The sequence below is a fragment of the Crocodylus siamensis genome, chromosome 2, assembly GCF_052110815.1.
Source record: "Crocodylus siamensis isolate JL-2025a chromosome 2, ASM5211081v1, whole genome shotgun sequence".
Taxonomy (NCBI): Eukaryota; Metazoa; Chordata; order Crocodylia; family Crocodylidae; genus Crocodylus; species Crocodylus siamensis.
The window spans coordinates 125,281,860-125,426,038 of NC_143396.1; the positions used below are offsets into that span (position 1 = coordinate 125,281,860).

General features: G+C 41.9%; 1 protein-coding gene across 2 annotated transcripts; it reads left to right on the forward strand.

Moving 5' to 3' along the window:
• The first annotated feature begins 19,802 nt into the window (after positions 1 to 19,802).
• DKK2 (dickkopf Wnt signaling pathway inhibitor 2) lies at positions 19,803 to 104,542 on the forward strand. Of its 2 annotated transcripts, XM_090036744.1 has the most exons (5): positions 19,803 to 20,503; positions 20,656 to 20,861; positions 89,119 to 89,269; positions 97,639 to 97,788; positions 98,359 to 104,542. In XM_090036744.1, exons 2-5 carry the CDS (start codon positions 20,667 to 20,669, stop codon positions 98,607 to 98,609), a joined length of 747 nt encoding a protein of 248 aa, XP_089892870.1. In that variant the 5' UTR covers positions 19,803 to 20,503; positions 20,656 to 20,666; the 3' UTR covers positions 98,610 to 104,542. The 2 variants fall into 2 exon arrangements, with proteins under 2 accessions (XP_089892870.1, XP_089892869.1); XM_090036743.1 differs by having other exon boundaries at positions 19,803 to 20,861.
• The last annotated feature ends 39,637 nt before the right edge of the window (positions 104,543 to 144,179 follow it).

The window sequence follows — 144,179 nt, forward strand, 5'->3', positions numbered from 1 at the left end:
ACCCGGGAGAAGATCACTCTTGGCATTTACATGGGGACTGCCACACAACCAGCAGCCCTACCAGGTCTGCCTGCTCTGACAGGGTGCAGTTTTAGGTCATGTCCTGGACCAATGAGGCCTCCAAGTCATCCCCATAGCCTCACCCTTACCTCCAAGGAGCTGCTGGCAGAGCTCAGCAGAGGTATGTTTCTTCTCTGGTGGCTGATTATGAACTGCCCTCATTTCAGGGAGCTGGGCCTTAAAATGGCCACCCTCATCAGGCACCTGCCCCTCCATGGCCCAGTCCTTAAAGTGGCAGGCACTACCAGTGCCCTGCCACATACTGACAGAGGGGTCCAGTTAACTCCAAAGTCCTCAGGAGTATCTCTTTGGGCCAGAGGAAAATAGGACAGCAAATGCCCTGGAGGGTAGTCCTATGAACTACCAAATTTGAGGAGGAAAACTTGGCTGGAGTTTATGTTGTTCTTGCTTTTTTAATGAACGATTATGCCAAAGTACAGAAAGTGGATGAGTTTAGACACTAACTTAGAAGATGTGTGCTGTGTGCAGGCTGGAGTTAAGGATTCAGCTTTGAGTTCAGAGATTCATACAAGTTGTTCTTTTCTCCCTCTTAGCCCAATACTGGCCTGCCTCCAGACAGACAATGCAGCAGTCCCTTTCTTCCAATGTGTTTTTGATGCTGTCTTGGTGAGTAGGAAATGAAATAAACTGCAATGAAAATCTGAACACAAAAGCAGAATAAATGAAAGGAAAAAGAGAGGAAAAGAAGAAATGCATAAACAGGACAGGTGAAATATGATGATTGCTCCTGACTCAGTCTATAGAGCAGCCAAGCATGCTTTGACCTTGTTTGAAAGATAAGCATTTCCCCCCCTGCCCTCCTCCTGGGAACCACAGAAGGTGGAATGGAGCAGTTGTAGAAATAATAGGGAATGCGAGCAGGAGTAACCCATTGATATGGCATCCTAACTCTCTATAGCCAAATAATTGTCTAAGTAAATAGTTGTACAAGAAAAGGTTTAAAGGCAACCCCCCCCCCCCACAACAAAATAGTATTTTTGGACCCCTGGAACTTGTATTACTTTGCACTGCATGAATATAATTCTCTCAAAACTGCTCTTTGCTGCCCTCTTGTAACCACATACATATTTGGCTTCCAAGCAGAGATGGAGGAAACAGGTTGATTAAAATAAGCAGCAGCTTAACCAGAATAATAGAATTTCCTATCAGAAAATGCCATTTCCATGGAACAAAATATTTCCAGCAAATTGTTTAGATTTTGATTAATTTTCATTTTGAAAAGAAATGGATACTTAAAAAAATAAAATAAAATGTCTTATTTCAACATTTTCAAAACATAATTTTTTTGTTTCAAAATAACTTTTAGCAGAGAGAACTGCCTTATCATATAGGGTCATAATTAACAAGACATTTCAAAATCATCAAAATTAAAATTAATTTTAGGGGGAATATTTCATGGACAATTCCACATATTTGGATTTTTGTCACAATTTGGGACAGTTTTTTCCCCCCCAAATCATTACATTGTTTACAGGACAGAAAATCTATTTTCCAATGAACTTGACTCACAAAGTAGTTTAACAAGAGACTATAAATAGCAGATTTTAGCAAATGTTACATCAATTAATTATTGGGGTGGGAGAGAGAAATTAAATCTGTTCTCATCATTGTTGGCGATGCCTCATGGCCAAAGATGATCATTCCCATAGGCCAAGGAAAGGATTGTAGATGAGTCCGCCGATGGCGAAGAAGGCTGATCCTTGAGCCACAGACTCTTTGGCAGATGCCACAGGTGGTGGTTAAACCATGAAGGGTCAAACCATGGGTTTCTCAGTCTTGCTTCCTTTTCTTCCATACCTGTAGTTTTTCTGCCTCCAGGGCAAGACAGTTTTCCTCAAAGTAAGATGTACCTTCTCTTACAAGATGTCACCATGTAGCCCTGTTCTGGACTAGTTTTTCCCAATTTCTGATGTCAATGCCATACTTCTTAATATTTGCCTCAAGGGTGTCCTTGAAACATTTCCTCTGACCCCCATGTTTTTGTTATTGGTTGAGCTTGGAGTATAGCAGATGTTTTGGTAAATGTCCATTAGGCACATGTACACAATACCCTGTCTACTGCCTACAGAGACCACCTGAAAATCCTGGAATGCCTTTACCTCTGGAAGATCTTTGGCATAAAGTGGGAAGATTGTTGTACAAATGCCAGTGTCCTTTTCAATACTAAAACCACCAGCATGGAAGCCCTGAAATCTGTTCTAACCACTTAACGGGCTCACCAAAGAATTTTGTACCATGCTAGTTCATGTCTCCATGAATAGATATGTAGGATGAAGGAATACTCATGATATTTTAGGTTATCTACTTCTTTACATATATGCTTTTAGCCATTTGCTTTAAAGAAAAAAGGAAAACTGAGTGTAATCATACAGAAATGGAGTGGGAGAATCCTGTGGCAAGATACTAGCTCTCTACACCTGTGATTTTTATGGAAACAAATACTCATTACATATTAGATATAAGAAATCCAGAAATATTTAGTATCCTAAGCAGGCTTAGGATACTAAACTAAATGTTGACAGGCAGCGCAGTCCTAATTGTTTACATGCTGCATACTTTTATTACAAAACATGTTATGACTGCCATTCTGCCCTATATTCACCTAGGTTAAGATTTCTACATTTTTCCAAACCTTTCTGGAGTCTTGAATACTAATATCTTTTAGGAATTTTCATAATCTCATATCATTCCTGGTTTCATCTTAGAGAAAGATCATCCAGGCTCTCAAGGATGACATTCACCTGCATCTCAAAGACCCAGCAAGGTACCGTGTAAGTTGCTCCTAAGAACTCATCAGGCTGCATGATGTGAAGATGTGTTAGCCATTTAGATAGGGATAAGTTTGGTCATCTTTACAGTACATCTGGTCTTTCTAAAAGAAGAAGTGCTGGAAACATGAGAATAGAAACTGCTCACACAATATATATTGCTCAGGGATTTAAAACTTAAGATAGTCTGATCAAGGTTGACTATGCATCCATGTGATTTTCTTTTGCGATTTTAGCAGTATGCTTTGAAGCTAATTATTTCTGTATGTGCTGCTCAAAATGTTAAATCTGCCTGTAAGTTGTCCTTAAGTTCTACCTCCTGGAATTCTTCCCTAAACTAACCACGTATCTCATTGTATCCAATAATCCTGTGAAAAATACTGGAGGAACCAATATTTTCACTGTTATCTTTCCCCCTATTTTCACATTTTGAACCTGGTTTACAGCACTGCATATGAAATGAAAAATATTTTGTTCCTTTCTCATTTTAAGTAGAATATTTAAAGACGTTTTGTGTTTACTTATAAAAATATTCAGATGTGATTGTATTTATCAACAAAAAGTATGACAGTAAACATAATCAACAGTAAACAGTTTTTCATTACTTACATAGCTAAGGTTGCTTAACAGTTTCCATTCTTAACCCCATTTTCAGCATTTCATGATTTTCTGAAGCTTTCATCCTTGGCCTGGAATTCCCCTAAGGTTGTTTTTTCTTTGGAAACTTTGAACAAAATGGCTTAATTATTTGAGTGCGAGGAAAGGGTGTATATAGAGAGATTTTCTCAATTATAAATAATGTTTATGAGTGTTTTAGATACTCTGCGATCATAGAGCTGGGAGTAGAAAGTTAATATTTGGTGTGGACATAAGTAATCCAAATAAAAATCCTTGAGGAGAAGTGTCTTTAAATGTTGCACTCAAATTAACTTTTGGCTTGGCTGTGGTATGATCTTTTATGTTGTATAAATTCTTTTGCAAAGCTTGTAAAGCACTACTGAGGAATTCTTTAGGTTTGGAAAAGCAATATATGATCACCAAGGCCACATCCAGATGAGCATAGATGGTTGGTTCCCTGGGGACAACTAGCAGCTATGTATTTTGTGCCTTTGCTAGTTGTTCCCAGGGAACACCCATACCACGTCAGTTCTGGTGTGCAGCAGGTTGCCCTGGGTGGGGTAGGAGAGGTGTAGGCCCCACCAGTCTTACCTGGGGTTCTGGAGGCCTCTTGGGGCTACAGCAGTGGTGATCCTGCCACTCAGACCCTGTCTGGCAGCTGCCGTGTGGCTCTGGCTGGCCAGGCTTTGGCTTTGAGTGCCACATGCTACCCCCACATGTGCCACTCTGCTTTTCTTCATGTGGGTTTTTGACCCCTGGATATCCAGGGTCAAAAAACCTCCAAACCCCGTGTTGCTGTTTTGCAGCACAGAGAACAGCTGAACGTGCAGTATGTGGTACCTCAGACATGTCTGCAGTGCCACATACCACACAGCCATGCTCATCTGGGTGTATCCCAATAGTCTCACAGAGAGATTATCATGAGCTAAGGGAAGGAGGGGAGCATACCACAGAATCACTGCTTCTTCCTTTCAGATGTCTCTAGTTCAATTCTGTTGGCTTCCTTCTCTTCCCAATAGAAATAGATGAGAAAATTTGGCCTATGGTGGTTCCAAGAGACCAAAGAAAATTTATGACCCCATTGAAGTCAATGGAAGTTTGCCTTTGATAATGCTAGTATTTCAATCCATGGATTTAGGAACAGATTCATTAGCATGATCCAGTTACCATAAGTCCAGCAATGCAAAGCAGACATAAACCTAGATGACTAGTCAGTTAAGCCAGATTTATAGATATGTAGAATGTAAGGCCAGTAGGGACCATTACAACCTCCTGATGGCTACTTTCCATATCTGGTTCAATATGAAGCAATACATTTACTCTTAATGCTAAGAAATGAATATTATAAGTAATATTTATGCATATTATATAACTACATTTACTTTAGTGGGATTATAGAAGGAATGAATTTGACCCATTCCTCTTGTCACAATATAAACCTTGAGATATAATTATATTCTGATTTTCTTCGCCACTTAGAATATTTTTCATGATATAGTAAACTTTTCCCTCTTTAGTACGTCATTTCTTGTACTATGAACGAGAATGACTAGATACTCCCACACTCTCCTCCTCCAGCTTTTCTCTGTGATACCCAAAGATTTTCATTTTAGCAGACCTTTCAGTCTTGCATCCCAGCTGTGCAAAGGCATCAAAATCTTTCCATGGGTTCCTCTTCTTTTCTGATAAACACAGTATTGGAAGAGTACACAATATATTCTGATTCCATTCTCATTTCTATGACATGGTGAAGGTAGAATATTTTAGAAATTCTCCATGTGCATTAGTCATAGCCAGGAATGATAATACACCCTGACTAGCTTCATTATGTTGACTAGCTTCATTATGAAAATGCTGAACTTCTAGTCTAAGTATAGACAGTTAAAAAGGCCAAGGATGAATCTATTCAATCTTTGCAGGTTAGTCTAAGTTGTGTAGATTGAACCAATAAGCAAGGGAATAGATAATCATTTTTGATTCCAAAAATGCAATCATATGCTTGTACTGGCCCAGGCCAGAAGCCAGGGGGTGCCAGAGGGGGTACCCCTGGTTGGTTGGACCAGACAGCTTGGGCCAGAGCTAGCCCACCCACCCTATGTGTGTAGGGAGGCAGGGGAGGTGCAAAGCATCCTGGGATGCCGGGGGACTGTGAGTTAACTGGAATCTGGAGGGGATCTGGGACAAAAGTTCATAAATTGATTTAACCTAAATCAATTAAGTCTGATACTACATCCATCCAGGTTTATCTTAAATTGGTTTTAGCCATTTTGAAAGCCATTTATGTTCACTGAACTTCTATTGTATCACAGATTTGAACTGGTTGTTGATCACTTTTACCAGTTTATGTATAATTTATGTCCCTAGTCCAAATGACTATAAATATCAAAATGCCAAATATTAAATAGTTTCTATGTATAAGTATTACTTGTCCTGGGGAATATCAATGATAGCCACAGGGTGGAAATTAACTGACCCTTTCTGACAGGGCAGTTTGTTTGGCTGTCAGGAAAATCTGCTTCCCAGCCCTGAAGTTTTAATAGTTTTAACAGATGAACAATATGAATCATGAATCACAACTGGCCAACCTACTGGCACTATCACATCATTCCAAACTAGCATCACTATAAGGCTAAGCATGCCTCTCTAGATCTTATTCTGCTATAGTTAGGCCCCTGGCTTGATTATGTTTACCAGGGGAAAAATGACCTTGCACCAAAGGCAATTTTCCCTCAGCTTTTTGACTCTCCTTAAAGAGGGGTTGGACGTATTCAAGTCAGCTGGCCTGGATGATCTCCACCCTAGAGTTCTAAAGGAACTGGCCGAGGTCATTGCAAGTCCCCTGGCACAACTTTATGAGCACTCATGGTGCTCTGGTGAGGTACCAGAGGACTGGAAGAGGGCCAACGTGGTCCCCATCTTCAAAAAAGGCAGGAAGGAAGACCCGGGAAACTATAGACTGGTTAGTCTTACCTCGATCCTAGGCAAGCTGTTCGAGAAAATTAAGCTGGCACACATCCAGGAGGGGCCAGCAGCAGACTGCATGCTTAGGGGCAACCAACATGGGTTCATCAGTGGCAGGTCCTGTCAGACCAACCTGGTGGCCTTTTATGATCAGATCACCAGATCATTAGACGCAGGGGTAGCAGTGGATACAATCTTCCTGGACTTCCGGAAGGCTTTTGACACTGTCTCTCACCCTGTTCTCATTAAGAAACTGGGGGGCTGTGGTGTAGACACCCACACAGTCAAATGGGTCGCCAACTGGCTGGTGGGCCGCACCCAGAGGGTGGTAGTGGATGGGTCCTTCTCAGCCTGGAAGGACGTGGGCAGTGGGGTTCCGCAGGGCTCAGTCCTCTGGCCCGCGCTGTTCAACATCTTCATCAGCAATTTGAATGAGGGGGTAAAAAGCACCCTGTTCAAATTTGCTGATGACACTAAGATATGGGGGGACGTGGGTACATTGGAAGGATGCAACAGGCTACAATCAGACCTAGACAGGTTACAAGGGTGGGTGGATGAGAATAGGATGGGTTTCAACACAGACAAGTGCAGGGTGATGCACCTCGGGAACAACTGGCACCTTACTTACAGGTTGGGGAACTCCCCTCTTATCAGCACGGAGGTGGAAAGGGATCTGGGGGTCATCATTGACTCCAAGATGAACATGAGCCGGCAGTGTGGGGAGGCAGTTAGGAAGGCCAACCGCACCTTGTCATGCATCCGCAGATGCATCTTGAGCAGGTCCAAACAGGTGATCCTCCCCCTCTGTGCGGCGCTGGTCAGGCTGCAGCTGAAGTATTGTGTCCAGTTCTGGGCACCGCACTTCAAGAGGGATGTGGACAGCATGGAGGGATCTCGTGGCCTGTTACAAACTAGTCAGGGGGGATCAGCAGGCATTGGGGAAGTCACTGTTTCCCCGAGCACCTCCAGGAGTGACCAGGAATAACGGTCATAAGCTGGCAGAGGGTAGGTTTAGGTTAGATATCAGGAGGCGCTACTTCACAGTCAGGGCGGCTAAGGTCTGGAACCAGCTTCCAAGAAAAGTGGTGCAGGCTCCTACCCTGGGGGTGTTTAAGAGGAGGTTAGATGAACATCTTGCTGGGATCATTTGACCCCAGTATTCTTTCCTGCCATGGCAGGGGGTCAGACTAGATGATCTGCTCAGGTCCCTTCCGACCCTACAAACTATGAAACTTTATAACCCAGTGAATCAGTGTTTAGATGATGAAGCATAAACTGTTCATAGAATCATAGAAGCAATGAGTCGGAAGGGACCTAGACAGATCATTGAGTCCGACCCCCCGCCATGGGCAGGAATGAGCACTGGGGGTGGTAGGGGTGTTCTCCTGCTCATTGTCTTTACTACATCTCTTTTGGGAAGGACACATCCTATGTCCACCTCCTTGTCCTTTTCTTTCTTGCCACAAGAAGGTCAAACTTAATGTGAAAACTGGATTACCCAATACTCCCATGTAAGACTTTATTCCTGTGAATACTGAGGGCTGATTACAAAGTCTTTTGGTGAGACTTCATTGTGGCTTTTCCCCTCCCACACACACACTTTGTGCTGAAGTGTAATAAGTAATCCTAGTTATGTTAATAGAGCTGGTGAAAGAACACACCTGGAGTGATGCATCATGAAGACACAGCGGCAGTCAAGTTACGGTGACTGCAGGGGTATTCTGAAGTCAAATTGTATTTATCTACTTCTCAGGTATCTAAGGATCCCCTCTCCCATAATACTCTTCACTCTGCCAATGCCCAACTATTTTCATATATAAACAAAATTGGCAACTACTTAATGATCCTGACTGTGTTTTTAGTGAAAAAATATAACTCTCCACAACTGTTGAATGGGACCCAGGGAGAGTGCTCAGGGGCTCTGTGGCCTTATCTGGTCTGTAAGGGCTGTTCCATGGGGTGATGGAAATTTAGCACAGCTGGAGAACTTAAAAAATAATGACACACAACAATACAGCTTTATTTTACTTTAAAATCCGTATTGAATGAAAAATATTAAGTGCTTTACGTAGAATTAAAAACAGATTTAATTCATAGAACAGGTCATTTTGTTTCTTTAAGGGGAGCAAAAACATTAGGATTTAAGACTGAACTCAAGCTGGTATAAATCAAGAATAGCTCAATTGAAGTTAATTGAGTTACAATGTAAATAGTATAAAATATGTGAGAATCTGACCCATAATGTATTTCATTTATATGTTGTCCCTTTGGCCATTAGGAGGCCAGGTAATGATTCTTTAGAGGTATTTACTCAAAAGTCTACCATACCCTTTGAAAAAGGACTGTCTTTTAAATTTCATTCCTAAGAAAGGACTAGGTCAATCGTCAACATTGAGAGACTTTTTACCCAGTAAAAATGCAAAGTTCAAAACTTCTAGCTGTTAAACACAGCCACAAGGAAATGCAGTTTCACCAAAACCTGATGTTGCAAAAGGGTTACAATGTTTTCCCTGTCAGGAATTATTATGCAAGTAATTTTTATTTCAAAACAAAAAACCATTTGCTTTTCAAAATTTTCATTGACATTTTTGGATCTTTTTAACATTTGAAATCTGAAGTTTTAGAGTTTTTACTTTGTTTTACTTCCCATTTCCAATTTGGTCCTTTTATTGCTCAGTCTTTTCCCAATGAACGTGATAGAATGAGTTCAAGGATCCTTCCTTTCTCTCTTTTCCAAATATGTTAATCTTTTAATAAGCTTCTAAGTTGCAAAAATAAAAGTGACAAAAGAAATAAAAGTATGTAAAAATACTAAAAAAATTAAAACCCCAGACATGACATATTTGATTATATTCAGTAGGCACATCTACATGTGCCCCTGACTGTGCAGTTGGTGCTGCACAGTCATTTAGTACTTGCTAAAGCAAGTACTAAATAAGTGCACAGTACCCACTGCTACTGCGCAGTCCAGGCAGCACATGGGTTGGTTTCGACCCTACTGTGCATAAGTGGTGGCATCACAGTTAGTGCCCATCGGTGCTCTGTTGCCATAGCTCACCACTGCAGTGATATAGCGTCTCATGTAGACGTGCCCAGTGTCAAAGAGAGACAAAAAAAAAAAAAAAAGAGAGGAAAAATGAGGAGAAAAAGGAAAACAGATTGAATTTCAGGATAACGTTATGACATTTGACATTGTAAAACATACAAGAACTTTTAAAATGCTCTTTGAATCTAACTTTTAAAAATTTTATAAGATTATTTCATAAAATGTACTTAACTTGCAAGGGGTTTTTTTGGCTGTCATAGGATGGGGTCCTCAAGGGTGGCCATGTCCTAAGGCCCCTGGACTGTGCCAATTTGACCTGCTGGGCACCCTTAGTTCTCTCCCACCATGTCTTTGATGGAAATATAAAAATAGGGAGGCTGCCTTTAAGTCCTCTTGGACATGGTTTGATGGACTCTCTGAACCCCATGAGTTCCCAGACCCTTGTGGGTCCCATTTTACAATGGTGTTTTGGGGGTACCCTAGCCTTATGGGCTATATGTGTGGCTCCAACCACCCCTTTCCCATACCCCAAGCATCACAGATGGCATTGACATTGTTCGGTCCGGGCCTTGGTATGAATTGGCCCCCTTGTCCTCTTTGGGCTCTCCACAGCCCTGTCTCTGTGCCTTACTGGCACCTGGGCTCTCCACAGCCCAAATGCCATGCCTTCTCTGGCACCAGGGTCCTCACACTGCAGCGGGCCCCCAATGAGGCCTCCTCCTTCCCCAAATAGCCTCACCCAAACCACCAGTGTAATAAACAGCAAACAAAAACATAAGCCCCTGGGCTATAACATAATATAAGAGATCAGGATGTGTTTTGACCCTTTAAAAGGATCAGATTTCATCCCTAGCATTAACTGTCTAAAGACTAAGAACCCCCTTAGTCCTAGGTGCAGCATACCAGGCAGTTAGAGCATCACTGAGCACTTCCTCCCTGGAGGCTCTTTCCTCTCTGACTGCTAGTGAGGAACTGCCTTCTTGGCCTCAGCCCTGGGGTTTATATATGAGCCAGGCCCTGCCCCTTCTGGTCAGCTGACTGCTGGCAGGTGTGGACCTACTAACTCATTCTGGCTGCCCTGCTAGCCAGCAGCTGGGGTTTCCTACTTACTGCCAGGGCTCTCTCCCTAGCAGTTTCAGCTCTTTAAAGGAGCGGGGCACCTAAGTGCTCTGTGACATCAGCATAGACTCTTGCTGGAAAAAATGGCATTCGATAAAATACTTCTGTTTTATGTAACACTGTGTATGAGATGTACAATAGCTAAAATAGTTTTCTGCAACCCAGGAAACTAGAGAGAAGTTCAGTTAAGTAGAAAATAAGATGAAGTCAAGGGATAAATTCATAGAGAAGTTGTCTGCATAAACATATAGAAACAATTGGAAATTTGTCTTATGTCCACTGCTGTGGCCGTTTTGTGTGAAAGAAATCAAGGGAAAGTGAGACCTGATTTTCTGCATACCAAGCAAGATCATTGAGCGCACAAAATAAATAGATGTAAGTGTATACATTTGTTTAAAAATATGTTTTCATCTTTCAGTAATAAAAACCTATTATGTGAGGCTCCCAGTTACTTAATGCTAAAGGTCTGATCAATTTTTAATGAAGGTTCTGTCTCCTGACTATCCAGTTACAGATGAGCGTCCTACTGCTAATATCCATCCCATATTACCTGCTTGATAAAACTGATCTTTGCTTGTACACTGGATTCTATGCTTTGAATCATGTAAACCATCATTTTCCATCCAACAGCTAACTGTATTCTCAGGACATCTTGATGAGACTTGCAGCTGTTTTAAGAATCAAAGAAGTATTCACACCAGACCAGCCTTATGACTTTCAAAATATTTCTCAAGGCAGGATGTGACACTCCTGAGTTTTGTTAATTTTTGACACTACAGACCACTTAAACCTCATTCATTTACCAAGTTCTGACACTCTGGCTGATCAATATAAAACTAGGAAAAGCCAGTGTGTTGTGTTTAATTCCCTGGTGCTGCATGAAGAATTGTCAGTTTAAACCAGACACTGAGGTCACCAAATAAATTGCATGTTTCTTAAAGAAGCACCTATTATGAGCAAGCTAAATTTCTATATTTGGATGAAATCCCATTAATTTGTATCATAAGGCAATAGGCCATATTAATGTTTTTTGTGCTTACTGCTTGTGTAGCTTAATGTTACAGCTGGAATTAGAGACAGAATTTAGAAGCAGCAGTCTTGTTAATGTCTTTTTATCACTTACTTATATCCTATGTCCTGGTAAGGTAGGGTTATATCACCTGGCAGGTGAGCAAATTGATGCTTCTCTTGGTGATTACATGAGGATTCATGGATGCTGTGGGTAGGCTGGGATCTTTGATTGTTTGTATTGCACTTAGCAGCAGTAGGTTTTGTCTATCTCTAATTCTACATCACATATCCTAAAACCTTGGCATTAATCACTGAGAATGGTTTCCCTGGAAATGTTTTTTTTCATTGTTTTATAAAGCTTCTCATGATCTCTGGGAAAGGATTAAAAACTGAAATATTTATTCCAAAATCCAAAATATTTTGATTTTACTACACCACAGTAGTGTTTCATTCTCTTCTTAAGGCTGGGTTCCAAGGTTAAATCACATTGCTTATGGTACACCACAATATCCCCAACAGATGCAGGGTGCCATGGGGGTCATATAACCACTGTACCTCAGAGGAGACAAAGACCAGCTGAAGATAATGTAGATACACAGGCCACTAGATAATGTAGGTATACAGCAATCAAACCACAATTCCTAAAGGGTATCATGATGGCATAAGTTAACTGAAATATTTTATTTGGAGGCTTTTTTTAATATGAAAATCTAAATTTTTGATGAAGAGCAGAAACTTTTTGTAAAGAGAAATAATTATTTGATGTTTAAAAGTTTGTGATAGAAAACATTATTTCAGAAAATGTTACTGTTTTATCTCTCAGGATGCTACAGATGTGAGAAAAAACCAACCCCAGCACTTTACTTTAAGCTCAGCTTGCCCCACACTGAGAGCACCGGATGCCCAGAAGAGGCATTGCATAGTTTTACCTGGCTTGACCAACGTCTGTACACCTCATGCACTTCAGCAGGGCTTTTTTGTGTTTTTTATTTAATAGCTGATTGAATCCACTTTTAGATAAAAGTGCCAAAAAGTCCCACTGAAGTGCCTGATTTATACAGACACTGGGGAGCTAGGTCAAACTAATGCACTTCCAGTAAAGTGCTGTTTGTTTGTTTTTTTTCACATCTGTCAGCAGCCTCAGTCTATCTGACAACTTTCAGCTGTTCTGTAGAGGATCCAATATTCTTAATATAGCTCAGGGCTGGCCAACCTAAGGCACAGTTGCCAGAAATGGCAAGGGCTACTTCTCTTTGTGGTGCACAGCAAATCAGGGAAGGGACAGACAGCATAGCAGCAGGGAGCAGAAACAAGTGCAGTAGATCAGGCAGCATGCACAGGGCAGGAAGCAGAAAACAGAGATCGGACACTGTGGGAAGCAGAAGCAGAGCAGCAGATTGGACAAGGGAAAAGGACAGGAGTGGCAGATGAGGAGGGCATGGGACTAATTTGTGGCATACCTGCCAAAAGGCTTGTTTCCTACTGGTATAGACAAAACCGGTGGCACTGCTTATGCTTAAGTTCCTCTGACATATTTCATTTTTAGAGCTTATTCTGACCTCTTTAACAGATTTGCAAAACTTTTGCCATTTGGACTGGATTGTTCCATATGACATCTATTTAATATAGTTTTCAATGTATTTCAGCTAAACAAATTAATCCATTTCTCAGAATGTAATTGAGAAGAAAATACATTGTTTTATCCCATATTCAATATTCATACAGCTATCTTGTGAGAAACTCTACCATTTCCATGGTTTGGGGTAGGGTCTTGAAATGAATAGTTGCCTGGCTTTTGCATCAGGACATGTCTTTTGCTGCCTGTGAGAACACCGACCTAAATTTGGCCAAGTTTTGCACCTGTGGAGCCAGGGTGCTGTGCTGAAGGGTGACTTTTCCCACCAGCACCATGTGGGAGCTTGACAGCTCCCTAGCCTCTGAGCCATGTAGCAGAGCTGGGCTTCCCCGCCCCTGAGCTGTCAGGAAGAGGGTCTCTCCTGTCACTTATGCAGCAGCAGTGGAGCACAGCCTGAGTCACAGAGCATCTCCAAAAAACAGGGCACACTGGGATGCCAAAGGGTACCCCTACATCCCCAGTTGATCTGGGAGTTTCAATTTTGTCAGATGCACTGGAGATTTCCACATCGGCCATTTTTTTAAATGACTGAAGGGCTGTGTGCACTTGTTTGCAGTGCATTTCAACTAATTTCACCAGTTGAAAAGTAATATTTTGTATGCATGCATAAAGACCAACTTGTTCAGAGAGGCACAAGCTTTTGTAGGCAACAGCCAACTCGATCAGATGCTAGTAGGCTGTCACCTATGAAACTCATGTCTCTGAAGAAGCTTGTCCTTAAAGTGCCACCCTGCCCTGCCTTCTGCCTGGCTTCAGACCTGGGTTTTAGGTCCAACTTACACTGAGGGGATTCAAGTCTAAAGGACTTGCTTCCCAAACTGGCTGACTGTGGGCTGAGGTTGGGGCTGGTGGTGTGGGGTGGCACTCTCCAACCTTCCTGATGCAGGTGGCCCGCTAGGCCATCAAGAGTATGACATTCGATGGGCCAGAAGTAGAGCAAGCATGAGGAAGCGTGTTTCTGTCACCTTGGGTTTATGACACTCCTACAAGGAGAGGGGAGTTCTACCTTGCGGTCCTTGCTTCTTGGGTTATTTCTGATTTTAACTGGTGATTCCCTAAAGTAAAAGAAAACACCATCCAGGAAGTGTGTGACTGTGAAGCCTAATGGTTAGGGCACTTCCTTGGGAGGGGAAATCCTGATTTCTGGTCCCTGCTGCCAGAACTATTTACTTGGATTTTTCTATATGATTTAAGCATTTCATTATACTTAAATCCTGCATAGGCAGTTTAACACATGGGCAAATGGGGAGGCCGCCAAATACTTACATTTTTTCTTTTTAAGGAAAATGTTTCATGTTCCAAGCCAAATCAGCCAAATCAATTCCCAATCCATGAGTCATTCAAGAACCATATGTGGCCTTACTACCAGCAAACATCCTCCACCTACTCTTGGGGCTTCAGATGCTTCCAAATCATTTGGCGGGCATCCTAAATGCAGGCCCAAGCCCGGAGGCTTGGGGTTTGGATGCCCCTGAGTTTCACTTGCCCTCAGCCATATGACTGCAGAAGCAAGATAGGGAGGAGTCTCTTATTTCCATAAAGTGGGTGTAAAGCCAAGATTGTCCACTGTGTGTATATATATATATACACACACACACACCTTCTAGCCACCGATCATTGCCTGCACCCATCACGATACTCACACCTATGGAATGGTGCAGCCATGCACCTGACCGCGAGTCATTGCTTTCCTTAAAAAAACCTTTGTCCCTTTGCCCTATCCCTGAATATGGGGTTTAAAACTCAGTTCATTCACTGTTACTTCTGCTGGAGGAATCCCTGCTGCTGTCTTCTGGTCCAGTAGTCTTGATGCCCCCTCCCTATCACAGTCCATTTCCCCATTGCAGGGGGGAGGGGGAAGTGTCTTGAAAGATCCCGTGCCAAGTGCCCTTCTGCCTTTGGCTGCAACCTCCCTGTCCTCTGGTACTGATCTCTTGTAGTAGGACTGGAGTTTGCTGAAGGCCATTTTAACACAGTCAACCATCTTGAGGTTTGTGTGTCTGTACATCAGGAAGATCCTGGATTTCCACAGGGCACTCCTAAAGCACAACATGAACTGACTGAACAAGGCCAACAGGCTTTATGGTATTTCGCCTGCTAGGTAAGTACGCCTGGGCTCAGTGTTAGCAAGTATATGATAATTATTTTTCAATATTGACCCAGTTCTCATTCACTTACTGCTCTGTTAGCATGAGCAATATAAAGGAAATAAAAAGAAGGCTTATTTGCATGCTTATTTGCACACTGGGAGATATACAAACAAGCATGCAAATAAATCCTCTTCTATTTACTTTACAGGCAGTCCTTGCACTTACGACACAATTGGTTCCTGAAAACCAGGTCTTAAGTCAAAACGTTGTAACTCAGAACTGATTTTCCCATAGGAAACAATGTTATAAATGGGGAAATGGTTCCCGAACCAAGGCCTGATACCCTGATACCCTATTTCCACCAAAAACAATCACAATCAATTATAGATGAGTAATATAGCTATATAATGTATTTATATTGTAAATAGCAATCATATTGATTTGGAAGTACTTACTTGAGGTGACTTTGCTGGACTTTTTGAGGGCTCTTGGTTGGACTTTTTCAAGGGTTCTTGGCTGGAGTCTTCTCAGGAGTCCTGTCTGTAGGTTTTTCTGGAGTCTTGTCTGCTTTCTTAAAGAAAGTGTCCAAGGAAATTTGGACAGATGTTCTCTAAGAAGATGGGCGATACAGTGAACTTGTTTGCTTGCATGGCGTGGTGTGATGTGGTGTAGCGTCGGATCAAACATAAAGTTGAAACTGACATCAGAAAGTCAAGACAGTGTCAATTTAGAAATGTTGTAAGTGCCATTTGTTGTAACTCGAAACGTTGTAAGTCAATGACTGCCTGTATATTGTTCACCATAACTCACCAGCGAGTAAGTGAGAACTGGGTCTCACACCCCTGCAGCACCAGCACCTGGAAGAGAAGAGGTTCTTTCTCCTATTGTAGCCTAAATCCCCCATCATCTTTTCTTGTTGGTTCAGATCATGTGTAGCCCTATGCTTGTCTGGCAAGAGAAACACTGTGACCACTGAGGCAGTCTTCCTAGTTGGTCCTGGAGAAGACTACTCTCCTGGCATGGGGATAGTACCTGCCAAGGTAATGTACAGTGAACTTCCTACTTAGCTGCTGGAGTGGGAAAGCCTTGATTTTATACCCACATTCTGAAAATGGGAGACTCCTCCCTGGCTTGCCCCTAGGGCCTTATGGCTGAAGGCAAGCAAAACTCAGGGTCATTCAAACCCCAAGCTTCTGGGCCTGGGCCTGGGCCTGCAAGTAGGATGTCTGCCAAAGATTTTGGAAACATCTGAAGCCCCAGATGGGGCCACTTATGGTTTTGGACTGACTCTCAGATTTGGAATTTGTTTTGGCTAATGTAGCTTGGAATATGGAAAATTAAAAAAGAAAAAAAGGGTCCCTGATCATCTTCTTGTCCAGGGCCCTAAAAAGTCTTAATCTGTTTCTGTGTTTAATTAACTACAACATCAGTTTGGATCTGCCCCATGCCTGTTCCTGTTCATCTGTACTTAAATAGAGAAGGTACTTTGCAAATGGATTCCTATCCATTACCTGGACTAGATTTTTACACCTCTATGTCCATCAGTGGGTTAACTACTGTGTCCTCTTGGATCCTTTCAACTTACCTTTTCCTCTCTTAGCAGCATCCCTTCCTTTTTCTCTCTCTTTCTCTATCCTTTATATTTAAATAACCTAATTCCTTTCTATTTATTACCCCTAACCCATTCATAGCTTCTGACAAAGCACACTGCAGCCTCTGAAATCTCCTGCCTCTCTGAAAGAGTCAGTCTATAAGGTGCTACACTTCACTGCCTTATGGTGGGATGGTAACCGATTCAAGCAGAACACTTCCCAAACTTTACAGCCACTTTATGGCTTTGTCACTTTTCTCCATCTAACCAAATCTAAGGAGGGAAGGCTGCATGGAGTAGACTGGAAAGAGGTCTGACTTAAATTATACTTGTTTTCTGCCATACCTTTAACCACTGCCCAAGTAACAAAAGCCTTTGAGAACACTTCTGACTGCAAAAAAGAAAAGCAGAACTCCTCCATTGTGATGATAAAACAAGGAGATGCTCTTGGGTGCAAGGATGTATTTCCGTGTCTCATCTCAGAGTGATTATACTTAGGTAGTGAATGTGAATAATTTTTTGCGTTTCTTTGTGATTACCTGTATGCATGTGGTTTGTGCATGGTAGACGTGACAGTATGCTCCATGACTCTGATTTTAAGGTTTTCTCTCTGTGCGTGGTATCAATCTTTAAAGTTCTTTCTTTAATAGAGAAGGAATATTTAAACAGCTTAAAGAATCACCAGGCAACTTCCAGTCCTCTCATGTTATAGGCAAATGCCTTATATGCATGTTAATCTAATTAGTTTTCTGCTGGTGAGAAGAGTTTTGCTGTGGCCGTGATCAGTCACTGCAGGAGGTTTTGCTTCAGGTTTTTGATAAATGAGATCACATGAGGGAAAGGTGTGCAAACAAAATAAAAACAAATGAACAAACAAACAAAGATTGATCTGATCCTGTCTTATTACAAATCACAAAGCACTTCCCTTCTTGACAGCTAAGAACTTTCCTATATAAATACTTCCTAAAATTATAAGCAGATGTAAGTGCAATAATCACTTTTCATTTTCCTAACCAAGGCTGGCTGTATAAGGGGGCTAAATGGCAAATACTATTACCAAGGAAAACTGATTCAGATTGTCAATAAAGTTTCATTTCCCTGTCATTCCCCCCCACTCAAAGGCTTGGAGAAGGAAAACTATTTATTTAAGGACCCCAAAAATGTAGAATCCAGTTTTTATAGTTATTCTGCTCAGTTGTTTCCAAGAAATGAAAACAATTTCAAATCTATTCATATTAAAAGTGAGTATTAGATCCAATAAGCTCTTTGAATATAGGGAAAATAAAGAGATTTACACAAAACAGCATCCAAGACCTGAGGTTTTTGTAGGTTTATTTCTCTATAATGAGAAGCTCCTTCTGTAAATCGTAAATTGAGCCACGTTGGCAGCAAGATTGCCCCCATCCCAATCTTTTTAAATGACATTATTTTAGGTAAAGTGACTCCTGGAGACAGCTCCTTATCTCCTTAAAAAAGACCTAGCTCCTGTTCTGCAACCAGGCAAGAAAGCTCAAGGAAGTGCAAAAAGAAATGACGCTGGCTCAGGGGGCTCCCCCCCTTCCCTTTCCCCTTACTTGCCTTAGCAACTTCCTCTCATACAACTGCTAATTTAACAGTGAGAAGGGAAATGAAGTTTCATTAATTCCCTCCTCTTGAGTCTCTCCAGGTAAAGAGAGTAAAGTAAAAAGTATCAATTCTAGTGCAGATGAGAAGCCCCCTGGAGGGAAAAGAACCCCATGAAAATTCATTTACTGAACATCTCAACTCTCAAAAAGTTTTATTGCTTTTACTGTATAGGAACTTTCAAGAAATGCTGCCCCCCACCACAACTGCAGCAGTCTTTCTTCCCCTCCCTTCCCCTACACACTCATCTAGGAGAGACAAGGGAGAGAGTAAGTAGTCCATTGTTCCACAAGCATGCCCCAGTGCATGGTAGACGTGACAGTATGCTCCATGACTCTGATTTTAAGGTGAATCTTAAGTGAATCTTTTTCAGAAAAAAGGAAAAAGGTAACAGCTGTGTTTAACTAACTAATTTTGTCCCCCCTGTATTTTACTGCCTATTGCATGGATCTAGTTGTTTGTGCTGCTGTGGTCCTGAGCCATGCCATGTTCTGCAATCCTTTGTCATGCTTGTAACAGATGGATGTACTCTACGCTGTGAAATTTAGGGAGCTGGGTGCAAAAAGTAACCATGATCCATGTTCTTGTGACCAGCTGCGTGTGGCATTGTGGCACAGAGGTTGCTATACTTTTTGGCACACTGTTACCGATGGGGTATGTTGTTTATTTAGACAGAGGAGTTAAGATGCTTGAGCACAAAAATTGGCAGGACACAAGAGGTTTTGTGTCCCAGATTTATATTTTTGCAGATCTGCCTTGCCAAGGCATTGCATATTTAGAAATTTTTGGTGCACTAGTACGGGCTGGCCATTTCCTATTTTAGGTAGTAGGATTTGTGGGGAAGGGAGGCTTGTGTAGAAAGACTGGCAGGATCAAGCAGGATTTGTACCTTTCTCTCAAGACCCAGTTTTTAGGCACAGCCCAGATAATACCCTAATGAGCAGGGGTGTATGCCTAAAGTATGCTGACTCTTTCAAACCTAAGGATGTTTCTATGCCTAAGAGGTGTTCTGATTGCTCAGGGGAGCTTGAACAGACACAAAAAACACAGCCTCTTATGCTACAAAACACAGGGGCTCCATCTCCTGTCTCCTAGCCTAAGAGGGAAGAAAGAGCCGCAATTGGAGAGGTGGGTGTAGGGTAGAGGGGGTGGGGGAGAAGAGAGTCAGTTTCACTCTTTGTCACTCCTCTGAATTGGGGGCGGAGGAAAGAGAAATCCATTGTGGAAAGCTATAAAAAGTAAAGGGGGCAGAGAGAGACCAGAGCAGGCAAGAGACTGTCAGAGAGCAGTGTGTGTATGTGTGTGCGCGTGTGCGAGGGGGTGTGTAGATCTGTGCTAAAGAACACTGCGAGTTTGCCTAGCTGTCTGTCTGTCTGTTCCTGCCTGTGTGATCCTGACTCCAGATATAGAGCCGAACGCCTGGAGCCCCTCACCCCAGCACCAACTAGTTTGGAGGAGGAGAAGTCGAACGTGTTCTTTCACAAACACTGGCTACAGAGGCTGAGGCTTAAGAAAGAAAAAAGAAGGAGGGGAATAAAAAGTAGAGAGAGAGAGAGAGAGAGAGAAACACAACTAAGCCCAGCCCTTGTCGGTGCTGCCTGGATTGGATCTGGTTTGAGTTTTCTCCCTGCTGACTTGTGTAGCAAGAGAGGAGTGGAGGGAAATAAGTAACTGACTCTTCCTCTGAAGCTTAAGCAAACCTGCTGGGTGATTCCACTAGTGGGAAGCTTCCCTGGGTGCAGTTGCCTCATAGTTTATTGCTCCCAGTCACTAAAGAATTTCCTGCACTTCTCAAGAATCTGAAGGAAAAAGCCATCACTTCACATGATCTGATAGTTGCTTGTTGCCTAGAGACTTTATACCATTTTTTCAGGGGATTCGTTTTTCCTGGTCTCTCCCACCACAGCAGTTTCTTGAGCGTGCGGCATTGAAATCTGTTCAATTGTTTTGTTAACAACTGTAGGATAAACTTTTTTTTCCCTTTTTTATCTCTTGTTGCTTTATTTTGTTTGATTTTTTTTTTTTTATTATTTTAAAAAATCCCTTTTTGGGGTGGGGGGAGATGATCGTGCTGATGTGGAATAAGTGCTCCTGCTGTCTCCTCTTACTAGCCGCGGTCCTGATGGTGGAGAGCTCCCAGCTAGACAGCTCCAGCTCTAAGGTGAACTCCATCAAATCCACCCTGATGGGGGAGGCTCCAACACAGGCAACCAACAGATCTGCAGGCATCCACCGGGGACTGACACTTGGTAGCAAGAAAGGCAAAATCCTAGAGCAGATGGGAAAACCTCCAAAGCACTATCACCGGCAAGGAGAGGTAGGACACAATTCACATACATATATCTGTCTGTCTGTCTATCACATCTGCTTCCCTTTGGTCTAATGTTCATCTTTACTGTATAAAAAGAGTAAGACTTCTAAGCTCTCTTCTTTATAGAGTTTTTCTTTCAAAATGAAATTAATTCACTTCATTGGAAGTTCTCTGAGACTGCATGTTATTTCCAAAGGAATAGGTAAAGAAATCAAGTTGGTAAGATTTTGAACCTTTTGTTTCTCTTAAAAGTATCCAAAATTGACTAAGGAATGCAGTAATTATTGGTCATTATTATTTTGAGCATTTCTTTGCTGGAACCTATCAGAAAGACTGTTAGAAATAAAGCAACAAATAATAATAAGCCATAAAGGATTATGTTGCTGGCTCTTTGTTTGGCACAGTAAGTAAAGTGTGTTGGATTAGACAATGCAAATCAGACACAAAGTGGAAATATTTTTGCTAATATGACAATAAAGAAAAATCCCTCATAAAAACACAGCTGAAATAATCTTGGGTGAAAGTGTAAGGACAAGGATCAGGAGGTTTGCTATACACCAATACTTTAGTAAAATGCTTAGGCATAATTATCTGGCATCCAAAAGAGTGTTCCTACACTCTAGTCTGGGGCAGTCCAGAATGGTACTTTTCTCTGGTTGTATTCAGGTTGGGGACTGGGGAAGAGAAAAACATCCTTAGAAACTGGTGGGGACTGGAATTTGAATAGAAGAGGGAAAAGGGTTACGGAAATATGGAAGCCTGATTTGGTTGTAAATTCATCTTTCTCTCTCCTCCCTCTGCTTGGATACTCAGAAGTCCAACAAAACCAGATGTTTTCATTTCTCCTGTGTGATAAACTATAAGGTGATAGTGTAAGTTATCAGCCCTCTTTCAGCCCCTTCAGATCTCAAGAGGTACAAATGCTGTACAGCAGAGTGATGGTAAAAGTGGAAGAGCTAGAGTATGCCTTACTTTGCTATGGAATATATTGATGTTCATGCTGTGAGGCACTATTAGCAATTCCAAATACAGCTGCTTTTCATAATGAATAGACAGAGCTGTGGCAAGGGAGCAACATTCAGCACTGAAAAAGGCTGAATGCCTGAAATGTCTCTGTCCTTTACATGTTTCCCTTGAAAGCAAGAGCAAAGGCACAAATGCAAGCAATTAGTTGAATTCATTAAGTATTTCAGATTCTCTTTCAAATAATTAGATGTTGCTATTTGTTGAGTGCATACAAAACTATCAGTGTGTTTGGTGTTTTTAGCTACATTTGTTTATTTGTGGCTCCTTTCTTTATCCCCTCCTTGCCTTTGTATTTCGTGCAGAATTTGGTGGCTTTTCTTACCTCCAAGCAAAAGTTTAGTAACTGATGCCATAGAGAAGTTCGCAGTTATTAAAATTATTTCACTCTTATCTACTTTGAATTTATCAGGAAATAAGAGAATATGAGAATAATTCCTAAACAGAATTGCTATGGTGAAGATAAAAGACCATCGTACACTTTATGATGTACCTTCCTTTTTTCACTATTAATATTCTGCCACCTGCACTCCCACTGAATACTATCCTACTCTTTAAGCAGTCCCATTACTTTCAATGTGACTCTGTGGAATAATAAACTATACAGTGGGAGTAAAAAAGAGGGAGTCTTGCCTTTGGGCTAACTCTCATGTGCATCTTCATCAACCATGTTTATAGTGATAAAGGCAACTATAAAACAACTGGCCCAGTGAAATCAATGGGACTGCACACATGAGTAGGAGTAGCAAGACTAGACCATAACTTGCTAATCCGAGTTATACATTCATTCACAATGGATTCACAATGGAAAAATTCTACTACAATGCTTACTCAGACATGCGTTTATAATATCCATTAGAGTAAAGAAAATGCTACTTAGTTTACAGGCTTTTTTCTTAAAGAACATGTTCTGAAATCATATCACCTTGCCCAAAATCCACGCATCTGTATGGAGTCTCAGTAAGTTCAGTGGAGCTACTTGTGTGAGAAAGTTGAATAAAATTTAACCCAGTGGTACCCATTTCTGCAATCTACTCAGGCAAAACTCCCATGAGAAGCCACAACATTTTTGCCCAAGTGAGGAATAAAGGACCAGATTGTGTGCTGGGGTAATGCATACATTTAGTTTCCCTCAGCGGGGTTTCCTGCACATTTGTGGCTTCACCACTTGGTGTAGCAGTCCATAGCTGTGATAATATCTGAGATTTACAACAAAAAATTCTTAGACATTATTTCTTTCTTTCCTACTGAAGTCAGATAATTAAAGCAGTAAAAAATGAACCTTGCGATGGTAGTTCATTTTTGTTGGCATTTGTAGTTTCAGAACTAGTAAGCTGCTACATTTCCAAACAATGGTTTCGTATATCACAACCAATTATGACATGATATTTTAATAATTGTATTTAAATCAAGCCTTATTAGATTAGTACTGTTCCTTGATTTGTTTAGACTATAAGACAATGTATAAGAAACACAGCATGTTGTTTCTTAAAAGAGCAGAGCTCCCTAGTTTTTTTTCTCTCCAACATTTTCTGCCTTAATGAGATTTATATAGAGATAAAAATTGTAGCATCTATTATTTTCTTAGTATGATTGAACTTCATAACTTGTATATACATAGCTTTGCTATGGAAGTAGGGTATAAGATACAAAGCACAATTAATGAAGCTCTGCCTTTGGTATTGTGACAGATATGGAGTGTGAGGTTAATTTTCTGCTGATGGACACTGGCAGATATCAGTTGCACAGAATTCTGTCAGTCTTCACCAGCATAGGAGTCTCCACCAGTCTCTACTAGTGATTTGTCCCAGGGAACAATATCCGATAATTAGGGATAAGATGGGGGGAGAGGGAAGGGTAGTTGATTAGATCAATATGCTCCTGGAGTGTTTTATATGTGCATTTATTTAATGAAACATCAGGGTTGAGCCCAAAGCCTTTCATCAGTTAAAGAAATGGCTGTAATAGCCCATGGTTTCTTTGGAATGTTGATACATTTTCACCAGTGGTTAATGCTTCATAATGCTTCTGCTTAGAAAGGAATGATCCAGTACACCTCTTTTTTTCGGGTAAAACTCTGATCAAAATTAGTGGGGATATTCATATAAGCAAGGATTTGGCTTTATACAGGGGCAATCAGGGTAAAAGAAAATTTGAATACATTTAAAAAGTATGCCTATATAATAAGCATTATTTCTGTTCTATCCTTACTCACTTTAAAAATAGCCTTAATTTTACTGCTTTGCAACAGTAGAGACGAGAGACCGCAGAGGCGCTAATAAGCTCTTCCTCCATCTCTGTCACTTGTCATCTTAACTCCACACAAATTATTTGTTGTTTACTCCCTTCTCAAATATGTGTAAAATGTTCACAGCATTCCCACTAGAGAAAAACATATGCTAGTAGGGTGGTCACGTGCTCGTCAGTAAGGACCCGATTCTGTTTTCCTTGTTCATATAAAGAATCTTACAGCATAAATGAAGGTAGCAGATTCAAATTTATTGCTGATCTTTAGGGGTCAATGAAATCAACTGAACTTTCTGCACATGTAAAGTGTTCAGGATCAGGATCAAAGAGCTTAGTGTTAGAATGCTCCATTTTTAAGAGACCTCCGATATGTCATCTACTTCCCTCACTTTCCTTTTCAGTTCTGCTTCAGATGAGTTAATTCATTGCACAGCTAACATTCTAATAGTTTTGGCATCCTTTAGAAATGATAGTGAATGCACTAATTTGAGTGGTAGGTGAAGTATGCCTAATTAGAAGTACTGGCATTTGAATTTTCTCAACTGTGTATCAGGTAACACTGGGAAAGCAACCTTTCATGTGCTGTCTCACAGTGATCTGGGAGGTTCACTTTTAAAGGGCAAAAGTCCTCTTACCCTTGTTCATGGCTGAAACCAAATAAACTTTCCTCCTCCTGTTTCGCCAAACTACCAAGTGTGGGCTTCTTTCTGGGTCCTAGTGATTCTTCATTCCCTCCCCTCCAGTTTCCACCTACACTAATTACATATTTGTCCTACTATCTGGTTCAAATTGTTTGCTGTCTTGGATCCACCTCAAGCTACATTTTATATCTCTTTACTAATCCATAGGTTCCAGTGGCCCTCATCCTTCCCCAACCCCGCTACAGAGCCCATCTCTTGATTCTTCTTTCCTTCCACGTGATCCTGTCCCTCTCCAAGCTGCCGCTTTTCCCACTGTTGCTGGCACTTGGAATGGATGCTGAGTAGCTCTTGGCTGTTTCTCTGCTCCTAACTCCATCTCCCTCTTCCATGAGCGGGCTGTGGGTGGGACATTCTTGTTGGTGAGGGTATGGATGGGGGCTCTAAGCAGTGAAAAAGTGACAAAAGACTAAGAGGGGGTTAAAAGACTAGAGAAGAGAGCAAAGGAGCAATTGGTCGGGCAAAGAAGATACTAAGTTTGGAAGGAGGGAGTTGAGTGAAAAGATAGGAGGAGTAATGACAGCAGAAAAACAAGACCGATCGAAACCACTCAAGCCATTGTAGGTTCAGAAGAATTTTGTTTATTTGATTCATTGATCTGTTTTTATTTTTAACTCTGAGCACTGAATCAAATTGGGGCCAGGAGCCTTGAGTCTGCTCAAAGCAAAACAAGAGAGTAAGTTTTACCTGGGCTAAATCAAAATGGCCATATTTGTCACAGTTCTAATACTTACCACTTCCACGAGTGCTTTCTGTACAGACTACTCAGGACATACTACTCAGGATAAATATGCTAGAAAATGCTAAAATGAGGTTTCATAGTAGCAGGCAAGTAAAGCAGCATGAGATTCAGTAATTGACCACAGTATCCTGAAAACAAAGCAATGAAAGGCACCACAGACACCAGAAATGTAACCACACTATCTTGAATAGCTAGCAACCACGACAGTACCAATTATTTAACCACAAGATCAAGACTAATTTAACTATAGTACCCAAAAATTACATCCAGGAATTATAATTTTATATAAGAAACTAGAGTTGCTACCATCTCTAACAGCCACCAAGGAATTTATTGTTTCCTCTTGTCTTTTTCTGTCTGTAATCTCAGACACTGGCTTGACTAGTGGCAGCGGTCTTGGTGAGTGGCCATGCAAGGTTTCCTTCTCTATTAGAACAATAAGCACCACTTATTATCCAGTTTCAGTGTTTCACTTTGAGTCTCCTTTAGTTTGTTTTTATTGTTTAATTTGTTTGGAGAAAACCTCCCATAAAGCAGGTTTATTACAATTGCTGTATTTATAGTTAAAGTGACAGAAGCACTTAGAAGGTCATCAATTACAACTGGGATTCAATTCTACTACATGCTGTTCCAATATACAGGAAGAGATAGCCTCTGCCTTAAATATCTAACAATATCAAGGAGAACATAGACAGGGAAGTTGGAAGAGTGTGTGATGCCATTTTCCCCCCTGACAGTGGTAGTCTTGTTTCCCAACCAGAGACTGATTATGCTGATATTTTGTATATGTACAAGATGCACATTTTTAATTTTATATAAAACTTGGCTGAGGATATGCATTTCTTGGAAGCTTGCTACAAGTCTATCATATTCTGTTGATTAAGCAACCTGGGTTTTTACACTGACTGTTTTATGGCTACATATCCTAAGACGTAGTCCAGCGTTAATCTACTGCTTCACAAAAGGAGCTCTGTCAAGGCCATTCCTGATTTATCTTTTTGGTTTGGGCTTTGCCATGTCAGGTATTAAAAAAATATTCCATTGGCTAAAACCTTAGGAGCGGACATCTTGACCGGCCTGCATATACATTAGAATTTCAGGGCTAAAATCTTACAAACTTCAAAAAGTAGGCTTTGGCTCCACTAATCGTTCCCCTCCACCTTCACAGATAGAATGTGCATGCAATTTTTAGAAGGATCAGTTATGATAGGTACTTTGTGTCAATAGCTGCATTTCAGTAGTATTACAGTAGTATTAAGTACATAGGTCTAATGTAAGAATCTTTAAGCACAATATAAATTTGAAAGAATGAAGGAACTATTTTGAGTGCAGTTCTAGCAGTGTGGAAGTCCCTAGGAGGATAACAGTGTTTCATGTGGTCTACTGCCTGCAAAATTTGACATTCATTTTTGCAGTGAAAAGATGGAGAATCATATCTTGATTTCAGATCCACCATTAATCAAAAATGGGTATAATTTTCCTCAGTAAAGTCACGTTCTCTGGGTGAAAGTTTGCCTTATTTTTGTCTCAAGTGGTTTTTTTAATTCAAAGTTTCATTGAAAATTTAATGAAAACAAGGCAGTTTTCTTTACAATGAAATGTGAAAACAATTGAATTTCATGTCTTTTCAACTTTTCTGAAAATTTCTTAGTTTTAGAACCAGCTACAAAATGTAACACTACACATGCATGCGTGTGATTTTATATTGCATTGTGGAGAAATAGATGCCATTATTACACATATACAACTAAACCAAATGGCAAAAGCACAAATAAAAACAGTTTTCAAATACAGTGTTTTAATTTTCTCCATCACAGTTATGGTTCTCACGATCACCTTTCTTGTGGCTTACCCCACACTGACGTATGAGTGTCTTGGTACATACAGAAATGAATATCATTAAAAATGAAATGAGCACCTCTATAATCACTAGTGTAAACAGGGAGCTTGCACATTTAACAACTTTTTGGGGGCTTTCTTTGAATAAAGATGATAGGAAAGCCAACACAAAACAGGGAGAAAGCATTGTTTGAAGCTGTTTTCAACAAAGCACTTAAGCAAGTGCTTCTGTCCTCTGGGAATAGCTTCTAGTATGGCTCTGATATGACAGAGTTTTCATAAGAGAATTATGAATCTCTGAAAACTGCACTTCACACATATGCAGTGCAAATGGTACAATGTTTAGGAGTTTTTAGCAATGAGTGAAGGTGGGCTGTTCTACACATGCTCAGGATACAAGGTGTTGCTCAATTTCTAGGAGCTTTGCCTCATTCTCTACATATCATGTAAGTATGAATCAGGCTCTGCACATTTTTAAAAGTATACAAGTCAGTCTAGTGAATGAAAATCTAAACTTTAGTCCCATACACTTTGGCAGCTTGCACTGAATGAGCCAGTGATCTCCAGCACATTTCATTACTAAATTGTGACTCTAATGCTTTCAAAATAGGTTCTGTTTTTTTTTTTTAAATTCAATTGCAGATAGGAAATATTTACTTTGCACTGTCATAGCCAGCCTATATATCCCTGATGGCTACTTCTTAACTACAACCTTTTTTGTATATTATGAGGATCACATCCCTGACAGTGATATATCTATCGGGAAAGTCTCCCATAGTCAATGCTCTCTTAGAATGAATAAAAGGGCAGGTCGTTTCAGACATTCTTCTTTCACTGAGTCATAGAATCATCATAGCATCATAGAATCAGGGTCAGAAAGGACCTTGTAGACCTTCAAGTCCGACCCCCTGCCTGGGCAGGAGAAAAACTGGGCTCAAATGAGCCAGGTAGGCATCATGCCTCTTCTTAAAGACCCCCAGGGTAGGAGCCAGCACCACTTCCCTTGGAAGTTGGTTCCAGATCCTAGTTGTCCTGACAGTGAAGTAGTTCTTACGGATGTCTAATCTAAACCCACTCTCCAACAATTTATGGCCGTTATTCCTTGTTATGCCAAGGGGAAACAAGGTCTCCCACAAACCCTTCTTGTCCCCCCTAGTAAGTTTATAGCTGGTCACCAGGTCCCCCCTCAGCCTTCTCTTGTGAAGGCTGAACAGGTTCAGGTTCAGGTCCCGCAGTCTCTCACTGTAGGGTCTGCACTGCTGTCCCCAGATCATGCGGGTGGCCCTCCTCTGGACCCTCTCAATGTTGTCCACATCACTCCTGAAGTGGGGCGCACAGAACTGGACCTGACCAGTGTCACGTAGAGGGGGAGAATCACCTCCGTGGCCCTACTTGAGATGCAGCTGTGGATGCACGACAAAGTGCGGTTAGCCCTGCCAACCATGACCTCACACTGTCAGCCCATGTTCATCTTGGAGTCAATAATGACTCCAAGTTCGCTTTCTGCCTACGTGCTGTCAAGAAAGGAGTTTCCTATCTTATAAGTGTGCTGCTGGTTACTACTGCCCAAGTGCAGCACCCTGCACTTGTCAGTATTGAAACACATCCTGTTTCTGTTAGCCCACCCCTGTAACCTATCCAGGTCTTTCTTCAGTCTTTCCCTCTCTACTTGCGTGCTCACCTCACCCCAAATTTTGGTATCATCAGCGAATTTAAACAGGTTGCTTTTCACCCTGTCATCCAAATCGCTGATAAAGAAATTGAACCTGGGGGACTCCACTGCCCACTTCTCCCCAGGTCGAATATGATCCGTCCACCACCACCTTCTGAGTACGACCCTTGAGCCAATCTGCAATCCATCTGACTGTGTAGGCATCAATGCCACAGTTGCCTAGTTTTTTAACGAGGATGGGGTGGGAGACGGTGTCAAAGGCCTTGCTGAAGTCCAGAAAGACTATGTCGACGGCGACACCTGCATCCAATGCTTTTGTGACCTGATCATAAAAGGCAATCAGGTTGGTGTGACATGATCTGCCCCTAATGAAACCGTGCTAGTTGCCCTTGAGCATCATCTCTGAGGCCGACCCATTGCAGATGTGCTCCATGATGATCTTCTCAAACAGTTTCCCTAGGATTGAGGTAAGACTGACAGGCCTATAGTTGCCCCGGTCTTCCCTCCTCCCTTTTTTAAAGATGGGGACCATGTTGGCTATCTTCCAATCATCTGACACCTGGCCTGAGCACCCTGAGTGCTCGTAAAGACGTACCAAAGGCCCTGCAATAACCCCTGCTAGTTGCCTCAACACCCTGGGATGGAGAGCATCTGCACCCGCTGATTTGAACACGTCCAGCCCCTCCAGAAGCTCTCTAACCCAGTCCTCCCCAACCTGAAGTCTGGAGGTGTTCCCCTTGAGTCCAGCTTGCATCACAGTGGGGAAGTCCCAGTCCTTGCCCAAGAAAATGGAGGTGATGAATTGGTTAAAGAGGTCTGCTTTCTTCTCTGGCGCAACCACCAGATTGCCCAGAGAATCTTGCAGGGGCCCTACATTTCCCAGTGCCTTCTTTATCCTCCCTATGTACTTAAAAAAGGACTTTTTATTATCTTTGATTTTGGATGCTAGTTCTAGCTCTATGTCCGCTTTAGCTTTCCTGACAGCCCCCCTACAGGCCCGAGCAAAGGAGGTAAACTTCCCTTTGGAGATAGCACCCCCCTTCCACTGGTTGTATGCTGCCGTTTTGGCAATCAGGCATTCCCAGACACCCTTGGTGAGCCAGGGGGGCTTTTGGGCATTCCTGCCCCCCTTGCTTCTTGTTGCGATGGTCACCCCTTGGGCCCTGAGTATCATCTCCTTAAGGAATGACCACTCATCTTGGTCACTGAGTTCCCTTGCTCTTGAGAACCCAGCACCTCTCCCACCAATCTCCTCAACTCATTGAAGTTGGCCCTCTTGAAGTCTAGGGCTACCACCTTGCTGTAGGCCCTTGACACCCTGCGCTGGATGGTGAATTCCAGCAAGCGATGATTGCTATGACCCAGGTGGTCTAGAATCTGGAGGCCCCTTACCAGGTCATCACCTATGGCCAGGACCAGGTCCAACAGGGCATTTCTTCTGGTGGGACTGTACACCTCCTGAATTAAGTGGAGGTCCTGTATCTTGGCCAGGAACCTCCTGGAACAGTCCGACCTGGCTGAGTGTTCCTCCCAGCAGATGTCCGGGTAATTCAAATCACCCATGACAACTACATCCCTTGCCTTAAGTGCCTCTGCAAGCTGGCCTGAAAATTCCTGGTCCAGCTCCTCCCCTTGGTTGGGGGGTCTGTGGTAGACCCCACCGTTAGATCCCTCTCCCCACGGCCCCCTTGTATCTTGACCTAGAGCACTTCAGATTGCCCCTCCTCTGACCCCATTTTGCTGGCAGAGGATGTGTATTGCTCCTTGACATAGAGCACCACAACCCCGCCTTTCCTTCCTTCTCTATCCCGCCTGTAAAGCCTATCGCCCCTAATGCTAACTGCCCAGTCATGGGATGAATCCCACCATGTTTCTGTAAGCCCTATTATGTGTGGGTCTGAACTGGCTATTCTGAGGGCGAGTTCCTCCTGTATATTCCCCATACTATGAGCATTGGTATATAGGCATTTAAGGCCTTGTCTAGCTGCGTGTGCCACCCCCCCCCCCCCGATTTCGGCGACTGTCTGGACCCCTGTTTCTTACCTAGGCATTCCATGCATTTGTCACCTGTTTCGCTCGGGTGGTGTCTCCTCGTCTTCCTGCGGCCCCCTCCCCCAGCGAGGCTAGTTTAAAGCTCACCATACGAGATCAGCCAACCTGTCATAACAAAGGAAGTATTCTATCTCTTTAAGACAGTCTGTAAAGAGCCTAAAACTACATGGTTTGGAGCAAAGCAAAATTTAACAGGAAGAAGTGAAATAGAACAGTATGTTAAAACAACATATAAATAATCAAAATATATCTAGACTGAAATTTTGCCAAAGCTAATCTAGGTGGGTGTAATGAAGATAGCTATATGGAAAAAAAATTGAGAGGCACAAGAGTGACTTAGAAGCTGAATTCCTGTTTTCAGATGACTTTCAATGAGGCTTAAACTCCTACATGCCAAGTTAAGAATAAGCTCTATGTGCTTTGTGTCATGATTGTACTTTTTGGAAATATAACAATAAGGTAGGTTTGGAGGTGTTTTGGTAGGTTTGGGTGTGTTATGTGAACTGAGTTCAAAAGAAGATTTACCAAGCAATGGCAAAAAAGTGTTCTATTTCCTAGAACAAAAAGAAGCATGAGATGAACATAAGAGATGTTCCCCCTAAATGTTATCTACAGCTTCTTTGTAGTTGCCCTTCAGGTATTTGAAGATTCTTACCAAATACCCCCTCACTCTTCTCTTCTTCAAGCTAAACCACTCTAATTCTTTCAGTCTTTCCTCATAAGCCTTGCTTCCCAGGCCGCTAGTCATTTTGTTGCACTACACTGGACTTTTTCCAATCTGCCCACATCCTTATTGAAGTTTGGGGCCCAAAACTGGACATAATACTCCAAGTGAAGGCTCATCAGTGCTGAATAGAGTGGATTTGCAAATGACATTCCTGATGATATTACTCAGTAAGCTGGCTTTTTTTTTCAACAGAGCACACTGTAGACTCATAATAAGCTTATTTACTGAAACCCCCAGGTCTTTCTCTGCAGCACTGCAGTCTAGCCTGTCATTCCCCAGTCTGTATTTGTGCATGCAATTATTCTTTCCCAAGTGCAGGACTTTGCAGTTGTCTTTGTTGAATTTTATCTGATTGATTGCAGACCATTTTTCTAGTCTGTCCAGGTTATTCTGAATCCTATCCTCCCCCAGAGTGTTTAAAACTCCACCCAACTTGATGTCATCTGCAAATTTGCTAAGCATGCATTCATCCAATCATCTAAATCATTAATGAAGACGTTTAACAATACTGGACCCAAAATAGGCTCCTGGGTAACCCCTCTTAATACTTTCTTCAAACTAGACATTAAACCATTAATGGCTGCTTGTTGAACATGATGATGCAATTAGTAATGTGTCCATGTTACAGTACTTTCAAATCTGTATTTCCTTACCTTGTTAATAAGAAGGTCATGGGAGATGGTGTCAAAAACTTTGCTAAAGTCAAGTTATCCAATTAGATCAGATGGAGGCTTTTGCCATCTCCTTTACAGTGATGGAAGGGGCTGAGTTTAGAGAAATCACCTTCATCTACTCTCATTAGGAGAAATCAGGTGAAATAGATGGTTCCTTATTTATATCTCGTAGGAAGGATGAAAACTTATGGGAGTAGGAGAAAATAGGGTAGGGTGATACCTTGGAGACTAACTGGTTCAGAGACATGAGTTTCTGTAGGGAACAACCTACTGTGTCAGGACCTTACATACAAGAGAAAGATCTCTTCATAACATCTGGTGACGTAGGTTGTTGCCTACAAAAAGTCATGCCTCTCTGAATGAGTCTCTGTGGTGCCACCCTGCCCTACCTTCTGCCTGACTTCAGACTCGCATAGTTAACTACCTCACTATGGGACTGGGGAAGGACTTGCTTTTTGGAGATGAGCTTGCAAGGAAGACTGTCTCATACAAGGAAGAGAGTGCCACACAGAAGCACTTTTCAGAGAGGCGAGAAACCTACAAGTTCCTAGAGAGGAAATCCAGAAAGTTTCCTTTCACCAGAGGAACAGATCTGTGCAATAGGCTGGGGCATACATCATTAAGGTGATTTGTTTCTGGTGCATAGTTACACAGAGATGGAAGGTAGACATTTTGCAGGAAAGAGAAACTGGCTTTGCTAGAGATATATAAATAATGATAAATTTATGACTGTATCCAAAAATAGATTACTTAATTCCTGGGGTTATATTATGAATTTGGGAGTATGTAGATATCCACCAAATGTATACAAAATAAGTTTAGCTCCAAGACATTTTGCACACTTTACACAATCAACTTGAAAAATTTAAGGGAAAGCCTACCTGCCTGCCTGCCTGCCTTCCTGCTTTCCTTCTTTCCTTTCTGCATCATCTAGTCGGGGAGCAGAAATGATAGTATGTAATTTAGCTAATGGAGTACATGCCAGAAGTAGTGAAATAATACCATGCAGTCAGCTAATGGAGCTGAAATTTTTTCAGGCAGGCTACTTCAGGAATACTAAGAAATACCAAATGGAGAAAAAGGATGATGTTGGGGATTATATTTGCAATAAATATGATTCATAATGAAGTAAATCAATCAGTTCTTAATGAGGAACAGCAAGAACTGGACAACACAAAATAATTGTATCTAAATGGGAATAATGGAAAAGTCTAGGCAAAAATGTAGTTTGCTGTCCTCTTCAAACATCTCCAAAGAAGAGCCCTGTGTTGTACACTGCCTCATGTGTAACTTGTTAAAGAGAATATGCTCACTGAGACAAAGTGTCTGTCAAAAGTTATGTTTAAAATCCAACTCATATTGAAAGTTTTGGTGGAAGGGCTAAACAGCTTAACTCTGGGAAAATACTTCTGTAATTGTTTACATTAATACAGTGCCTTCAAAATGCTTTTCAAGAATGCTTATAAATTTCTGTGCTTTTTTTCATTCTTGTTGCTATCTTCCAGAAACCCCCTTACAAGGGAATAGCTTTTTAATAAGAGAAATCCTTTTGAAATTACATTTCCAAGGCGGTCCCTGCTACAGTATTGGTAAAAAATTGCAACTGAACATTAGTTTCAATTGGTTCTTATGGTTAAATGAATAAGTGACCAAATAAGTATTTGCATTATCAAACTGTTTGCACAAAAGCAATATTCTGGATTCCAAACTATTCTGTATTTGATTTAGGACCACTGGGGAGCACAAGGGCACACGTGTGCCTTGCAGAAACCCAGATTCTGATACCTTTTCTCATATTGATTTAGCATATTATTTACTTGCATAGTATTTCTGTTAGCAGGGCTGTCTGAGAAGTATGGGACTGCTCTGCATAAGAAACCATAAGTCCCAGAGTAAGGAAATTAAACAACTAATACCTATAATTCAGCTCCCCACTGTTGAACCATTCCTGCCAGGGATCATTTTATGATCAAGGTGCTTTGAAGAGAAAATATTTTTGCATTTTGAGATGCATTTTGTTAAATAGGAAGCATTTTCAGAACATTTTTCCAGGACCCCCATTAAAAACTTCAAGCCTTCTTTTCACATCACTCATTTGCAATAGTACTTACTTACATGGCACTTGTCTTCCATTAGAGTATCTAAGCACATACTATAAACATTAATTAACTGAGCCTTGGGAGGGAAGTAGATTTCATAGATTTCATAGACATTAGGATTGGAAGGGTTCTCATGAGATCATCAGGTCCAGCCCCCTGTCCAAAGGGCAGGAAGTCAGCTGGTGGTAGATGCCCCAGCAAGATACGCTCCAAATGTAAGTTGAATGTGTCCAGAGTAGGTGCTTGCACCAGTTCTGGGGACAGTCTATTCCAGACTCTGGAGACTTGGACCGTAAAGAAGTTTTTCCTTATGTCCAGTCTAAAACAGTCTTCCAGAAGTTTGTGATGGTTGGAAGTAAGCAGAATTTTTTCCATCATACAGATGAACAGACCCGTGGTCTTTCTGGGCACATCTACATGAGGTGCTTTACTGTGCAGCAGATTAATTTGCTGTACAATAAAGCATCACTGTCTACATCTGTATGGCAATCAGGGTGCAGTAGAATAATTTACTGCGCTGCTGGATGGTCCTGTCAGATACAACTGGTATCCGGCAGTGCAGTAAATTATTGCACTTAAACTCACATGTAGCTGATGACATCAGGATTAGTATACTTTGGCTCAAATTGAGTTCTTTCATAAAAGCTCAGAAGGATGCAAGCTGTTCCTGCAGTGTTCTCAGCCAAACTGATTGGGTGCTATGGGGCCAGTTGTAATGGTTATTTCCTCTCCTGTCTTGTCCCCCAAATTGCAATTTTGGAGCAATTTACATGTATGGGGTCTGAGGAAATAACTGCCCATATCCATCCTTTATGCAGTGAATGCGACTGATCTGGTCCTTGCATGAAGTATACAAGGAGGGGTGGGAGAAAAGGCCAATCTCTTGCTTGAACCATGATTACATTAAAGATACCATGTTGGACAGGTTATTACTATGATTTCATTGGAAACTTTCTCCAGCCACTTATTCAGTTACCTAAATGCTCATGTGTTAGGCACTCACGTTAGTCTAAGGGTGTGTGCAAGCGTTACATTTAGATCGTCCTAACCAAATTGAGGACAATTTAAATGAATGTGTGTGCAAGTGTTCACAGGGCTTAATCTGCCCTAAAAATGGTGGGCCCAATCTAAGATCTGATGAGAACTGACTTTAGATAACCATGGGTTAACCTGACCTAAAATGGGTTAACCGAGCCTAGTGAATTCTTGCACACATCCCAAGCATAGCTCCAGGGCTGGGAAAGCCCAGCCACTCTCCACAGCCCTGGGGTTGTGCTGTTCCCACCGCCATCGTTCTCTGACCCTGACCAGTCTATTTTACACCCCTCCCTAAATCAGCAACTCCATACTGGGCCATTTCTCCCCAACCCAACAATGCTGCCAGCCCTCTCCCCTCCCAGACTTACTCATCTCTGGCTGCCCAGGTGAACACTTGCACACAGAAGAACCTGACTTGAGTTTAAGCAAGTCAAAATAAACCACCTAACCTAAGCTGGGTCTTTTGAATGCTTGTTTGCACCCTAAGTGTCATCAGACAGCAGTGACAGAGGCAGGAATAAAACCAAGAATCACAGCAGAGTTCTTGCAGGGACATTAGCAGAGCTGCACAGTGGAGGTCTAAAACGTCATATGCTTAACCCAACCTCAAGTGAGCTACATTAACTACAACTGAAAAAATCCCAAATGAAGTAACAATATCATTACAAGTGAGACATTTGGCAAGAATGTTCCTTATTACTGCAATTCAGTTTCAGGAAAAAGAGAAAGAAACTGTCATGGGCTGCTGAGGAAGAGGCAGCTGTTCAATGGTTAGCGGATGAATCTGTACCAACAGTCAGGGGGAATTTCCTCCACTCTATGGCCCTAGGAAAACCAGGAGAATCTGCCTTGCTTCAATTTAGCTTTTTCAGTGATTAAGGAGGGCTTCATTAATTTGATAACATTTATAAAATGCTTTTTGAGCCTTATATAAAAGAGACCTCTTAAATGGCACATCTTGTTAGTTTAAAATCTGGAGGCAATTTGTAATATCAACATACTTTATTGAATGCTTACACACTGTAGTTCAAAACTTGTGATGCCCCACAAGCTGTGGAAGATGTTTGTGCATCTCTGTATCCATACGTCCTGACTCAGACCCAATTCTACTTGCAACTTGCTAGTTTAAAAGTAGTGATTTTATGATAGTGCAGTGAGGAGTGCCTTTGTGTGCTCTTTTTGTATTGGTGAGGGCCAGAGAGGAGAGTCTATCACAAGCAGACATGTGCTGTGCAGGTGTGAAGGGAATGCTCAAACTGTTAACAAGCACACAAGTCCTATGAACAAAGAGGGCAGAAAAGAATGTTGTTGTTTTAAAGGAAAATATGTTTTAAGGGCCTATTAAAAATGAAGCCAAAAGAGAATAGCAAATGAGATGCAGATTGTCCATGTAACAGCAACTGTCATTAAGAAAATTCTTCATTTTTCTAAACAGGCATGTACTAGAGCTGGGCCAAAATAGTTTAGCTGGCACTGGACACTGGGGTATCCACTAAGTCCCTCAGAAAGGAAGTGAATAATAGAAAGAAGGGATTGGTACCTTTCCCTATATGACAGTTGATGCAGTTATTAAATAAAGCAGGGGGTTGGACATCTAGAGGTCCCTTCTATCCCTACTTTCCAGTGATTCTAAAATCATAGGCTCTCAGGACTGCTGAGTGGAGCATGCTTACCTTGGACAACTATACCCCCTCCCAAAGGGATGTAGTTTACATGCTCCAATACTTCTTCACAGCCATGCACTAGAGAAGATGCCTAGGATGCAGACACACCTCCTGCTACCCAGGCACATACTTGCTTGTTTCCTAACTGTTGAAAACAGTGTTTTTGAGTCCCCTGTCTGTACCAGGGGTGGAATTCACCTGTTTGATAAGGACCAGAACAGACTATGGACTGTTCAAGTCTCACTTAAGTCATCAGGTTGTCATTCTTAAAGGCACATAAGTGTTGAACCGCCACTGATAGATGTCAAGAAGAGTTAGGCACCTAAATATCGGTGCAGTAAATAAATACCTTGGAGGATCTAAGTCAGAGTCATTTTGCACAGGACTGAAGAAGAACCATGGAGAGCAAACTGCCAAATAGTGATTGCCTTTTGGGTGCACACATAGAGGAAATAGAAAGGATTCTTTGGGCAGGTACAGACATTACACTTTTACTGATATAAGTGATCGGAAATCAGTCTATACCCGTAAGAGGAGTTTGACACACACAGACTGACTTAAAAATGGCAGAGCCAGATTTCTACCAGTATAAATTATGTTGCTTACAGAAAACCATGTAACTTAGATTGATTCCACCTTAGGCTTTTTTAATGTCTGCACATAGCCCTTCTTCTTTACCCTCCCTCCCCTTCCCACCCATGTAGGGAAATCAAAAGTTTAATCCTGTGAGTTAAGTATAATATTTGGCAGCCAGCAGAACAAGAATGAAAATGTACCAAGATAGAGGGCCACTGTATCCAGATACAATATATCCAGCACTATTTTCAACATCCCTCAAAGAGAAACCTTAAACCTCTTTCTGTAAAAATTATTTATTTTTTCCTGTATAAAACTGGGGGGAAATCACCTTTAAGGAATCCTTTGTGGAACCACCCTATGTCACTCACTTGACACATGATGCATTCCACAGGTGCTGTAGCAAAACCGGTACATATTATAATGTTGAAGGCATTTCTATAGGAATTGAAAGACTGGGGTTTTAGGCCACCTTCACCCACAGTCTTAGGAGGTGTGAACCCACAGCTTGCACTTCCCAAAAGAACGGTGTCACTAAGCTGGCTGAGAGCACTGTCTACCACTGGGTTACCAGTAGGCAAACTAAGAGTGAAAGAGCCAGAAAAAAAGCAAACAACAAGGAATCTTACTCTTTGGGCTGGTGGGATGGACCCTTCCCTGAAAGGCTGAAATACTTAGAATGCATGCATGAACAGATAAGACCAAGATGTAATAGGTCTATGAGAGTGTTGTGGCATAATACACTTCTGGGTTGTCATGATGATAGGATGCCCTGTTGTTCTTCACTACAGTGTGTCATCATTGACTTTGGGTATCTTTGTGTTTGTAAAACAAGAAAACTTTAATCCTGTGATTGTACAGTTGCACAGTGGGTTTACCCTGTGATTTCCCCACCTCATTATCATAACAGGCAGGAAATTAGTGAAGAGTTCTTCTAAATAGTCACACTGAATACAGTTGATTTTCACAATATGCTTCATCTTGAATACTTAGCAAAATTTGGACTGGAGGCTTTAGATCTAACAAATGCTCCTGATATATTAACTTTGCCTTGAAATCTGATTATTTTCCTCGTTCTTTGTCATCACCTAACAGACCTGATGAAGTTTTTTTTAAGACACAAGTGGGAGGAAGACTTAGGTGTTCAGATAACAATCTCAGTTGAAATCAATTTAATATTCAAACATCTACAGTTGATCTCAGACTGCATCTTATACAGCAAAAGATCCTCCTAAACTTAAAAAATTAAATATGCAGTAGATACATGTTGGAGATGCACTGCATTTCAGCCAACACTTGGTCATATATTTTGGTTATATCCTATTATCAATCCTTTTTGGAAAGAAATTAGAACCAGAATTAATAAGGTTTTGAATACAGGACCGATATCTTTGGAAAAATATGTGCATTCTTGGGTTCCTAAGGAGTACAAACTGAAAAATACAACATCTCCAAAGGTCAAAACTTGGTATGGTGAGATGGTGCAACTGCCATTTATGGAGAGAATCATGTTTACCAGGCTTAACTGCTCCAACAAGTTTGATACAATTTGGAAAGATCTCTTAAAATACTTTGATGACTAAATCATTACTCTTTGCACACTACATTTTTTCCTTCTTCTATCCCTCCCTCTTCCTTTTCATGCCATTATTGATTAGATTTTCAAAAGTCCTCCAGTTTATATATCATTCGACAAAGTGGAACAGAGGCATAACACTGGACAGCAGCAGTGCATGGGGTAGTAGCAGTTCCCAGCTGCTGGCAGCAGTGGCACAGCTGGCCAGCAGCAGTGGAAGCTACTATTTTTGTGCCCCACCCCTAAGTCAGCATCCAGGGACTGCTGCCTTGATCACTTCTCCTTAGTTACGCAATGAGATTGGAAGCCCTTCTCCAAAAATCTTTCCCTGCAATCCCCTGGGTTGTTCATGAACATTAATGAAGTTATTTTCCCCAAACTTCCCTTTATCAGTTGCAATGACAGATGGTGCTATACCTTTGCAAAATAGATTCATAGATATTAGGGCTAGACGGGACCTTGGAAGATCATTGAGTCCAGCCTCCCGCCCGAAGGGCAGGAAGTCAGCTGGGATCATAGGATCCCAGCAAGATAAGCATCAAATTTACTCTTGAAGGTGTTCAATGTAGGTGCTTGAACCACCTCCGCTGGCAGACTGTTCCAGACCTTGGGGGCTCAGACAGTAAAGAAATTCTTCCTTATGTCCAGCCTAAAATGGTCTTGCAGTAGTTTATAACTGTTCAACCTCGTCATCCCTTGGGGAGCTCTGGTGAACAAGCGTTCCCCCAGATCCTGGTGGTCACTCCTGATAAACTTATAGGTGGCCATCAGATCACCCCGAGCCTGCGCTTTTCCAGGCTAAAGAGCCCCATGTCTCTCAGCCTATCGTCGTAAGGTTTGCTTTCCTGACCTCTGATCATGCGCGTGGCTCTCCTCTGGACTCTCTCAAGCTTCTCCACATCCTTTTTGAATTGTGGAGCCCAAAACTGGACGCAGTACTCCAGCTGCGGCCTCACCAAGGCCAAGTACAATGGGAGAATGATGTCCTGGGATTTGCTTGAGAAGCATCTATGGATGCAAGCCAGCGTTTTGGCCACTTTACTAGCTGCAGCATCGCATTGCAGGCTCATGTTCATCTTGTGGTCAATGATGACCCCCAAGTCTCTTTCTTCAGTAGTGCTAGCCAGCGTAGCACTGCTGAGCCTATAAGGATGCTGCAGGTTTTCCTTCCCAAGGTGGAGAACCTTGCATTTATCAGTGTTAAACACCATCAGGTTCTCATCCGCCCATTTGCTGAGCCCGTCCAGGTCAGCCTGGATCGCCCTCCTGTCTACAGGTGTGGATGCTTTGCCCCAAAGTTTGGTGTCATCGGTGAACTTGGTCAGTCCGCTTCTGACTCCAATGTCCACATCATTAATGAAGATGTTGAACAATGTGGGTCCAAGGACAGAGCCTTGGGGGACCCCACTGGTCACAGGGCACCATGATGATTGACTTCCGTCAATTACTATCCTCTGGGTCTGACCACGGAGCCAATTTCCCAGCCAGCGGATCATGGTGGACCCAAGGCCACAATTGGCCAGTTTCACCAAGAGGTGATCTTGGGATACCAGACTGAAGGCTTTTTTGAAATCAAGATATATAACATCAATCTCTTCTCCCTTGTCCAGGTGATAGGTCACCTGGTCATAGAAGGAAATGAGATAAAGGGTGTGTCTACACATGTTGCTATGGTAATGTGTTACTGTGCCGTGTGCCATGATTTAGTACTTCGTTTTGGGGATGCGGTCACCTTGAGCAACTGTGGAGTCCAGAGTGGGCAGAGTGTAAGGCCACAGAGTCACCCTTTTGGAAGTACTAAATCATGGTGCAGCAACAGCCCGTACTGTGCCATATACATGGCGCACGGGTTTTTTTAGCAGCTACTTTGCCATAGTGGCACACTATACCAGTAGAGTGTGTCAAACAGCAAAGTAGCTGCTGATCACATGTAGAGGCCTATGGATGCTATGTCACCATAGGGTGTTGCTGTGACAATGTAGTGTCACATATAGATACACTCAAAATGATCACAGACAGGTGTAACATAGAGCCTGGAGCACTCTGTGCCTTTAAGGAAGAAGCACCTCAGTGAAGGGGAACTGCAGGCCAGGCACCGTGCAGCAGCTGCAGGTTGCCATAGCTACAGGGCAATTGAGTCAATTAGCAGACACCTGCAGGCTGCCCAGGTAGTCTGCTGATGGGAAGGGGGCAGAGTCCTGGGAGGATATAAGCTCGAGGCTTGGTCTAGCTGGCTAGTCTCTCCCTAGTAGCCACAAGGGAAGGAGCTCCTGCTCAGGAGAGCTACCTGGGGATGCTAGGGCAACTGTTATGCTGCCTGTGGGAACAGTGAGGCTCCGGGAGCTCACAAGGAGCCCAGGGATGGAAATATGCCAGCTGGGAGATGAGGGAAAGTTTTCCCTCTTAAAGGGGCAGAGGGCTGCTTCCCCTTTACGTTTATGTTATAGCCCAGACACTTAGGTTTATGTTACAGTTATACTTGAGGTGTGTATATGTGTGTGTGGAGGGGTACAATTCTTAGATCAGGTTCCACCATTTTTAAATCAGTCTGTGTGTGCCAAGCTCCTGTTCTGTTATGGGTATAGACTGATTTCTGATCACTTATTCCAGTAAAAGTCTAATATTTGTACCTACCCAAAGAATCCTTTCTATTTCCTCTATGCATGTACCCAAAAGGCAACCACTATTTGGCTGTTTGTTCTCCTTGGTTCTTCTTCAGGGGCGTTACATGGAGGTCCCATTGGTGCCCATGGGCATGCGGTCACCTTGAGCAATTGTTGAGCCCACAGTGGGCACAGTGTAAGGCCACAGAGCCACCCAGGAGCCAGAGTCCAGTGCCTGGGAGGGGCATTGCTATGTGGGGTGAGAGAACCAAACCAGGGCTAATGCCTCAGAGCCAGGTTTCCCACAGTGGGCCCGGGCTAGAAGGCCTAGCTGAGAGGACAGAGGCATAGGCTGAGGAGGCTGAAGCCCCAACAAGAAAACAACATTACTGTAATACCTGCTTGGCTTAGGGTGTGGTATAGGGGAGGATTGAAGCCATGCAATTAGCTCCTAAGGCTTTATGCACCCAGAAGACCACGGTTGACTAGAGAGGCCCAGTAGGGCACAGTCAACTACAGAGACTGAGCAAGGGGCCTAGGAATCCCAGTGGGGGTCCAGTAGGACTGAGGCCACACAAAGGCCCATGGGCAGCTTCCCCAGTACTACTATTAGTAGAAGGTGCTCTAGGAGTGGAGCAGGGCATGGTCATGGAGCCACCAGGGGGGCATCATGGCCACCCCTGGAACCCTGACTTGCTATACAGGTCCTATAATTTCATAAGCAAGACTGCAGAATAAATTGTTTTCTGTTCTCAGCTGGAATGATTTTACCCTTTTCTTTTCTTTTGGGTGGTTTTTTTTTTGGCCTCCAGAAAATAATGGGATTTCTTTTCCTGCCTAGATCCTGCAGCCCTCTAAATGAATAATGCCCCTTTAAATCAATCAGAGTTTTCCATGAATAAAGGCTGCAAAATCAGGGCTTACAGTAGAATAAGCATAGCTTACTCATAAGAAAACACTAGACATGATCAGCATTGTTACATTTTTAAATGGAATATTTCCCAAACAGCTCTAGTTCTATAACTTGAAAAACAAGTTGAGAACTTTTTCTTAAAAATATTCTGTTTCACCTATCCCTTCACTGAATGCTGTCTTAGTGTACTTACATGTCTTTATTATTTCTACATTACAACCAGTTTGTATCCTTTTTAGTTATTACTTAACTTGACATAGACATGTTTATGGACATTGCACATACTTATGCCATAGATGAATTTGGTTCATTATCTTAAAATCTGGTTCATTATCATTATCTGGACTTATAAAACCCACAGGTTCCTGGCTAGAACTTGCTCCCCTGCTGAGGGTCAGACCAAGACCAAGCACCGCATTTGTTACCAAGAAGGAATTTTACCCAACAGTTAGATTGGCATTTTGCCTTTCTCTGTAGCAGAGGCCATGGTCCTCTTCCTTGGATCTCTTGCATGCATTTGAACAACTTCTTCCCATTGTTGCAGCAGCAGGACATTGGCATTGCCCTCATTCCCTTGCATTACCTATGTTATTTTAGGGAGTTTTGATGTTTTGGGCATTGTGCCTGGTAGTTATGCCTAAAGCTTTTAAGAACAGGTTAGACAAACACTTATCTAGGATGGTTCACATAGAGATGATCTTTCCTTGAGCGGGGGGTTAAACTAAATGACCTATGGAGGTACCTTCCAACCCTAGTTTTCAATGATTCTATATCTATTTTGTACATAGACAAGGGTAGATCCAGAGGGGGCATAGTGCCATGGATCCTTTTAGATCATAGAAACAGCAGCCAGGGTCCTTTTTAAAGTCCCCAAGAAGGTAAAAAAAATCCCCCCCATCCCTTTCCCCTCTGTGCTTAGTGGCATATCTCCACTTCTGCCTTTCCATTTTTCCTCTTCCTCACCCACTGCTGCTGCTGCCCTCAGCTGAGTCAGGGGAAGAGGAAGCTCCAGAGTCGCTCCTTCCCTTCTCCACTTTTGGGGAGCTGGGCTCAGCTGAGGACAGAAGCAACAATGCAGTTGGGCAGTTCCACCTCCCTAGCCAGTCTCCTCAGGTACCTTGCCAGCTTGGGAACAGGGGAGGGGAAACTGTAACTGGAACAGTTTTCCCAGAGAAGTTGTGGAATTTTCCATAGAGGCTGTGGAATCTCTATCCTTGGAGGTTTTCAAGACCTGGGAAGACAAAGCCTTGGGTGGTATGATCTAGTTGGGAATGGTCCTGCTTTGAGCAGGGGTTGGACTAGATGATCTCCTGAGGTCCCTTCCAACCCTAATTTTCTATGATTCTATGATTAAACCTGCCTGTCTCAACCCTGCCTGCCCCTGTCCGAGCCAGATTCCTGTGCATCCTGGGGATAGTGGACAGGAGAAACTCAAGAGCTCCCCTACCCCCAGGTCAGTTGGGGACAGAGGTAGTGGTGGACAGAGAAGATGGGGAGGACTGGGGGTAGGGGTAGAGTAAGTGACACTCAGCACAAAGAGAAACAGAGAGCAAGGTGCAATTGTATCTGACTTAAGGACTTAAAAAAAGTCCCTGGCTGCTGCCCCGTGGTGTTGTCTACTCACCTAGGGGTAAGGGAAGGATGGGAGTGGGAGTATAGCCGCCCTTACAGTGCCAGTCACTATTTCTGGACCCACCTCTTTTACAAAACCCTGGATCCACCCATACACACAGAAGAAGGAAACACAGAAAACTGAGGCCAAAGAACAATTCAGTATCATAGTTGGGCTTAGAACTCCAGAGTTCATTGTTTCCAGTTTCCTGTTAAACCATCTTGACCAAGGAGTTTAAGAACCCTAATAAAAGGTTGTTTTTCTTAAAATTTAAAAGGGGTCTTTACCAACTTTGATGTTGACCCAAATAGCTCTTCTTCCAACAATGGGTAAAAAAGGGAGTTTGCATATGGTCTGAAATACACTGCATTTCCTTCACCCCCTCTCTCAGCTGCAGTTTCCTGTTACAAGTTGTGATTTAATAAATACATTTAATAATAAAACATAATTTCTCCCTTTTGCCCTCCCCTTCCAGCTGCAAACTCCCACCTTGTTGGGGCCATGATTAATACACATGTTTAAAATATTACAAAAAAAAATCTCTTCCCCCCCGCACCATCCCAGCTGCAGATTCCAGCCCCATGGTGGTTTTTCAGCTAGTAGCTTTCAGAAAGAGTTCATTGAGAAATACAGACCCTCCCAAGGCTTCTCCCAAGCTGCCTGCCTCAGTATTTCTAAAATGCTTCCAAAAGGAGCCAGCCCAGAGTGCTCCATGTAAATCGATGAGAACAAATGGAACCCGAGGGAGCAGTGCAAAGGGGCACAATTGTCATGGGAAAACTAAAAAGCTATCCCCTCATGAGTCAGGCTGTATTTTTGTCTGTGACAAATGTGATCAAATCCATGACTTTTAGGCCGTTTGATCAGAATTCATGGTTTGTGTCACCCCCATCTGGTTTGCTTTGAAGCCTTTAAGCTCTGGGTTCCTTACACCCCAGGCTCAGTGAAGTGCATGCCAGCTGGCAAAGCAGACCAACTAGTCAGTCAGCTTGTAGGGGCTCTCCTCCAGAGCACATTGAGTGCCCCATGATAGGGTGCAAGACCACTGACTATAAAAAGTCTATCAAATATGCCTCCTCCTCTTAACAATGATTTAAAGGAGATTGCTCTTCAGAGATGAACTTTCTGTTGAATTGCTCTTAGCAGATTTACTTTTAGTATGTGCTCAAAAACCAACAAATGACATGTTTGAGTGTAGGTTCTGCTGTTTTTGGTTTGTTTGTTTGTTTGTTTGTTATACAGAGTATTGATTATCAGGGCTTAACTTTCTCTTCTACCCTTCCTTTTCACTGCCATGCCATATAGAATTGACACAGGCCAAGTGTCTAAATGTAGGATTCCTAAGCATCCTATGTAGGAAACTATACAAGTGGCCTGAGCTCCTTGCAGCTCCCACGGACTCAGCTGGTAGGTAAAAGATGTTCAGCACTTTTGAAAATCAAGCTGTTTATTTAGGTAGCTAGGTATAGACTAGAAGTCTAATTTTAAAAAAATCGTGGCCACATATCAGCATTCATCATGAGGACCTCAGCAGCAACATCCACTAAGTTCTAGGGGTGAGAGATATTGGACGAAGCTAAAGAAAAGCTCAGGGGGGTGAGAGTAAAAACACTGAAATCCTAATTGCTTCTAATTACCTCTTGAAAAAAGGTATTGTTGAGTGGGAATGATGCTATTAGCTAAAACGCCGGAAATCAGACACGGTCCAGATGGAACAGTGAGTCAGAGGAAGAGTAGTTCAGTATAGCAGGCAGTAGTTCAGTCCAGAGCTATTTGCTACTGGCCATTTGCCTGCGTGACTGCCTGGGAGAGAGATCAAGCACTCAGAGGTGGGAGGAAGGCAAGAAGCATATCTGAGATGAAGAGGGAGCTGGGACAGTCTGTCTGGGTTGGGGCTCAAAATTCTGGTGGTTTCAGGCTCCATTTAACCTTAATCCACCCTGATTAGCTTCATGGATCATTTCACATTTTCATGGAGTTTTGTTCTTGTTTTCTATTAGATTTTTATTTAGTGTAAAATGCCAATAAGAACTGCAACCCAGTTTGATCCCTCATGTAACTTCACCAACTGCAGTGCTGTTACACTGGCACGAATCAGGCACAACTTTTTCAAAAATGAGGAGTTGCTGCCAAATATATTAAAAAATTAGACTGTTGGCTATTTTCACTGACCAAGATCACAGAAAAGCATTCAAGAAAGCAGGACTAGTGACAAGCCTGTGCTTAGTCCCTGGTTTATGTTCTTATAAATTGAAGCATACATGAGAACTCAAAGACAATTCCTTTTACTTAGTGCCGTAGGTTGAATTTTTGGGCTTTTATCTGAATCAGGGAGTGGTTTAAACAGCCTTTTTGGGGGTTGGGGGGGGCTTCAAAATCTGAACCAAAACCTCAGTTGGGATTATGTTAATGTCCACCATATTCAAAATAGGTGCATCCACATATCTCACAGCTTTGTGGTGATCCTAAAATTTGCAGCTCAAGCCTATCCTTAATATAAGGAAACATGCACAAAAGGCTTTTTTGGCTTAAAAGTTTTCCATTGTTTTTGCCACCAGTTCAGCTTGCCCAGGAGTAGCAAAAGTAGAAGCTTGGAAAAAAAAGACAGGGAAACCAGAACTAGGACAAGGACATGATTGCAACTGTAATGTGAATCCTGCCCTCCTCCCCCTCAAAAAATAGCTACATCTAAAAAAGAACTAATTGTACTTTTAAAAAATAAACTCCCTTCATTTGCACAAAGGTAGACAAGTATCTTATTTTAAAAGTTTTAAAGTATCAGTTTGTTTGACAATAAGCTAAAGACCATTTTTATTAGGCAGCTAATGTGTGCTGGCCTCTTGGGTAGATATTATGGAATTGATCCCAACAATTATGTGGATCCAGTTAGGGAGACACTATATTGTCCAATATGTACTACAGCAGGGGTGTTCAACCTCCAGCTTGCAGGCTGCAGAGCCATTGTATCCAGTCTGTGAGGGCTCTCCATGGTTTGGAAAATTTGGTAGCAGGAGAACAATAGCAAGTAATACGATTTCCCACCACCCTCTCCGCCCCCCCCCCCCCCATTTCCCAAGCCCTGTGACAAGGCTGAATCTGGACTGTGCCCCCTTTTCCCTGCATGGCCAGGCCAGAGCTGGGCCATATCCTGTTCTTCCTGTGCAAGTGGACCCTCCCCCCCCCCCCCCCCCCCCCCCCCCCGCTGCAAAGTTGGATCATAACAGGGAACTTTTTTTTTTTAGTGTGGTTAACTTTGGCATTACCTAGCTGAGAAGCATCTCAGTTGGGAGATATCAGTTTGGGGATTGTACCTAGGGATATGTGCAAAAAAGAAACAGTTTTGAGAGCCATGAAATTCATTTGAATTTTTTTTAATATGGGGCTATAGCTCAGGGACCTTGTTTTTTGGTGATTTCTAATTTGGACCACTCACTACAATGCAAGCCCCATGAGGTGTATTGATTTTCATGTCATTTTGACTAAGTGTGTGGGTGTTAGAGTTCTTGAAAAAAGGTTTGTTGAAGGGCAGGATAGTTTCAACTTCAGCAGTATTATCACCCAATATACAATCTTATTCTATGTAAGGCAGCTCTGTTCTTTACATAAAATTCCATTGAAAAACATACCATTGTGAGAGTGCCACAGTGCTGACTTTGATTAATATCTATTCTAGATAAATGGGCATTATTTATTTTCCACATTGGCACATTATTGCCAATATTTCTCTTTTAAAATGCCATAGATGAAACCTGATCTAACAAGCAAACTAGGAGATTTTTTTTTTTTCCTATCTCTGAGGTGAAGATGTGATTGCTGTGTAATCTTATTGCCACTTCTGCATCTTGGTACATTCCCTATTATAATACAGCACCTGGCTTAACAGGCTATCCTTTGCATCCTGTGAAAATGCTCATTTGCCAGTGAGCTAATTAGGTTGATGACAGACTAATTGTCCCTGGGCCTGTCTACATGAGATGTTTACTGCACAGTTGCCTAATTAACTGCGCAGTAAATGTCTTAGCATCTACATGTGTGTCCCTGTTAAGGCTCATGAAACTAATAAATCCCACATCAGGGTAGAACTTGTAAATACAAGTCCTACCTTTTTGGAGAGTATTTTCATGTATAGCAGCACACCTGTAGATGCTGAGCCAGCTGGCTTGGGCACAGGCGTGTTTCAGTGCAGAGGCTGCCTTCCCCCCTGCTTGCTGCCACCTCCCTCATGTCCAGCCAGCCCCTCCTCAGCATACTGAGCTGGGTTGGAGCAGCCCCAGGCTGGCAGGCTGAACCCCCTGGCCCTCCTGCCAGCTGGGGCTGCTGCAACCTGGATATATGTGCTGCACTCCAGCTTCCCAGGAGCAATAAGCTTCGCAGTCTATTGCTACCTGTTAATGGCATTTATAGATGTGCCCGCTGTCACTTAGTCTGCTAAAGTGCCTCCAAAATACAAAATTGGCTAGGTCACTTCAAACTCTCATTGAAGCTGAGCCACTTGGCAGCTAAGAGTGCAAAGGTCATGAGACCACAAGGACAACAGGCAAAAATGAGCCTACCTCTATAGCCCAGCCCCTGGGGCAGCAGTGGGGGCAGGGGGAGACAGGGAGTTGGCACTTTCTGTTACCAGGCTTATTTCTGATTTTGACTAGTGACTGTGAAATGTTAAACATATAAACAGTCCTGGCTCCAGGGGAGGATCGTAGGTCCTACTCTTTTCTGTATCGCAGTGGTTAGCATCCTCCCCTTTAGGTAGCCAAAAAGGTGTTGGGTCAAGTCTGCTCAGATTGTGGAGAGCCTAAAACCCAGGTAACCTGCTTCTGGAATTAGTGATTTAACAATTGGGTTATTGGGAAAAGCATGAATTGTAGTGATCACCAGGTTCAGTAAACACATGTATACAACTAAATGAGAAGAACTAACAACAATGGACCTTGTTGTGTAGCAGTAGGCAACTTCTACAGTCCCTTGATTTCTCTCTAAAGGCCCCTGTAGATGTTATTGCAATAACAGCATGGCTCTTCTCGTGTTATGAAAACACTGTGTAATGTACATGGCTAAACATGCATAGGGTAGGCTGTCAGGATGTGGAAAAAGTGGCATGACAGTTTGACTGTTGTGGTTGACTAGCAGGGGGAGTAGTAGGAGCTCAACACTAGTCAACAGCACTACATTAGGAATTACATGCATCTACTAAGGAAACAACCCCCAGAACCCAACCAAGCAAAGGAGTTGGTTGGGGGAGAAATCCCTGTCCTGCATTGACCCAGGCACGCTGGTAATTCTCCTCTCCTCCCACCAAGGAAAAGGAAGACCAAGAAATCCCCCCATGGTGCTGAGCAAAGTGCAGGAGATATGGGTGTCTGAGGCAGGTGACAGTCATCTCCATACAAGGATACAGGCAACTGAGAAAACTCTTGCCCCATCACAGAACTGAGCCCTTAACTGTGCCATGGTTGTATTCCCCAGGCAGAGTAAAGCAAAGGGTGAGGGGTGAATTTCCCCCTCACCCCATACTCTCTGCTATGCTGGGGCTGAGCTCAGACCTGGCTCCACCTGTCTCTTCCCCAGTCCCCTGCTTCCTGGTTATTTCCCACCCCTTGCCTGGGGTAGGTAGATGGAATTCTTAGCTGCTAGAAAGCTCCTGCAGTGCCTAGGTCATTGGTGAGCAGGCAGGGAATCCCCAAGCACTAGAGAGACTGGAGTCCTTATACCTGGGATCTAACTGACTTGCACTTTGGCAGCTGTGATACTGTACATAGCACAAAATTCATTGACTACAGTGCTGAGGCTGATTTCCTTTTTCTGCATCTTAATATTAGCATTTGTGTCTGTAGATGAATTTCTTCCCATAAGGACATAGTTCCTTCTTGTATTTTGGAACAATTGGTTTCTTTCTAAGACTGTCAATATTTGGGTCGTAGGGGCCAAGAGGATTATTAGGCACGAATGTTATGTCTTTTTGTATTGCAAGCACATACTGAACTAGATTCAGTTTCTCACAAGCTGCCAGACCCAAAATTGGTGTAACCTCCCTAGGTACCCCAATGAAGGCCGTTTGTATGCTCTGTTTTGATACTGGATGGTAGCAACGTTTCCCTTTCACTACTATGTTTGTTTCTGAATAGCCAGTTACTTTGCTGTTTGTTGGGTTCACTTTTGGTCTCAATTTTAATCTTCTATATTCATGCTTTGGTAAAATATTACCCTGAGCTCCAGAGTCTAATCTAAAGAAACAGTTGTTCCTTGTACTTTTACTGGTAAAATCTAATCCCTCTCATTGATTTTGCTTGATTCAACCATGCCTATATACAGGTGCATAAACTGGTCAAACTGAATCTCCATCCAGAATGAGCAGCCTAACACTTGGCCATTGTGATATAAGATATTAGGTACTGCTTTGAATCTTTTTCTCCTTGTCTTTTTGAAGCTCCCAAATGACTTTTGAAAATAGAATTCAGGCTTCTAATTCAGTGGAGTGCTTTATAGAACATTTTAACCTCCTTGTCAACTTAACATCCATAAAGACACGCAGCTTGGTGACCAGTTGCTCTTTTGGCAGTAGAAATCAGTCAACCTTTAAATCAGATCCATGTGATTCCCCTCTAGCAGACAAACATTTTCCATCAACATTTTGAAGAGAAAACAAATCTAAATAAATAACCTCCAAGGTTGAAAAAAGCTTATACACCAAACATTGGTAAAGCCATTCCACAGTAAAAATAAATGCTCAGCAAAGGGATCTTTCATTTGAAAATTGGAACCAGATTTTACATATTGAAGGGGGTAGGCAACAGTGTCAAATGTATGGCAGCACTGTAGATCTGCAAGCAATGTTCCCACAAGGTGATATTTAGTGTCTGCACATGTAGAAACATGGTCCTGAGAAAAATTAAACAATTTGTTTGTATATCATTGCACTGCTGGAATCATGGTATTATGAACAAAAAAAGAGTGTCTTCTAGCTAGTTCAGAATGATATAATTCAGCACAGATTTATCTGGCAACATATGCTTTTGAAACTGAAGATTTCTTTTCTTTGAGGGAAGATGGAAAAGTCATTATGCACCAAGTGTAAAAAATTAAGCACACCATAAGATGTGCTTGAAATCCAGTGTTCTGTTCCCTGAACGTATCAGTTTTTCTAATATCATGTTTACTTCATTAAATTCATTACTATATTTCTTATGAGTTCATTTTCCTGATAGAAAGTATTTGTTTCTAGTATGATTCTAATTTCCTTTATGCAAATCATTATTCCTGGCATTTTACCATGTCAGGGAAAGAAAAGAAAGGTAGCATATTGTTTTACAACTGTAAAACCAAATGCAGTAGATAATTAAGCTATTAAAATACTAGCATATCATGTGCAGAAAGAACCTTTGGCTGCGTCCAGATGAATACAGCTGTGTAATATGCAGTGCCTCAGACACATCTGCAGTGCCACATACTGTATGTTCAGCTGTTCTCTGTGCTGCAAGGGAGTGGCATGGTGTGTGGGGGGGCAAAAAAAAAAGTGAAGCAGCACATACCACTCAAAACCAGAGCCTGACCCAGTCAGAGCTGCATGGCAGGATTGCTGTTACTACAGTCCCAAGAATCCTCCAGAATCCCAGGTTAAGACTGCTGGGGCCAGCCCAGTGCTGGCTCAAATCTCCCCACAGACTTACCAGCCTGACACTGCTCTCCAAGATGCAGGGTTGCATATCATCTATCAGATCGGTATCAGTCAATATGGCTGGTTAACAATGGGCCATCAGTATTGGCCTAAAACAGCTTTATCAGTGCATATATATATATATTGGGTGCACTGATCAAGCTGTTGTGTTCAAAAGTTTTTCTCACATCTCTCCCAGTTATACAGTTGGTCCAATAAAAGCTATCACCCAAAAACTCCTTGTTCTTGCATATTTCCTGGACCATCAAAGCTACAAGAACATCACAACTCTGCTACTCAGTGGGCATACACATACATTTGATCTGGGATCAATTTACTTGCAATTAAACACTCCCAGGCAGGCATCTACACATGCAGGGAAGCAGAAGCAAATTTGCTACCAGTGGCAGCAAACCATACCTGCTTTCTAGGGCCCTGGAACGGGCCCCTGCCATCACCAGGGGAAGATTTGGCAGGGAGCTGACAGACCCTAGGAACCCCCCTGCAGTTTTTTTCCAAGTCCCCTGCCCCTGGAGAGCCAGGGCCAGGAGCTCCCTGCTGCTGAGGCAGGGGGTCATTGTCCCCACCCTGGCAGCAGGCAGCCCCTAGGGGCAGGGTGTAATGTCCCAGTCCTGGCCAGGAGACAGTTGTCTCTTGGCTTGGTGCTCCCTGCCAGCCCCTGGGCTAGCACCCGGGGAAAGCCTAGAGCTCCCCTTGGTGGTGGCAGGGGCCCATTGAAGGGCCCTAGAAACTGGGAGCAGTTTACTGCCGTTAGTGGCAAATCTGCTCCTGCTTCCCTGCATGTGTAGATGCCTTCCAAGGAGTGTTTACTCACGAGTCATTTACTCAGTAGGTAAACTGATCCCGGATCAAATGCATGTGTATATGTGCTCACTATTTACACAAAGGGAACAAGGAACATAAAAAATGCAGCATGAAAATTTCCCTAGCTTCCCCACTACAAAAACTCAACCCTTTTTTGAACCTGAGTCCTTTTTATATTAATAATGTCACATAGACTATAATTTCAGCTAAAAAATATATATTTTATCTTGCTTGGAAATCTCTAAGCATCTATAATATGTATACATTTTTATCCATAATTAAAACTAATGATTAAACATATGGGCTAAAATTTAATCTTTGGTTGTTATCAGTGCTCAAACATTGTTAGAACTGTGGTTCTGTAATTTCTACCACCAGCAAAGAAGACTCCCTCACAAAAGGACATATTGTTGTAAGTTCATGATAGTGGGTCTAAATTTACAGTTGCGTCTGGGTTTGTTTACAAAGATAATGCAATGAAAGCTGAGGTAGGTTAAACACTGAAAGCAGTGCTCGTTCTTAACTAATATATCTGGCTTCTCAGGGCAAAGCTTCTAGTAAACCAAATGAGAATTTAGTCTAAATGAGATTGCAGGTCCAAGGTCTACATCATTTTTTTTAAATAAGAGAATTATTAAGAATGTAACTTGGGTGGAAAAAAACTTTATATCTTACATTCCTGTGGCATTTTTTATTTTAATTTCAAAGTTTGTCCAAACATTTAATGTTTGAAGACTAATTATGTTTTGAGTTAGAGTGCCTTAAAAATGGCCTTGTGGACTTCTGTGTTTATGGTCTCCAGACAACCGTACATATAAATTTGCTCAGTTCACAAATAAAAAGATGGTAAATTTAACTGCTAGAGTTACAACCTCACCCTGGGAGCAGAAAATCATGCCGTGTGCTCTTTTTTGAATCACACATCATCGCCAGTAATAAGGATTCACAATTGGAATTTGGTCAAGCATTCTGTTGATGATATGTAAGTCAGAAGAGAATCCAGTTTACTCTGTATGTATCCAGCTGTATTGTTACTGTAGAGCTAGCAGAAGTAATAAGTAGTAAGGCATTTCCGTCAAAAGGTTCAGAATCTGTACAATTACAGATACAGGTTGGAAGATGATCCATTGAGTATGGAGATGATATTCTTTCATAATCACTTTCCTCAGCTACCCACAGTTTCAGATTGAATTCAGTTTCAGACTGAATAGGACTGGATGCTGTGTAGTGGAAAATTATTTCTACATAGGTTGAAAAACAATGATAGCCACCACTTTTTAGCTTGTGAGAGAGGAGTTTTTCCTTTAAATTAAAAACTGTCTGTTAGTATAATCCCTCTTTTGAAATAGAAAATAGAAAAGTCTCTCTCTCATCACATTTCTGCAAATACTTTCCTTTCTTGTTTCTGCTTCCACCCTATCTGTGCTAGAGTCATCTTACCTTTTGGCATCTTCACAGCTATGAGGCAGTCAATGATTTTCTTTGCATCAAAACAGGGTTCCAAATGAAATGGTGCTTATGCCAGCATTTTCAAAGGTCAGAACTATAGAAGATCCTCTGGTACCATTGAACCAGAATTTTCCTGCTAAAGTATCTACAACTCAGAAGGTTTCTACTTCTCAGGGGCAAAATTAGCACATGTAAGACAGAAATGACTACATATCTATAAAAAAGGTTTGATCCAAAACCATTGAAGTCCAGGGGGATTTTTCAGTGTCTTCAGTAAAATTTGCATTAGACCTCCAATTATTAATAACAACAACATTATTATTATTATTTTCTACTTTTGAGGGCAAACATGATAACTCTGGTGTGAACTGGCATAATCCTACTAAAGTCAGTGGAGCCAATGAAGCCTTGCCTGTTTTTTGGAGCCTTCCAGAATCAAACCTTAAATCCAGAACTTTAACTTCTCTCTATGCTGTTGCCTTTTCTGCACATCTTAAACTAAAAATGAACTACAACATCACAACATAAGACTATCTTAGCTCTTTGAAGTTTAAAACTCACTGTAATACCTACTGTTCTAAAACATTGTTCTCTCAGATATTATGGCCATACAATTAGGCTGCTGACAGATGTTTGTCTGAAGAGGTGATGGAATCTAACCCATGATCTCAACAATCATGCCTCCCCCCATGCCACATATGCATGGTAGAAAATGAGATTTGGGGATTGGAGATCAGATCCTAATCACACCATACCTGTCAGTGCAGCCATGGAATCATTTTCCTGGATGCTCCCTGCACTGGCAAGGTGCCCGAGAATCAGCTGTTTGTCAGATGGCTCTGGGGACCCATGGGGCCATTTAAGCCCCTGTTTGGTCTCCATATTTGGCCAACGATCAGCTGATGATTGGCAGATGGGCACCCCGAGTCTTGAGCCCCAGAACACTCAGCAGAACTGGGACTACACTGGGGCTGCTTAGTGTGATCCTGATCATGAGGATGATCAGGTGATTGTTGCCAGTGGGGACCCCACTGGCTACACATTCTGTTTATGATATGATGGAAACCATCTGTAAAGTTATTACACATATTTTGTGTAATAACTTTGTGGCTGGTTCCTGTTTTATTGCACTATTAATCACTTGAACACATGGCCGGGTTGCACTTTAAAATACAATTAACTGGTTAATCATGTCTTAAGTGTAATGTCTGCATAGGCCTTAGATAGATGGACAGATAAATATGATAAACAATTACAGGTCATATTGTAAAAGGGGGCACCTTTGTGGCCAGATCCCAAAGTGGCCCACCCACCTGCCTAGGGTAGTTTGTCCTGACTTGCCTGCCATGACTTGGTTGTTAATTGATTTATTATGGGGGAGGCATTGCCCTGATGCCAGGCAGTGCTATCCATGGCTCTGAACCTTCCCTACACTGCAGCCCATGTCTTGCAGATGACATCCAGATTATGATTACTTCCCCTGCCTTGACACTGGGGCATATTCAGTCCATAATTGGGCTCCATTCACTCTTATACTCACTCTGCCTCCCTTCCTACCTCTAGCACTGTGCCCCACTTTCACAGGGGCCTCTGGCGTACCACCTATCCTGGGCCACACTCCATTGCCCAAGCTTCTCTTGAGCAACCCCTTGTGGGCTTTTGGGCTTAGCTACTCTCTCGTTGGTACCACCACACACCAAATTCAGTTCCCATGGGTTCCCATACTCCACATGGCATAGACTTAGACCAACACTGGGCTGCATCTGCCCCAAGCCCCTCGCCAGGCAATTAATTTCACCAACACACACTTGGGGTTGGCCCATGTACCACCCTTCAAGCCACACAAGCATTCCTACTCAGTACACCCCCTGGTGCAACCCTTCAGGCCACCCTCAGCAGCCCTACTCTGCACCCCCACTTGCTCAGCTCTCCAGGTGCCCCTTATTGCACCCTACTCTGAGCAGGCCTTCACCATAACTTTTTCCAACACCACTACGCCCTCCAGGGCTTCTGGGACCCTTTGCCCTGCTGGCCTCAGGTGCCTACTAACGGGCCCCCAACAGTTCTCATGATTACCCACCAGATGGTAGGGGCCAGGGTTAAGGCGCCCCTACCTGCCTTTCAACAGGGAGGTTAGCAGTCCTGGCATTTAGTTGAGACTGTCCCACCACAGGCAGTCCTATCAAGCCTGCCTTCCCTGGCAGGGTGCAGTCTTAGGTCATGCCCAGGACCAGAAGCCTCCAAGCTGTCCCCCTAGCCCTTACCTCCAGGATGTTCCTGAGATGCAGCCACCTGACATTTCTGCTGCCTCCCCCTATATAATGAGGGTTCCAAAATGGTCACCCTAATCAGGCACCTGCTGGTTGCCTGCCTCAAGCCTTAAAGTGGAAGCACCCAAAGGTGCACTGCCACACTTATCCACCCAGCTTCTGGTGACTTTTTAAATAAAACTGGATGTGGACATCTCTTGATGTTTGCCAAACACACCTTCCTCCACATACATTTTAGAGCCAAATATTAAAACAAGGATATAATGACTATATACCAATAAAACCACATTTCTTTATCTTGGCATAAGCAGCTGATTCTCTCTACAGTTCATTAATTTGTATGTCTAAATACCCCAGGTTTGAAAATGTGGCTGTCAGTTACAGTCTCACGATTCTTCATAAGCTTCTTATTCATTAAGTGAAGGACAGCTATAGGCCATAGTTGCAAGAAGTCTCTATGTCTATACTTTTCTACTGTTCCTTATGGCCATTCATAATAATACACAAATGTAACCAAATAACTAACTGTATTCATGCAACATGACACATGCAGATTTTTTTAAATAATTCAAAAAGATAGTAACACATTTGGCAATTTGATAAACAAATATGAGGAATGGTTCTTTAATATTCCTCTAAGAGAAACTGAACCATGCTTCCAGCGGTGTGAATGCTGCTATATTTGAAAATGAAAACAGAATGGTTTATAGTGCAGAAGGTGCATATCTGAATTGAAAAAAAAATGCCTATTTTCTTCTATGGAAATGAAGGCCAGCTTGAGTTATTGTGGGGTACGGAAGGAAATCATGACCTTTTACAGGGACACCTTAAAATCCTTCCTCCATTCAGCTAGTTTTCTCTTGTCACACCTACTTAAATTTTCAAAAAGGCTTTTTAATGTATTGAGTATGCTCTGGATCACTCTTGTTCTTGAGCGCTTTTGACAGCTTTCAGAGATTGGTGGTGGCTCCCAGTAGATTGTAATTCTAGAAACAGGAGCTTGATATTAAGCATCCCCACCTGTTCTCCATTACTTTGCTTCAGAAGAAAACAATGCATGGATACGATTACATACTAATGGAACCCATTTTCACTAAATTGGTACATTTGGTCATGTATAATTTGGTGGGCCATAAAAGAAAAAAAAAAGTGAACTGTTTTCAAAGGAGAGAAGCAAATGAAACCAAAATGAGGTTTCCTAAGTAAACACATTAGGTCAAACCATGTCACATTTGTAGGATGCACAGATACATAATGTATTCTAATACAATAAAGGGCTTAGTCCTTCTGTCTGTCTGTCTGTCCATAATGCTCTTGAATCACTCTGATTGGTTACTGAAACAACCAATCAGAGTGCTCCAAGAGCATTACAGACAGGAGGCAGTGGCGCCACAGTGGAGTGCTGCCATGATGGCAGGGACAACAGGGATGGAGCAGGGGGGTGAGGCCAAAGCCACTGACCTTGCCCCTCTGCTCCCTGGAAGTGGCAGAGCACCGCCGTGACACTGGGGATGGAGTGCTGCTGGCCTCACCCCACCCTGTCCCCAGCCCTGCTCCTTGGAGGCGGTGGCGGCGGCAGCGGCAGCACGGGGTGCTGCCAGAGGGGACAGGAGGGGATTGTGTGGCAAGTTCCCCTCCCCCTGGAGGTGGTGGCGCCACAGGGGTTGCGGGGTAGGGTTAGGGTTAGCAAGTTTCTGCCTCCCCCTCCCCCGTCATTCTTGACTGGCAGTTTGCTAGTAAGTATATATTGATCCTCTGCTGAAATAGCTGTTCTTTCATTTTTATTCCATGACATACCCTAGACCTTGAGCCATGTTTTCTCTGTGAAAGTAGTCAGTGGATCACTATTAGGGATGCATTCAATCCATTTTGCAATTTTTATGAAAAAAAATGAAATATGTATTTGTACAATGTGCCTGGTCCTCATGCATGACAGGGGCTCTACGTACTACCTCTATAAAAATGAATAATAATCATATTTAAAATCCATTATGCCTCTATGATATTTGTATTATTTTATTGTTTTTTATTATAATAGACTGATACAGTGTCATGTTATATGTACGTAACATAAAACAATGGTAGCTAAATAGGTGAAGGGTTTTTTTTTAGTAAAATCAGTGATGTGAGCCTGTATTTTTTTCTGGTGCATGTTTCCTATAGGCACAAACTGCATGAGGTAAATTTTCAAGAATGGGGACTGGATACATGCAAAGAAAAATTTTATTATAATTCTTGTATAGGAGTGGACTGTTATAACCTCACTCATGTTGAAGTGTAAGTCCACTAAAATCAATGAATTTACTCATGGATTAGAATGCCACTAAAGAATTCCAGTGCAAAGTATCAAACACTAATCTTTATGTATTGCCTTGTTTGTTTTTTCATTTGTTTGTTTTGGTTTTTTTTACTTTCCTTGTTATCTTGCTAGAAAGACTGGTCACACAAAAATAAGACCTTTATTTGAAGATTTCTGACCCTGCTGTTACAGAGTTCCTCTGTGAGATTCCTTCTCAGATGCTTTGGTAGGATCTTGTTAGTGCTGTTTATTCATCACATATAGGATATAAGAACTCCAACTACCGTTGATATTTTTTAACTTCCAGAACGAAAAGGGAGTGTCTCTAAAAATACTTGTAATATAATAAAATAAAACTATTGGTGCTCACTAAGATGTATATTAAAATCCTCATCCCCAAATATGAAGACAATAGTTTCTCATATACCCGTTCCCTATTAACTTCCCTATTTCACTACACTGAGCATGTCTATACATGTGCTTTACTGCTCAGTAGACTAATTTTCTGTACATTAAAACATGACTGTCTACATGTGTGCAGCAATTAGGCCAGCGTAGATTACTGCACCATCAGATAGTCCTGTCAGACCTAAGTACTATCCAACAGCAGAATACATTACTGTGCTTAAAATGGACATGCAGATTGTGATGTCCAGCTTAGTTTATTCCAACTCAAATTGCTCTGGAGTTTATTCAGTTACAATTACACATGTAGATGCTCCAACTAAGACTGAAAAATAATTTGCATTGAATTATAATTGTGATCATATATTATGAGACTGTTGATATTGCATTTAATGCAAACTAGGAGCGTGTACTTAGACAGTTAGTAAGAAGTAACTAGTGCCTTATAAATTCACATTGTAGCTTACCCTAACGTCTCTGGATGGATAAGTACTTCCATAAATGGTTGAGATTTGGAGTGTGCCACTGGAGCCCTCTTGATTACACCTTTATACCATAACTTGCATTGGATTCCCCTCCACAAGATGTTATACTAACTTTCCAAGCTAAGTCTGGGACCTGAAGGAGAAACCAAGTTTTTGCTAACTTATACATGTGACCTGACTTTTAAAAAATGCTGAGCTCCCAGCATTTCTCATCTAGGGTCTTGACCCAGCAAAGCACTTAAGTACATGAATAGTCCCACAGAAATCAGTGGGACAATTCACAGATTTAATGGTAAATATGTACTTGAGTGCTTTGTTGGACTAGATTACAAGGTCTAAATATGGATTTGGAGCCTAACTTTAAGCACCCATTCTTATAATCTTGGCCACAATCACCAACAGTAAAATATTCAGGAATCAGGAAAAAATCCAGCTCATTGTCTCAATCATATTTGTTCCACAGTAATTAATAGAGGAAAAAATAGCAAAACATCTTCATGCCTGAAGTCAAAACAGATATGATTCTGAGTACATAGAAGGTGCAGATCTACTGAAAATAAATGTGCCTTTCTTTCAGCAATTTGTTTTTTGAATGTAATCATATTTTCAAAAAACATTTCAAGGGCCTGAACTATCACCTTGTAAATATATATAAATTTAGTGAAGGTACGAAAGCAGATACTTTTTTATCTTTGGAAAATTTAATATAAGATGGGGGAAATGGTCTTACTGTGATTGAGTGTTTAGTCATGAATAACAGCTTTTATCCCTGCTCAATGCCAAATATTTCTCAGTGTATTGCACAGTTATTGAATATGCTCTTTCAGAACAATTGCCGAAGTGCAACCAAATTTTCCTATACACAAGCAGAATTACTTCTAAACAAAATGTTTTCCAGGAGTCAAACTTTTCTGAAATAACTTTTTAGAACAGAGCTATCCCAACAGTAAATAAGTTTACACAATGTGATGTTCATAAGTTGCCACCCATTTAGGGTCTGCCTTGCAAGCCTTGCTCAGTGTTTGAAGCTTTTTGCGAGTAAATCCACTCAGAATCCTGTAGGACCGTATAAGTCTATATATGTATATGTAAGGTGTACTCAAATGAATAAGGGATCGAAAGATTATGCCTATGACCTTGTTATTTACAAAATATTTTAATATCTTTGTTCTGATTTTTGGCCAGAGGAATTTCTTTGTTGGTCAGCCACAACATTTCCATTAATTTGCATCAGTTTTTCTTCTACAGGGCAGATAACGTCTCTGCTGGATAGAACATCTAAATATACCATTTTGTCAAGAGTTTCTGCATTTATCCAACCATTGAGCATTGAATAACTTTAGTATTATTCATGAAACACACTAATCAAAACAATGATTTGGGAGACTGATGAAGAAAGCTTAACTCTAATGGATTCTTATTAAAACAACAGCTTGTTGCTTTTCTTTTGAACTTCTCAGAAGCCTTTCTTGAGTTACATTCGATAAAAGTGATAAAGGCACTACTGCACATTCCTCAACAAATCTATAACATACAATTGTATCTAGTTTGTGTGTGTATACAAATTACAGATGGCTCTACACCAAAACCCCAGTTCTGAAGCTCCTGAATAATGGAGTATTTGACATAAATGGACTAGGACTAAATTTTGTTGTTCAGGCTCATCTCTATTGTTATTTCAAATGCTATAATTTAGCCATATGCAAAAAATGCTGATGTAGAAAATAAAAACAAAACAAAACATGAGTTTGGTATAAGAGCGAATAGACAAAATGACCAAACAGGAAAACATGGTTTGATATCCTGACTTGTTTTAAGTCAATGGTAAGCTCCCTTTGATTGCAGTGGGGTTAGGAGTTCAAAAAGATGTGTGCAAAACACAGAAAAAAGCATAGGTTTGCATCTATTCTTTTCTGTTTTGCTGTCAGATCATCTATTATTAGTCTCATGGCTCTGCTAAGTAAGTCAGTACACTTTGGTGTGATATGGCACTGTTGTTCATACCACCAGCTGTCAGCACTTACACTGTGGATGTGCCACTGTTTACAAGGTGTTATACTTTGGACCTAAAAAATCCAACCACCAGGGAAATAATGTTCATGTAAATTATTATGCAGGTTTTGAGTTATCATTTTATTTAAACTAGAGTTTTTATGACATCTACTATCAGTATATAAATACATTAGTATTTCTGAAGAAAAACTAATTTTATTTTAATTATGCCCAGTTTCTGATATTCTTATTTACATTGTAGTATCCTAAAGCAAGATTTCAAAGATACTTCTGATGGAGTAAGGAATTACTAAAAAGGTGTGTGCTGGTACTACTGCACAGTAACACTAGTTACTGGGCGTTGAGTTAGTACCTGTTATTACAGGGCATTTATACATGTACCTTCATCTGCTCTGACATGCCGGAAATCCAGCACATTGGAACAGAGTCAATTAATCGAGTCTACAGAACATGTGAACTTATGCAAACTGCTGCACCCAGCACTGTCGCATGCATTTCTATAAGTGGCGAAATGTGCCTCAGTGTTAAGAAAATGGCAGCAGTGCACTTTTGAACTAAAACACCTTCAATGTGTTTTAGTTTAAAAGCACACCACTGCCATTTTCTCAGTGCTGACATGCATTTCACCATTTATACAAATGCATGCAACTTAGCACTGGTCACATGCATGTATACAAATGCCCACAGGTAATAAACTTAATTAATGCATGTGTAAGTGTGCCTACCGGGAAGTAAAAGGGGATGAGGATCTACCGCATGTCAGCAACACTGCAGCAATTGTGTATATCAATGATCCTACACCTAGATTGATATCACACCTAAATTATTGTAGCTTCAGTCTCACAAAAGGGGTATTGTTAAAAATGTATTTTAATAGAAGGAAGAAAATAAATACTGAAGTAGGATATTTTGGCGCAGAAAATTTATATCCTGTGGTACAGTTCTGAAAACAGTCACATATTGAAGCATCTAAAGTCAAGTTTTTGCTTTAGCATTTCACACTGTACTATATGCCACTATACTCATGCTAATATCCTTAAATACTGGTGTAGTCATTCTCTGATATTTCTTCAGAAGAGAAGCCGCTCCCCACACAATTTTCTTTAATTCTTACATTCTTTTTGTTGTTCTTTCATTTGTACATTTTTTTTACATTCAGCTAGATTTCAAGATCATTCCAAGGGTATGACCAATAAAAGAGTTTCTCCCTGTGAATAAGCAAAAGGAAAAGATTTTAAAATTGAATCTAGTTATGCTACTGAGCTCCAATCTTCTTTGGCAATCCCTTTGCAGTCAAGGATGATTGTCTTCCATGATTGTCTTATCTGTGTTTCTGAAGATGGCTGATGAGGCCTATCCAGGAACTTTACCACAGACTGTGATGTGTTCTTCCATTTCCAGGATTTCCAGTCATACCCATATGGACACAATTCAGCACAGCTGTTTCAGCAAGGCACTGCACAACCCTTGTAACTTCTCCATACCCTATAACAAAGATAAGTCATATGAGAGTGATAGTAGGACTGAGCTATGGAATAAGGGTGAAGACTACCACTTAGACTGTATTAACTTTATTCTGGTGAGGTTTTTTATGAACCTTTAGAAGGCTAAAGTTCCTCATTTATTTAAAGAATGGCACTGCAAGCTTCCTCACATTGTGCTCTTCCTTAACTCTAAGAGCAAGGAGCAGACAACAGAGTGATCACTATCTAAATTCATTTAATCCCTACATTTGCATTTAGTAATAATGATCTAATGTATTAACTATGCCATCTGTAGAACATAAAGTTGCAGACAGAATCCTAGGGACTTACTCAGGAATGTTCTCTGGAAGTCAACCAGAATTTTGCCCATGTCAGACCTGAGCGGTCTATCCAGGAGACATTCTCTGCATTTTTCATTGGCATTTGTAATGAGATTTTCTAAGACACTTAGTGTTTAAATATTCAGGTAAGCATGTAGTGGATTTCTAGAAGTATGTAAGCAGGTAAGGTGTCTAAATCCATTAATTTCAGTGACTCTTCCATGCTGGTCCTGATAAATCACTGAATGGAAGAGTGTTCTACATAGTGAGGTAGAGGCATGTTGAGATCTCAATTCTCTGTGTGTAAACTAAATAGAAGAGTATTTCTTCTCCCCTGCTCTTTGTCTGCCTTGTCTATTGAATTTTAAACTACTGTGGGCATATGCATGTGCACAACAACTAGTACGCTGGGGCTTCTTAGCACTTCTATTATGCAATCTATTAACAATAATAACAGCAGTTAAAATTTGGGTTGCCTGCAAATGCCTACATCTGGGTACCTAGGTTTGAAAACAAGTTGCTGAAAAATATTTACAAAAGCACAAGGCTTGCTAGAGAATCTGGCACTTGCAAAATAACAGTTGTCAAGAAGGTGGTACAGTATTACCATAGGTCCAGTTTTCTTGTACTTCCTCAATAGTATCAGACATGAATCAGGGTTTTATTACAACAGATTTTCACAAACTAAAAAGAAGTATCAGGTTGCTGTATCTGGCTTAATTTCAGAAGTAGAAAATGTAATAATGGGAAAGACAACAGGACCACCCACAATAAAGTGTGGGTGACCAGCATGAAAACCCCCCCCCAAAACTTTAATGGATATTTATTCCAAAGGATGCTACAAAGACACTGCTCACAGACTGATGTTGTGCCAAACATAGGGGATTAAACTTTTTAATGACTTCTGTTGATTAGCATCCAAGACATAAAGGAACAAAAAAAGAGATTCCTGAACCAAACACATAAAGAATATTATTTTCAGACAAGGAGAGGGTTATAAAAATGTGTCAGAAGGATATTGTAAAATGAAGCATGAGAGAGGGTAAAGAGAAGTAACAGCAGCAGCACTTGATGTTATGGGTTAATCATAAATAAATACTATCAGAACAGTAATGTTATTTTTGCGCTAAAAGGCAGCATTCAATATATTTGAACATTGATAGTGATGGAGACAATTGCTTGACTCTTCAGCTATGCATGGTTTCCTCTCTTCTTTCCAACATATCTTGTTGGTGTATTCACCACTATTGCACACATGGTAAATCTACCATCGGCAGCAGTAGCATACCTCACTTTTTTGTACAGGCTGCCTCCTAAACTGGAAGCAATATAGCTTTGTTGTGGGTATTACACATGCAAGACAATCAACCCTGGCTCTCAGCAGTGCTAATGAACCTGACTGAAATCCTGTATTGCACAGCTTGATTACATTGTTTCTGATCAGGAAGTAACCTGTATGGAACAGGCAATAAAATCTTTCAGGGCCTTTTCACCATCTGCAAAGAATTTAAGGAGATAAGCCTCTTTGCCTGGCAATATAGGACTTTCCCTACCACCTTTGTAGATGCTAATGTAGAGGGGATGTCCAAGCATGTAAGACTGGGAAAAAGATGTGCTCAGAAAACAGTGTGCTATGGCTGTTCTGGGATGAAGGATCATCCCTTTTGGTCTGTTGCAATGATTCTTGTCCTCATTACATTATCCTACTCCAACCTACTTTGCTGCATATGCTGAGTTCCCAATTCTGAAAGGTATGGCTTAGACTCAGGGCCCAGGGTTATTTGAATTGGCAGTGAGTATACTGTGCTATGGAAAGACGTTAACGTTCATTAGGGCTGTGCAAAATTTCGCCAGCTATTTTGTTTTGGTGCTGTTTCGACTCATTTCGAGCTCGAAACAGTGAAATCAAAATGAAACAAACAGCTTCAAAACAGACTCAAAATAAACGAGGGCAGTCTAAATGTTTAAAAAGTGTCGAAATGTTTCAAGTTTCAAAATTCAAGCAGGGCTTGCCTGCAGGGAAACAAAAAGTAAGGAGAGGGAGAAGGAAGAGGGGGGAAGGACTGCTCTCATATTAACTGTGTAGCTGGCCAGTGACTGTGGTCCTTCCCTGAGGTCCCTTCCAATCCCAGTGCTCCAGGGGAGGGATGGAAAAACTGCATAAAAGGCAGCATTGTTTGAACTGGCCTGCTTTCTGTCACTCGTGTCATGAGTTTTGCTTGTCAGCAGCCTGAGGTGCACTTTCCCAGAAACCCCTGGATCTCTCTCCTTGAAACTTGGCAGGCTTTGTGGCTTCAGCAGGGGCTACCTTTCCTGCAGTTTTCGCTCTGCTGTGCCTTAATACATACACGTGACACAAGTTTTGCTTTCAAGAGTTTGAGGTGCAGTTTCACAGAAACCCCTATATCTATGTTCTTGAAACTTGGCAGGCTTTGTGGCCTCAGAAGGAGCTACCATTCCTGCAAGTTCCATCTGAATCAGGCAAGAACTGACAAAGTTATAGGTAGCTTTGTGGTTCCACATTATAGCCTATGGGCTAAACATCAAAACAGTGTCAAAACAGCAAAACAGTTTTGATGAAATGAAACAGAACATTGGTTTTGAAACAAAACAAAACTCAAAACAAAACACTGTCCCATCAAAATGTCAAAACGGAAGTCGAAATGAAATGGTACTGTTTCACATAGCCCTGCTGTTCATCTATTTTTGCTCATCATTTAACTTGCCTGATTGCATTATTTGTGTTTTCTTGTGTGTACAAAACTAAATGAAAACAAATTAAAGGGGGAAATATTATACACTGGTGAAACATTAATTGCTATTTTATCACAGAGTAAAAGACTGGAGGCAGCTCTAACTGAATCAGACGTGAGCTTGATGGTGTGAGTGCTGGTGTCCAGTTTGACTCAGTCCCTTTCTGTCATCTTTGTCTTCCCCCAAAGAAGAATCTGATCTTTTTGATTCATGTAATACTACTGTGACTTTGAATTTACTGTTATTAGTGATGAATCAGTCAGAGACCAGGGTGAATCTTGGACAGCCCATAACTTCATCTCTTATTTCATAGATTTCATAGACACTAGGGGCTGGAAGGGACCTTGTGAGATCACTGAGTCCAGCCCCCTGCCAGAGGCAGGAAGTGTGCAGGGATCAAATGTTCTCAGCAAGATAAGCATCCAAATAAATGCCTTTTGAATTAATTCAGAGTAGGTGCTTGCATCACCTCTGGGGGAGTTTGTTCCACACCTTGGACACTTGGACTGTAAAGAAGTTTTCCTTATATTCAGTCTGAATCAGCCTTCTAGAAGGTTGTGGCCATTAGACGTAGTTATCCCTTGGGAAGCCCTGGTGACCAAGTGTTCTCCCAGGTCCTGATGCACCTCCCTTGTATAGGCAGCCACCAAGCCCCCCTGAGGCTTCTCTTCACCAAGCTTAAGAGTTCCATGTCCCTCAGCCTCTCCTTGTAAGTCTTGCTCTCTTGGCTTTCAATCATGCAGGTAGCTGTCCTCTGGACTCTCTCAAGCTTATCCACATCCCTCCTGAAATGGGGGGCCCAAAACTGGATGCAGTACTCCAGGTGCGGCCTCACTTAAACTGAGTATAGCAGTAGGATGATATCCCTGGTTTTGCTTGACATGCATCAGTAGATGCATGCCAGAATTTGGTTTGCTCTGCCGGCCACGGCATTGCACTGGGGGCTCATGTTCATCTTGTGGTCAATCAAGACCCCCAAGTCTTTTTTGGTCACGGTGCTAGCGAGTGTAGCACCACCAAGCCTGTAAGTATGATGCTGTTTTTTTCTCCTGAGGTGAAGTATTCTGCACTTCTCTATGTTGAATGCCATCAGGGTTTGGTCTGCCCACTTTGCAAGCATGTCCAAGTCGGCCTGTATCCCCAGACTGTCCTCCAGTGTGATCACCTTCCCCTGTAGTTCAGTGTCATCTGCAAACTTTTCTAGTCTGCATCTGATGCCCGAATCCAGCTCATTAATGAAGATATTGAAGAGTACCGACCCGAGCACTGAGCCCTGGGGAACTCCACTGGTAATCTTGTGCCACGTTGATATGTTCCCGTCAACCAGTACCCTTTGGGTCTGACCCCAGATCCAGTTCCCCACTGTGAGGTGACTATGAGGTGGTCAAGGCCACAGTTCCCCAGCTTGGTCATGAGAACATCATAGGAGACCAAGTCAAAGGCCTTCTTAAAAACCAGATAAATGCCATCAACCTCATCTCCTTTGTCCAGGCAATGTATCAGCTGGTCATAGAAGGAGATGAGTTTGGTTAGGCAACACCTTCTAGTAATAAAATCATGTTGGCTGGCATTCAGTAGGTTGCCTTCCATTAGCCTGTTGCAGATGGATCCCCTGATAATTTTCTCCAAGATTTTTCCAGGGATGGACATAAGATTGATAGGTCTGTAATTCCCTGGATCTTTCTTCCTCCCTTACTTGAAGATTGGAACCGTGTTGGCTCTTTTCCAGTGTTCTAGTACATCACCCAAATGCCACAACCTTTCAAATATCTTGGCCAGAGGGCATGCTATGATGTCCACTGGTTCTTTTAAGATTCTCAGGTGCAATCCATCTGGGCCCACAGACTTATGGATGTCAAGCCTTTCGAGGTATTCTCTCACTTGATCCACACCAACTGTGGGCCCATCTCCTGAGCCCTGGATGCTTTGCATCCTGTCTGATGGCATGACCCCCTTGGGTGAGTGGAAGACTGACACAAGGTAATTGTTTAGGAGATTGGCCTTTTCTAGGGCATCAGACATCAGCTTCCTCATCTGATCTCACAGGGGACTAATGTTGCTTTTCTTCTTCCTCTGACTTCCTACATATCTGAAGAATGACTGTTTGTTATCCTTGATTCCAGTAGCTAAACTGCTTTGGCTTTTCTGGACCACTCCCTACAGGTACAGGCTAGTGCTGAGTGATAATTCCAGTTTTCCATCTGGTGTAGACTTCTCTTTTAAGTTTTAGGAGACCCAGAAGTATGTTGCTGAGCCAAGGGGGCTTCCCTGCCCTCTGGCTGCATTTCCTGTGGGACAGGATGGACTTCCCCTGTGCTTTGAGGATTGAGTTCTTTAACAACATCCATTCTTCATGGCATCCCCTTCCCAGGGGGCCATGGTCCCTTAGTGCCTGACTAAACAGTCTCCTGGGTCCGTGAAAATCAGCCTTCCCAAAGTTGAGGATTTCTGTTTTATTAAGGGATTTGCCCATCCTGCATTGGACAGAGAAAGTAATCAGATCATGGACAATGTCATCAGGTTTGCCCTTGATCTTCAGATCACTCACCAGATCATCCCCTTTGGCCAGAACCAGATCCAGCAGTGCCTCTCCCCTAGTCAGCCCATAGACCTCTTGTGTCAGGTACAGGTCATCAGTGCAGATGAGAAAGTTATGCAACCAGTCAGACCTGGCCATGTGCTCTTCCCACAAGATGTTTGGGAGATTGAAGTCTCCCATGATGATCATACATCAGGAATGTGCAGCCTTGGCCAGTTCCCTATTGAATTTGAGATCCAGTTCTTCTTGGTTTGGAGGTCTGTAGTATACTCCTAGAAGTATATCCCATTCCTCATGTCCCCCCCCACCATATTTTAACCCAGAGGGTCTCAAGATGCCCTCCATAGTTACTGAACTCAATTTGAAGGGAAATTTACTGCTCCTTGACACAGAGAGCTATACCCCGACCCCTCTTCCCAACAAGATCTCTCCTGTAGAGGGTATAGCCTTCTATACCTACCAACCAGTCATAGGAGAAGTCCCACCAGGTCTCTGTTATCCCTACGAGGTCATATTCTTTATCGGTCAGGAGAAGGGCCAGCTCCTTCTGCTTGTTACCCAAGCTCCTGGCATTTGTGTACAGGCAGTTGAGTCTGCCATGGGAAGCCCTAAGCTTCCTTATGTGATGGGATGTGACCTTTCCTTGAACTGTCATCAGAGTGGGTTCCCTTGGGCTACCTAGGCTGTTATTACTGTGATTGGCATGACCGGGGCTAGAACTGTTGATTGATCCCCTGTCCCCCAGTGATCTCAGATTAAAGGCCTGTAAAGTAAGTCAGCCAATTTGGCCAAGAAGAGCTTTTTCTCTTTCCAGGTGAGGTGGAAGCCATCCCTTCCCAACAGTCCATGACCTCTTACTTCATGTCTACATGGTAAATTTACCATCCACACCATGCTGCACTTCATTTTGCAGGCTTCCTCTTAAACTGGAAGCAATGTAGCTACATTGTGGGTATTGCACACATATGGGTAGGATAAGTAACCCTGGCTTCTCAGCAATGCTAATAAGCCATACTGATGTACTATACTGGCCAAGTTTGACTACATTGCTTCTGATCAGGAGATTACCTGTGGTGAACACCACAATATGGCTGAGGATACCACTGCCTGGCATGTTAAATAAGTTTATGTGGATCCGGTCTATATGATAACATATAGAGATTCATCCTTTATGGCAAAAATGACTGCAGGAGGGGGAGAGAGAAGAGAGAAAAGAAGTGGGAAAGAAACAGGGGAAAAGAGAAAAAAAGAAAAAAAGGAAAAAGAAAAGAGAGAGAGGAAAGAGAAAGGATGGGGGTGGAGGCTAGGTCACATGGGTACGTAGGTGACTTATAAGCCTGATCTTTGCCTTAAACAATCTGCTGCAGCAAGGGTGATAAAGTGATGAGGACTGGGTATGAGAGGTTTTCCTGGCCATGTATTTCTTCATTGCTTCTGCTGTGTGTTGATGTTCAAAGGCCAGTGCTCTGTTCTGGATTGATGACCTCCAGGATGGATGGTCACAAGTGATTTGCTCCCACAACTCCAGGTCAATTCTGAAACTCTTTAGGGACACCTTTAGGGTGTCCTTGTACCATTTCTTTGGTGCACCACAAGATTGTACTCCATTTGACAGTCAATTTTCAATCAGTAGACTTATTTACATGAGAAAGTAACCCTTGTAATGGGATGGATGACAGGATTGGGTCCTAGCATTACACTTTTCATCATTGTTCTAATGGGGAACGTTCAGCGTTATGTTCTATTATTTAATTTTAAGTCCTGTTCTGCAACCCTTACTTACCTAATCCAGTGCTGCTTCAAATAGGAAATCTGAGGAAGTAGGTTATTCATACATTTTCAAGTTCCCATACACTCTCTGGTTAGGTTCTAGGATTCAGCCAGGCTCTGATGCATCAGACTTAAAATCTTGTAATGGTTTAGTCGAAATATATAGTCTGTAAAAATATTCTAATTTTTTTTTACATTAAAATAATGCAGAATGATACTCTCCTACATCCGGTTTTATTCCGTTCCCGTAGTTTAAAGAGTTTTGAGTTCCAGAACTCAGTCCCTGCTAATCCTCTGATCTGGGAATCACTGCAGATACCATGTCATATATCATGCATTGTAAAATAGAAAATGATAGAGGGAATCTGAAGGTTTTTAAAACTTGGGGAGGTAGGAGTCATGGCTTTTGGCACCTGGAAAAGCAGTCTGGGTTTAGGAGGGAAACACATTAGCTAGAGTGATTAGCGAGGAAGTAAACAAATGTGTTGGTAGTCTGTACAGTTTTACATTTTAGATGTAAGAACCACAGTTTTTAGAGATGAATAGTGCAGCTCATCCTCCTTAGAGGTATTATTTCAGGTTGACACTCGGTTCACATTTTCATGGCTGTCCTTGTAAATGTGAGAGCTAGAAATGTGTTCGCCTTTTTACATGAAATCTTAGATGTTGGAGATTAGCTCTGTAATAAAAAAGGCAATGAGTGGCTTCCAGGGACAGGTCCATAGACATAGTATTTGTGAATATTTGAGCCTCTGCAGTATTTTTATAGCCCTACCACATTCTCTAAGAGTGAAATCCAGGCTACACTGAAGTTAATGCCATTGATTAGAATGGGACCAGATTTTTACCTTCTTAATTTGCTTTCTCTATATACATTTTGTGAATACTTTAGACCAAAATAAATTTATTTCCTGAATGGTAGTTTGGGCCCATTGCAGAGGGGAAGAACTATAAACTTTTTTGCTTTCTGAGTTTTGCTGTATTTATGATTTCTCCTAGCTATAACTACAAAAGACTTTTTTAAAAAGGTGGGTCCAAACCAAAACCTATTTAAAAATGTATGCTTCAAAACAGTTTAGATCTGGATCCAACATGAGATATCCTGCTCATCAAGGATAAATGAAACGCCACAAAAAATGGACAGATAAATGTGGAGCTGATTTCAGTACTTTTATATTTTTAATTTTTTGCCAAAGGATGCCACAGATAGGTATAACAAGGTCGCTGTTGATTTGAGTCTGAAGTTGCTGTTGTTGATTGCATCTGATATAACTCTGAACTGTGGACACAAAGCTTCCAGAAAACCATATAGAAAAATGATTTCATGTTGAATTCCCTGGGTGGTACATTTACAAGAGACAGAATTGGTCAAAATTTTTTACAGATTTCAAATTTTTCACCAAAAAATGGAAAACTTTGTTTTCTTTTAGCAAAAGATGTAACAGGTGTTTTCCTAATTTTTTAACTGTTCTGTGTTGGAGGAAGGTCTTTCTATAAACAGATATACATTCTTATTTCTAAAGATGGAACACAGAACTTTGGAAGGCTGGAGATTGAATTAAAAGACATATGAAAAGTGGTATAACACCAATTTTTCCTCAAGCTACTGGGAAAGCTTGCACCCCTGCCCATAATTTCTATGTATCTACTTAGGATCATAGAATCTTAGAAAAGCAGGGCTGGAAGGGACCTCAGGAGGTCTAGTCCAACCCCCTAATCAAGGGGGATAATCTAAACCATCCTATACAAGTGCTTGTCAAATAATTCTTAAAACTACACGAACAACCATTTCCCATAATTTTTTGAAGTGTATTTTCTGGTGCTCTACAAAGCATAGGATTTACTTCCAGCTGGATAATTGCCTTAAATTAATAAAAAACACATACTTCAGAATTAATACATCAAGTAGGAAAATTGTTTTTGGCAACCTGCTATTCATCCATAGCAGTAAACATGCTGATTACAGAATGATCTTACTTTGGAACAGATGACAAATAGTCAACTGACAAAACTAAAAAGAAAACCAATATAGAGGGGTGGGGAGAAGGCAGAGATAAAAGGACAAGTAGTCAGTTGAAAAGGCTAGACGTGGAACAAAGAGCATATTAAAAAATCCTCATCTTCAAAATACCCTTGGTGAGGCATTCAAAGATGTCATAAAATCAGGACATTAAAGCTTCTGATCTCAACTGATTTAATTCTGTATTGCTGGTTTCAAAGAATACCTAGTGTTGCTTTGATGATGCTGGTAGTTCACTTTAATGCTGCTGCTGAGTCACTTGGGTTGAGCCAAAGCCAAAGATTATATAAGCTGAACCCCAAATCTGAACATCATTTATACAGTTTCATCTAAATGATCACTTTTAAAAAGTGCCAAAACCAATTTTCCTACGTGATGTATTAAAATGGAAAAGGAAGCTCCTATTTAAAACTGGTAGGTATATATTAAGCCTAGATCCATGATCATGGAGCCCTGGCAAGAGCTTAGCACATCACCCACAGAGGCACTAAATTTATCCAAAATTTAGGAGAGACATATTTCCATGTAATGCTGGAATGAAGCAGGGAGCCAAGAGTGCATCTGTGGTAGGGACCTACTTACTGGATTGGATCTGGAGCCCACTAGATATATGGTGCTATACTTAGCTATCAATACTTTTAAGAAAATGTCTTCTTTCCCTTGGAAGTATCATAAAATGTACAGGATTGGTAAAAGAAGGAAGAGTAATTTGTCTATAGTCTAAAGGCTAGAATTTGTCACATGGGCACATTGCATAGAAAGGCAAGACATGTTCCAGTGATGCTACGAGAACCCCAGCGACTCTTCTGCTTTCTGCCTTTCTCCATGACAGTAGGATTTACAGTAGCCTACGGTATCAATAGTAAATTACTCCCAGCTCCACATGTTGGCTAGATGTGCTGGTCTCTGTGTCCTGTGGAGGTAGACCTGAAACTTCATACATTCCTTGGCTCCTTCCAGTCACCACTCACAACCTTTCTTCAGGATAGGAGTCAGGTTTGCTTACATGGAGAAACTTGTGGAAATTAATCAGAATTAACTTTTAAAGTGACTGAGTTAAATTGTATTAACCCCTGCAATAAACATCATTCCCTATTCATTATGGAAGTGAAATAAGCTAAATCTTCACAAGGTTTTAATGAAATGAATGAATGAGGCCACTTTAAACTTACTTCTTTCATTCATCAGAAATCACTTTTATGGGCATCTGCTTGTAGATGGCTCCTAGGTGGGCACTAGCTTCTGCCCATCCAAAAACAAGGTCAGAAGGTGCATGGGCATGCAAAGGGAGAAATCATGATACTGTCCTACCAAAACAACATAGGTTCTGATCACAATGGCTCACCCTGTGCCTGGTGGGACCACACAACACCTATTCTTGAAACTGTAGTTCATATCATCCATCCTTTCTTTATCTTAAGACCCTGTTGAACCCAATGACTACAGTAGCTCCCCTGGATGATACAGTTTTGGACTGCCCCAGTCTATACACCCATGCATATATAGTTTTTTCCACAGCATTTTAGTGAGGGATGAGAACACCTCATTTGCCAACCCATGGAATAGTTATGGTCCCTTTATTTAGAAATTAACTTTAATTGGCTCAGTAAAACTCAAGATCTGGGCTGCTGTGTTATTTAAAGCTTCTATTCCCCTGGTAGTCCTAGGAGCATGCTGAGAATTACTTTAAAAATGAATATGTATTGTCTGCATAATACTGGCTTTCATTTAATTAGAAAAGCATGGTTTTAAACATTAAATGTCCCTTGGACAAACTGTGATTTAAATTAAAGGGAAACATGTTTTATGAAAAAGTTACAAGAAACCCCAAACTTTTCACAAAGAGTTCTAGAGGTTTCTTGTAACTACAGTTCCTTTTGCGGTCTTCCATCTCTAATTAAAGCATTTTATTCATCATGATCCTTAACTATACCTTTAGGGTTAAGCACATTTACAAAAATCCTGAGACTGACTGAATTCAGTCTTTGCAGGTTAGTCTAAACTGTGTCGATTGAACCGATAAGCAAATGGACAGACATTCCCTTTTGATTCCAGAAATGCCACTTGGCTGCAATGGCCCAGGCCAGAAACCAGGGGTGCTAGAGCATACCTCCCTGCTTGGCTCAAGCAGAGAGTTTGGTTCAAGGCTAGCCCACTCTCCACCCTATGAGGGAAGAAGTTTTGCAGGGGAGGTGCAAAGCATCCTGGGATGTTGGGGGACTGTGAGTTAACTTGAATCTGGAGAGGATCTGGGGCAGAAGTTCAATAAACCAATCTAACCAAAATTAGTTAAGTCTGATATTACATCCATCTTGGTTTATCTTCAACTGGTTTCAGCCATTGTGAAAGTGATTTTTGCATTGAACTTCTGTTGTGTTACAGCAGTGCATGCCTTTATGTGTGCAATTTCTCTATAATGCAAATTCTAATTAAACCACTAGAGCAGTTTCTGCTCACCAAAAATTACCACAGTACAGCAGGACTGTGATTTCCCCCTGTACTTACAACAGGAAATAACTGTAGTTTATCAGATACTCTGGTGTCTTGTGATACGGATAAATGTCCATTGGAGATTTAGTTGAGATCACCAAATTCATTCTCACTTGTGACCTAATCAGAATTTTAACCCCGGCCTCTAGAGATGAAACCCTAGTGCAGCACCTGCAAGCAGCTCTGTCTATGCACAGCTTTCCATTTATTTGTTTATCACAATTAGCTTCAGGGATGGGCAAATTTGTGCTTTTTGAAAGTTCAGCTCAAAGCTGAACATTTGTGTGTGCTCATTTTTTGTTTAGCAAAGACAGTGGAAAACAAGCAGAAAAACTGGTAGGAGAATATTTTGTATAGAAACTTGTAGGGCTAATCCACTGAATTGCACAGGCTTCTCTCTATCCAGAGACCACCATATAGGTTCATTTTTTTGACTGATTGGTTTTAATTGGCCATGAAAAATAACAGTTAGAATATGGATTTCTTACCTGCAGGGGAGTGATAATACACCTTTGGACTACTCAATCACTGCATCCCACACTATAGTTGTAAGCAGGTGCATTGTAGGGCTATGCAAAATTTCACCAGTTGTTTCATTCTGACACTGTTTCAACTTGTTTCAAGCTCAAAAGATCAAAATTGAAATGAAACAAAAGGCTTTGAAACAGCCTTAAAACAAAACAAAGGCAGTCAAAACATTTCAAAAGTTTCAAAATGTTTCAAGTTTCAAAGCTCAAGCTGGGCTTGCCTGCAGGGAAACAGAAAGTAAGAAGAGGAAGGGGGAAGAGAAAGGAAGGACTCCTTTCACATTGGCTATGTAGCTGGCCAGTGACTGTCATCCTTCCATGAGGTCATTTCCAATCCCAATGCTCTGTGGGAGGGATGGAAAAACAGCATAAAAGGCAGCATTGTTTGAACTGGACTGCTTTCTGCCTTGGGGTCTGACAGTTACTGAGCTAACTTTCCAGCAGCTTAGGAGCATTAGACAACAAAGCTACTACTACCATTTTTTTTGAATGATTTCCTACTTGCTAGCCTAGCAAGTGACATTCCACAATAACTTTTGCTTTTTTCTAGACCCTTTTGTTTTATTATTATATTCATTGATTTATTCTTTTCAATTTTATAATTATATTGAATATTACACTATAGAATGTATATAGGAAGGGAGATACATTTACATTTTATTTCTATACATTTATACCTTGCAGCATATTACATTCCTTAGAGAATGTATATAGGAAGGGAGATACATTTATATTTTATTTCTATACTGTCATACCTTGCAACATATTACATACACATTTTAGAATTTATATAGGAAGGGAGATACATTTATATTTTGTTTCTATACATTTATACCTCTCAGCATATTGCATACATTACAGAATCTATACAGGAATACAGATACATATATATATTTTTATAAAAACAAGACACTATGAAACACACCATGAAGCATGGTGGAAAGGCAGCTGGCAAGCCTTCAGGGAGGGGCGGAAGAGGTGTAAGTTCCCCCTCCCCCCAAAAAACTGAGACGCTGCCTCTTTCCTACAACTAGCAGGGATTAGGCTTCCAGAAGCAGCAAGGAGAGGGGAGCAGTGCCAGTCTCACTGCCTGTGCCTGAGACTGCATCACCTCCAAGAACACCAGCAGTAACTCCCCCACCACCACCACCATGACAACAGTCAGCAGCACCAGCATGACAGTCTCCTCCATCCCCATTTCACTTCCCATGCTGAGGCTTCCAGTGCCACAGGAAGAGCTAGAGCTGGATCTGGATCTGGATCTGGATCTGGCTCTGAGTGCCCTAGCAAGGGAAATTTTGGGGAAGGCAGGGGAGTCAGCTGATTTTATGCTCCACACCTCTCAAGTTTCCCCTAGAGCTGGGTCTTATTCCCCAGAAGGCACTTCAGAGGAGGCTGAGGTAGAGGTTGAGGAGGCAAGTGGCTCAGCTGAGTTCACTCCTCCTGTTGCTGTGCCTCTGCCTGCTGAGGAGAGGAAAATTGCAGTGTCCATACACGCACCGGTACACCAGAAGTGAGTGGGTAATGTGGTCTGGGATCATTTTGAGCTGGCAGATGATCCCACATACGCTATCTGCCTGCACTGCTGAGCCAAAACCAGCCAGGGCAAGGGAACAAAACACATGAGCACCACAGGGATGCTGATACTGGAACAGTGGGGGAAAGGAGGACAGAAAGGTGAACACTTTGCAAAGGCGAGCAAGATCACCCAGAGCAATAGGGAGATGCTTGCTGTCAAAGGCCAGCCTTAGTTGAATGGCCAGGGTTCAGGTGACTTACGCCACTTGTGGCCCCATCCTATCAAGTGCTCAAATGCATCACCTTCAGGAAGACAGTGGTACCCTCCCAGTATGAAGCATGCAGGGAGTACTTGAAGGAGAAGCTGCACAAGGCAGGTCTGCAGGTGGCCTTACACTTCACCTTGGACATCTGGAGCAGCTGGGGTAGAGATCACACCTACCTCTCCCTTACAGGGCACTGGTGCGATCAGTCAGGCCATCGGTGAGCTCTCCTTCAAGCTGAGGTGATGGATGAGTCTAGTGCCATGATGATGGCACTAGAGATCATGGTGGCCATGAACTGCTTGGTGCAGGGGTGGCTCATTGGGCAGGGTGAGCTCACCCATGGGTTCATGGTCACCGACAATGGGGCCAATATGGTTAAGGTGGTCCATGATGCCAACTTTGTTGGTATCCATTCTGTGGCACACAAGTTGCACTTCATTGTCAGAGATGTCTTGGAGGAGGACAGAGCTGCCAGTGACAGTGCCGGTATCATCAGCCAGATAGCTCATTTTCAAATTCAGGAAGGTGGCTGGCAGGGAGAGTTCTCTGGCAGCTGCTGGAGAAGAAGCTCCTGCAGGAGAGGAAAGAAAGACTCTGTGACAGTTTGGCTGCCTGAGACGCTGCTGGTGCTATTGTGCTGCTTACTATGTTATTACCTGTTGTCAGGGAAAGTGGTGGACCAGGATGAGGCTGTAGGGGAAGAGGAGACCTCATTGGGGCACACTACCATGTCATGTAGAGGCCCCAGCATCAGTGAAGGTGCACCTTTAATACACACACACAATGTCATCCATGTCATGAGTTTTGCTTGTCAGCAGCCTGAGGTGCAGTTTCCCAGAACCCCTGCACCTATCTCCTTGAAACATGGCAGGCTTTGTGGACTCATCAGGGGCTACCATTCCTGCAGTTTTCACCCTGCTGTGCCTTAACACATACACGTGACATGAGTTTTGCTTTCAACAATTTGAGGTGCATTTTCCCAGAAACCTCAGTACCTATCTCCTTGAAACACAGCAGACTTTATGGCCTCAGAAGGAGATACTATCCCTGAAAGTTTCATCTGAATCAGGCAAGAAATTACAGTTTCGTGCTTCCTTGTTATAGCCTATGGACAAAATGTCGAAACAGTGTTGAAACAGTGAAACAGTTTTGACAAAACAAAATGGAATTGTGGTTTCGAAGTGAAATAAAACTTGAAACAAAATATTGTCCTGTCGAAATGGAAGTTGAAATAAAACTGCTGTTTTGCACAGCCCTAGTGCATAGTTCTCTCCAGGATCTGATCAGAGGAGAGATGGGGTTAATAGAGATTTGAATCTGTGACTCCATCGTACTTCCATTCAGCACAGGGGAATCCCATCAGTTGTTTTCAGAGTAGGGAAGAAATAAATTACCGCTTCTTGGAGCAAATGGAAAGCAAGGCAAGCTGGCTGCCTCTGAGACTCAACACTTTTCAGAGCTATTTCTGAGTCAGAGCAAGTAATGCACAGTTCCCTACTCAAGGCCAGCTCTAGCCCTAAGAGTTTAGACTGGAAGTAAAGTCTGGTTTACGGATGTTGAACTAATTTTGTGAATCCAAAGAATAATTTGAAAAGTTTGAAAAACCTCAAACTCCAGTACATTTGCTCAACTATAATCATCTTTAATGAAGATTTCTTCAAGGACAATAACATAGCTAATTTTACAGAGTAGGATTGCCATACTTTAACTAAACCATACACAAATAACAGACATGGAGAAGGGTTACCTAGATTCTGTGTAATCAGTGAGTTACTGGTATGTGGCAGTTTCTAATTCAGGAACCAAAACAAGCCTCTCCCAACTTATAGCTTTTTTGTACTTGTAAAGCTTGTATCCACAAAAGAACTAGCTGCTGCTGCTACTACCTTTTAGAACTCCAATATGGAGCTGCTGTGATATATCCCTTGAAATCAGTAACTAGAATGGAAAAAAACAAACAAACAAAATAGTTAGCATTTTAGGCTCTTTTCCAGGAATATTAGAACACAGTTTGAACAAAGTTTGAACTAGCCCAGGTAGAAGATTTGAGTCTAAACAGCAATCTAACTCACTAGGTCACAGAAGGCTTGGGCTCTTGCAGCAGTCACACACACAATTTATTCACATTGTCTTTTGGGGTTGTATTCAACCCTAATTATAGAATTATAGAGAAGTAAGGCTGGAAGGGACCACCCTAGATCATCTAGTCCAACCCCCTGTCTGAAGGCAGGATCATCCCTTTCCAAACCATCTCAGACAAATTCAAGGGAATGAACAAATCTAAAGCAGAAAGATGAGAAAGAAGGGAGATAAAAATGCCTAATCTGTAGGAACAGATTTGAGTTGTAGTTTAGCTATGTTAATGCAAAGTTAAGTAGAAGGCAGGGTAGGTTTGCCTTAGAGACAAACTGAAGTGTGTGTACATATATACTTATATGTATGACACACTTTGTATAGCTATATATACACTTATCTGTGTGTGTGACTATATGTATGTATGTAGGTATGTATGTATATACACACATACAAACTTATATACACTTATGTGTGTGTGTCTGTATGTATACAACATGCACATATAAGGTTGTGGATGGGTATGTACACACACACACCAGGCGGGGGCCAGACTCCTCACTGCCACCTAACCTTACAGGTCTGCAGGTTTCACACCAGCCAGCCTCTCCACTGCCCAACATCAACATCCAGAGCCCAGAGCTGATCCCTGCACCTCCTACCAGCCCAGATCTGCTTCACCCTGGCTCAAATTTTTGCTGTCCCAAACACACGGGGACGCTGTGCCTGGGAGCAATTTACTTCAGCTCAGACAGCTCCAAAGTGTATTGCTTCACTTTAATTTCATGTGTAGATGTACCCACTGTAACCAAACACTGACTGCCAGCTTGGGTGCATCTACACATCTCACTAAGTCGCACTACAACACACTATGGGAATGTAGTAATCATATGAATTTACATGCGACTGGCAGCTACCTTGCCATAGCGGCATGCTCCCCTATTTTAGTGCACAGCAAAGTGGTGGCTAAAACTAACTGTTCACCATACACATGGCACAGTACTTCAAAAAGGAAGTACTAAATCATGGTGCAGTAACAACGTCACTATAGGGCACCATGTAGATGTGCCCCTTGAGAAGCAACACTGCCAGGAGTGTGTTAAAAGCTTTCTTTTAAGATAACAATAACTTATTTAAAAGGTGATTACACACAAGTTGCAGGAAGCACTAAACATTACGGTACTCTGTGGCACCCATCAAATTCCATATTCAGCAATCTCCCCCTCAATTAGTAGAGAAAGCTTTTATATATATACTCTGACAAGCTTTTGTGAGTTGTAGCCCACTTCTTCAAATGCTATGAAAAGGGCAGATTTTTTCATTATGATATGTTGATTACATGCTCTCCCTCTTTCTTAAGGCAGCCAAGATGGTACATGCAATGTGCTGTCCACGTATGCCCACATATTTGTTAACAAATGAAGCAGTTAACAGCTAAGAGTAAAGGATAAAAAGCATGGGCCTGAAAAGTAGAAGGGTGATGAAAGGGGGCATTTCTACAACCCACCTGTCTTAAAACAGGCTTGCCTGCAGATATGGTGCCTTTGTACATTTTTTGCCTTTTCTTGTGCTGCAACTGTATGACTGTTTGCACGAGCGGGTTTTCCAGAAACTTTCTGGTGCATTAAACTAAAATTGTTTAACTAAAAGTCTTTCTTGTGCATTAAACTAAAACTCCTCAGACATAGTTTAGTTTGGTTTGCCAGGAATTAGAGCTTCGCATCCATGGATTTGTTGTGTGCAAACACAAAGGCACTCAAAGTTGTGTAATGAGACTCTTTGTCCACCAGATGGTGCTGTGACTTTTTGTAGTTCACCCTTTTAAATGGCTTTCACTTTCAAATTGTTTCTGGGGTTTTTTTCTTGTGCCCTCCCTGCTTCCATAGCTGCATGGCAGGGCACAGGCAAGGGGTGGGTAGGGATCCCAGGTTGGGGGTGGTGGTGGTGGAGGGCAATTCTGCACTGTACTGTTCTCCTGTACTGCCGGCCAGAGGCTTAATTTGTTTGAAAGCCTCATTCATACAAACACAGATGCAACGCTCCAGAGGTTAATTCATTCAAAAAACCTAGCATGTGCAAAAACTAATGCAACACTTCAAAATAAACAAGTTTACATTTTATAAATCTATTTAATTTAATGAGGACTAAAACCTGTGATGTGTATAGGCACCCGTGGTGCCTTTGTTACTAATTGAGGGCAACATTACTGAAGGGGCATATCTACATGGCAATGTTGTTACTGTGCCATGCTTTAGTACTTCCTTTCGGATTTTTTTCCACAAACAACTCTGAAATGCTTCACCTTAATTTCATGTGTAGATGCACCCACTGTAACCCAACACTAACTGCTGCTTGGGCGTGTCTACATGTCATCCTACATTGCTGCACAGTGCACTAGAGTGAAGTAGTGATCACATGAATCTACATGTGACCAGCAGCTACTTTACCATAGCAGCGTGCTCCTTCATTTTTGCGAGCTGCTATGACAAAATAGTGGCTAAAACTAACCGTGCACTGCACACACGGCACAGTACAGAAAGTTACTGCACTGTGCTTTAGTACTTTCTTTTGGATGTAAAATTGAAACTTCCTTTTGGAAGTACTAAAGCATGGTACAGTAACTTTTCATGCTGTGCCATGTGCACCACATGTAGTTTTAGCTGCTACTTTGCCATAGCAGCTCGCTAAAATGAGGGAGCACACTGCTATGGTGAAGTAACTGCTGGCCACATGTAGACTCATGTGATCACTACTTTGCTGTAGCACATTGTACAGCAACATAGGGTAATGTGGACACGCCCAAGCTGGTAGTCAGTGTTGGGTTACAGTGGATGCATCTACATGAAAATAAGGTGAAGCAATAAACTTCAGAACTGTTTGAGTTGCAGTAAACTGTTCCCAGGAGCAGCATCTACATGTGCACCTGGGACAGCCACAATTTGAGCCAGGGTGGAGTGAGTCTGAGCTGGCAGGAGATGCAGGGGGTCAGCCCCGGGCTCTGGATGGTGGTGTTAGGCAGCGGAGAGGTTGGTTGGGGCATGAGGATGCAAAACCTTCAGAGCTGTATGGCTAGGTGGCAGTGAGGAGTCTGGCCTCCACTTAGCCACCATCTGCATGTGCATTTTAGCACAGTTAATTACTCCACTGTAAGATTGCATTATCCCCGATAGTACTATCTTATGGCAGAGTTATTTTACTACACCTTAATACCACTGCATGTGTAGACAGTGACACTTTACTGTGGAGCTAATTAGTCTACTCTACAGTAAAGCTCATATGTAAATGCACCCACTATAGCTTTGGCTACATGCCTATGAAGTGGAGAATAAAGGAAAGGTAAGAATTCCCTTATGCTCCTCCAAGGGCAGCCTGGAGTTATCAGCTGGTGTACTTTCTCCTTATGCAGAGAAGGTGGGCAGACAGTCGGTGGGGAAAGAGAGGAGTAAGGGGACACTGCATCAACTCTCAGCACACTGATGAGCAGAACTGAGCTGGCACCAGGAACAGGCATCTTGGAATTTTCTGGGGCAGGGAATGAACAGTGACTCAGAGGGAGTCTGTGAGGTACAGTGCCTAGTTATAAGGTAGAAGAGTCTGTGGGCAACCTAGTCCTATGTGAGTTTGCTACACTGTCAGCTTTAGAACTCTTCATACAGCTTCAGAGGTGACAAGTTGAAAAGTTAAGGGGGTTATTGCTACAGGAATCTAGATCTGAACAAATAATTCCCAGTGATAATTCACTTCAAGGGAGTAGACTTATAGTCTACTTCAAAATATCAGAGTGCAGATCATGACTTCCTCAGTGGATGAACAACTGTCTGTCTGAATGCATTTAGCAGGGGCAAAAGCAATAATAAGCTCATTCACCACCACTTATGCCTTCATCAAGCTGTATTCCATGCAGATATTCCACATTAATCTTTGAAGAATGTTTTCTAAGTACCAAATTTAATAGCCTCTATTATGAACAGGTTCACAGTTGCCTTGGGAAGGACGTGGGACAGCAAACAAAGTGAAAACAAAGCTGCCATTGGTAGATTTAACAGTACAACTTGAACACTCAACTTTGACAAATCAGATTTCTGTTAGACCTAGTGAACATGCTGGGTGCATCTACACAAGATGCTAAAAGCACAGTAGACTAATTCTACTGACCATTAACGCATCATGGCAAAAGCCATGCTGTTGAGCAATAGAATTAGTCTACTGCACATTAGCATCACTAACAATGTGCACACCAGTGCTACTGAGCCATAGTGCCAGTTACTGAAGATTGAGTTAATACCTGTTATTACAGATACTAAACTTAATGCACTGCAACTATACTGCACTAATGCATGTGTAGACACACACACTGTGTCTGATTTGCATTGACAGCATCAGTTAAGTTTATCCACATGTGAGTGTTACAACTGGCCATTCCTGCTGTGTGGAGTCTGGGGGCATGGCTTAAAGAGTGAATTATAGCCTGGCTTCTTCCATGTAAATTTTGTTTACTTCATACCCCTGTGATGCCTGGAGCACATTGTCTCTGCAGTTCCCCAAGTGCAAATTCCCCAAGTACCTCTTCCTTGTCTAGGGCGGATGGCTCCTGAAATCCTGCCTGTTGCACACTCATACAAGGGCCAATAAAGACAGATCATCTCTTCAATCTTCGTTCATTAGATGGTATTAGATGGAGCCCTGCAACATGATAATTTTGGGTGGCTCCTGGAGCTCTTAACATCTGGATTGTCTTAACACTCTACATTATACTTCAGTTTAAACACCTCACCCATCCCTCCTCCTCCTTTGCTGGCCTAGATCAGGCCCACTGCCCTCCCCCCACCCTTCCCAGGACCTCACTCACTGCCCCCTGCCCTGCTTACTTGTGGCTGCCCATCCTGTTTGTCCTGGGGGAGCAGGTAGGGAAGGGTTTAACTGCTACTGGTGTTCTCTAGGTGGGCTCAGCCCAGAAAAGAGCAGCAGCAGCATCTGGCAAGGCAGGCTAGACCTTCCCTTCCTTCTTCCCTGGACAGACAGTGTAGGAAGCCACAAGCTAGCAGAGCAGGGGAAGCCCAAGGGCCAAGGGGCCTTTCAGTCCTCCAGGCCTCTTCTGGCCTGAAGTGCAACTGCTCCAAACTTGAGCTACTGCTGACACCCATCAACATCTGTGCAGCTCATAGTATTGGATGTAACAAGGCCCTCAGTAAATTAGCCCCAGGTTCCAATATTGTAGACATTAGTTAAACTCAATACATTTAAATGCTTAAATCAGGTTCAACCTTTATACCTTCCACTGTTTTTAATCTTTTGCTGTGCCAACCTTTTCCTCAGACATGAAGTGAAATATGTTGCATTCAAAAACCTGTCTAAGTCTATTCCTGCTATGCAGTTGGTTAAATAAAAGACATCACCCACCACATTCCTTGCCTTTTGCATGATACTACAGCAGATCCATTCATTTAGTATTATGTAAAAGCAAGTATTTTTCTACAGTTTTATTTTGGTATCTTAAAGCTTTATTTCTAAACAGATTCAGGCACTGCTGAGAATGGGATATATCAAAGCATGGTAAAAAACTGTAGCTTAGAAGTTAAATTATTCCCACTGGGCTTACACACCACTGAGAAACAGCTGGCTTACTTAAAACCAGGATCCACAGGCAGATTGTTATGATAAAAACAAACCTCTGTCCATAAAAATTGTTAAGGTCATGAATTGACACAAATCAACATAAGCCAGGAAACTGAAAGCTGAAGTAGAGGCTGTATTCTTTCCTCCCCCTCTCTCACCTCCCCTGGTATTTTCCATTATTTTAAAGAAACAAAAAAGAGAAACACAAAAATAAAGGATTTTGCTTGGAACTTGATTCAAACAAAACATGAAAACTTATTAAAACACAAATTTTTTTGTTAAATTCTTAATGAAAATGCATTTTTGAGCACATTTTTCATCGGTTAGTGGTGTTTTCATGTAAACTGAAACAAGGAGCACCAAAACAGAAATCACACAAGAAAATCTGTTAGTTCCCAAGGGCACCCTAGAGAAACTGTAGATCAAAGGGACTGGAATAACTACTGAAGAGTACTTACATTTCATGGTGTTTTGCCAAACAGAATTATGACACTCCTTAATACAGAGATTGATTTAAAGAGGAATTTTAAAAGTGTTTATAGCTAGACTAAGCAATTATTAAAACTGTCTACAGATACTGAAGCAGGTAAATACCAAGGGATAGATTCTTCCTTGTCCCTGAGTAGGACACTGAACATAACGGATCTTTCTACCTTTCTCTGCTACCTTCATAGAAGACCTGTGGGCAATTACAGTTCTAGTGCTCAGAAACCATGAGCCAAATCTATTGAAATTAGCAGGAGCTAAACTTGATCCCTGATGGAATACATACCAACCTTTAAATCACAAAAAAATTCCAGTCAACCAAAGCACCTCCTCCATTCCCCACAAAACAGCAGTGTCAATTTATGGGGCAGCTACTAGGAATTAGGAATCAAAACAGCGGGTGAATTAAGTTGATCAAAAAAAGCCACATGATTATTACGGCATGTTAATATGCTGCATTAAAATGGTCTTTTTAATACAGGTTATGTGGGGAGCTATTTATTTAATTGGGAAACAGGCTTTGTTGGGTCAAGGAGTCACTTGATTAGAAGACAGTTACATGAATAGAAACTGTTGTAACCAATAAGTCTCGTTTTTCCTTCAAAATGCCAAGAAATTTGAATCCTGGATTGGTGCATCTAAACAACAGGCCCTCCCCCTCTGATGTGGGCAGGATCACAGAATGCAGAACTCAACAGATTGCAAGAGACCAAAGTATTGGCTACAGGAAGCAGGCATAACTTACAGGGTCATAAGAGGGGTCAAGAGAGAAGGAGACAAGGGCAGCTGGCCAGTCTTTTAATTGAAACCTCCCTCTATGTCCTCTGAGCAGCATAACTATCTCATTCTGGAGTGAGCATTATGTATGTTCAATCATGGGCTTTCCTGGTGTGATTGATGCCTAGGGTGTTATATAGATGATATGGTAAGCAGTCATTTTCCATAAACAACTGAGTAACTATCAGAAGACTAAATTTCATCACAGCAAACCTAGCTAGATTTCACAGGGGATTTTGAAGCTAAAATTTCCTTATTTGATCACTGTAATATCTGTAAGATGCTCCCATCTAGATGTATAGCTCAGTTGATTTAGGCAAGCAGATTTTAAATTACAGAAATTGAGGTTACGTGTGAATGGTAGGACATTTATCAGTTCTCTACAGGAGCAGGGACTTTATTTATTTAAGTTATTAAAGGGATTAAAGGAAAACTGCAACCAGGCGTCTTGTGAACAAATCACAGGTGTATACCACATGCCTATAGTAAAAAAAATATGGTCATGGGGAGCTGGCAAATAGCTCAGGGTCCAAAATGCTTTCTCTGGGAAAACCTGGTTCATCTGGTTTATATTTATCTGTGTCTCTGCTAGTAGTAGCATTGGAATTATCCAAACTCATTATAATCAGGAAGTGTCTGGATAAAATCTTCTTTCCTATGTTTGGGCCCAGCACAATGAGGACCCAATCCCAATTATGTTAGGTGCTACCATAATGATACTGCACAACTAATAGTAACTGGAAGAATGGCTGAAACAGGAGACAGTATTTGTGCTAAGGATAAATCTGATGGTAAACACTTATTACTTAGTGAGTACCTCTAAAATACCTTTGTGCCATCAGCCACACCACACAGCTGCAGCATAAAGTCACTCCTCAAAGAAACCCCTTCAGAAGGTGGCACTATCCTAACAGTAGTTTCACATTTTTTCCTTCCAAATCCAGGTATTGAAAGGCATATTAATATCTCAAATCCCCACCTCCCCAAAAAAATAAAAATAGAAACTGAATTAAACTTCTAATTCTATTTTAAGTACACATACGGAGAGTCTTGTGTTAATTAATGTAAGATGCAACAACAATACCTATTTTCTAGTTTAATAGAAAGGATAATTTAATAATAATTTAATTAATTTCAAGGGGAGTAATCAGATACAGCAATGATGTATAATTACAACCTACTGGGAGTCAACACAGTTCCTGGAATGTGATGATGTCATTAAGTAAATCTCATTGAAGCATTATGTCTTTTCTGGAAAAAAGAAACCACTCTTTTTCTCTCCTTAGAATCATTTTTTGCTATTACCACATAAAAAGATGTCAAAGAGTAAGTCCTACTAAAAGATAATCATGGCTGTGATGCATAAGGAACTACTCAATGAGTAACCCTTCTTAGTAGCAGGTATGATAGCTATGCAGAGAGAGAGAAGAGGTAGAGGAGATGAAAGAAAATATCTTTTGTTTTGCTTTGCATTGGAGGTTGCCAAGAAGATTTTGTATAGGCTTCTGTATCTGTCTAGGATGGCTTAAGAATGGCAAAGCCTGCATGTGTATAAGAGGTTGGACTAAATAAGCCTTGAGATCCCTTTCAATCTAGTGTTTATGCCATATAACATTCACTGCTAAGGGTAATGGAGATTTTATTGTGTGGGATGGAGTATTTAAGGACCAAATATTATAAGGAGGGAAGTGAGATAAAAGGAAGGCACCCATGTGAAAATTAGTGCAGATGATGTTTATTTTCAAAGAATCCTACTGGTAGATATCAATGAGAGTAATACAAATTCAAAGGAAAAACTAGTACTAAGAGGTGAATAGGCAATATAAAGATAGCAAGCTTATGAGAAAAATCATCCTGTCCATATACTCACCACAGGTTTGGAACCATGAAATTGAAGAGGTCCCTTTACAATGTAGCTCAGATTTTACATAAGGATAATGTCCTTACAATACAGGGGACATTCTGGGAGCTTTACCTACATCTGGATGGGTTTCCAGCAAACACAAGATTGCTCCCTCTTTGGTTTGGGCTACTGCACTTTTGTGTATTAGTTAACTGTATATAAAGTATATTGATTCATATGAATAACTCAGAACACAACAAAGATCCAATGTATGTATAAAAAGTAGGTCAGATTTTCTCTTGCACCAAGGTACATTTGATGCAGAAATGAGTGGGAAAGTCAGAGAGCTCTTAAACCACCACAGTTCCAAGAGCAGATGACAAAACTTTAGGGTTGCTCTATCTTACAAATCTGACCATGCTTCCCATATACCAGTTCCAGATAATTGTAGAGAAGCAAACCTCTACTCCAGCCCTTTACTCACTGCCCCTCCTTAGCTCTTAAAAATGAATTCTCTTCCCTGTCACACTCACACTTACACAGTGGGTTTCCTTCCTTCTCTGTCTCTGAAGTGGTGTGGAATCCATGGATACCTTATTTTTTACCATTCTCCTTCTTCCATGACCAGGTCTACCCTTGCACCAATGATAAAGAATGTGAAGTTGGGAGATACTGCCATAGTCCTCATCAAGCTGCTTCTGCCTGTTTGATCTGCAGGAGGAAAAAGAAACGTTGCCACAGAGACGGCATGTGCTGCCCTGGGAACCGCTGTAATAATGGTACCTGAGACATGCTTCTTGTTTTTCTTTAATAATGACTCATTTAATAGCATGATTCAAGGATATATGGAGACTAAGAAATATTTCTGTTTTGAGTGACTAATTTTTTCTGCAAGCCAGTAAGAAATCTCTCAAAAACTGATATAATCAGACATGACTTGTATGATTGAGTCATATGCCTTTTCCTTTGTACTAAGATGTTCCATGCTTAGCTCTCCTAATAAGAAATACATGAGCTGATTCCTAAAGCTGAATAGGCAATGGCATGTCTAATTTGAAAGCATAAGTATTGTGACTCCATGCTCAAATTGTACTTTCATGTGAAAAATAGCAGTTGTATACATAACTAACCATGTAGCCTTTAGAATAAAACAAGATTGATCAGATTTATGACTGCTTTATTAATACACTGTTGAGATAGTTTGCACTATTCTAGCATCAAACAGAGCAGGGTAGTACCTAATGACTTTTTTAATTATTGAATTTTCTTTAATTACTGTATTTACGCAAATCCACGATTAGTTTTTTTGCCCAAACAGCATTAGGAAAAAAAGCCTCATCTTGGATTCAAGTATCAGCCCAAGGCAGGTGACAGCTCAGCTCTGGCTTTGACCCTAGGCTTAGGGCTGAAGCCAGAGCTGAGCTGCTTCCTGCTACAGGCTGTAATGGCTTTTTTGCCAGGGGACAGGGCTCAAAGCTGGGGAGAACATGGGAGAGATTGCAAGGTAGGAGCAGGAACATGCCTTTTCCCCTTCCCCCCATACCTGTGCCCATGCCCATGCCCATGCCTGATCCCTCACCCCTGCTACACCCTCCACCACTGACCCATTTCCCCCCCCACCGCCTTTAAGTCCTTGGTCTTTTGAGAACAACACAGGAGTGGGGTGTGAGAAAGATAGAAAAATGGAGCATCTCAGAATTCTAGAGGAGTTAAAGCTGTCTAGCAATTCAGCAGAAAACTGGAAGAAATTTAAGCAGAGCTTCACCATATATATGACAGTTAGTGGAGTTACAGAGAAAGAAGATCCATGTGGAATGGTACAATTTCCACATGAGACAGCAGAAAGAATGTGAGATGATAGAGGAGTCTGTCAAAGATCTCAGACTGCTGAGCCAAATGTGCAACTTTGGAGAACTAAATGAGTCCATGATCAGAGACCAAATACTAGTAGATGCAAGGGATACAAGCCTCAGGAAAAGACTGCTGGAGGATCCTGAGCTTAATTTGGAAAAGGCAGTTAGAATGTGCCAAGTGGCTGAGATACCAAATGCCAGGGTGCAGAAGCTGGAGGAAAAAAACAGAACAAGCTGAACTAGACAAGATTACAAGACTGTAAAAACCTAAGGCAAACGATACAGAAAGGAGGACTTCATTATGAAGCAGGCAAGTGGAAGCCAAAGAGAATTGCTTGAAGAAACAATGGTCAGCTGCAGATGCTGTGGGGGATAGCACAAACCCATGCAATGCACTGCAGTTGGTAAACACTGTAGCAAATGCAAAAGATTCAATCACTTTGCAAGAGTTTGCGGAAAGGAGTAGGATGCATCACACCAGAAACAGCAGGTGCATGGTCTGTGCAATGAGAAAGAGGAAGAATTCCTCACTGGCACAATGCAAGAAGAAGTTAATTCTTCTGAGTGTTGGACAATCACCATGAACACCAATGAACTAATGGTAACCTTTAAATTAGATACAGGGGCACAATTGGAGTACTGTGTCCAGTTCTGGGCACTGCACTTCAGGAGGGATGTGGACAACATGGAGAGGGTCCAGAGGAGGGCCACCCACATATGCAGGGGGCAGCAGAGCAGGCCCTATAAGGAAAGGCTAAGGGACCTGAACCTGTTCAGCCTCCACAAGGGAAGGCTGAGGGGGGATCTAGTGGCCGTTTACAAACTAGTCAGGGGGGACAAGCAGGCACTGGGGGAGTCCCTGTTCCCCTGAGAGCTACCAGGAGTAACTAGAAATAACGGTCACAAGCTGGCAGAGGATAGATTCAGGATAGATATCAGGAGGTGCCACTTCACTGTCAGGGTGGCTAGGATCTGGAACCAACTTCCAGGAGAAGTGGTGCTGGCTCCTACGCAGGTGGGGCTTTAAGAGGAGGCTAGATGAACACCTTGCCGGGGTCCTTTGACACCAGTACTCTTTCCTGCCATGGCAGGGGGTCAGACATGATGATCTGCTCAGGCCCCTTCTGACCCTACTAACTATGACTATGAATGTCAATGTAATTCCAGAATACATTATTCAAAAAATGATAACTAAACCTGTGTACTATGAGAATAAGAAAGTGAAACTTAGAGCATATAATGGGAACATGATTGCAACCAAGGGTGTTTGTTCACTGCATGTTAGAGATAAGGGTAATATAGTAAAAGTTCAGTTTATAACAGTCTCAGGAAAGCTGGTACCAATTATTCAGTTGTAAACGTGTAAAACTCTAGGTTTGATTACGAGAACGTATGCCACTGAGGGACTAGAAAGCAAGAACATAGAAGAGTTTTATGCTATGTTTCAAGGCATAGGGGAACTGTCAACTGAGTACAAGATAGGATTAAGAGAACCAAAAACTCTGAACATATATGCTCCAAGAGATGTTTCCCTTGTATTAAGGGAGAAACTGAAAAAGGAATTAGATAGATCACTTAACATGGACATAGTAGAAAAAGTAGAACAACCAACTGATCATAACAGGAAAAAAAGATGGATCCTTGAAATTGTGTATGGATCCTAAGCAAATGAACAGGTACATCAAAAAGGAACATTTTCCTATTTCCACCAGGGAAGAGGTTTTTGGCAATGTGGCAGAAGCTGAATTAGGGGTGGGCAATTATTTTGGGTGGAGGGCTGTTTACTGAGTTTTGGCAAGCTTTCGAGGGCTGTATAGGTAGTCTTGCCCCTTGACAGGTGCCCTGTCCCCTGGTCACCACCTCGGGACGGGAAGTCCCACTCCTAATCTCTGATCTTTGCCACAGGAAGTCCGTCTCTTTGCCCCTGGAAATACTCCTTTTGGAAAAAGGGTTTGCTATCTTAGCATAAGGGAAAAAACAAATTATATACTAAAAATCGAACACCCATAATAATATATTTTAATTTAATTATAAATATATATTTTTGTCCTGACTTGTGTGTATTTGTGCTGTACATGTAGAAGTGATTGCATGAAAGCTCAAAATGCAGTCTTATGCTTGTATATTGTGTCAGGGCTGTCAGGGGGTATGGGTGGGTAGCTGTGAGGTTTGTGGGGGTGGTGTGGATGTGGGTGGGTGGGTATGGGGGGTTTGTGGGGATGTGTGGGGAGGAGGGTGTGCCTTTGGGGTTTTCAGGAGGAGTTTGAGGGTTTGCAGGAAGGTTCAAGGCTTGCCTGTCCAAGCTGAATGGCAGCAGCAGTGGCAGCAGCAGCTGGACAGAAACTGCTGCTTGGTGTGGGGAAAAGCTGTCCCTCCCCCTCGCCACCACTGGGCAGTTTTTGGTGTGGCTGCTCAGAGCCCGCACTGCACCAGGCTGCCCTGTGGCTCCTTCACTGCCATCTTTGAGCTGCCCTGCAGCTGCTTCACACTGTTACCACTGCCACTCTGTGCAGTCAAGCGGCAGCGATGATGGAGCCATAGAACAGCTCTGCACAGTGTGGGCTCTGGACATCTGCACCAAAAACTACCCCATGGTGTCAAGGACAAGGGTCCACTTTCCCCCACGTTGAGCATCAGTAAGCCCAGAGCTGGTGCTGGGGTCCAGACTCAGCAGTGGTGGCACAGGAGAGAAACTGTGGGGGAAAAGTACCACCCTCCCGTTGCTGGCACTTCCTAGTGCAGCCACTCAGAGCCTGCGTGGGGCTGCCCTGTATCTGCTCTGCACTGACACTGCTGCCCTGCAGGGCAGCCCAGAGGTAGAAGTGACACGGTGAAGATGTAGGGCAACCCCGCATGGGCTTCAGGTGGCTGGACCAAGAAGTGCCAGTGAGCGGGAGGGAGAGGGGCCACTTTCTCCCCATGCTGAGCAGCAGTTTGTCCCACACTGTCTCTGATCAGCCCAGACAGGTGAGCACAGGGCATGCAGGGTTCGGGCTGCGTACACTGGTTCAAGCCTGTACCACGCAGCTGGGGCAGAGGGCACTGGGAATAAGCAGATGTGCAGGAGCACAGTGACAGCTGCACGGGAGCACAGGTCCATGCTGGTGTCCCAGGGCCAGCACTGGCAGGGCACAGAGCAGGCCAGCAAGAGCGTGGGGTCCCAGCCATCAGGGACTCTATGGAGCTAGGGCAGCTCCCCTGTCTCCCTGCTAGTGCAGCCCAGCCCAGCTCCATAGACCCTTGCCAGCCCACACCCCACTCTCCTGCCATCCCACTCTGAGCCCCACCAGTGCTGGCCCCAGGACACTGGCACAGGCCCCACACTCTTGCACACCTGCTCACTTCCACCTCCTCCCACTCCACGCTGCTGCTTTTCCTACTTTCCTGCCTACCCACCTGCCACTCCTGCACCATGTGGCTTCCAGCTGCATGGCCATGACAGCAGGACTCAGCAGAGCTGGCCTAGCCCCAAGGACTGAGGCAATCACCCATGGTCTCCAACCTCTCCACCCCCCTACCCCCGCCCTTCTTACCTGAATTCCCGCTCTGGTGCAGGCAGGCATGAACAGCCTCATGATCCCAGGCCAGAAGCCTCTGCTAGGTAGGGGCTTCGAGTTGGGGAGGGGGGGTCATGGCTGGGCAGGTCTTGCTGCTGCTGGGTTCTGCCATGCCTTCCCCTGGGTCCTACTGCCCCTGTCTCCTGTCATCTTTGATAGGCAGCCAGGGCCAGTTAAATATTAATTTTCTAAACTTTTTAGGGGCCCCATGGGCCACACAGTACGACCTGTTGGGCTAGATCTGGCCCACGGGCCATATTTTGCCCATCCCTGAGCTAAATATTTCTCCTCTCTGGATGCCTCTTCTTGCCAAGTTTTGCCAAGTTCCCCAAGAAAAGAATAGCACTAGATTATGTACTTTCAATACACCCTTTGGAAGGTATTGTTTTTGTAGGCTTCCTTTTGGCCTGTATTTTGCATCTGAAGTATTTCACAGAAAGGTGCAACATGTTTTTGAAAGTTTTGCTGGAACTATGGTTTACATTGATGCTGTATTAATTTGGGGAAATACAATGGAAGAACATGACTTGAGGCTAAGAAATGCACTAGAAAGACGTTAAAAAGCAGGTTTGAAACTGAACATTCAAAAATGCAAATTCAGGGTTACAGAAATAACATATCTGGGAGAAAAACTTTCTGAGAAAGGGATACAAATTGATCCTGCACGTGTTAAAGCCATTACATAAATGCCACCACCTACAGGTAAGGAAGGAGTGCAAAGATTACTAGAAATCATCAATTTTGTCAGGAAATATCTACCTAAGTTAGCAGAGCAGACCAAACACCTTAGATCACTCCTACAAAAGAATGCTCAGTGGATATGGGAACATGAACATGAAGGAAAAAATAATGAAAGCTCCAGTACTAAAATAACATGATCCTAAAAGACCCATTAAATTGTCAACAGATGCTTCTAAAGAAGGTAATGGAGCAGCTTTGCTTCAAAAACAGGGGGATAGTTGGAGACCAGTAGCATATGTATCTGGGGCACTCTCCAAGTCAGAGTGCCTATATGCAAAAATTGAGAAAAAAAGTTTAAGAAAATTGAAGAAAAGAAAAGTTTAAGGCTGTAAGAAATTTCATATATTCATCTATGAAAACCTTGCAATAGCTGAAATTGATCATAAAACTTTGGTAACTATAGCAAAGAAAAGGTTATTAGACATGCCACCCAGATTACAGAGTCTTTTCTTGCAACTGCAGATGTATGATCTAGACATACAACACACGCCAGGAAAACATCTATTGCAGATAAAACATTTATTACAGATGAACATTTATGGCAGAAATGTTATCCAGAGCATATGACACAATGAGAAATTCCAGAATTCCAGACTCAGACATAGTACATGTTAATCTAATTAAAAATGTGATTTTTGTCACAGGTAAAATGTGGGCACAAATTGCAGAAGCTAGTGCTCAGGGCACCATACTGCAAAAAGTGCAAAAAGTTACCCACAATTCAATGGTCTGGTGGAAAATGCAGTACAAATAGTGAAGACATTGTTGAAAAAAGCTACAGATTCACACACCAATGTTTACCTGTCACTCTTAAATTACAGAGCAACACTCATGAAACATTGATTATCCTCAGCAGAAATGCTGTTTCACAGGAAACTCAAAATCAGGCTGCCAAATTTTGTGGATGATGCTCATCAGAATGAAAGCAAGATGTGAAAACATTTTAAAAAATCAACAAACTTAAACAAAAATGGTACTATGACAGAGGTTTCAGGGAGTTACCACAACTGCACAACAAAGATATGGTGCTTAGTTCAGATGGACAAATATGGAAACAAAAAAGCACTAGTTTCCCATCAAGTACCTCCAAGATCCTATAACGTAGTCACACCAGAAGGACAGGTGTTAAGAAGGAATAGACTACACTTGTAGCTCATAAAGGGGTGAAAAGAAGCTGCATTATAAGATTTGCCAAAGGAAAAAGAGCTAACAACAAAGCAACAAGAAATGACAGGGGAGATCGAAAATGGCAAAGTGTGACACATTTGAACAAGGAAACCAAATAAGAACTGAACCAATAAACAGGGACCTACAAAATTCATGGTGGAAATGGGGTGCAATGTGGTTCCCTTAATCTTGCAGGTTCTCCCACACACCCCTTCCCTCATTGATTGGTGGGGGGTCCATGCTTGTGGCTTGCTCATGATCAGTGAGGAGGTGAATACTGAGGCTTTAAATACGGCACCATTTTTGCCTCCTGCCACTGATTGGCTGAGAGGCCCTGGACAGACCTGCTTTCTGCTGCTGACTGGTGGGGAGGCAAATATGGTGTCATGTTTAAAACCATGGTTTTAGCTTCCCTGATGATCAGGAGGGAGCAGCAGGGGTCTTCACTAATCAGCAGCGAGGTGGGGGAGACAAGTGGCGAGATATGCACAGGGGAACATGCAAGATTAAAGGAATTGCTGCGCACTCTACTTCCATAGTGAATCCAGTAGGTCTCTACCAATAAGGATTGAGAATGCAGAGAATATGAGATCATTTAGAGATAAAAAGCCAACACAAAGACTAATGGAGACCTGTTAAAATGTGCTTTAACAATGGGTTGAACTAAACTCCCAATGCTAGTATTACATGGGGATATGTTACATGTAAAGGGGGAAAATGTGTGGATACCTTTAAGAATGTTATGTATAAGTTGTTATATCTGCCCAGGAAGTGGGGTAGGGAACCACAGGGAACAGTAGATCAGCAGGCTAAGAAGGCTGCCTGCATAAACAAGCTTTATTCTATAAGTTTAACTCCTTGGTCTTTTGAAAACAACACACACCCAGCAGCATCAGACACCATCTGTGGACTTGGGTGGGGCTCCTGCCACACTGGGTGGTGGCAGCAGTATCAGCTGTGGATACTGTGGGCAGGTTCAGGAGCCCAGACAGAATCTGCCAGTGCATCCACAGCTGACCTGCCACCCTTCCCTCTTGGTGCAAGCTCCAGCAGCATCAGCCATGGACCCAGGCAGGATCTGCTGCTGCTGTGCCAGGCACCTCTCTCTCTATCTCTTCTTTTCTCTCAGTCTCCCTCCCAACCCTTCCCTCCTTTTCCACCTCTCCCTCCCTCCAGAACCTTGCTGAAATTGTAGTTTTCCAGGAGCCCCAAAACTCAGCTGGAGATCTATATGGAAGTCCATGTCTGTGTCCACAGCTGAGTGTCAGGGCTCCTGGCAAACTACAGCTTCAGCCAGGTTCTGGAGGGAGGGTGGGGGAGAAAAGAGAGAGAAAGGGGAGAGAGAGAAGGGGGTGCAGAGAAGAGAGAGAGAAAGAAGAGAAGAGAGAGAGGAAAGAGATAAGAGAAAGAAGACAGAAAAAAGAGATGGAAAAAGGAGAGGAGAGAGAGAGAAGAGAGACAGAGAAGGGACAGAGAGAGGAGAGGAGAGGAGGAGATGGACAGACAGGGTAAGAGACAGAGAGACAGACAGACAAAGATGGATGTTGCCCTTGACAGGTCTCCAAAACTCATTAATTGTCCCTCCTGCTGAGCCCACCCCTGCTCTAGACTCAGCCCCAGGACTTGTTGTTTGTCTCTAGCAGGTCACTGAGAGCAGTCACTGAGATGAGCACAAAAAGCTGCCTCACAGGCAGAATTTCCAGTCAGGAACATGTCAACATGCTCAGGCAGATGGTACTATTTCAGCCCTATCTTCCACATGTAGAGAAGACTATATTAAGGCAAACCCTCATCTCTAAAGCCTCTGACTTTTCTTTCTCCTTCTCACAGGTATTTGCATACCAATAACTGAAAGCATCCTAACTCCTCACATCCCAGCTCTGGAAGGGCCACGCAACAAGAAAAATGGCCATTATTCTAGCAAGGACTTTGAATGGCAGAATCTGGGAAGGCCGCAGTCTAAGCTTTCACACCTAAAAGGTAGGATTGTGTTTGTGGTACCATTGGTTCATTCATCTATCGGGTAAAAAAGTACATGAATGTAGTTTAGGTCAATTTACAATAAGTTTTTTTTATGAAAGGTTGGAAGTTCTTGAATTATCACCATCTATATATCTCCAGAGTTCACAGGCCACAAACTACAAACTTTTTTGCTTTCGTATATTAGCTGCAGTCTCCGCACCTGGAATAGTATTTGTTTATGAGCTATTTGTATTTGTAGGTATGAAAGGGCATTTTCTGGCATTTTGGGAGGAGAGGAAGTGGGCAGTCTGACTTCTTTTAAAGGTCTTCCGACAGAAATCCATGCTTTTGTGGTCATAGTGCTCAATATGAGATTTCTTCCTTCTCAGACATGAGAATAGGCCATACTGATCACATCCTTGAACTTTTCCAACTATTGTAATTCCTCTCTTGCCTTGATTTTTATGGCCTTCCAATACCTCTAGATGAGCATCATATTCCTTCTTTCTTATTTGCCATTGAACTAAACTCCACTGAAGCTGTTTTTCAGCTTTTCTCAGGCACTGAAATACCTTGGTTGTTTTTTAGGACATGAAGGGGACCCCTGCTTACGCTCATCTGACTGCATTGAGGGGCACTGCTGTGCTCGCCATTTCTGGACCAAAATTTGCAAACCTGTGTTACAGCAGGGGGAGGTGTGCACCAAGCAACGCAAGAAGGGCTCCCACAGCCTGGAGATTTTCCAGCGATGTGACTGTGATAAAGGGCTCTCTTGCAAAGTATGGAAAGATGCCACCTCTTCTTCTAAATCAAGACTTCATGTGTGTCAGAAGATCTGAACAAGGATTAGGAAAATATTACTAACAGACTGTGAATTTGTGTATTTAATGCATTACAGCCTGGTGGGAAATGAAGATTGTACATAAAAACAGAATGGCTAAAGTAACAATTGTGGTAGGAATAGAAATCACCCCAGTCTGCACTTGTTCTGAGTTGGTGGTATATGCGATAGCAGCTGGAGTTTTCCATTGTGCAACTTTTTTGTGTAAATAATGATGACAGTTTGCGGGGAAATGCTATTATACAAGCACAATGGAAATTATTGACATTTGCAATGCCGCATGGTCGCATGACTTTTGAAGGGTTCAGTGTTAGGGATGCGGTAAGTGTCCTCCATGGTAATGACTGCTAAATAAATTCTATGCATATTCCAACAGAAACCAGTGATTTACAGCAAAACTTGTCTGTCAACTCATTATGGGCTACTAAAATCATAGTGATAAAGCTGCAGCTGTTAGAGATTACAATAATAGTTACTGTGAATGTCCATACACCTTGCTGTTCAGGGCTGTCTTCTGACAGAAGGAAAGTACTCCTGCAGGGCAAGAGTGCTGGATTTTGCAGGCTCCTGTGCAAATGGCAAAATCTCATCATGTAGGATTTCAAGGCAGCACAAGAAGTGGCAGTTCCTCTAATCAGAGGCATTTAAACAGGGTTTTGTTTAATATATATATGCCTATCTATATAAACTGAAATGCTTTATTCAGTTCATTTTCATTTACCATAATTAGTCATTTGTATTTGTCTTGGTTTACTGCTAGCATACTTTGGACTGAACACTTAAAGCATATATATACTTGACGAGTCCAGAGTAATATGCATTCATTTTCTCATTAGTCCTAGTAAATATTATTTTTCTTGCCAGAATTCTTACATTATGGATAAATTCATAAAGCTGGTCATTTTTTTTTCTTCTGGTTTTTTTTTTTTTTTTTGGAAAGTTACAAGCATCTGAGTATGGAGAGTTATAGCAAACTTTGCTTTTCAAGCTCTGTTGCAATGAGTTGCAAAAACTGTTTTGCAATGATAATAGATTTTTCCAGCACCTGCTGTTATTTGACTGGATTGCTACTAAGTCAAAGTTTTTACGCTATACTAGTAGAAATACGTTTTTATCATAAGTCTGTTTCATCTTTGGTTTGGAGATGCTAGAATGGATTTCCTTTGTATGGACAGCAAAAGCAACAACAACAAAAAGAGTTGGCTTTTGCAAGTATCTCATCAGCTCTCCATCATAAAGGTATACTGACGTGTGACATGTTGAGAACCATCATGGGATTTGACACAACAACTGAGACTGAAACAAGAACATATTCTGGTTGAATGCATGCTATGGGTTTGAATACTGGCATGACTAAAGGAATCATGCTGATTATGTTGGCTAAAGAAATCTGCTGACTTACCTACTGTGTTCATGAACTAGCTAAAAGATATCCTCAACCCTCTGATGTTTATCTTTTCACCTCCTCCTGTGTTACTCATATATTTGCAAGAGTGATAATCTAAGTAAACATAACTAAAGATTGGGGTTCCTTTTTCAGAATCTGATTATATAATTAACCTACTAAATTATCTATTTCTGCATTTTGTAAAGCAATGTCTCTCTGCTTTTGTTAATGTTTCATTCAATTGGAGTACACCAGTAGGTAATTGAATCATAAAACCAACTTTGGGATTTGTTTCTATCTTTAAGGTACCTTTCCGCTCCCCTTTACATCTCTACATTGGTGATTAATTTACAAATAGTGGTTCATTTACTCCTTCTGATTCAGGGTGGTGTCAATTTAACACTTCTTAAGTGACATTAAAATGCAAGCAGATGCAGTTGAGCATGTTAAGTATTCTCCTGATGTTGCAGAGTTGTTCCTTTTCAGGCAAGGTCTATCTCCTAACGGTACTAACTTTAATAGGTCACTGCATTCCAAGGATTTGCAACCGTTGCAAGTGAACCTGTAACACCACCCTACCATATATTCACTTTAATACATGCCAGTGATTGGCAACTGTTGCAAGTGGACTTGTAACAAGGCCTTTACCAGACATCAAATCTGAATTATACTTCCTGTACCTCTGATAATGACCTAAACTCCAACATATATCAGATTAAGGAAATTGATTTATTAGGATATTTTAAAATTTTCCAGTCAATATTTTTATTGATTTTAAAGAAATGGTCTCTAGAGAAAGATTCTTGTATTCCCCCAGAAGTGAAGGTCTGATTCTGCTCTCACTGCCACTAGTTCTACATTTTGTATATTTACTTCTCTGCGCTGCAAGAGAAAACAGAAATTAGGCCAGAAAATTACCTAATTTGGACCTAGATTCAAAATGTAGAGGTACAATTCTTTGACCCTTACTTACATTGTAGCATCACATACACAAAAATAGTCTCATTGATGACTTTGGTGAGGCTACTGGTATGCATAAGTGTTATTACTCAGTGTTGGTAAGTGATTGTAATATTGGGTCCCAGCACTGGTTTTTACACGTTTCCATTTCCCCCCCCCACAATTTTAGTATTTGGAATAATTTATTTACCGGAAATGTTTTATGAGATGTATTTTCTAATAGAAATATTTCTTACATAAGGCTTTGTAGCAGAATATATTTGCAGCCTATTGACTTTGTAATTTAGAAAAAAAATGTATAATAAGATTAAATATATTAAATATCATGGTTTTTCCCCAAATATTCTATCCATGTTCCTTGCCAGCTGCTTAAGAGTAGACTTTTTAAAAAAGGAATGCATTGAGACATTTGCTCAGCATTTCAAACCGTGAATATTTGAAAATCATGAGTCAGGTTCCCACAGATTATAAGGCTGATTTAAAAAAAATCCAAGAGAGCTTTTAAAGTAATACCTTTGAGGATTTTGGCCTTCTAGTTTTAAGGTGCATTTGGTTCAGGGTTTCAAGCTTTTTTGGCAAGCACAAGGTGTAAGGCCATCTTTTTTTAAAATTAAACCTTGAGTTTTCATGCAACCTCTTGATTCCAGCAGCTGGGTTTTCAACAAACCTCTAAATATAATGACACTTGGCAACAGTTTTTTCTGTATAGTCTGATACCTAAGTCAATAAAAATTTTGCTTTTCACTTTAATGCACAGATCTAAACCTCCCATATTTAGCTGATCATGAAATAAACATCAGGCTTCTACTTTTGAATTAATTGAATATTTATTTTTACACTCGGTGGAATTTATACTAGTTAGTCTCTCATATATCTTTGGTGTCACTTAATATAAAACTAATTTATATATGAACTGTGTAACTTTTCTACATGTGTATCAAATTCAGAATAAAACAAAAGAACAGACAGTCAATATACATTGACCTATGAAGCAAGACAATGCAGATGATAAATAGCCTAGCTATATTGTCCTCAAAATGTGTCACACTAATATTAGTTACATCACATAAATGCAGGTTGTCAGATATGTAGTTACAAAATTGTGAAAAGAAAGATAAGTACCTAATATAAACACTAAATATGACACAGTGGAATATATTTCCACTAAAATTTTACTAATAATCTGCTAATTTCTGGTCTTGGTGGAATCCATGCAGAGCTGGTATATCAAAGGCAGTACCAACGTATGGGCAACTAGTCATTTCTACTGTGCCTACAGCTTTTTGAATTTGTCATTTGAAAGCATTAGTTTGAATGAATTTTTACATAAAAGTTTGTAGAATGCAATCATAATGGTATAAAACCAAGTAGTTTTCTCATTTGCTATTTGTATTCATTATTTAGACCCTAACCATTCTATTATTTAGAAAAATTCCTGTCTTAATTTTAACACCTGCACCTCCCCTTATCCTTAGTGGGGATTTGGTTGCTCAGCACTTTTGAAAATAAAACTAATCCTGCAGTCAAGGAGCAGAAGCAGTTCACACACACACACACACACACACACACACACAAATAATGACTAGATTTTAGTCTACAAGGGGCTTTTGACCCTTTCAGTCATCTTTGTTTCCTCCCTTCCTTCCTTGTTCCTCATCACAACTGCATGGCCCACAAAATTGTTTTTTCTGGTATTGAATATTCTTTGAGGAAAACCTGGAAAATGAGATCTACTAGCAAAAAAAAAAAGAAGCCATTTTCCATCAAGAGAAGAAGTTTAAGTTCATTACCAGGAGAAACTCAGGACACAGAAACACCAAGCTATGTCCAAAGGTTGGCTGATCTGGGGAGAACTCTACAATGCAGTGGCAGCAGATTCTTGCTGGGACACTATCAGGCACTCCCTGCCACACACACACACACACCTCCAAATCAGAAGTACAATATTGAAAACACACCAGGGTCATCCCAGTAGCTGCTTTCAAGCACCCTGGAGATTCAGATCTTGAGAGTGGCTGCAGAAGCACGTTCAAGAGAGCCTCAGTAGTATATTTCAGGATTTGAAGAGTAGCTCTTGAATTGGGTGGGTAGTGTCTTCCTGGGGACATCCAGCCAGAACTTACCACAGGTATCATGTAGACATACTCTTTGATGTTTATAGATCTTCTGAACATAAGCACCTTGTCTATAGTACACAGTCGTGCCCCAGTATAGTTAAAATGGCCCAATCCCAACCCCATTCCAGGCCACTGTGGATGCAGTTATATTGCTTAAAATCTTTATAGTGGTATAACTCCAGACAGATATCATTTCAGCTATACTAGGGCTTTACTGTTAGCACTATTTTGTATTGAAATATAAATAAATTAAATAATCACACCTCTAATCAAAATAATTCTACTGGTAAAAGCTTCAAGGGTAAGCAGGCTGAAGAAAAGCAGTGTTGTCTTTCTAAGTTTCCAGACAGAGACTGAAATAAAAGCTCTGAGAGAGACATGAACTGTCCTATTTAATTAAGAGTGTGTTAATGCTAAAAAGCAAATGTCAGGATTTTAAACGCCATTGTGAACTATTGTACTGATCTGATTAGCAGGACTGTTCAGCTGATGGGCCTTTTTTATTGTAGTTTAATATAGTGATAGATACAAGACTGTATTTAAAAAGTTCATTGCTAAAAACAGCACCTCCAGATAAATGACGTGGCCTGTCTCCATTCCTACCTTGGGTTTTTCCTCAAGAGTTTTCCCTTCTTTCTATTAAAGGCCAATTCCCCATGCTACTGAATAACAGCACCTTGCCTTTCATTTTCCCTTTCCCATCTCTGTACTCTACCACTGTGCTGTATCACTACTCAAGGCAGCACAGTAGAAGAAAGGGATACCAAGTGGCTGAAGGGAGGAGAGAAGCACAGAGCCAACCAAGGGCGTGCGGTATGGAAGACAGAGGCTTTACAATCTAAACTCCCTACCCCAAATCCTAAGATTAGGGGGAAGAGTGGGAAGGGAGCTACTAATGTGATAACCCAATCTTACTGCCACTCCTCCAGGGCATAGGGAAAGCTAAAAGGGCTGATAGGACAGAAAGGGCACAATGGGCATTAGGATGGGATTTGTAAAAACAAAGAGTTTCATCCCTGCAAAATTGCCACATCAGCTTTGCCCCATGCCAACATAGACCATATGTGCCTTCCCTCCTTAGCCAAACTCTAGTGTTTTCAGAGATTTTGGTTGTTGTCAAAACCCTTCAGAAATCCAGCGTGGGCCATGTAAGCTAAGACCATAGCTCTCAGGTGACCTAGGATTCCCAGTCTACTTCCTTCCACTGAAAGATAGCCGAGAGGGAAGGAAGAGAAGAAAGCAGGAGGTTTTTGCTGTGCTGCAGAATTCCCTCTGATCCCAGAGCTATTATTTTGAGTACCACTGCTGTCACTGACTCTGATGGATCTGCAGCCTAAAACAGAGCTCACGGAATATTTGTTTGTTCTGGCAGTTCTTTGTTATTTTTGGAGCTGCTATTGTTATTGCACAAATGTCAATTACTTATTTACAAATGTCTGTTACGAATAAAGTCTGCTTTGTATGGTACCAGCTTGCTGCCTGATTATTTAGAGATGGTTTGCTGCACGCCAGCTTCCCAAAGCAGAGGAATACTTCTTTTAGTGAAGGTAAACAAGTGAAGTAATGCTTTTTAAATAAAACATATAAACATTTGAGCAGTACTAGCTATTGTAGCAATAGAGATATTGAGAAAAAAAACCCCCAAACAAGCAGTTTGTTGTGATGTATTAACAAAATGCTTCTTGGCTTCCTGTGATCAGAGGCCTAGCAAAGAATGTCTTGCCTTGAAAAGCTTATCTAACTTTATCCCAACTACATAGTTGGTCTAATAAAAGATATCATCCTAATGCCTTTCTTCAAAAACATTATCATTTTGAGTGCAGCATAGGGCTAATTATTGGCAGTCCTGTACTTAGTCTAAAAACTACTTGCTTAAAGAATTTAAAAGTTAACATTGTTCAAAATTTAGTATTGCAAACCATTACTACAGAAAAAATGGACCTTCTAAACTGGATAAAGATGAGTGCTCCCATAATAAGGGATTGAAAAGACAAGTCAAATTCATCTCTGCTTTAATGTCATTGAAATTAAGAATTTAAATTAGCTTCATGCTTGTAGAGACCAAAGTGTAGCTATGCATGTATGTTCCTGCAGATTGTGTCTCTGATGCAGGGAATATCTGAGTTTTGGCCCCCTGTTGCCATGAAGTCCTGAGTGGCCACAGCATACATCATAGAGACAATCTTGACCTATGGATCTGTCAGATTATTTTTCATGCCTGTACACCTCAGGACTTTTAATTCTGGCATAGTTGGAAGTAGGAGTGCCAAAATACTGTTCTCACAGTATTGCTAGCCTGAGAGGAAGTAGAATCTTAGAAAACTAATTCCCATTTGGGAGGCCATTTTCATGAGATTTCCAGTTCAAAATTTGTACTAGGAAGATTCAGATACTTCAGAGAAGCAGCCATTCTTCAGGGTGTTTTTCCAAATCAAACTCCAACTTTCAAACCTCCTGAGCTTTCCCTGTCACTAAAACCTGTCAAAGTAATGCATTGTTATGCAGTTAGGATTAGCTGCTGTATTGTATAATATGCTCATAGTACACTTCCAGAAACTGGAAGTAAAACAAAACACAAATTTTACCCGAAGACTTAATGCAGTTATAACGGAGTAGATACAATCATTTGGCAACAGAAGCCTGTATTGTTTTCACACTGAGTAAAAATTCAGACCTAGTGTAAACACTAATGTTACAAGCTATCACTTGACAACTAATCCATGCATACATGAGCTGTATGCATTCTGCCTTGTCGTGTACCATTTATCATTTACATCTAATGGAGCACACCTTTTAGGCATGTGGTAACTATTTTTTGAAGATGAATGTTTGCAAATAAGCAATTACTCCAGTTGAAAGTCTGTAGTGGCAAAACTTCTGTGCTGGGAATAATTTTGTTAACAATGCCAGTGAAGTAATTTCTTTGAAAAAGCAAACAGGAAAGGAAAAAATGTTTTCTTTACACAAAAAGAATTTAATAAATTATTAGTTGATGTTAATCAGTTAGAATTCTCTGCTTACTTTTAATAATGGTCATCTTCCCTTGCTTTAGGTATGTACTTTTTTCTATTTTTCACTGTGTCAATAAATTAGTTCACATCTGGTTAATCCTGTGGTTTACTGAGGTCCAGGGCTGGAGAATGCAAATGTCATTATGATAATGTTACTTGTCATGGAAACAGCACAGGAAAGAGGTTTCCATGCAAGGGTTCCAATTTAATCCACATTTTTGCATCCCAAGTCATTTGTTTTGTCTTGTGTTTTATCAGACATTCCCAATGACTGTGACACCTTTCAGGAATAGCTTATCTGCAAACTAACTGCCATAGGGAAATCAAATCATAAATATGGTACAAAATATGAAAGGAAGTGGTGTTGATTAGTTGTTGTCAGTATCTAGCACTGGTAGTTCAGGTAGTTTTAGAAAAACATACAAGGTATTATAGAGTTGTAGTCTGACCCTATTGAAATCAGGGTAAAACATCTATTAATTTCACCAGGTTCAGGATTTTGTCCATGGTGCTAAAAGAGCTTAGCTTATAGATACAAACACATAGTTTGGACATATAGGGCCTGATCTGCAGTAAGCCCTGCTGAAGCCAATGGGGCTGTTGGCATTTTAGCACTTCTAAAAATCAAATCTGTATTTTCAAAGTTCCTGACTCCACCTGCAGCTCTGGTTACCTCATGTCAAAGAAAAAAATAAAGCAGAATTAGAATTCAGAGCAAGCTCATGCAAACTGTTAGAGGCATGGAAAATATCTTGAATGGGAGAAATTGAAAAGACTGGAATTGTTTTCTTCAGGAAAAGAGTTACTAAGAAGCATTGTAAGGAAATTATGCTGAATGGTGCAGTGAAGGTAGATCAGGAGCTTCTCTTTTCTCTGTCTCTTCACTCTTACACATTTCATTGAAGGACATTCAATGAAATTAAAAACTGTAAAGTCAGAAGTGATCATTAAAGCATCTGGTCTGACCTCCTGTGCATAATGGGCTATTATAGTTCACCCAGTTAGCTCTGCACTGAGCACAACAGTAGGCATTTTGCTGATGCCTTGTATAAAGGATTTCTTCAGGAAAGACATCCAGTCTTTCCACCAGGAGACAATGGATCCACCATTTCTTACTGTAGTTAAAGATACACAAATGATGGAAACTTAAACTGAAACAAAATGCCCCCAGTACAGCCTCAACATTTGTGAATGTGCAGGTCTACACTGGGACAGTTACGCTGCTTCCAGTTTGGGAGCCCACGCTGTGGGCACATCTCCATGAGACATTTACTGCAGTTGACTAATTAGCAAGAATCCTGGATTTCTCTGATAAAAAAATCCAAAAGTCTCTGCTTTAAACCTCCCCCCACAAAAATCCACATTTTTCTGTGATTAAAACAAAATGCTATATCAATCCAAGTAACATATAGGGGTGTTTTGTTTTAAACATGGAAAAATGTGGATGAGGGGGAGGGGAGGGTTGTAATCAGAGAATTGTGGATCTTTTAAATCAGAGAAAACCAGGATCCCCACTAATTAGCTCCACAGTAAAACATCACTGCCTACGCATGCAATGCTATTAAGATGGAGTAAACTAATTATTTCTGTCATAGGATAGTAATGCCAGACACAAGTGCTATCCTACCATGGAGGTATTTACTCCATGCGAACTCATGTGTGCAGCATGCCCCAGCCAGCTAGTGGGGCTGGCTGGGGCATGAGGGTGCTTTAGTGCAGGGGCTGCCTGTCAGCTAGACCCAAGGTGAAGCACCCTCATGCCCCAGCCAGTCCCTCTGCAGCATGTTGAGCTGGGTTGGAGCAGCCCTGGGCTGGCATGCTGACCCCCAGAGCCTCCTGCCAACTGGGGCTGTGCTGCCCTGGCTCAACATGCTGCAGTCCCGGATGTGCATGCAAACATGATGCCTGGGAACAATAAACTCCAGTGCAAACTCTGCCAGAGTTTATTTAGCCTCATTAATTTTACATTTAGATGTGCTTGCTGTGTGCTCCCTCATGAATCAAAAGCATCTTGACTGCCTTCCTGTACTTGATTTTTTTTAACTTTATTTATTAACAAATCCAACTTATCAAATAAAAAATTTAACATTAAATAAACATCCAATCCCCTAAAATATCAACTGATTTATTCTGGCATTATGGGTTCACCTTTATTCTGACATTATGTGTTCACCAGTAGGCTCTGCCCTGCATAAGAGCTTGTTGGATCATACAAAATACCTCTCTAACAGAGCTATACTATTTCCAATTTGGCAAATTGTGCATGCAGACTGGGTAGGGTCTGTTGTACTATAGCAGTGGCTGGTACCATAATGGGGAAGTATGTACTGTTTTCTTGAGGCACAAATTTTAACAGTCTGAAATCCCAAATTTAAAAAATTCTATTAAAATGTTGAGACAACTTTTTAAAGCTGAGACTGGCTGGGTCAAAGCAGGATACAATACAGTCATTTCCAATTGTTTTTGCTAAACCAAGCGGAATGAACTATGTATGTTCCTAGTTATAAGAATATTTTCTCTGCTCTTCAAAATTATTTCTGCAACTGTTTTGGCACTCTATCCAGTTATCGATATCTTTTTTAAAGTCTGGGCACTACAACTACACGTGTCCAGTAACAGTTTCACCCATGCTTCATACCACAGTAAAATCACCTCCTTATGCTTCCTCGTTATCCTTTTGTTTATGCAATCAAGGACAGCATTAATCCTTTTGGCCAGATCATCACACTGGAAGCTAATGTTCAGGTGCTTGTTACTTATGACCCCTAAATTCTTTCCAGAGCCAATGCTTCATAGGATACAGCTCCATTCTGGCATGTGTTCTTGGCCAATAGATGTATAACTTTCCATTGATGGTATTCAAGTTCATTTTGTTTGAAAGGATTCAGTTTATGAAGTATTCCAGATTTCTGACAGCTCTCCCTCATTATGTAGTGCTCCGCCAATCTGTGTGTCATTCAAAAATGTCATCACTTTTTATTTGCTTGAAGATCATTGAATAAATGTTGAATAAAGTTTGACCTATGCCAATCCCTGAAGTAACGTATATAAAATGCTGCTGATTGATGATACCCCCCACCCTGCAACCCCCCCACTCCATAACTGCTTCAATGTAGTTGTAACTACATTGTAACTACAAGTTTACATTGTTAATCTATTTTAAAAGGGTTTTATTGGCATTGTACAATACCAATGTTCTAATCAGAATGTCATGTGATACTGAGTCAAACATTTTATGAAAGCATGAACAGCATGTGCCCCCAGCAGCTGGAGGGGCACAGCTGCACTGGCAATGGTAGGAGCACAGCGGTGGGAGCTCAGTGGTGGAAAGCAGAGAGCTCCCGCAGCCACCGGTGACACTGTCAGTGGCGAGGTGGTGAATGCCAACCAAGGGTCGGTGACCACCCGCAGGCATCACCGGTAGCATCAGTGGTGGCTAGTGGGGATTGCTGACTGCCAGTAGATGCCACCAGTGGTGTTGGCAGCGGGGGGGTGAGCGGCAACCACCCACAGGTGCCACCAACATTGTCACCAGCACCTTTTTGCGGGGGGTGCACCACCACACTCCGGGGGTGCATGTGCACCCGCATCCGCCCCCTATGCATCGCCCCTGTATAAAAGTAAGTTATTTGCATCCACACCGTTATTTCTAGCAGTGAAATTTGTAGCATCATCAAGGAAAGAAATCAGGTTTGTTTAAAAAGATCTCATTTCCCTAAAACATGTTAGCTAGTATTAATACAGGGTTGTTTCAGAAAGTAATGGAAATTTCAAAATTGAACCATTTTGTGTGCAACAAATGGGAAATTTCACAGCAGTGGGGACATTAATGGCAGCATTGTTGAATGCACCTGTCTTTTATGACTATGTAAAGATGTGATGTGGTCCAGTAAATGATCATTGTACACAAAATGGTTTTATTTTAAAATTACTGTTACTTTATGAAACACACTCCTATATGCCAGTTCTTTGAATTTTATATCAGTTTTCCCCCATTAGGTTGACAGGCAATGATAGAAGGTTATTTGACCCATATATACATAAGCCACCCATTTGCCCATCTGGATTTTGATGTGACATTAGCACTATGCCAGCCTCCTGGAATTTCCTTGTTATTCCAAGATTTAAAAAAAAATCTCCTCAGCCAACTCTTTTACAACACTTAGGTGCAAATTTTGTAGTGTTGCTAATTTAAAATGTTTACCCCAGTAGATATTTTTTACACAAAGCACAATAAACAATACATATACAAAATATATAATAAACAAAATTGTCCTCCTTGATGATTAATGCAGAAAATACTTTGTTATTCACATGTTTACATCTAGCTTGTACAACTACATCATTGTGTAGTTTAAAGACAGAACAGAAATATTTACTGAAAAGTTCTGCCTTTTCATAAAATGCTATTAATTTTACTATCTTCACCTCGTAGCGAGCCAGTGCTGTAACTATGATTTTTTATTCCTTATATACTTAGAAAATCCTTCTTACTTGTCTAAGGGTGAAATTACATTATGCTTAGACTAATGGCACTTAAATGAGTGTGTCCACACATTACAGTCTGTTAATTTGTGCTAAGTGCCTGCTGAACATGTCATATCGCACCACTTCAGGAGAGGGTAAACTCTGGGTCATGCTACCTAGTGACAAGTCACAGCTGTGCAAAGAAGACATATTAATACTTAGGCTAGGGACAGAGATTGCACAAACTGATATAAGTGATCAGAAACCAGGTTAAATCTGTAACACAACAGAAGTTCAGTGCACATAAACTGCTTTCAAAATACCTGAAATGAATACAAGATAAACCTGGATGGATGTAGTATCAGACTTAATTGATTTAGCTTAAATCAGTTTATTACACTTCTGTCCTAGATCCCCTCCAGATTCAAGTTAACTCACAGTTCCCCCACATCCCAGGATGCTTTGCACCTCCCTCAGAAAACCCTCCCTCGTGCGGGGGGGGAGGCGTTGGCTAGCCTTAGCCCAAGCCGTCTGCTCCAGCTGAGCAGGGAGGTATTGTCTAGTGACCCCCCGCCACACCTTCTGGCCTGAGTCACTGCAGGCATGTAGCTGCATTTCCAGAATCATCAATAGTGAATATCTGTTTGCTTGCTTATCACTTCAGTCTATGCAGTTAAAACTAACTTGAGAAGATTAAATCAATTCAGCTTTGGGCTTTTTGACTATCTGTCCCTAAAGTGCAACTGCCCACAGCCTGTTTTAACTTTAACATTGTTTAAGGGTGAAGTTACACATATACCCTTACACCATACTAAGTACATGGCATGTTAAGCACTATTAAAATTAGAATGTGTTGTCAGCAGTTGCATGTTGCAGGGTTAATACTGTTTTGTACCTGGAAAGCTCTGACTTGCCACTAGAGGGCTGGTGAGCAGGGATGTGGCTAGGAGTCAGGATACCTAGGTTTTATTCCTGCTTTCAGGCAGGACTGGGAACAGTGCATCCTGGAATGATGGATGACTGCAAGTTGTTCCTTTCATCTTTGTGGACCAGACTAAAGTTACTCTAATAGAGTGGTGTGATTTGCAATGTTCAGAAGGCACTTAGCACAAGGTAATGAACTGTAATGGTGAATGCTCACATGTAAGAGCCCTTACTATGGTTTAACTGTAATGCGTAACTTTACCCAAACATTCCACAGATTTAGTATGGTCTAAAAGTAACGTGTACCATCACCCTTAGCTCTATCAGTCAAGGACTTTCCCTGATGTTTTTAGCTTTCTTTCTCAATTTTCTACACTTTAATATTACACATTTATATTGATTGCTGTATCATTCCCTTTTTCCCATATAGATTGACACATACACACACACATAAATGTACATATATATGCATATATACAACTATATCTATCCATACATACTCGTACATATATATGACCACAAGTGACCACAGGTTTCCAGTCAGGAAAAAAGGAATCAATTGCTGATCATACTGAGATTCAAAATATCCAGAGGGATAAGAGTCAATACTAAAAGAGCATTTTGGAAAGGTTGTTAAAATTTATGCTTCAGAGTTCCAGCCAATATTTAATTCTTTGAGGTTACATGAGCCAGACTAATCCATACAGCTTTCCTGCTGGCTTTTTTGTACTTTCCTATGAAGCATCTGGCGGTGGGCACTGATGCCAAATGAGAGTGGCCTAGACAGATTTAATACCCTGCCCAGTAGGGCAATTTCTATGGGGTTTTTTTGGTTTTGTTTTTTTGTGGGGTTTTGTATTCTCCAGTAAGCTGGATCTAAATTTTGCATTAGTAAACCCCAAGTGTCTGCTTCAGTCTAGGGCAATAAAGCAAACATTGTATGATGTCTTCAGGTGAATACAAAATGGGGAATGCATTGAATTAAAAGGAAAATGAATAATAGAATAGAGTCACTACATGTCAAATGTTATTCATGTTGACACTCAATTCTAGTTATTTTACAATTCCTCATCCCCCCCATATGTACAGAAGTTTTCATTGTGCCACAGAACTATTTGTTGAAAACACATAAGCCCATTGTAAAAATAGCAGGAGAAGAGCAGCAGGAGGTTTTGACAGCTGTATAGGGGACATTTGGACCTTTTGGCCTCTAGGGAGACCTGGGAGACTGTTTGGTAACTTGGGACAAGCACATTAGCTGTTAAAGTGATTAGCAGTGAAATACTTATGTCAGCATTATTGACATTTAAATTATCATCCATGGAAACACTGAGATAAATACTGTAGTTTAAAGTACACTCAGAGCTGGAGCTGCTCAAAAACATAGGAAAAATATTTACCAGCATTCTTCTCAAATGTTTACTTTTTTGATTTTGAAAAATACCATAGACTTTTTTGTTTATCAGAAAGATTCTGACAAGCTCTACTTCTGGTTGAAAAAACATATTTTTCATTACAAATTCTCAGGATTTTTTTTTGTTAAATACCTAATTTTGGACAAAAATATTTTAAAAACCCTTTAAATTCAGGAAATTCTACCCACTTCTAGTTAGAACTATTGTTTCAAAATGAATGAAGATTAGCAAGACAACAGATTTATATTTTCAAGGTTACCTTCACCACCACAATCTCTAGAAACATTTTCTTTAATGAAAGCTTAGGTTCCGCTGCTTGAATTTAATTATGGACAAGCAGGCATATTTTGCTGTTTCAGTTGACTGCTAACTGCAGAAACCCTTTTAAATTGCCATTCTTCTCCCCTGAAACCATGTGCCTTTGGAACAAAATCACAAAAAATTCCTAAAATGATGTAGTAATTAAAATTGCATTTCCTAGACAGGCAAAATAGGTGAATATGTTGTAGGATGTACCAGTCAATATTTTATTTAAAAGAAATGATGCGTAGCATTCATATGTACAAGATGCTTTTCAATCTCCTTTTAAAACTATTGCTTAGAAACCAGAACAGTCTACCACCAACCTATTCAATATAAACTAGTTTGTGAATTAACAATTGTCTGTTACAAATGAATGGGAAAGGTTTGTTAAGCAAGGTGAAGGAGCTAATGGTGAAAGAGGTATAGACAGAGATATTTGCTAAGAAGAGAGAAGGAATGTGGTACCTTGGCACCACAGTTAATTTTAAGCGTGACCTTTCACTGAAGCACCCTGGGTCTAACTCAGCCTTGACCAAAGGGACTGGAACTTATTCTGATGATGTGATGTAAAATGTTCTGCATGCACTAAGTTTGGTGGTCTTGGCTTCTTTCCCAGAATGCTAGATTTCCCAGCACAGATCAAATTTGGTTCAACTTGCAATCTTTGTTTTGTCAAAATGAAGCTGAAGGTGGAAATAAGCCACAGACAACATATTATTTTCCTATTGACAAGTAGACTCCCCAAGGACTCATGGGTGAATTCATACCCCAGTGTGTTCAGTGAGAGCTTTATCATTGATTTCAAGAGGAACAGGATTGAACTCAAGTAAAATGGCAAGGTACAGTTGTGTAAGGCATACCAGGAAGCTGAAAGCAAGCTGCTCTGTACTTGACCTGAGAATGGAAGAGGACTGATTTCTAGGCTTATCAAAGCCTCAGGCAAGCTTTCAGGATCACAACATTTATCACTGGGAAAAAAACAGAATGATTTCATTTATAGCCACTACAACTTACTCCACAAGGAGAAGTGATGAATAAGCTGAGATATTCTGTTCAGCAGACCTGTTGACTTTTTATATGTGGAGAAGAGTGAGCTGTTGCACTGTTTATTAGAAATAATGCATGTGTGTGTTTCCAGACAGACAAAGGGACTGCTGTAATATCATCTAGCTCATGATATGATTTCTTCACAATCCCCCGGAGGTTCAACACAGGGTCCTGTTATATTGAAATACCTCACACATTTCATGCCCTGCATGCCAGACTGAAGAGACTGACTAATATGCTTACTAGGGCTATTCATATTACAGTGGAAGAAATAGCAATAAGCACAAACAAAACTTGTAACCTGGGAAATTACTGAACTACATGAAATAAGCTGAGCATGATTTCCAAAAGTAGTCTCCATTTGGCACCCACAAAGAGTACTAACATAGGGCATTGCCTTTGAGGGTTGATTTATGCCAAACATTTCAGGAAAAGTCTGCCTGCCTGTCTATCTACTACTGTAGCCCATAACCATGCTGCCTATTGTTTTTAATCAACTTTGCCAACATTCCCTCATCTCTATTATCCTTTCCATTACTAAATTCCTTAATAAATCAAATCATTTTTAAAAAACAGATTTTCAGGGATGCTCTTCATTTTGCTCTTCAACAAGCTTCAGCTGATTTTAGACATTAACTCCCTAACATATTTTCCTAGTTTCTTCTATAAAGTCAAAATATCTATTTGCTTTACTGTAGGTATACCAATATGATCATGAATCATTGTAATCATTTTCTGTATAACAGTTTTGACTTGTAGTAGAAACCTGTTTGCTGACTTTTTAAGGGTATCTGATGTAGGAAAAACAGAGAAGAGATTCCAAGGAATTCTGGTTCTTGATCAGAGATCTGTTTTATTTTGAAGGAAGCCTTAGCTATCAGGAAAAAGAATCTGCAACGTATGTGATAGCAAATAGAATAAAAAGAGTTCTTTGAACCTCTTTTTCAGTAGTTTCCAGGATTTATGATTTTCATCTTCTTGGAAATAACTCGAAGTAAATAGGAGATACTACAAATCCATGGGATCTTCTACAGGATGCAGTTGAAAATTCCATGCACACCACACTTACATGGTCACTTTAAAATAAAAACTTCAGCAAAATTCAAATGAAATAGAAAATGTATACAAGATTGTAAGGGCTAGGTCTTAGCCCCAAAGTATCCTATAATGAAAACAGACCTTCCCTCCCTTTTTAATGTGTTTGAATGCAATTTCATTAAAAAGATGGTAATGGAGCAGCTATTTTCATTAAATGAGATACCACTATATCATCACGACAGGAATATTTTCTAGAACAGTGTTTTGCATTTCAGTCTTAATGATGACAAACTAATGCCTTAGTAAATGAGACAACTCATTTAATTTAAAAATGCTTTTTTTTCCTTATGAGGAAAGAGTGGGCTACTAGGATGGCTAAGATAAGAATAATGTAGAATACTGCATGTAAAATTAATACACAAACAAACAATCCAAACTTAATGACACATGGGCGTTGCTCTGGTTTCAAAAGCAATCAGCCAGCAGGGGATGAAGGGATAAAAAAGAAAAGCAACAAATAAATGGATTGATGCAAAGCCTGCTGAGTCTTTGCCTTGCCTGCAGTGGGCTTTAGATCAGGTGACAAAACTGCATATATTAAGGGAAAGATACTGTTAATTGAAGAACAATGTGATACTCTGCTTTTATCATGCACCTTTAACAGGGCTTTGCCATCTTGTGCTCATAAATCTTCTATGCCACTCTGTTCAGGTGGAATATGAATGTGTTTCTATATTTTATAAGCAAAGTATTCAGGCTGGCAGTGCAGTTTAAGTAGGGACTACTACATTGGGAAGAGAAGATGTAGAAGGAAACCCAGCTGTGACTACCCCTTCTAATTCCCTTCCCCTGCTCCCCACCTTGTTCCCTGCAGCTTCCTCTGGATCCAGACCTAGGGAGCTTAGATTTCTCACTGGGGGAATTATGACTCATGTGATATCTTTTTTGCTTCCAGACACATGGCTTTTGGGACAGAAACCACAGGAAGACAACAGCCAAAGGTTGAAGCTGGCAGAGAGGTTGATGAGTACTGATGCTTTCTACAGAAAGTCTACTGGACTTTCTGTACCCTGTGCTGATTGGCTGTTAGATCCCACACCCAACTCCCAAACTTCCCCTCAATTTCACCCCACACCTGAATCTCTTGCCTTCCTTTCCTCTTCCCTTTTCTCCCTCTCTCTTTCCCTTCCCTTGTCTTTCTGTGTTCCTCCCTGTTTCCCCTCCCAAAAATGCAGAATCAGTACTTAATTTTCTACCATCACATTAATAGGTCTGCTTCTATGTGCTTTCCTTTTCTCCTAACCCCTGTCTTGTCTATTTGGATTGGATACACTTCAACCAGGGAATCTCTTTTACTATGTCTCTGTACAGTGCCTAGCAAAATGGGTCCTTGATATTGGTTGACTTCCAGGAACTACATTCATTAACAGCTAATTGATTAATCAGGGAGCTTTTGAAAGAAGAAAGGCATGGGGAGTTCCTCTCCCAGGGATACCTCAGTTTAGACTTTCTGTAGGTGGTGCAGTCTCCTGGCTGAGATCTATTAAAAAGCAAAGCAGTTTCATGATGCCAGGGATGGAAATCTTCTTCCTAATCTGCCTTGTAAAACTGGACTGGACAAAGCTCTACTAACTACAGTGTACAATCCTTAATTGGTGGGTGAACTAGAGTTGCCTTTCTCCCAGATACTCAGAAAGTACATTAGCAATGTGTAGCTGTTGGGCCACCTGGGAAGTAAAAGATAGAGTCTAGACTCCCAGTTCCCCCAATTTCCCACATTTTGTTTCGCAATCAAGAATTATATGAAGAGTTCAAGACTCTTTTCTAATGTGGTTAGAGTGAGTCTGCTAAATGAGTTAAAATAATAACATCATCCTTAAAGTATATGATCTAAATTCAAAGAGCAGCAGAAATTTGCCTGATCTCTCTTCAGTTTTCTGATTCATCAGCAATTGGGTAGAAGTTAAAGAAGAATGATGCATAAGCAAAAATTATCTAGCACGCAAGGTACGCAATATTCTGGAAATATGGGGATCTTCCTTCAATAGCTTTTTTTTTAAATAAAAAATTCCCAATCGTGTTTACCAAATTTTGCAATGTTTTCCAAGTGTTCTTACCCATTAGACTTCTTAGCACTCACTCACTTATGGCTTTTCAGGGCTCTCACTTCACCGACATCATTCTTCCTATGCAGCAGAGACCCAAGCTTCTGATTATATCAGCAAATCTCAATGCATATCCATTATTCCTAAGTCATTAATAAAACATGTAGTAGAACACTCGTCTGTAAGTCCATCCAATCTCATGTTTTCAGTCTTCTTGTTTCTTGATTTATCCTTCCTTGGACTGTCTCTTTTACCCTCATATAGACACAGTCCCTTTGTTATTACCTGCAACAGCCACAAACCCAGTGGGTTTTATTCTCTTGGCCTGGTTTCAAGTTTCAGAGCTCCCCTTGCTTTTGGCCCTCTCTGCACTGATCAAGGGCTCCCTTGTGGCCCTGGATCTAGATGCCTGTTTAACTTCTGTCCTCAGCATTTCAAAATCATTAGTCAGGGCCTGGATTGTGGCCATCAGAATATGAATATTTTAAGATGTACAGTTACTCTCATACTTTCTTCACCCCCTGCATCTGGAAGACAGATAATGAGTCCCCTAGTGTCCTGTTTATCCTTATCCCATATTAACTTTAGTTATGAGGATAAGTTAATAGCTCATTCCTGGCTATTAAGCTGAGCAAAGCTGATTGGGATTCAGAGACCTGTGACCTGTTGCCACAAAATGGCTTTTGAGGAATGTATCCTCAGATTGGTGGGATGGTAAACTTGTGCCATGAAGCTCTAAACATATTTTGAACTTCCTTTACAATTAATAGGCTTGGCTGTTGTCATTCTAATACGTAAGCCCTATGACAGTCTTATTAGCTGTAAGGCAAGTGCTTGATCCAGGCCAACTTATTGTCAGTGCAAACTTCCATTAGTAAAAGCCATAGAGTCCCCAAGCTCTTGTGCCTCCAGCTGCACTGCCATAAATATGAGGCCTGTACTGCTGAGTAGCTCAACTGTTAAACTCATCTGTAGATACTGTGCCTTCAACTCATCACTGTTAATTCACTGGGGCCCTTCCCTTCTTCATTTCAGATTATCTCAAGTTTCTTCTCCCTAAGGGGAGATAATACTTAACTTACTAACTCCCAGTTTCTAGGTTGTATAGAAGAAGACCTGAGCTAGTAAAAAGACATAAAGACAGCAAGAGAAAACTTCAAGCCAATCTATAGCTCTCCTGTCAGTAGCAGACTTCAGATACTGTTGTCTTGGTCTATTTGTTTATTTAACATTCTCTCAGCAGCAGACCTTTCCTAAAGCTTCCTTCCCATCCTCAGATCGTCCATCACACAGGATTACTTTTATACACACAAAATCATAACATGTGTTCTTTTATTTTAACTTCTCCCTCTGTCTTCCTCTGTATAAAATTTACAGCGATTCCCCTTTCTGCTATGAATTGTGCTCTCAGTTAAGATTTAAATACTTTGAACCTAATATATTTACAGACAGAGACACACACGTGTACACATCTCCACTCCAGTGTAGTTGCATCCTCTCATATTTATGCCCTTACCTAGTGCAAGTATGCATTTCCCTTGTAAGAGAGCACATGGGACCAGATCCTCCACTGGTGTAATTATGTCTGTGAAGCCACACAGACTTAAACCAGTTGAATATGGCTCATAAACATCCTCCTGCATTACAGTAAGATCTGGCTGCGATCCACTCCCTGCATGCCCTGCCCTGTGGGGGGGGGGGAAGGGTGGGAGCACATGCACATGTAGGGAGGGGAGCTGCCTGGGTGCTAGGTCTCAAAAGCCAGCCCGGGGTGAGGAGTGTGTGGGGCTTGGCCCCATGTAGGTTGCCGTGGAGGCAGCCAAGGGCCAGATCCAGTCAGTTGGCAGGCTGGATTGGGCTGTGGGCCAGATTTTGTTCAACCCTGGCCTAGAGTTTCCCCATAATTCATTTAGAGGAGGAGGAAGACACAGAACTGAGCAGAGGGCTGGAGTGGAGGGGTGGCTAGGTACTGGAGGGCTGTGTGGGCCCCTGCTTTTGGTTTCCAGAGGAATAGGTGTTCTGGGCCACTCCAAGAACTCTTTGGCTTTTCCAACCATTCATGTACCTTGCATTGCCAGCAATTGCATAGAGATATGTGTACAGGGTGCAAACTAAAGAGCAGGGCTGACTGCAAGAGTGCAGTCCAAAAGGTGAGAAATAATTAGTAGGTAATGGACTAATTCATTTCACACTGCACATGTCTACACATGCATTTGATCCACCTTAAATTTACTCTGGGGCAAGCTACTCTAGAGTAAGAACTTTCAGGCAGGCATTTACACAGGCAGGGATTAGGGAGCAGATATTGTTGTTCTTTGTAACAAGTTTCCTACAGCCCTGAGGCTCCCCCTGGGTGCTAGCTTAGGGGCTGGTAGGGAGCACCAGGCCAGGAGACAGCTGGCTCTTGGGGGCTGCCTGCTGCTGAGATGGGGTTGATGTCCTCCTGACCTGGCAGCAGGGAGCTTCTGGCCCTGTGTCCCCAATCAGAGACAGGGGACTTGGAAAGAGGTGCAGAGAAGGGGCAGGTCCCAGCCCCCTGCCCTGATCTGCCAGTGGGTTAGCTAGCAGCTAGCTTGCTGTCAGCTGCCCCATCAGCAGATGGGGGAAGGGGGCTGGGACCTACCTCACTCTGCAGCTCTTTCCAAGCCCTGTGCCTCGATCACCCAACTGGGGCACAGGACTGACAAGACAGTTCCCAGCCCTGACTCTGCACACCCGGCAGAGGCTGGGAAGCTTGTTCCCCACTCAGTTCCATGATTGTAGAGCTGAGATGTGGGGAACAGACTGGGGAGATTGTTCCCCACCCAGCTTCATGAGAATGGAACAGGGGTGGGGGGGAGGCAAACATGACAGGGACGTTTCTCTTCACCCGGGTCCATGAGTGCAGAGCTGAGCAGGGAACAAGCTCCCCACCCTGTTCCTCTCCCAGCTTCATGAAGCCAGGCAGGGAACAGGCTCCCCAGCCCCCAACAGCAGGGAGCTCCCATTGCCAGCTCCATGACCACAGGACTGGTGCTGGGTGTTAAGGATCTCCCAGCCCCTGCTTCCCAATCATGATCTCAGAGCAGGAGGCTTGGAGCTACCTGCTGGGTAGGAGGATATAGTCCTCTCCTGCACTCCTGTGGCAGAGCCCGCCCTGGCAGCAGGCAGCTCACAGGGGCAGGGAGCTATCTCCCGCCCCCTGGTGGACTGCTGACCATGACCTGGAGCAGATTTTGCTCTTAGTCAGGCATCTACATGAGCACTACTGAGCATTACTAATGTTGAGTAAATTTACTACTTGTATTTGCAGGTAGCACATTTATACAGGATTAGGGATGTTTACTATAAATGCACATGTTTACTTCTCAGTAAATTATGCTAGTACCCAGTTAAGTGTCTTGTGGAGCCACACCCACTGAGCATGGAATTGACAGCCTTTCTTTTCTATTAAGTGCCCATTGTGTAGAGGTTTGGCTTCCATCCCAACCACTGAGCAACTGACAGAGATTTACTGTTACAGGCACAACTACCCACCCACCACAAGGAGGGGACTTCAAAAACCATCCTCCCCCTACCTGACTACCCCTTATCACCCCAAACATTCTTCGGAACCCTACCCAGGAATCCTACCAGGGAAGTGAAACTAACATAGATGTTTTCTGGTTCCCCACCCCTGTAGACTGTAGATAATAGGTGGATATTAGGAAAAAACTCTCACTAGGATGGTGGTGAAGCACTGGAACAAATTACCTAGAGAGCTGGTGGAATCTCCATTCTTGGAGGTTTTTAAGTCCCAGTTTGACAAAGCCCTGGCTGGGATGATCTAGTTGAGGATGGTCCTGCTTTGAGCAAGGATTTGGATTAGATGACCTCCTCAGGTCCCTTCCAACCCTCATTTTATAAGATTCTGTGATAATAGCTCTTTGGACAGTAGAGTTCTGGTTACATCCCAGAGTTGGCTGATTGCCCTGTCTGGTTTCTGGGGATGAAGAGTAATGCAGTTTGGGATGCCTGGGGGAGTGAACAGAGTCTGCACATAACATTAAACCGGTTCAAGAAGGAGCAGCTCAATATAGTACTTGATTTTTCCCAGTGTGCTTTTGAAATGTTCCAGAAAGTTCAAACCATCTAAAGTGGTATGCACTTCTATACTCTTGGGGTTTAAAGTGTATTTAGAGTGCTCTAAGCATTATGTCTGTCCACACCTATAGGGTAAAGGAAGACAAGGGGTGCCAAAAATTAATGAACAACCAAGAAAGAAAACAAGAAAGAGCAGAGATAAAATGGTGAAATACAATGAAAGGAGACAAAAAGGGAAAAGGGGAAAATGGGAAAGAAAGAGAGAAAAGGCAACAAATACAAGACATCCCCTAATCTGAAAAAGGTGAAAGAAAAAGAACAGTGATTTTCAACCAGGCTGCTGCAGCACCCTGGGGTGCCATGGCACACCTTTTAAGGGTGCCACAGGATGCTGCACAATATTACCACTGTTAAGTCTTCAAACAGCTCCACACGATTCATAAAATAAATACAGAGATTTCAAATAGGAATCTATGGTGTCAAAAACATTCTGGAACTAACTGGGTGCATCTATGCCTGCAATCACAAAGAAGCAATACACTCCTCTGGAGTTTGTGCTGGAGTTTATTGCTCCTGGGTGCAGCATTTACATATGCACCTGGGACCACAGCATGGGGTGAAGCAGCCTGAGGCTAGCAAGGAGCCCATGGGTCAGTCTGCCAGCCTGGGGCTGCTCTGCCCTCACTCAGCTTGATTTGGAGGGGCTGTCTGGGGCATGAGGGTGTTACCATGTTGGGCTAGCCACTAGGCATTCCCCCACACTTTAGCACCCTCATGCCTTAGCCAGCCCTCGTCACTGTCTACATGTGTATTTCAGCACTTATGGCTACTCCGCTGTAGGATAGTACTTGTCCCAGATGCTACTAACCTACAGCAGAATTAATTAGTTTACTGCACCTTAATATGATCACATGTGTAGACGGTGACACTTTACTGAGGAACTAATTTGTCAGTTCCACAGTCAAGTGCACATGTAGATGCACCCAGTATGGTCTTCTCAGTTCTTTGCAGCAAAAGAATTGCTTTATTATTTTTCTGCAGTCAAAAATGAGTGGAAGCTAAGAGCTGGCATTTTCTAAGGAGTGTCTTGAGTCTAAAAGTTTGCGAAACACTGACACAAATTTACTGAAAACTCAAAAGCAACAAAAATCATGGAAAACTGTAAAGCTAAAATGAGACACCAAACAGGGACAACTCATTTCCATTAGTGCAAAGAGAACATGTAAAGTGACCAAGGAAATAAAACACTCATGAAGTCAAAACAAAATATTGATGCATAGTTATGTATGATGTGGATACACTGAAACTTTGGTAATCAAGAAACTAAGCTCAGACTACCCTCATTTTAAGTGTTATAAGAAGGAAGATCAGCATTATGTATCATACTCAGCTTGTTTACTAAACACAGATCTTTAAATACTTTTATTAACCTTGGAGTATTGGTTTAAATATTTAAATCATAGTGGTCCACTTGAAAGAGAAAACAAAAAAGGAAAATAACAGTGGATGAAATCCTACCCTACTGAAGTCAATGGGAGTTTTGCCATTGATTTTAATGGGACCAGAATTTCACCTAGAGGGTTTACAATATATGTCTTTGAAATAAGTAGGCAGAGATTTTCCACACTAAATTACACAGCCTTTGGTTAAAAAGATTTCAGTGGTAGTATTTGACCACTAAGGGGCACCCATATTGTTTCATTAAAGAAATCTGATTATTTCAGACATAAATTGAAAATTATGAAGAAAATAATTAGAAAATAAACATAACAATTATACAGTTAAAAACTAAAATCTTTATTCCACTGGCAGCAGTGGACCCCCATTTTTCATATTGTCTCCCAAACTGAGTTTTCCATTAGATAGTATGACAAGAGATAGTGGGCATCACTGGCACAGACAAAGTGGCACACTGAAACGACAAGGCACAACAGGTAGTTTGCAATTCAGGCAAATGTGCTAAACCATTAAAAGTATGAAAAAAACCTGTGTGTAGTAATTGCTTGTTGATGCATTTCCTTCAGTAAAACTGCATTATTAATTTTGAGATTGACATTAACTGTACAGGTCATCTCATCCCTCAGTTGTTCTTTGCAGTATGTAACTAGTATCTTGTTAAGCAAGATTTCAATGTTTCACATAATGCAATGCCCCTTTATTTAGCAGTCTGGCCCATCAGCTAATCAGTCTTGGGGGGGGGGAGTGGGGGAGGACAGGCATCCTTTTTCTTAATATTATTCTGGTTATTCTGTAAGAGCAGGTTGTGAGAGATTCCCTGTTTGTGGATGATGTGGCCTTGGTTGCTCACAGTGACTCCTCGCTGCAAAATCTCAGTTAGTCACAAGAAGGCCATTATCACATACCAAGGAGTGGAAGAACTAGTGCCTGACATCAGTCTGGAGGGTAAATCTCTAGGTGTCATTGACAATTTTTGCTACTCAGGTTCTATGATCAGCTGGAATCCTGACTTTCAGACTAAACTGACTAACAGAATTGGAAAAGCAGCTAAGAATTTCAGGCTATTGCAGAAAGGTGCATGAAATAACAAAAAACTACTAGGGCTGTGTGAAACTTTGGTCTCTGATACAAATTTGGAGGACATTCAGCCCTGATTTGGGCCCCCCCACACTCCAGTGGGACACTCCATCCCCTCCACCATCTCAGCGTTCACGAGCCATGCCTGGTACCTCAAGGTATGTAGAAAAAACATTTAAAGCTGTGTTTATGGCCAAATCGCTGATTTGCCAAATCAGAATCAAATCTTCAGATTTGGCCAAATCAAGTGGGACAGTGATCCAAATCAGCTAATCAAATCCCTGTCCCCTGAACTGGACCAAATCCAAATTGAATACAGTCCGCTTCACACACCCCTAAAAACTATCAACTAAAGCAAAGATGCGAATCTACGAGACTTGTGTGTTTATATTCCTGCTTCAGAAACATGGACTACATATGCTAGGCACATCCAGAGACTGAACAGCTTTCACCTGAGATATCTGCGTAAGATCCTGAAAACAAAGTGGGAAGACAAAATGCCGAACACAGAGCTGCTGGAGCACATAGGATTGACACACTTAGAAACCACTATCAAGCAGAGGAGGTTGCAATGGCTTGGCCATGTCAGGGGAATAGCATGAGATCATATCCCCAAGAATATTTTGTACAGCAAAATTTAAAATGGTTCTGTGAAGCAGGGTCATCTGTTATGGTGATAACCATGATACGTGCAAAAATGATATGAAATTGTTCAATATCAATGTAAAAAGCTGGGAGAAGAACACAGAATCTTGTTCAATCTGGACGGAACATCTGGCACAGGGTGCAGCTCAACATGAAGCATTTTTGATCCTGAGGGTGGAAGCAAGTCAGAATGAACAAAGCAGCATGCTGTAAATCTGGACTCCAACTCAGACAACACGTGAAACTGTGAAACTTGTAACAAGCTTAGTCACTCTCAAATTGGGCTTGTCAGCCACAAGCAGATTCATCAGGCACCTGACTAGATCTCTTACATGTACACCATGATCCAAAATTTCAAAGGTTGTCTATTGTTATTTTCGCTTATATTGTTTCATAGTCTCAAAACTGGCTTCTCCCTCCTTGATAACAACATCCTTCAAATGCGCATAGGCTGTTAGTATGACAGTCCAAATTTTTTATCAATTTATACCTATCTAAGTCTTACAGTAAATACCTTCTTCTAGCCTCTCAAAAATTGTGGCTATTCTTTGTCAATATCAACAGAGGCATGGTTGGTTAGTTTTGTACCCTGAGCAGGAGGGGTACACAGGGGTGGCAGCTGCAGCCAGGCTGGTAGTAGCCACACCAGCAACAAAGAGGCTGCTCTTTCTGTACTCTCTCCCAAGTCTACCCTGGTCACCTCTCCATGGTTACATTACTCAATATTGGTTTGTTAATCAAGTGTCCAGAAAGAAAACACAACACAGTAAAGATAATTTAGAAGTTATCAAATCAAGTTTCCTCTCTGTCTCTCTATATTCCCTTGACTGCAATTCTACATTTATGGAGTTCACAGATTATATAAGAACTCTTTGATTTGATTATTTTTCCATGCCTAAGAACAGCAAATCCCTTTGACTGTACTCGATCTGATCCTACCTTAGAAAGTAAAATTTATGTCTCTAATTTTTTTTAAAGAAAAAATATTTTCTTTAACCATGACTCTTTCCTGATGGCTCTTAAAATTTTGTGTAAAATCAGAGAAGATATGATAGTAGCAGGTATATGCAGCAATTTGTTAATATATTAGATAGGAGGTTCCAGCCATAAAAGTTTGTAATGTAATTTAGAGCCATACATGCTAAGTGTGGAAAAGCAGAAGTGCAAGCTTGGTGCTGTAGATGGAAAGCTCTATGTTGAAAGAAACTGCACAAAATAAATGTGTTGTAAAGACAGATTTGTAGAAGGAAAGAATGTCTCTTTGCTCTTGAGAAAAGGGAGGTGGTTCCAAACATGGGAAGCGGCACAAGGAAGTAGCTAAGCCAGAAGCCAGAGAAGCAGAAGAAAAAAAGAGAGTAGTGAGAGATAAACAGTAGCAGAAGTGAGGACAGCCAATGGGTTCCACCTTTGTTGGAAGGGAACAAGAGCAGCCACTGCTACAACGGTTACTAACTATGCTACCACGATAGTGCACCAGTTGCTGTCCCAGGGTGCATGCCTGCCTGTTAAACCTCTGGTAAAAAAAGGGTTAGGAGAGAGGTGTAAGAGTAGTCTTTGAGGTTATGACCAAAAGCCATGTGGCAATGTAAATATTAATGAACTTTAATGGGATTCGGTGCACACCCTAAAACATAATCATGTATACACTGTGAATGAAATTTGGACCCTGGAGGAAATCATATATCAATATAAATCAGTAAACCCATATTGCAAACTACTTTAAAATACCTGACTTAATTTTAACATATGCTGAATTTGTAATAGTATAGCTTCACTGACTTCAGAAACAAGCCTTTCTTAAAAGGGTATGAAGACAGTTGTGTGGCATCTAGAACTTCAATGTATTGAATGTATCATATTCTTTTCTTCAAATAGTGCTCATCATTAACAGACTATATTACTTAAAAGATATTATTGAAATAACATAACTACATAAATCTACTATGAAAATAAACTGAAGTCAGTCTTTAATGAACGTTGTCAAGTTGTGCATTGAACACATAACAGCTAGGGCTGTGCAGAGCAGGTAATAGTCGATTCGACAGCCATGTTGAATATTAAACCGGGTCCCACTTCAATTTGCTGTCCGCTTCGAGTTGAAGCAGGTCTGCTTTGACTCAAGGTTGAAGCTCAGTCAAATATTCGAGCTGCTTCAACTTCCCCATAGGCTATAATGGGGAAGGATAAAGCAGGCTATAACTTTGGCATTTCTTGTTTAAGCTTGGTGAAACTTGCAGAAATGGTAGCTCCTGAGGAGCCCACAAGGCCTGCCAACTTTCATGGTGATAGGTGCAGGGGTTTGGGGGAAACTGCACCTTAGGATGCTGACAGACAAAACTCGTGATCCAGATGGAGTGAGGGGGGCGGCATTCGCTCCATCTGCACCTGGAGCTTGGGGAGCCCCAGCAGCGGGAGGCTCACCTTGAGGAACACCAGCTGCTCCACCAAACCAGGAACCAAGCAGGAGCGGTGGGGTGTCACAACATCTGCAGCCATGCTGAACACCCTCTCGCTTGGCACACTGGTCAGTGGACAGGACAGGTATTCCCGGGCAACTGTGGCCACATCCGGCCACATTGGGCTGCGGGTTGCCCAGTAGGCCAAGGGGTCACAGTCAAGGGGCTCCACAGGCTCGGCAAGATAGGCAGACACCACGGTATGAGGGCTATCTGCCTGATCCTGGGGTCTGCTGCGTCTGGACCCCCTAATGTCTGCCATGGCCTTAGCCCATATTGGCAGCACTTGTGGTGGAAGGGAAGACTGGCTCGTGGATGGCAGGCTGGGTTCAGGCAGTGGATCCTACTGTTCCACTCCCCCCGCCTCTGCCGTTCCGCCTCCATCACTTTCTTAATAAGTACCTCCCTCCAGTGACTCAGTGTCTCGCTGCCACATATGGTGCCCTTCACCCTTGGGTCACAGATGGCAGCCAGCATATGCACTGTGTTGGACCCCAAGGGTTCAAGCCTTTTCGTAAGGCCCTCCTTCAGCCACCTCACCAGTGCCTGCACATCTGGCGAAAGTGGCCTGCCCCAGCCAGGAACATTGGGCCCCAGGAAGCTCTCCATTTGGCTGTGGAGCTCCTTCACTATGGGGACCACCTGGCTGAGGAAGGCATCAGCAGTGCTGAGGGTCTCAGTGGCCTCAAGGAAGGGCTTGAGGATCAGCAAGATCTGGGAGATGGCATGCCACTCAGCTTTGGTCAGGGGGCCACTGATCCCAATCTCCCCAAGCAAGGCCAGCTCATGGATGGCCTTCTTTTACTCCACCAGCCTCTCCAACACCAGGTATGTGGAGTTCCACTGAGTCTCCACATCCTGGATGATTCTGTGCTGTGGGACATTTAGCTCTGCTTGTTTGTCCCGCAGCATCTTGTCCCCCTTGATGCTCTGGTGGAAGTATCCTGCCACCTTCCTGCATCTGGAAATGAGCCTGCTGGTGTTGCTGGCGCCATCACCGGCAGCCCTGTCCCACTCTAAGGCAACCCTCACAATCAGATGTAAATTGTGTGCCACACAGTGAATACCAGCAAAGTTGGCATCACAGACTGCCTTGACCATATTGGCCCTATTGTCAGTGACCATGAAGCCGTGGGTGAGCTCAGCCTGCCCAACGCCCAGCCACCCCTGCACCATGCAGTTCATGGTCCCCCTTATCTCTGCTGCTGTGTGGGACTCATCCATCACCTTGGCATGAAGGAGAGCCCACCAACAGGCTAACTGGCCACACCAGTGCCCTGTGAGGGAGAGTGTAGCAGCGCAAGGTCCTAGGGGTGGCCGTGATCTGCCCTAGCGCCCCCTGCCATGCCAAGTCGGTGTCAAAGCACCCTCACAATCTTGCCTGCCACCTCTTTGATGTTAATAATGTTGAAGGGAGGCTGCCCTTAGTCCTTTCTGACACGGTGCCCTTATGTATCCCAGTCTGTGTTCTATCTTGGGAGACTCGATGCACCCCAGCCTTATGGGTTATGCGTGGCTCCAACCACCCCTGTACCACACCCCAAGCCTCACAGATGTACTGGATGTTGTTTGGTCGATTTCCCTTTCCGCGCCTCATGGACAATCTCTGGCTTGTCTCACAGCCCGTGCCCCCACTGGCACTCTCTGGCTTGTCTCGCAAACCGCACCGGGGGCTTCTCACAACTGCCCGCACCGGGGGCTTCTTGCCTTAGGGCTCAAACAGCCTTGGCCTTAGCTGGTCCCCTCCCAATCCTCTGTTCCCCTTCTCCAGGCTGGGTCAGTGCACTCCTGAATGTTGTGCCCTCTCTGGCACTGGGGTCCCCATACTACCATGGAGCCCCTATGAGGCCTCCTCCAACCCCTAACGGCCTTACCCGGTCCTCTGGTGTAATGACAACAACAAAACAATAACACAAGACCCCAGGGATTTACACAAAGTTAAACCTCCTGGCTAAACATCCTCCAAACCACACCACCTCTCACCCATGTAACTAGCAGTGGGTACATTCAGGCCTTATTCTGCTTCCCCCCTTCAAGCAGTACTCCTTTTTCCTATTGGCCAGCAGAGAGAGAGAGAGAGAGAGAGAGAGAGAGAGAGCACTCACCACCTCTAATTTGGGTCTTATAGTAGTCAGACCTGCCCCTTCCAGTCAGCTGAGGGGTATGGGCCCCTTAGCTCCTCCTGGTTGCCCCTAGCAACCAGCACCTGAGCCCATACTACTGCTTTTCAAGTAGCAGGCACCTTAGTGCCCTGCTACAGAGTGGTACACATGCTTTCCCCCCCGGCTGCTCCAGATGTCCGAGGTGAAGTGTATGGTCACCCGCGGACATGCCTTGTGCAGGTCCTCCCTCAAGTGCCTCCTTCATGCTTTGTATAGGGAGGGCACCACTGTCCTGCTGAAGGTGGTGCATGTGGGCACCTGGTAAGATGAAGCCAGGAGTGCCAGGAGCCGTCTGAACCCTGGCCACTCAACAAAGGTGAAGGGCTGGCCATCCAGAGCAAGCATCTTCCTAATGGTCTGAGTGTCCTTGCTCGTATTTGCAACTGGTCCCTTTTGCCCCCAATGTTTCAGGGTGCCCTGCCTCTGCTGTGGGGGGATAGGGGCTGTGGAGCAAGCAGGGGCCATTCCTATGGCAAAGGGGTGGTACCTGTGGAGATGATTCAGCATCCCCGAGGTGGTCATCCGCTTTGTTCCCTTGTCCCACCTGATTTTGGCTTGGCAGTGCACGCAGATAGCAAACGCGGGATCATCTGCCAGCTCATAATGATCTGGTTGCAGTTATGGTGGGAGACGTTGTGGCTGGTCTGTCTGGACATGAGAGAATCTAAGGCATTGGCAGTGGCTCTGGTGGCACTGCTGCTCCCTTCTCTTTACTGCTTGTAGCAGCCTCAACCCTTGTAGTGGGAGGAAAGAGGCTGCGTCTGAGTTTGGTGGGGGGAGAAACTGCAGCTCTCCTGTTTGCAACCCCCCTTGCTCCCCTTTGTGCAGGCTGGCCAGTGTGGCCACCTGCCTTTCCATGCCGCTTCATAATGTGTTCCTTCGTATGTAAACTGGAACTTCTAGGTGTGCTGTGCACCGTGGATTAGATTTCTGGATGTTATGTAAATGTGTTTGTGTGTGTAGATAATTTATTGAGAAGCATTGGTGTGCTGGAAAGAATAAATGATGTATAAAAAAATATATATATATAAACTAAGTTCCTATATATAGAATAGATCCTAGGCTACTACTAACCCTATCCAATAAAAGCGTAAACTAATATGAAAAGTAGCTATAAAATAAAAGCACCAAGTTCTCAGAAATCCATGTTGCTAGTGTTGCAAGCAGGGAATCTGTTGAAGATCAGGGCTTCCATCGTGGTCTGACACAGAGGTGCTGGAGAACACCAGCAGCTCAGAAACTGACCCCAAGGCAGAAAGCAGGGGAGCTGAAGAACTGCTGCTTTTTATGCATTTTCTCTGGCCCTCCCCCAGAGCACTGGGATTGGAGGGGACCTGAGAGAATGCTGACAGGTCACTGGCCAGCCATGCGTGTCAGTCATGAGGGCACTCCTTCCCCCTCTCCCTCTCCCCCTCCCATCCCTTACATTCCTTTTTTTTCCCTCCACAGGGAATCTAGTATAGGCAAGTCGAATATTCGACCCTTGTCAAATATTCGACCCACGCGTTAATATTCAACTCGTGCTGTTAATATTAGACTTCCGGCATTTGATTAGACAGCTTTTGACCAGCTGCTATTCAACTCGACTTTCACTTTTCAAGGTCAAATATGTTGAATATTTGTCGAATCGAATATTAAGTCGAAGCTTTGCACAGCCCTAATAACAACAACATTTAGCGCATTAGCTTAATTGTATTTCCTCCCATAAGGAGCAGATTCATTCTCTCTCTTCCCTAAAAATGCATATAGTAATGAAATAAAGTAACCCAGGCCAGAAAATACAGATGTGCTGTGCTGTGTGCTGTTGACACCCAGTGCTGAGTCCATGGACAACTACACCACACCAGAGAGGTCTCTGAAGAATTAAACAACAGTTGTGCCCCTTCCCCCACCAAAAAAAAAAAGTTTTAATGGATTGTAATACTGCTTACTCCATTGTTGCATGGGCATCCAGTTTACCTCAATGACAAAATCCTTAAGTACTGTTTTTTTAAATTTAAAATCTCCCTTCTGAGAACTACTTTTTAATACTGTTAAGTGCTCTAGTTAGTTTACTACATATTGTATCTGGTAACTGACACATTGCTTGTCTCTGTGTAAGAGACAAAATAAAAAGTTTGATGAGACAGGAATCTTAAAGTAATAATTGCAAATGGTAAATGGCTTCTGAATGGAAAAAGAAACCATTTATTTTAGAAGAAAGGCATTCGTCCCTCTGCCCCATCCCCACTCCCACCCTCTGCCAAATTATGCACCCTTTGCTCACCTTAAGAGAGCAGTAATTTTGTAAACAGTTACATGGAGGAGCCAATGAAAATATTGGGAGCAATTAGATCAACATCATCAGTAAAATGCATTCAGAATGAAGATATTCCAAACTGATTCACTTACTCACACCAGAAGGGCTAAAGATGTAAAAGTTTGAATTCTTAGGGTACTGGGCCTACACTATCAGCATTTTTTTTCTAGGTACATTGGTCCATATCTAGATAAAAATATATTAATATGATTGTTTTGTGTTTTTGCCATAGGTTTTTATGTGTATTTGAGAATTAGAGAGAGAGACAGAGAGAGGAAGTGGATTTTAGCAAGTGTATCTGCTAACCTGATGCATAGCAGTAGGTGGGCTTTGATTTAATTATGCAGTTCAGTCTATGTATGTGACATTTTGGTACTAGGCTATAAAATTAATCTGTAAAACATGCTTTACAAAATAAAGATGATTAGCATTTGGCTACAGATGTTGTGCAAATGGGTTTTATAGAGACATAGGGAAAATCAACATTTTGTTCATAAAGGACTGCACATGTGGCCCAAAAGCTAGAATTTACACAGGGGCTTCATTAATAAGAAAATAACATAACAATAATGTTAGCTAGATTTTGTTCTTTTTCAGAAAGCAGCACAAGCAGGACAACAACTGAGCATTCCCTTCTACTCCCAGAAGAAAACTTCCCCAGCTCTGGAAACACACACACTCCAGCCATGTCTGGCAGTCAGTTCCACAACGTGCTGCTAACTTGTGGGGTCTCCTCCTTCTATTTCTCCCTTTTACAATGATAAAAACTTCCCCTATGCTTGAGTTGTTGAGAGGGAGAGGATCACAGAAAGCTGGTACATCCTTTTTTCCCATTTACAAAATTCTGCTGATACTGACAAACTTTCTCAAGCAAATTCACAAATTTACATTTTGAATTGACAGCAACATTCATTTACTTCAGGCCACTGTCTTGAAGTCATTTAAGCACATAGTTAACTTTAAGCACATCAGTAATCCTACTAATTTAAATGGCACTTCTCACATGTTTAAAGTGAAGTAACCCACTAAAATGATTTGCTAGATTGGTGCTAGAGTGAAAACTCCCCAGGGCAGAGATTGTATAATGAAAATACGTAGAGTGCCTAGCCCAGTGGGGGGCCAAACTTTTTGGCACACGTGCCATAAATTTAGGCCTTCCACCCTCCCTGGGTGCCATTCTGATCCCCTACCCCTGCCTGATTTACTGTTCTGCTTTCTGCCCCCACCCTGTACTTCCTGCTGATCAGGATTGCCAACTGTCCGTGAATTTATGGGCAATCCATGAAAAAAGACATTAAAACCTCCTGCTTGTAAATTCCATTAAAAAAGGCAGTCAGTTAAAAATCCCCAAAACATTGCATACCTTTGTTTGAAGATCTGTAATCATGTTGCAAGGAGGTGGAATGCAAGCATCCATAGACAGAGGGCGGCGCCACCTTATGTTTGAGTGGGAGTGCAGCTTGGTTCCCTGCAGGGATGTATGTCAGGGGTTATGGCCCAGTTTTCTTTTCTCCCTTACTTGAGCTATGTGCTGCTGCCACTGAGAGTCCTGGCTGTCACATACCTGCAGGTGAGAGTCTATGCCAGGATGGGAGACTGGGGGGTCAGGCTGGGATCAGGCTTGGGTGGCAGCTTGATGTGGAGTGCAGTTGGTGATGTCAGGGTCTGGGGGTGATGAGAGGACTCTTCTGGTGAGGTACAAAACCATTGCTGCAGTCATGCAAGGTTGCCAACCTCCAACTTAAGTTTATATTTTTAACTGACATTAAAAATATATGTCAGTTAAAATTGTTGGCTGTCAGGAAAAAATTTGAAGACTGTCAGTGAAAAAAAAAAACAGGTTGGTAACCCTGCTGATGATCTGCTGCTCTGCTTTCTGCATCCTGCTCTATTTACCACTATGCTGCCTGGCCTCCTCCCCAGTCTACCACATTCCAAACACATAGGATCATAATGTAGACACACAGCTCAGACAAACATAGCATCCTATGTATTTAGGACTGGAAGGGACTTCACAAATTCATCTAGTCCAGGCCCCTGCTCAAGGCAGAATTACCTTTAACTAAACCATCCCAGCCAAGTGTCTGTCCAACCTGCTCTTGAAAATTTTCAAAGATAGAGATACCATAAGTTCACTACGTAGTCTGTACCAATGCTTGACCACCCTCCTAGTCAGAAAGCTCCACTTAATCTCCAACCTAGATTTACTCTGCTGTAGCTTAAGTCCATTGCTCTTAGTCTTGATCCCTTTAGCCACAGAAAAAAACTCATCTCTATCCTCTCTGTAATTGCCCTTCTGGTATTTGAAGGTTATTATCAAATCTCCCCTCAGTCTTCTCTTCTTCAAACTAAATAACCTTAGCTTTTCCAGCTTTTCCATATAAACCACACATTCCAGGCCTCTAATAATCTTTGTTGAGTCTCACCAGTGCTGAATAGAGCAGAAAAATGACTTCTCCTGTTTCACAAGTGACACTCCTGTTAATACTGCCCAATATACAGTTGGCTATATTTTGCAACACGAACACATGGTTGGCTTGTATTCAGATTATGGTGTACTGCAGTGATTCTCAACCAAGGTGCTCTGGAACCCACGCTGCCTTGAGATCCTTTCGGGGTGGTGTGGACTGCCACATGGTTTTAGTACTGTTAGGTATGCAAACAAGAAACAAGTGAAAATGAATAGCTGGCATTTTATGAGGAGGACCTTAAGTCTACCCAGGGGGCCACAAGTCTAAAAAGGCTGAAAATCAATGGTACAGTATAACCCCAGGTTCTTCTCTACTGAGCAGCATGTAAGCTACTACATGCCCAATCTGTATTTAGGTAAGCACTTAGTCTCAAGTGCAGGACTTTACACTTGTCCTCACTGAATTTCATCTTACTGATTGTGGACCATTTTTCCAGTCTATTCAAGTCATTTTGGATCCCAGCCCTTCTGTCTAGAGTGTGTGCAACGCCACCCAACTTGGTATTATCGAGTAATTTCTTAAGTGTGTATTTAATCTCATCATCCAAATCATTAATGAAGATATTAAACAATACTGGGCCCTGGATAGGCCCCTGGGAACCCCCCGCTTGATACATCATCCCAAATAGACATTGAGCCGTTGATGGCTGGTCATTGAGCAAGATGATTCAACCAGTTATGTGTCTACCTTAAAGCACTTTCATTTGGTCCATATTTCCTTCACCTGTTAATGAAAATTTCATAGTTTCATAGTTTCTAGGGTCAGAAGGGACCTGAACAGATCATCAAGTCCAACCCCCTGCCCTGGGCAGGAACAAGTGCTGGGATCAAAATACCCCAGCCATACATCTATCCAACCACCTCTTGAAGACCCCTAAGGTAGGGGAGAGCACCACCTCCCTTGGGAACCCATTCCAGAGCCTGGCAGCCCTAACCATAAAGTAATGCCTCCTGATATCAAGCCTGAACCTGCTCTCAATCAAGTGGTGCCCAGGGGAAAAGAGCCTCACCTATTTTCCATTGGTCCCCCCCAGTGAGTTTATAGATGGGCACCAGATCCCCTCTCAATTTTCTTTTACAGAGGCTGAATAGATTCTATTAGTCTATCTTTGTATGGCCTGGCCTGCTGCCCTCTGACCATGAAAGTGGCTGTCCTCTGGACCCTCTCAAAATTAGACACATCCTTCTTGAAGTGCGATGCCTAGAACTCGACGCAGTACCTTGCACTTGTCTGCATTGAATTCCATTCTATTCTCATCCACCCACCTCTAAATCTAGTTGGATTCTGTTCCTCCCCTCCAGTGTGCCCACTTCTCTCCACATCTTTGTGTCATCAGTGAATTTGGACAGCATGCTTTCCACGCCCACCTCCAAGGCATTGATAAAGATGTTGAATAGCACAGGCCCAAGGTCTGAGCCCTGGGGAACTCCACTGCCCACATCCCTATAAGTAAAAAATGACCTGTCCACTACCACTCTCTGGGTGCAACCATTGAGCCAATATGCCACCCATCTGACTGTGTAGGCACCAATGCCGCAGTTGCCTAGTTTTTTTATGAGAATGGGGTGAGAAACAGTGTCAAAGGCCTTCTTGAAGTCCAGGTACATGACATCCACCTCAGTGCCTGTATCCAAGGATTTTGTGACCTGATCATAAAAGGAAACCAAGTTAGTCAGGCAGGATCTGCCCACAACGAACCTGTGTTGGTTGCCCCTGAGCATTATCTCTCATGCTGGGCCCCTGCAGATGCGCTTCTTGATAATTTTCTCAAAGGTCTTCCCATGGACCGAGGTGAGACTAACTCGCCTATAGTTACCCAGGTCCTCCTTTCTCCCCTTCCTGTAAATGGGGAACACATTGGCCCTTTTCCAGTCCTCTGGGACCTGGCCAGAGCACCACACTCACTCCTACAGCCATGGCAGGGGCCCTGCTAATACCTCCACCAAGTCCCTCATACCCTCGAATGAAGAGCATCCGGACCTACTGATTTAAACATGTCCAGCCCCACCAAAAATTCCCTAAAGAGATTGTCCCTGACCTCATGTCCCCTGAGCCTGTCTGTAATCCTAGTGGAGGGAGTTGTCCTGCTTCCCTGCTCAGAAATATGGAGACAAAGAACTCATTGAAGAAATCAGCTTTTTCCTTTGCTGCAATCACCCAATTGCCAAACCTATTCTGTAGGGGCCCCACGTTACCTGGCACCTTGTTCTTACTCCCTATGTATTTGAAAAAGGACCTTTTGTTATCCTTCATTCTGGTCACCAGCCCTAGTTCTGTCTCTGCCTTGGCCTTCCTAACCACCTCTCTGCAATCATAAGCAATGGAGGTGTAATCCTCCTTGGTGATTGCCCCTTGCTTCCACTGATTGTATGCCATCTTTTTTTGTCCTCAGGCCCTCCTGGATGCCTTTACTGAATCAAGGGAGCTTTTTAGCACTCTTGCCCGCTTTGGTTCGCATTGGGACTCACTCCCTCTGAGCTTGGAGGATCAGCTCCTTAAGGAACAACCACCCATCCTGGACTACCATCTCAGAGTCCCCAGTGTCTCTCTTACTAATCTTCTTAGCTCATTGAAGTCAGTCCTCCTGAAGTCAAGGACTTTTGCCTTACTGCTTGCTTTCACCACCCTGGGCTGGATAGTAAATTCCAGCAGACAATGGTCACTAACGCCTATGTAGTCAAGCACCCACAGATCCCTCACCAGGTGGCCTGTGGCAAGGACCATGTCCAGGAAGGCATTTCCTCTGGTGGGATTATGTACCTCCTGGGTTAGGTGGAGGTCCTGTATGTAAGCTAAAAACCTACATGAACGTTTAGACCTGGATGACTGAATCTCCCAGCAGATGTCTGTGTAGTTTAGGTCAACCATGACAACCACATCCTGTGTCCTTACAGCCTCCATGAGCTGACCTGAGTCATTATCAGAGGTTTCCTGGGTGGCATGTGCATTGCAGGTTGGTGACCCCAGTCTAGCTCATGTTGAATGGCACCAGAATGCATGAAGATCATAATAACAATTCTCTCCTACTACACCTAATGTAGGGATAGGAGGGCAAATGCTCAAGTTAGGAGGACTCTTTGCAGTATAGAAAGGACTACAATTATCAGTCCCGAGCTATGGTGTGACAATATCAAGCACTGTTTCTGTGTTTCCTAGGACAACTGAAATAACATTATTTTGTGCTTCCATAGTAACATAAATTTATTGTGCCGTGATGTGAAATACATTCACTGTTTAAATAAAAAGGATTAAACAACATGGCAACATTACAGTGGAAAGATCTCTATCCAACTCTAGTCATATTTTTCCCTGTTAATCTTCATACTGTAAAATCAATCTAAAATTATATTTCCAAGGCTTGTCTGAGCACATTGCATTGCCCAAGATTTAGTGTATTTCCATATATTAACCAAGTTCATCTTTGGTTTTTGATCTGTGCTTTTTGCATTGCGTGACCGAACATGGTATGAACCAGAAAATGTTTTCTTTTCCTCTCATACATGCCACTTGGGAGGGTTTTTCCCCTTGTTTATTACATACTACTTGATGAATGTTTGGTGTAACAGTGGGCAAGAGATTATGCTTGAATTGTGGACCTTTTGGTGTCCCTGGCTAGGATCAAAAAGTTTGAAAATAAGGTATCTAAAGTGGGGAGTACTGACTGAATTTTGTTTTAAAAAAAAAGAAAAGAAAAGACAAGTATATCTGCATTTCTGGAAATATGCTTTATCCTGCTAGCAATAACAATTATGTAAAATATTTAATGCTATCTGTAATATCAATTCATTCCTTTTGAATGAGATATTTCCATCCCAGGGCTTCTGATCCAGTGTAGGAATACATCTTTTTTTATTTCTTCTTAAGGTTTTATGGCTATCCACTGGTGTATAGCAACCAAGCTCTAGATAATTATATTATGCAGACCTTTGTATTCTGAAACATCCTAAGTGAGGTAATATTTTTCAGACATATTACTAGTTCCAGACTTTCCTCCATTACAAAAAAAGGTAAAGTTGATCAGTGTCATAGGCATGTCCACAGCAGTGGGATTAAAAAAATCCCAATGGAACATACATGGTATTTCAGTATTGAACACTATTGTCCATTTGTTTTCCTTCTAACTTGTTTAAGAGTCTTCATCTGGATTCTGAAAATACAAACCAACAATGAACAGTGGTAAGCGTTACCCCTTTCTATACCTTATAACAACTACTTCTCCACTCCATGGGTTTTCTTCTGCTTCATATATCAATTTAAAGCCATTTTCATTTTGGCAACTGAAAAATTAAGCCTTTTTTAAAATTAATTTTTTCAGTTAAATGAAAATGATTCCAGAGTGTTGTTGTCAAGAAAAAAAGCATTAACATACCAACAAACAGTCACAAGAGAATGTACTTTGCTAAATTTACTTATTTGTTGCACACTAGGCATGTCTACATGAGACGCCAAAACCACAGTAGACTAATTCTACTGCACATTAGCACATCACCGTGAAGCTGTGAATTAGAATTAATCTATTGCATATTAGTGTCACCTAAAAGATGTGCTCCGGCACTACTGTACAGTAGCACCCATTACAGCACATTAACTTAGTACCTGTTAATGCAGGTACTAAAACTGAATGTGCCATAATTATGGCACATTAATGCACATGTAGACATGCCCACTGTCATTTATATAGCTGTTCTACATGCCTAGCATACCTATCATACTTCCTTTTAGCTTAATAAATATCAAAAATTGGTAGTTACTTTAATAAAATAGATGGATGTTCTTAGTGTATATGTCAATGGACATATATCCATATAAGTCAGTCAATCACCATGCAAGTTGTCGCCAGTTTCATAGGTTTCATAGATATTAGGGCTGGACGGGACCTCTCAAGATCATCAGGTCCAGTCCCCTGCCCAAGGGCCAGGAAGTCAGCTAGGGCCAAAGGATCCCAGTAAGATGAGCATTCAAATGTTTCTGAAAAGTGTCCAGAGCAGGTGCTTGCACCACCTTTGGGGGGAGCCTGTTCCAGGCCTCAGGGGCTCGGACAGTAAAGAAGTTTTTCCTTATGTCCAACCTAAAATGGTTTTGCAGGAATTTGTGACCACTGGACCTTGTCATGGGGATGCTCTGGTGAACATGCATTCCCCCTTATCCAGCCTATAAGTACATCCCTTATGTACTTATAGGCTGCCACCAGGTCACCCCTGAGCCTGCGCTTTTCCAGGATGAAAAGTCCCATGGCTCTTAGCCTCTCTTCATAAGGCCTGTTCTCTTGCCCTCTGATCATGTGCGTGGCTCTCCTCTGGATTCTTTCAAGCTTCTCCACACCCTTCCTGAATTATGAAGCCCAGAATTGGATGCAGTACTCCAGCTGCAGCCTCACCAAGACCAAGTATGTAGCATTGCAGTAACAATAATTGCTTTGTTATTTTTCTTTTTATATAATGAAATATTTAACCATTAAGCTAAAGTTAATCTTGTTATAATTTACTTTTTATACTATTTTGATCAGCCATTATTAGTGTTCTTTAATTAACCATTTATTTTAAATTTCCTATTGCTTAGCATAAATATATTTGATCTATTGGTCTCATGATTCTAGAACTTAAATTTAGTATAAGGAAAATGCTTGTGTAAGGTTTGCAGTATGCCTGGCTTATGTGGAAAAAGGGTAATTCATAGTGTCAAAAATGTTCTGACCTGTCGTGGTCTACCTGAATTATTTGCAACAGGAGAAATGCTCCATTCTTTTCCCATAGTCAAAAAAATAAGTGAAAGCTAGGGGCTGGCATTTTGAAGGAGTGCCATGAGTCTAATGAGGGGTGCCTTGAATCTAAAGAAGTGAGAACCACTACTCTATGCTGTCCACAAAATGATGGCCAGTATCATGTCAGCTAGCTCAATTGTTCATAATTGTCTTCAACTTTTAGATTTTTTGAAGTAAAGTCAAGCAGAACTGGTAGGGCAATATGGCAAGTGTCACATGGTTCACCTGTTTCTGAAATGCAATTAGTTTACTTCTTATGAGGAAAGAGAGATCAGGGCTACAGATATAAGTATTTGCAAATGAAAACTAGTATTTCAAGAACTTTGGGATTTAGCTGGGAGGGAGAGGAGAAACTAACATGTACTGGAATGAGCAAAAACGTTTAATCCCCAAAGTTCTATATCCCAAAACAGAAAATGATATTAGTTTAAATACTCCATAAATAATATTAATTCAGAGATTCTGAATTGGAAACTTCTAATGATATATGAGAGAAAGCTAAAACAAGTTTAACCGGGGCTTGCTCTCAGCCTTGGTAACAGTGAATAATATTTTATCTGATTGGACTAAATCCTATAGAGGCTCTTGGGTTCTAAATTTGCAAATGCCCTCTAATACAGCAACAGACAAGGGAAGTATATATATTGTTGAACTATCTGGAATACTGAGGAGAAAGATTATCTATGATCGCTATGCTGTGATATAAGGCAAGCTCATAGGCCAATGGATATTCACGGTGCCTCAGATGTAATTTAACAAGAAGCACAGTTTTCATGAGAAAGTGCTTTCCACAGACATGGCCAACTGAACCTATTGTTCAAATGTAAAATGGATTATGCAGCAGCTCATGTCTCTATTCCAATGTAATACTAGGTAATTTAAGGGTAATGACTCATAGAAATATAATCAAAGTCTTGACACCTCTGTAAAATACATAAATGCTATCAATGCTATTGTATAGACTCAAGTACTGAGATAGAAAGAAGTAAAAAAATTGCCCAAATTCACACAGCAAGTTTTTGGTGTTCTGTTTCCTCACTCCATATATTAAGTAGAAACAGTAGCACAATAACTAGAACTATGGCCTGAGGCAGATGTTGCACTTAAGACGTGATTAGTTAATTGCATGATAAAGTGTAAACTGGTCACCCATTCAGGGGATTAATGGTGCAGTAAAACAGGAAACCTGCTACAAAGTTAATACAGAAAATGTATATAGTAACTTTGCAGCTAGTTTCCACTGTGCCTGAAACTGAATGTGTGGCCAGGACTGCCCCAGGTCTCAAACCCTGGGGCCCTCCCAATTAACTGATCATTGACTGGCTGGGACTACCCAGGGCATTCCTGAGCTCCTGATAACCAGCTGTTGGTTGGCCATCTCTGGGGACCAAAGGAGGGCTCTAACAGCCCTGGCACTGCTGGATTAGATGCCATTGCACATTTAAATTAACATCTGTCAGGCACTTATGGATCAGACCTTCAGCTGGTGTGAACTGGAAGAATCCTATTGACTCCAGTGATGGCTTGACTTTATGACTTGAATAAATAACCTGTACTCTTAAGTCCATTCATTTGCCAGTTACTTTATGCCTTGAAAGAACAGTTTCTGTGAACATCCAATTATGAACCATCAACAGAGCTGAAAGATTTAAAATTAACAGATTTATCATGATACAAAACGGTTATTTTAGGGCAGTGGCACCCAGCATTCTGGACCCATGGGCTAGATAAGTGATACTGGGTCAGCATCTGGGCTGGATCCTGCATGGGGTTAGTCCATGAGCCACATTTTGCCCCACTCCAATCCTGCCACATGCCACCTACCACCCCAATATGGCCCCTCACTGCCCTGATCCAGTCACATGACACCCTGATCTGGCCCCACACTGACACTGTCAGCCATGCCAGTCTGGCCACATGCTGCCTGCCTACTGGACCCAGTCATGCAGTGCCCCAATCTGGCCCCACTCCACCCACCTACCAGATCTAGCTGAGTAGTGTGACTTGCTGTGTGGGTCCATGTTTTCTGGTCCACACACCCCCACCATGGGTCTGGAAGTTTGGCAGCAGGTGAATGGCAATTAACACTGCCATTTGTACTCTCCCAACAAATTTCTGGACCCCTAAAGAGCCTCCCAGACCAGAAGATATGGCTTCATGGGTCAGATCTGTTCTATTAGGCACCTGTGTTTTAGAGACATGGTGAAGAACTGATAACTTTGTTACATCATAAACTCTCATTAGTTACTGCATACAAATTGCATACATGGTTGCAGGAAAGAGAAGAAGTGATACAGACAGTAGTTACCTTACTTCACAATATATATTTCTGTTAATCTAATATACTTTGTTTTTAACCTGTATTCTTAAATAGATATTTGATAATTATGCTGAATTCTTGATAAGTATAGATTATATAGTTTACCTCACAATTTAAAAAAAGAAATTATACCCTATATGTTGTTTAAAGAGAATTAAAAGGAAAGAGTAAAGCAACATAAGAGCCTAAGACTTTTAAATTACATACATTTAATCATCTGCTTGACAGGAACAACATGATCTCTGAGTAGATTGCTTTGATTAACTGAAATTTAAGCAAATTATGCAACATTTGTGTTTTAAATGATCTAAGGTACAATACTGCCCACAGTAAATACTGCAGGCAGTAGTACTGCATACCACTATAAAACCTTCATACAAGGTTGTATAGTAATAAAGAAAAGTTCCAGTGCTGATGAGAAACTCACTTTGCATAGAAACAATTTGATGAAACTATCAGTTTGTTACAAAATGCGTTTGTCTTCATACTGAATTAACGTCACTTCTTGCTAAATCTTTAAACATAATAGACCTGAACTCAGAACTGATGCACAAGTTGGTACATATTAAACAATTTCCTGGTCTCCCACCATAGCCCATTCACTCATACAAAATATTTGCACCAGTATTACTCAGTACATCTTCATTCACTTCTAAGAAAAGGGGCCTTTTTTCCAGAGATATTTCCTAAATATTGACTACAAAAATTTTGTGCTAGCCTGCATGATCATGTTTAAGAGTGTGTGTATTCCGGTAGTCATTTGTTCATATAAATAAAGAAGCCAGACATACAAGGCTTCCTCTTATGCATGGAAAACATGTAACCCAAATTAACTAAAATGTTGGCTTCAAACTAGAGCAGAGAATATTTAAAGTAGAGATTAGATAGAACTTTCTGACTATGAGGGCTCTGGTACACGTTACATGTACTACATAATCAACTGATTAGTTGTGCAATTAATTACACCAGCCATGCATGCAAAGACAGACCCACCACAAGTGCAAAGTAATTATCACACAATTAACTGGTTAATCATGCAAGAAATCTAGACCAACCACACTTTCAAAGCAATTATCACACCATAAAAATGACTCTCCAGCTATAAAAAGAGCTAACCAGCTAAAAAATTAGCAATTGAAAATATGTAATAATTCTATAGCTAGTTTCTATCCAGTTTTAATCTGAATGCATGGCAGGGCTCTGAGGGTGTACAAGCATTGAAACAGGCTGTCTAGAAAAATTGTGAAATCTTCATCCCTGAAAGTTTTCACGATGAGGTTAGATAGAATCTTGGCTGGGATGGGTCAGTCAGGGATGATCCTGACTTGATCTGGGGGCTGGACTTGACATTTTGAGGCCCCTTTCAGCCCTTCTTTTTTTTAATTCTCTGATATCTTCAATCTTCTTCTAAAATGCCTTTAAAAAGCACATAATATTTGTGTATGTAAAAAATAATCCTTAAATTCAGTGTTTATAGTTAATGTACTTTGCAGGTTAAGATCTTTAGACTCCTGAAGTTTTGCCCAAGTTAAAGACTGCAACATGCTTTTTTTGGTTTGTGCATACAATTGCTCTTATGAAATGGTAATTACATTATGTTTGTCAGTGTGGATTTACTAACTGAAACACTTGACATTTATAAATAAGTATGTTTAATTTACTGATTAGCTAGCCTGTTCTTTATCAAGTCTCTCATAAACACATATGTTCCAGGATACAAGTAATATTCATGATGTAGATTCATAGATTCATAGATGCTAGGGTCGGAAGGGACCTCAACAGATCATCGAGTCCGACCCCCTGCATAAGCAGGAAAGAGTGCTGGGCCTACATTACCCCAGCTAGATACACATCCAGCCTTTGCTTGAAGACCCCCAGGGTAGGGGAGAGCACCACCTCCCTTGGGAGCCCGTTCCAAACCTTGGCCACTCGAACTGTGAAGAAGTTCCTCCTAATATCCAATCTAAATCTGCTCTCTTCTAGCTTGTGGCCATTATTTCTTGTAACCCCCGGGGGGGCCTTGGTGAATAAATACTCACCAATTCCCTTCTGTGCCCCCCTGAGGAACTTATAGGCAGCCTCC

Coding starts and splice junctions, on each gene's coding strand:
- DKK2 (XM_090036743.1), top strand. CDS start 20,607: ATGATCGTGCTGATGTGGAATAAGTGCTCCTGCTGTCTCCTCTTACTA. Junction 89,270..97,638: donor TGGGAACCGCTGTAATAATG/GTACCTGAGACA, acceptor TCCTTCTCACAG/GTATTTGCATACCAATAACT. Junction 97,789..98,358: donor TAAGCTTTCACACCTAAAAG/GTAGGATTGTGT, acceptor GTTGTTTTTTAG/GACATGAAGGGGACCCCTGC.